Source organism: Cricetulus griseus, chromosome 4 (genome assembly GCF_003668045.3).
Source record: "Cricetulus griseus strain 17A/GY chromosome 4, alternate assembly CriGri-PICRH-1.0, whole genome shotgun sequence".
Lineage (NCBI taxonomy): Eukaryota > Metazoa > Chordata > Mammalia > Rodentia > Cricetidae > Cricetulus > Cricetulus griseus.
Genome location: NC_048597.1, coordinates 228,584,379 through 228,706,274, shown reverse-complemented (window position 1 = coordinate 228,706,274; position 121,896 = coordinate 228,584,379). Strand labels below are relative to the sequence as shown.

Sequence of the window (121,896 nt, the reverse complement as noted above, 5' to 3'; positions counted from 1 at the left end):
GCTGCACGACTCGTGTGTGCTTGGTGCTCGACCCTACCCTCTCCTCCTGACACGGTCTCTGGAGTCCGGAGTTCCCTGCTGTGTTCACACTGACTGGCACGCACTGCGGTGCTCAGCACGGATCACAACAGCAGGCGCCTAACTTTGCCACCCTACCCCCTCCAGCCTCACAGCGAGGGTGTGTCGCTCGGGGATCGGACTTTGGCACCTCCTCCAGGCTGGCAGGAGGCCGTGCTCTTCGGATCCTCTATCTGGGGCCTCTTGCCCAGCTGCGCAGCCTGCAAGAACCCACGCCCAGGGAGTGTCACTCCAGTCACCCGGGACCTGGGCGCCTCTGGAGCACAGTCCTGTCGGCTCCGGGCCAGGCACCCGGGGACATCGGAGTCTCTTCACAGCGCTCCAGGTGAGACTCGCGCGTGGGCCTCCGGCCGAGCGTGTGAGGCGAGGGACGGGGGAGCAAGTGGGTGCCAGCCCTTTAAGATCCACGCAGTTCCGGAGTCTGAGCAACAGGACCGCGGAGACGCACCACCATTGGTCTGTTTCGGTGTGAGCGTCGCTTAGCAGCAGCGAATGAGAGTCCAAGGTGTGCGCAAGCGCACCACATCCTACCTCCCGCTGCCCGGCCGCCGGTGACCTGCACCGGTCCGCCGGGTGGGCTGCGGTGGCCGAGGCGGAGGTCGGCCGAGAGGCGAGGTGAGGCTGGCGGGCCAAGAGGGCGTGGAGAGGCGGGGTCGGGACCCAGGCTACCAGTCTGCAGCTCGGGGCGCGGGACTCGGCCGAGGCCGGGCCCCCTGCACCGCGCGTACCTGCTGGGATGCGCTGCCCGCTGCGCCTGCTGCGCCTGCTGCCCAGGGCGGGGCCGGGGCGTGTCTCGGGAGGGGCGGGGCGGCGGTTTCTTTTCGGTACACTGAGCTCTGGTCCTGGCTCTTGCTTCTTTTGATAGCGAACTTTCCTTAGCCTGCTGGTCTTTCAGGACTTGGTTTCTTCAAGGCCTGGTCACCCTGCACCAACTTTCCCGGACTTGGATATTCCAGGACAAAGGACCTACAGAGCAGGGCGGGCGTCAGGCTTGCACAAAGCCAAAGCCACAGAAGGAAGAGAGTTGCCACTGATGAGAGGAGTTGGTACAGTTTGTGGTTTTGTGAGACAAGGTCCCATGTAACCCGAGTTTGGCCTTGAGCTTGGGATCCTCCTGCCTCCAGCGTCCAGGTTCTGGGATCGCAGATGTGTGACTTCCGTGCCCAACTCAGTTGGTGTAATTGGTGATAAGATCAGAAACTGGTAGGACACATGTCTGTAGAAGTCTACAGAAAGTTTCTTCAGGTGAAGAGCCCTTTAAGGAAATGAAAATGGGGACGGTTTTAAGTGGTTTGACACCCATAAGCGGGATTCAGTTAGAGCAGCTTCCTCAGGAAGATGGTTGCATCATTTAAGTAGACAGTACTTAATGTTTTACAGACAGCAGAGAGGACATCCTGGGGTCCCACAACGAATTTCAGATCAAACCAGAGATGGTGGCACACACCTTTAGTTCCGGCACTTGAGAGGCAGGGGGGAGGTGATCTCAGTGAGTTCCAAGACAGCCAGGACTACACAGTGAAACCCTGTCTTCAAAAACCAAAACAAAACAAAACTGATTTCAGATCAGCTAAGCCCACAATGTACATGGCCAGGCAAGGCAAGGCAGCTGACTTTACAGCATAGGGACGAGTGGTTTTATTTTGTTTGAGAGACAAGGTCTTGCTATGTAGCCCTGGCTGGTCTTGAAATCTGCTTGCCTCTTCCTCCCAGGTGCTGGGGTCCAAGGTGTGCACTGCTGAACTCACCCACCCACTTTGTTCTCTTTTTAGACAGGGTGTCACTTAGCCTAAGCTGGTCTTGAACATGCCACTTATCTGGGGGTGACCTCGGGCTCCTTACTTTGCTGCCTACACTCCCCAAGTGCTGGTATTAAGCTCATAAGCCGTCATACCCTGCTTCCTAAGGGGCAGTTATAACAGGTGTAACCTTTGGCCTCCTTCCAACCAAGTCCGGAGATTTTTTTCTTTTAAGCAGTCTCACTATGGCCCCAGCTGCCTTGGGATTGCAGGTTTGAGCCCCACACTCAGCTTCTGATTGGCTGTTTGCAGGGCTGCTCCGGAGAAGGAAGTCTTTAGAGAAACAGTAGCTGTGATCCCAGGGGTTTGGTTTGGAGATCTGCAGGCCGTGGGAAGAATGCAGAAGTCTGGGATTGAAGCCTAGTCCTACTTCCTAAATCCTCAGGAAAAGCAGGTTCCTCACCTACATAGTGGATCAAAGGAAGCTCTGAGCACTTGCTAGCATTATCCCCGAGGGGCCCAGTCCCTCTGCGTCCTTGAGAGGTCAGGCTCAACCCGCTGTATACAGTGGCTCACTGTGGATAACGTGCGTATTCTCCTGTATGCTTCAGATAATATGTGCATTAATGATAACAGCTATATAGTGGGCTTTGTATGTGGTTTCGACATGGCATTGCTTAGGAAATGACAAGCCTGTACATGTTCAATACAGACGCAGGGTGTTTGTTCTTGTTTTGTTGTTGTTGTTGTTTAAAGTATTTTTTATCTGAGGTTGGATGAATCTGCAGGGGCAGTAAGTACCAGGGACACAGAGGGAGGGAGGGCTGAGCAGGAACACAGAGGGAGGGCTGAGCAGGGACACAGAGGGAGGGCTGAGCAGGGACACAGAGGGAGGGCTGAGTCTCTTCTCAGCCTTTCTTTGGGCTAAGATGGAGTGTCGAGGGAAGGGTGTGATGTTGCCTACGTCCTGTCCAGTTCAGCTTCCTTCTGTTTTCCGTTCCCGCAAGGATGACATAGTTGACTTCTGTATCCCTCTCTGCCGCATCCCCAAGCAACTCGGAGCCTAGAGGATCCCAAGTTAAGTAATCAGGTCTCAAGAGTCCTTGGCGGAGAGTGAATCCATCATGGGTTCACTGCTCCTTTAGCGTGCTTTCCTCGGGAGTACCGTGCTTAAGTATTTGTGTGCTACATATGGCTCATTTTCCTAGTTGAAGTTTGTATTTTTGCCCCTCCCCCATGCCTGCATGCTAGGTGGACTTGGGGGAAGCTAAAGAGTAGACGAGAGAGGAAAGTGACAAGGAAGAGTGAGTCCTGGTTTAGGCACAGAGTCTGTGGATTGATGGGGAGTCCTTCTGTATATATGTTCCTCTTATTGGTTGATGAATAAAACAGTTTGGCCAAGAGAGGCAGGAAGATAGGCATGGCTAGAAGACAAGGAGAATTCTGGGAAAGGTTGGCAGAGAGAGAGAGAGAGAGCGACTGTGGGGAGATGCCATCCTGCCGAAGGAGTAACATGCCAGATTATGGGTAAGCCACAGCCTTGTGACTATACACAGATTAGTAGAAATGGGTTAATAGTTGAGACAGAGCTAGCCAGTAAGAAGCCCTAGCCATCAGCCAACAGTTTAATAACTAATATAGCATCTTGTGTGTTTATTTGGGGTCCGAAGCAGCAGTGGGACCTGGTGGGAAAGAACCTCCAGCAACAGTGGATAGAGCAGGGATAATCTGATATTTGACAGCGGCCAACATGGTAAAGAGAATTTAGGTAGTGAGGGAAGTGGGTTCAGATGTGCTCACACCTTTAATCCCAGCACTCAGCAGGCAGAGGCAGCAGGTGGATCTCTGTGAGTTCAAGGCCAGCCTGGTCTGCAGAGTGAGTTTCAGGACAGACAGGGCCACACAAAGAAACCCTATTTCCAGGGGAAAAAAATGTGTTATATAAAACATATGAGCATGGACCTTTTGATCATCACCCATGTTTCTACTTACACAGAGTGCCATCCGTGGAAACCTTCCTTGTTCTCTCTCCAAGAGGATTCTTGTATGAGAATGATCAAAATCTGTTTCAGAAGTACGCAGAGATGCTGCAGACTTAACATTTCTTGTTTCAGTGAACGGAAATAGATAAATCAGTTCCTTATCCATCTACTCAGCAGTCTTTTAAAAATATTTATATTGATTGATTGATTGATTGATTGATTGATTGATTGATTTTTTTTTGAGACAGGGTTTCTCTGTGTATCCCTGGCTGTCCTGTAGCCCGTGATGTACCACCACCCAGATAAGATATTTGTGTGTGTGTGTGTGTTTGTGTGTACGTGCGTGTGCGTGCACAAGGGGGCAGTACCCGAAGAAGCCAGAAGAGGGCTTATATCACCCGAACAGGAGTTATAGATGGCTGTGAGCCACCATGTGGGTGCTGGGAGTTGAACCTGAGTCCTCTGTAAGAGCAGCCAGTGCTCTAACCGTGAGTTGTCTCTCCATCCTCCAGACTAGTTTTGAATGCAAGGCTTTCCTGGTTTATGAGGCTGCACCTGTCCTGATGCTGAGTAAAGGAAGCAGGTTTTGTTGTAGTGATGGGCTTGTGTTTCCTGTGCCCTCTGCTCATTGGCTGCTCTGAGTTGCTGGTTCCTCCAACACTAGGTGTGAGATGTGCGACAGAGGGTCCCATGATCCTGCCATTTGCTCTCTTGCCTCCATGTGGAACCTCTTTATGAATGTTCTGTCGCTGAGGTCCAAGGCTTTGTTTGCACTTAGTAGGACCTGGAGAAGCCCTGCTCTGCGCTTGCAGGGACAGAACAGCTACATCACTTCCCCTTCCCCTTTTCTATTCTGAGTTTTGGAGGCAGGGTCTCACTTTGTAGCCCAGGCTGAACTCAGGGTCCTCCTCCTTCACCCACCGGAGTGCAGGGACAACAGGCCTCCAGGCAAGCCCTTTTATTCAGGTATAGATTGCCTCACAGTAGCTCAGGACCCCAAGTTCACAAACATGAATCCCCAGGAAGGCCAGCCCTCCCTGTATTACAAACCCATTCCGGTCCTTTGAAGTGAGTAGTTGTTTGCTTGCCATGCCATGCCAGGCATTGGCCCCGGGGCTTTAAGCATGTGGGGTGAATGTCCTGCCACTGAGTTATATCTTCCCGCCCCAAGGTGCACGTTACTAAAGGAAAATGGTGTTAAAAGTAGTGTCTCCATTTTTAAAATTCTTCCCCAGATGAGTGTTAAGTTCCTCAGCCCCCCCCCCCCAGCAGCTGCCATCTCAGTCACACAGAGGTGACAAATTCATAATGCCACCTTTATTCAAGTGTCGTAGATACTCTGAAGGACTTAAAGGTTTCCGTTCTTTGCTGCTCTCATATAACAGGACAGAGCTTAAGTCAGAACTTTTATTTACCTTATTGAGGAAAAGCAGGTTTGGTCAGTGAAAGTCTTATAGGTGAAGCTGAGGTCTTCTGGGTCTTTGAGAGTAGCCAAACTGGTTCTCAGGGCTACTGTCACCTGGGAATGACACTGATTTCCTCCTTGCAGCCTTAGCAGGCAGCTAACATATGGTAGTTTTGTTTTATGTATTTTTCTCCTTTTTCAAGACTGCATTTCTCTGTGTGGCCCTGGCCACCCTGGAACTAGCTCTTGTAGACCAGGCTGGCCTTGAACTCACAGAGACCCACCTGCCTCTGCCTCCTGAGTGCTGGGACTAAAGGCGCGCACCACCACTGACCGGCTGGTAGATGTTTTACATTCCATTCAGGTGCTTGGGGCTTGTCTTAACTCTTCTGTCATATTTTTGATTCATGGTCTTTTTTTCATTTAATTATTTTTTTCTTCATGTCAGATAAGGCTATACCGGCCGTATGAGGCTGTTGTTTGGAGTTAGCATTTTGAACCCCAGGCTTGTTTTGTTCTCAAACTGATATTTTGTGCTTCCTCTGTCTCAGTTAGGACTTTGTAAAAATGTTTTTAAAAAATCAGTATTGCAAACACAGAGGGTAGCAGGTAGTACTGAGCATGCTCAGTGCCCTTCTTCACTGGGGTTGGTCTCTGCATTGGCTATGTGAGGCTCTACAGCCTACAGTGTCCCCTGGTGGTTGGCCTGGCTCTATGGGGACTGCAGAAATTTTAAGCAAGACTTTTGTTCCTAACAACCTTCTCTAGGGGTGTGCTAAACCAGGGAGATGAGAAAAAGTGTTATATTTGACAGGTGGCGAAAGTCAGTTCAGCCTGGCAAGCCTGGGAGGTTTGGGGATATAATGGGGTTGAGATCTCCTCTGTGTGTAGGAAGGGCGGGGGGGCTGGGAAGAGACAGAGAGACAGAGAGATCACCTGCCCACTAAACAGAGGGCCCAGCAGACAGGATGCAGAGGGGGATGTGCAGCACGGAAGGACCAGCTGAAGCTGTGTTGGCCGCCTAACCAATCCTGGTTGCAGGGCCGTGTCCTGTCCAGTGGAGACCGGCCCCTGCTGGGCTGTGTGGCTGTGCTAACACAGGTTCCCTTCCAGTCTGAGAGGCACCTTTTCATAATTCGCCAAAGGCACCACAAGGCCCACAACTATTTCCTTTTGTTTCTTAATGTGTTCACATAGCATGACCAAATATTTGCTGTCTTACCATGCTGAGATATGCTGACTGCTTCCCTCCAGCCATCTGTAGGGACTCATCGTCATCGTTGTCGTCGTCGTCGTCCTGAAGAGTAGCTTTGTATCACACAGCAGACATTCCAAAGGCTGTGCTCTCCGATCCCCAGCTGCCTTCTGCTTCTCCCCGTCACCTCCACCGCAGTGCCCAGACTCCCAGACTCCCCTCCATTTTCTCGTGTGACAGTTGAACCTCTCAGTGCCTCCTTCCCTGGGCGACCGGACAAATGCCACTTGTCAGGCACTTCCTGTCCCTTTAGGGCCTCGAACTCTGCAACCTGTTTCCAGCTGCAGCTGCTGCTGCTCCCGAGTCTGGCCCCACCTCCTCCCCCTCCATCTCCTTGTGCTCCTTCCCAGTGGGCTTAGTTTTGGAAAGGGAAGGCTTCGATAGAGAGGAGGAGGGAAGGAAGGAAAGTGGAGAAAATTGGGAGAGACACGGGGGTGGGGGGCATAATTGGCAGTTCCAGTAGAGGAATCTCTGGCATCATCACCTGGCCTCCCTGACAAGGCGACCTTGCTGTCCTCAGGTGTCCTCATGACGACTCTTGTGGACCATGCCCATGATCCTTTTTGCCAGTGTCGTACGGGTGCGGGATGGACTGCCCCTCTCAGCCTCCACTGACTTTTACCACGCCCAGGAGTTTCTGGAATGCCGGAGGCAGCTCAAGGCCTTAGCCCGGAGGCTGCCTCAGTATCCAGGCCGTGGTTCTGCAGAAAGCCGTGACTTCAATATCTAGTAAGTGAACATACTCACTTCTCCAGGATGTCAGCAATGTCGGGGTCATTTTACCCACATGCTGGGGTAACACTGCTGGAGCAGCGTACGTTAAAGGTTAAAGGTTAAAGGCATGATCTCAGCAGTCAGGTGGTGTATGCTCTCAACAGAGTCAGGGAAGGAGTGGATGTCCATTCTCTGAGCCCTCATTCAGCGTGTTGATCCGTGATAGAGCACCCTCAAATTTGGGGAGACCTGGCTGCCCCCCCCCCAGTGGGTACCCTCTCAGTCAATTTTATTTTTCACTTAGATACAGCAGAAGGAAGAAGACGAGAAGCTGCATTTCAGTGCTAAGGAGAGAAAAGACTGAGAGTAGAGGAACCCAGACACAAGAGTTCCCCAAGCCATGCCCTTAGACTGTAGCTGAGGGTGGCCTGGGCCTTCTGACCCTCCTGCCTCCACAGCGAGTGCTGTCACACGTGGTTTGTGCAAGCGCTCTGTCAACTAAGCCTCGCCCCAGCCCAGTTTTTCTTTTTGCTATTCCATGACAGGAAGGGGGCGCAGCGACTGAAAGTCAGTGAGGGTAGGTCTCTCTCTTTTCAAAGAACTTGAAGTCTCCTGAGGGAGGGAATAAGAGAAATAGATTATGGAGTTTAATAGGACAGGGAAAGCCCATGGTGAGTACCAGTGGTGCTGATGCTGGAGGCTGTGGATGCTTTGTACCAGTGATGCTGTGCTGGAGGCTGTGGATGCTTTGTACCCTATGGTGCTGATGCTGGAGGCTGTGGATGCTTTGTACCCAGTGGTGCTGATGCTGGAAGCTGTGGATGTTCTGTATCCAGTGGTGCTGATGCTGGAAGCTGTGGATGTTCTGTATCCAGTGATGTTGTGCTGGAGGCTGTGGATGCTTTGTACCAGTGATGCTGTGCTGGAGGCTGTGGATGCTTTGTACCCAGTGGTGCTGATGCTGGAGGCTGTGGATGCTTTGTACCAGTGATGCTGTGCTGGAGGCTGTGGATGATTTGTACCCTGTGGTGCTGATGCTGGAGGCTGTGGATGCTTTGTACCCAGTAGTGCTGATGCTGGAGGCTGTGGATGCTTTGTACCAGTGATGTTGTGCTGGAGGCTGTGGATGCTTTGTACCCTGTGGTGCTGATGCTGGAGGCTGTGGATGCTTTGTACCAGTGATGTTGTGCTGGAGGCTGTGGATGCTTTGTACCCAGTGGTGCTGATGCTGGAAGCTGTGGATGTTCTGTATCCAGTGGTGCTGATGCTGGAGGCTGTGGATGCTTTGTACCCTGTGATGCTGATGCTGGAGGCTGTGGATGCTTTGTACCCAGTGGTGCTGATGCTGGAGGCTGTGGATGCTTTGTACCAGTGATGTTGTGCTGGAGGCTGTGGATGCTTTGTACCCAGTGCTGCTGATGCTGGAGGCTGTGGATGCTTTGTACCCAGTGGTGCTGATGCTGGAGGCTGTGGATGCTTTGTACCCAGTGGTGCTGATGCTGGAGGCTGTGGATGCTTTGTACTCTCACCCCGCTCCTGCGCCTCCAGTGGCTTATGAGGCACTTAGGGTCAGGTAGGGTCACATGCTTTACAGAGGAGGAATTGAGGTCAAGCTGCTTAAGACTTGAGGAAGTTTCAGTGAGTGAAAGAGCCAGGATTTGAAAGCAGCCAGTTGGAGGCCTGAGCTGCCACCTTGTGGCGAGGACTCCCCAAGTTGCTGACACCACTGCCTCCTCCTCTCATGGTCTCTACGAGCTCTGCAAAGCTGTTTGTGCATCAAACAGGACTCCCTTTTCCTGAAAATACCTACAGCATCATGATCAAATCTGGGCGACCTTGGTAACTTGTATAAAACAGGACTATGGAATGTTCTGCTCTTGTTTTTCTCCTTTTGCTTATTTTTATGGTGCCAGGGGTGGACCTCAACACCTGTGCACTCTAGGCCAGGGCTTTCCTTGTGAGTCACCCCCAACTCACTTGCTTCTTTAGGTTCTGAATTAAATATTCACCCTTGTTGTCACAGAGGCAGCTTAGTCATTTCTTTCTTCCTTTCTCTGTGTAGCCCTGGCTGTCCTGGAACTCACTCTGTAGACCAGGCTGGCCTCAAACTCACAGAGATCCACTTGCCTCTGCCTCCCAAGTGCTGGGATTAAAGGCATGCACCACCACAGCCTGGCAGTCATTTCTCTTTTAAAATTATTATTATCATGAGGTGTGTATGCATGTGTGCACACATATGTGTAAACATAAATGTGGTTATTCAGATGCCATAGCATGCACACAGAGATCCTTCCTCCCCTGTGGTAAGGTCAGGTCATATGTGCACACGGAGATCCTTCCTCCCACTGTGGTAAGGTCAGGTCATATGTGCACACGGAGATCCTTCCTCCCACTGTGGTAAGGTTAGGCCTCCCTCGTTGTCCAGGCTAGCCAGCATGCAAGCTTTTTAGCAGCCCTGTCTCCAGCTCCCGTCTTGCCCTGGGATTGCTCAGATTACAGCTGCACACCTGCAGATCTGGCTTCTTAATGTGGATTCTGGGATGTGACCCGGTTGTCAGTCTGGGCAGCAAGAGCCATTATGTGCTGAGCCATCTCCACAGCCTTAGTCTTTGATTAAACTTTTTTTAAATTTAGATTTGTGTATTTAATTTTATGTGTATGAATGCTTTGCCTGCATGTATTGCATGCATCAAGTCTGGGCCTGTAATCCTAGCTCTCAGGAGGCTGAGGCAGGAGGCTCATCAGTTAAAGACCAGCCTCGGCTACATAATTTGAAGCCAGCCTCGGCTACATAGAGAGCTCTTGTCTTTAAAGCAAAGCAAAGAGAAGCAGAAAGAACATCAACAAAGGTGAGGTGGGGATCTGTTCTGTTTCCTGGCAGCTCAGACATTGCCTTCTCTTTCAGTTTTTCTTCATCGGGGGGCGTGGCCTGCATGGCCATCTGCTCACGTCAGTGCCCGGCAGCCATGGTCTTCTGCTTCCTGGAGACTCTGTGGTGGGACTTCACAGCTTCCTACGACACCACGTGCATCGGCCTGGCCTCCCGGCCCTACGCTTTTCTCGAGTTCGGTCTGTAGCTGTCTTCGTGCTCTTTTCTTTCTCATATGAAGTTACGGGTGTAGAAACAGAAGTTTAGGTTTGGCCTTAACCGTCAAGGAAAGCCATGCGAGGTTCGGCCACATGCCCTTGATGGCATAGCAACTACAGTGGTCTTGAAGCTAACCACAGTGGCTTTCTGTGACTTCAGAGCCTGGGGGAGCGGGAGGAAGGCTGCCCACAGGCCTTGGAAGCTAGGGTCAGAAAACTGTAGCCCGTATAGTTCGGAGCTGGGCTCGATGAATCGGGGCTGTTACCTATAGGGAATAGATGTCCATGGATACCTGCCTATGGAAGGTTTGCCCAAGACAGGATGTACCCGGCAGCCTCAAGATTTACTGCCTCACACTTGGAGAATGTTGTGTTGACACCAGCTCTGGGACAGAGCCTCCCAGGGAGTGTTCCTCCATAGCAAGGAAGTCCAAAAGGTAGAGGAAATGCTTTCAACTTTGAGGGTGATTTCACACTCCTGCAATATTTTTCTTCTTCTGCATTTTGTCAAAAACATCTGGCTGTGGTAGTTTGGAAATGAGAAATGTTGGTCCTTCCTTCCATTGCCAAAGCAGGTTGGCAATGCCTGCTTTGGCAGAAGACATTTTTGTTCCAGGTTCAGCCAGAAGGGCCTAAGTGATTCCCAAGTCTACGGAGCACAGCCTGGTAGTCACAGTGCGTGCTTACTTTTGGCCAAGTATGGTTCATTTTAAGCTCTCAGGCAGGGACTCTCAACCTGTGGGTCGCAACCCTTTGGGGGAGGCTGAAGGGCCCTTTCACAGGGGTCCCCTAAGACCATCAGAAAACACAGATACTTGTATTATAATTTATAACAGTAGCAAAATTACAGTTATGAAGTAGCAACGAAATGATTTTCTGACTGAGGGGTCACCACAACATGAGGAACTGAGTTAAAGGTCAAAGCACTGGGAAGGTTGTGAGCATCTGGTCTAGGGAGTCAGAGAGGTGTGTGTTGGATATTCAGTCTCTGGGATGAACTTGAGCAGGGACTTGGAAGTGTTTGGTACAGGCAGTCAGGTGTGAGGCCAGCACTGAGACCATCTGGCTGTGACTGCCAGAGTCCTTACCTTCCCTCAGCGGCCTTCTGCCTAGCCACCCGGTGTAGTCAGGTTTTTCTTTTGTGACCGTCATCTCACCACTAACAACACAGAGATTTATTAATTATGAAAGCTTGACTTAGGTTTCTTTTTTCTAGCTAGCTCTTATAACTTAATTAATCTGTTTCTACTAATCTGCATTCTATCATGTGACGCGGTTACCTTTCCTCTGCCCCATGTGTCCAACTTATCCTGCGTCCCAGTGGCATCTCCTCCAAGCCTACATTTATCCTTCTGGCTTCCTCGCTGTCTGCTGGAAATCCCACCTATTCTCTCCTTCCTTGCCACTGGCCATTCGGTTTTTTATCACACCAGTCACAGAACACATCTTCACACAGTGTACAAACATCCCACAGCATTTCTCCTTTTTCCAAATAAGAAGGAATGGTTTTAACTCTAAGATAGTAAAACTATAAACAATAAGAACAATTATCAGATAAGAATTACATTCACAGTTATCAGTCAGTTTGTGTTTGGCAAATTCAGAGAAAATACTGTGTTTTCTACCCTATCTTATTGAGTCCAATGTTTTACACCTAACCATTTTTTGTTATAATTTATATTACCATCCTAAAAATACCTTTTTAGACCTTAAAACACTTTTTTAGATAAACAACTTAAGCTTTTATGTCTCTCAGCCTTATACACTTTACATCTCTTTTGTAAGTTTCTTTTCTGAATTTGGTAACAAAGAAAGCTGTAACTATTTAGTCTTCAACCCCATCAAAGACTGGAGAAGGGTATAATATCACCTGAGTGAACAGGAAATGTAGAGCAAACAACTTCCAAAACTATAGAAACTACAGAGACAGCTGGCTGCCTGGACAGTCACCCACGTTTACTCTGCAATGTTGGGGCGTCCATCTTCAGCCTACAGACCTAGAATATCTGACAGACATTTTTTTTTTTTTTTGTGAAGCAGGAAATTTTGAAGGACTGTCCTACCTTGTTTTGGCAAAGTTTGTCAGTTTCCTTTTGTGTCCTGCCTGTCCAGTTTGGACAGCACACTGTCAGTACTCAGGACAAGAGCAGTTTCTTGTCCAGTGGCTAAGCCTTGCCACATGGAAAGCAAACTCCATATGGAGGTTCTCTGATGCCCTTTATCCTTTTTTTGAAGTAGATTGGTGCTGCCAGGAGCAGATGTGTCTCACTATCATGAAAAACCTTATGTTACTAAAACACCTTAAATGCCATAGTGTTTGAAGACCACCTGACTATCTAAAATGTATCTCTGTTTGACCTTGAAAACATACCTACATGACTACAAATTTCATTGTTATAGATGACTAACTACTAAACTATATTTTTAATTTTCCTAAACAGTTTGAAATAATAGTCTTTAAAGACTAGAACTTTACATTACATTTTAAAATGAGCTGCATAGGTACACTACTTCAAACAAGAATAGAAACATATAATACAGTATAACAAAAAATGACCTTAAATTTGTGTCAAAATACAAAAAAAACATACCAATATAAAAAATTTAAGACTAGTAGCTGCTTTTTTAGTTTAAAAGTAGATTTAATAATCTGCCCTTTTATTCTGTCATTCCTGTACCCTCCTTTTTCTTTTTAGAATGAGATCCCTGAATCTAATCTCCTTTGTTTAGTTTCACCCCTGACTAAGACCAATAATAACTTGTAACCAACCCCCCTAAATGATGACAAACATTCATAACCTACCAAATGGACAGAAAACACCCATCCCACCTTTTGGGAATGTGGGTGTCATGCTCTCTAGACTGCTTTCTGTTGTCTGGGGGCAACAACATCTGTAGGAGACCCCAAGAAAACTAGGACAATGGCCAAGTCCTGGGAGAGCTAGCTGTATTATTTTCTGTTCAGTCTCTGTGTGATGGGAAAATATAGAGTTTATCTGAAGTCCTGGATGGAGTAGTCTGTGAGGCTGGACCTTCTCAGCTGGCAGCTTTGAAATTGTTCTAGATATAGAATTTCGAGAAAACTGCAACAGAGGCACTCTGAGAGGCTGGATCACCTGGGCTACTTGTTTTCATTGGTGTCTGGTCCTCTTATTTTTCTGTAAACACACAAACTTTTAAAGGTAACATATATGTCTGCATTAACACAAGTATGGAATGTGCAGTGTGTACAGATCAGCTAAAGATACAGTGTCCCTCAACAGCCATTCTCTGTTCATTAGCATTTTAAAAATTTAAAATTAATGAAGCACCATTTAAGATGCAAACTTGTTAATATTGCTTTGCTCTGTTTAAAGACTTTGTTTTAAAAGCATTTCTATGACTGTCTATAACTTTCTTTTCTTTCTTCAGCACCTAAGCACCTTTCAGGCATACTGTACCTTTCTAGAGGTTTTCTGTGTCTGGACCTAGCTTTCTGTGAGTCTTCACTTTTCTGTGTCCACATGAGCCAAGCCTTAAAGGGCCAGTCCATTCACTGTGTGGTTCAGCTCTGGCGGCTGGCTCAAACCTGCAGGCAGTAGTCAGGAGCCATGCTGTGAGCATTGGCCCACCTGAGAGACTTTGAGACTAGGAAGCCAAGTCTGGCTCCTTGTCCAGAACTTTTCTTAAGCTTTCTCGGACCCTATGTTTGGATACTTGAGTGTCATGTTGGGCACCATTTGTAGTCAGGCTTTACTTTTATGACCGCTAGCTCACAATAACAACACAGAGACTTACTACTAATTATGAAAACTTGTCCTTGGGTTAGGTGTTGTGGGGATTCATTCTGCCAATAGCTTTGGGGTACCGACCTTAGGGCATGGCTTCTTGTCTGTGGATGTGATCTCTTAGAAGGAGAGAGACAGAGGTCACGCTCTCTCTTGGGTTGTGAAGATTGGGTCAGGTGGCGTGAAGCAGCATGTGCCTAGTTCCCAGATCCCTCGGGCAGCCTGGTGGGAAATCACCATATCAATGTTGGACTTAGTGCTGACACCCTGTCGGCATGCAGTGCACTTAGAGCCCAGCATTCCTTCTGTCTCAGCTTCCCGAAAAGCTGGGACTACAGGAGGGCACCACCACTCCGGGCTAGCTCAGTTGGTAGAGCATGAAACTCTTAATCTCAGGCTTGTACAGCACAGTTGTATTTATTTGTGTTTTTTTTTCTCATTATGAGAACCACAAAGGGGTGTGTGTGTGCATGCATGTGTGTGTGTGGGGGGGGGGGCATGCATGTGTGTGTCAATTTATAAAGGGATGCTATGGGGGAAACAGACTCACAGATACAGAGCAAGGTATAACCGGCTGCAAAGTCCCTCCGTTCTGCCCAAGGGTGTTTCACACTGCCTGACCCAGTCTTCACAACCCAAGAGACAGTGTGACCTCTGTCTCTCTCCTTCTAAGAGATCACATCCACAGACAAGTAGCTACACCCTAAGGCCAGGACCTCAAAGCTATTAGTGGAGTAAGTTCCCTAAACAGGCTTTTTTCTATCTCGCTCTAATGACTTAATTAACCTGTTTCCATTAATCTGCATTCTGTCACATGGCGTGGTTTCCTGACTTGTTCCTCCTCCCCTTGGCATCTCCTGCACGCCTAGATTCATCCCTCTAACTTCCCCTCTCTCTGCTGGAAGTCCCGCCTATCCTGCCCTGACTAGCTATTGGCCATTTAACTCTTTATGACACCAGTCACAGAACACATCTTCACACAGTGTACAAACATCCCACAACAGGTGGCAGTGGGTGGGAGCAGCTGGCTCTGGTGTCACTGTCAGGGACAGGGATAGCTGGGTATGCTCCCTTGGCATCAGTTAATTTGGAGGAGTGGAGCTGTACTCTTCCCCCCCTCATCTCTGTGTGTGCCTTCCTTGCAAAGCCCTGAGCTGGGTCTGACAGGAGACCATCCCAGGCACCACCATGACTCCTTAGTGTGTGGGAGTGTGACTCAGCAGACAGCGACATTAGAGTTGGGTGTTCTTGGGCCTCTGAATGCACGTCAGGTTCTACTTCAGAAACTTGTTAGGCCCAGCATGGTGGTGCATACCTGTAATCCCAGCAGTTCGGCCCATCACGGGTTCAAGGCCATCCTTGGCTACATAGCAAGTTTGAGGCCAGCCTGGACTATCTGAGCCCTTGGCTTAAAAAAAACGAAAAACAAATAAAACCATGTCATGGTTTGTTGAAATGGGTTAATAGTACTGTAACTAAAAGGATCGAAACCAGAACTTGTTTTCTATTGCTGTGGTAAACACTATGTTCAAAAGCACCTTGAGAAGAAAAGGGTTATTTGGCTTACAGTGTGTGTGTATGTGTTTGTGTTTGTGTGTGTGTGTGTGTGTTTGTGTTTGTGTGTGTGTGTGTCTGTGTGTGTGAGTGTGTGTGTGTGTGTATGTGTGTGTCTGTGTGTGTGAGTGTGTGTGTGTGTGCGTGTGCGTGTGGGCACTCGCACATGTGTATCCTGAAGGGAGTCAGGGCAGGAACTCAAGGAGGGAACCTGGAATGCGAACTGAAGCAGAGGCCATGGAGGGACTCTGCTTACAGGCTTGCCCCCATGCCTTGTTCAGTCTGCTTTCTTGTCCAGCCCAGGCCCGTGCCCCATGGCTGGTGCTGCCCGCAGTGGGCTCTCCCTCCCACATCATAGTTTTGCCTATAGGCCAATCAGGGAGGCAATTTCTCATCCGGAAAGGTCCCTCTTCCCGGATGACTCTAGCTTGTGCCAGGTTGGCAAACAACCCACACATGGCACCCCAGCTTGTACAGCAGAGTCGTATTTATTTGTGATTCTTTTTCAAAAAGCTTTTGATATGAGACCATCAGGGATTGTCATCCCATGTCCAAGTTCAGTCCAGTGCCTCCTGCCCACTCTGGCGTCCCTGAGGTGGGTAGTCTTTCTGCAGCCACACTTAGTTATTCTGCTTTGAAAACTCAGATCAGACTAGTATTGATACATAGTAGTCACCTGACCTCCCATAACTGACTCAGTTTGGAATCTACCTGACCTACTAGTTGCTTAGCAACAGGCGCTTCAGTCCCCACACGCTGTCTTGGAGTACCCATCCCAGTGATGCTCTTGGAGTACCCATCCCAGTGATGCTCACCTTGGGCCTCTCTTTCTACAGACAGCGTCATTCAGAAAACAAAGTGGCGTTTTAACCACATGAGCTCCTCCCAGATGAAGAGTGGCTTAGAAAAGATCCAGGAGGAGCTGGAGCTCCAGCCTCCAGCAATGCTGTCCATAGAGGGCACAGATGTGGCAAATGGCATGCTGAATGGCCACACCCCAGTGCACTCCGAGCCCGGTGAGTGCCAGCTGGTGAAGATGGAGGGATGCATGTCCAGGAGAAATGTTTCCCCCACTGGATAGATGGGCTGGTTTGGTGGTGGCAAAGCAAATAAGTTGGGAAGAGTATAGATGGACCCTCTTTCCACACGGTTGTCATCAAAACAAAACAAAAGCCTTTCTGTTGGGATAGTGCCTGGTTCTAGGAAGTAATCTGATGACATTCCGGGGTTTCCAGCCTGACTTGGCACGTTGTTCATCAAGGTGAGGTTCACAGGTTCACATGTTACGGGAATTACTGTGCCGGAAGCTCCTGGTTGGACTGTACGGCTTACCACATTAATGAGACACTGGAAGCCTGCACTGGGAAGCCCCAGTTGGGGCTTGTTGGACAAGGGCAGTAGGGAAAGTGTCTATGGGCCATCTAAAAATTCTGCAGTGGGGGCCAGTGGGATGGCTCTGTGTGTAAAGGCGTGCTCCTACGCCTGAGGACCTGGGTTTGATCTCTGAAGACCACATGGTAGGAAACTCCCTTTGGTTTGGGCTCTGACCTCTGCACACATGTCCTGGCACATCCCCTGGAAGAGCTGTCTACATGGTAACAATCTAATTTTTAAAACCTCTGTACTAAACCCCTGGCTTGAAATTTAAGTGGCTTGATGTGTTTAAACCAATGAATTCCCAGGTTGGCTCAGCTGCCAGTCAGCAAGCCGTTGTGATATACATTGGGAGGATTTGAAGAAGGAGGCTGGGTAATTGAGTCCAAGCTCCTCCCTTGCTGTGCGTGAACACAGGGACCCCTTTGTAATGTTTGTTTTGTTTTGTTGTTGTTTTTTAAACACTTAGAAAAGAGGAGCAAATCCCCAAAGCGCCAAGGTACCCCACATGCCTAGGGCGTTTCACTGCCTCACCTAATTGCCCCAAGGCTAGAGTCCTCACAGGTAGCATGTTCTTTTCTAACGGAAACTGGAATTGCTCTGTGGTAACTAACACACACTAACATTAGCGTTAGCTGGGCTGTGGCTCACACGGCATATGCGTGTGCATGCGTGTTACACGTGGGAAACGTCAGGACCAGAAAGGATACTCCAGGAAGGAGCATGACAGGAGAACGGGCTGGCCAGCATCTGTGAGCCAGAACCCGTTTTAATGGTGACCTGCTGGAGAGAGCAAGTCTGTGTTCCCGTTATCGTCCTGGCTACGATTGTAGCCTGACAGTCAGACTGTTGTAGACTGAGTACCTCCTCTTCCTGGGTATTTTAGAGTTTGAGAACTTATCTGCTGTGAATTTCTCTGGGTGCCCATGTGACATTGCACCTTGTCCTGACTGGAAAGAGTGGAACAGTTTACAAACTGAAGACTGAGGTGCTGGTGTCAATGCTCCTAGCGTCGGGACAGTCCCTGCTCATAGCCTCTCAGCCTGACCTGTTGGCATGCAGTGCCAGGTGACCCTGCATTGGAACATCCCATATCCTGCAGGTTGCTTAGCAGTGTCACTGGCTCTTGCCTCTCCTGGTGACAATTACAGGTGTCTCTGGACACCCCTCTGGGAGCAAGTCACCCCTGGGTAAAATAAAAAGGCAACTGAGCACCAACAGATTTGTGTTTGCCGTGAAAAGGGCCTTTTTCCTGGAAGTTCACCTCCGTTTCTGAGATCCATTCTGGCGTCCATTTCTGGCTGGCCCTGCTAACTCCTGTTGCTTTTTAGATGTGTGCTTGGGGTTCTGTGTTTATCGTCGTTCGTCTGTTAGCACAGGTCTAGTTGGTATTCTGGCCCCTTCCGTCACAGAGACACAATTCTCACAAGACACTCTTTTCTTTTCATCCTGAAGCTCCGAATCTCAGGATGGAGCCGGTGACAGCACTGGGTGTCCTCTCCCTTGTCCTCAACATCCTGTGCGCTGCCCTGAACCTTGTCCGTGGAGTCCACCTGGCAGAACACTCTTTACAGGTGACCCTCTGTACAGATTTTTTTTCTGGTGGTTGTGGGGATTGAACCCAGGACTTTATGAATGCCTCAGCATGCGCCTTTTACCCTGGAGCTGCGTCCCCAACCGGTCTTTACAGTCCAAAAGGAAAGACAAGTGACAGAAACTGATGATGGGACAGTTTTTATCAGGTCGATATGAGGTTAGGATTTTGTTGGTTAGTTTCTTGTTTTTTTTGTTTGTTTGTTTTGTTTTTTGTTTTGTTTTTGGCTTTTCAAGAGAGAGTTTCTTTGTGTAACAGCCCTGGCTGTTTTGGAACTCCATCTGTGGACCCCTCTGACCTTGAACTCACAGAGATCCGCCTGCCTCTGCATCACAAGTGCTGGGGTCAAAGGTGTGTACCACTACCACCACCTGGCACAGCTAGGTTTTATGAATGTTAAAAATTCAAATAGAACATTTTAGAAATTATAATCCATAAGCTGGATATGGTGATGCACCTCAGTAACCCCAGCCCTGGAGAGGTGGAGGCAGGGGGATCAGAGGTTCACACCCCAGATCAGCTGCATAAGAGCTCTGGGCCACCTTAGGGGAGAGTATAAAATGAAAGAATCTTCAAAACAAAAATCTGCTCTTTGTAGTAAGCTGAACACATCTGGAAAGATCCCTTTGTGACTGCCCTTGGGAGTTCTGGGATGTTGCTGGGAAGTAGGCAGCTTGCTGCAAGGACTTTGGGCTGCCGCTGTGCCCTTAGGAACCAAGGATCCATTGTCAACAGGACACAGGTTGGATTCTCACACTGTCAGGCTCTAAGAAAAGATGTTCCCACTGTGTGATGTGTGGCCCATAGGCACCTCTTCTCTTGCCAGAGACCCACATCCCCAGGGACAAAGCCAGCGTTCCGTTTCTTGGCCACCGATGGTGAAGCAACATTCTGTCTCTATGCTTTCTTCAAATATTCGATTCCAAGCAATAGAACTGTTATTAGCATAAGCAGGTAGTTGTTATTTTCAAGGATAGATCCATGAGTTTTTATAGATTTTTTTTTGTGTCACATTGCTTTGTTTGAACCCTTTTTGATCTTACTGGGCCTTTTGATTATATAGTATGGTTTCTGATTTTGTGTTTCTATGGATTTGGGGTTATTGTGTTTGCTGTACTTTTTCTTTTATTATTATTATTATTGCCTTTTTTAACAAGAGAAGAAAAGCGTGGAGTTGGTTCAGTGGGGAGTTCAGGGGGACCTGGGAGGGAGTGCAGGAGAGGAGGGGAAACCGTGACCATATGGATCACATGAACTGTCAATAACAAAGCAAAGCCGTCCTTCTCACTGCAGTGTTAGGTGTTGGCTAGAGACTAAATGGTGGTGGTTTGTGGGTGCTGAACCCAGGAGGGTGATGTGGACTGACCCCTTTGAGGAGTGGCCTCAGGCTCCTGTTAGAGCGGTACCTGTGAAAACCCTTAGGCCGGTGACCACATCTCATCTTCTAACAGTGTGTGGTGTGGATCAGGTACCTGCTGGCTATTTGTGGTAGAATCGGTGCCTGGCTGGCAAAGTGGCTAAGATAGGTCCTGCCGAGGGGTTCTGATGGCATTGTGCAGGGACAGCACTGAGGAGGTGATGGTTCCCGGGGCAGGAGTTTCTAGAAGAAGCTTAGCATTAACAGATGAGAAGGGTTCTTGGGGGTGAAGGAAAATTGCATGTTGAGGACGTAGCATGGAGGCCTGGGACAGAAGTACACACGGTCTATCTAACCATTGAAAATGGTCACATGCCAACCCTGGGTCTGGCTAGGCATCCTTGTACTGTCAGTCACACCGGTGACACAGGATAACAGACTCTGTGCCACCATGATTCCTTTCAGCCAAACCTTTCTTCTATGTACCCCTGTCTGTTTCAGGTTGCCCAGGAAGAAGTTGGGAACATCCTGGCCTTCTTTATTCCTTCTGTGGCCTGCATTGTCCAGGTGGGTGCAGCCCCTGACTGGCTGCTTGTGGGGACTGCAGGCAGGTGCCTGAGGGAATAGTGGCACCCAGCGTGGCTGTGACTCGGGAGAAATCACAGTAGGATTGGGAGGGCCTTTCTGCCTGATCTGCCCCTTATACTGCATCTCTCTCTTCTCTGCATCCCCAGTCTGGACGTCTGCTTGTGTGTCTCTAACACCCTTCCTCCGGTGACACCTGTTTCATTCTCTTAGAATCCGGTGATTACCAGCTGCTGGTCCCAGCTTTGCTGTAGCGAGTTCAGTTAGTAGGTGAATGCATACAGGTGTCAGTTAGTAAGTGAATGCATACAGGTGTCAGTTAACAGGTGAATGCATACAGGTGTCAGTTAGTAGGTAAATGCATACAGGTGTCAGTTAGTGGGTGAATGCATACAGGTGTTAGTTAGTAGGTGAATGCATACAGGTGTCAGTTAGTGGATGAATGCATACAGGTGTCAGCAGGTGAATGCATACAGGTGTCACTTAGTAGGTGCATGCATGCAGCTGTTGTGGCTGCATGTGACTTGAGGCTGTCTGCCGCCTTCTGACTAGATGCCTTGTGGTCTCATTTCAGTGTTATCTGTACCTGTTCTATAGTCCAGCCAGGACTCTGAAGGTGGTGCTGACTCTGGCCTTCATCTCCCTGGGCAACATGTACCTGCACGGGCTGAGGAACACCTGGCAAGTCCTCTTTCACATAGGAGTGGCTTCTCTGTCCTCGTATCAGATCCTGACCAGACAGCTGCAGGAGAGGCAGTCCGACTATGGAGTGTGAGGACAGCATCACGCAGCGAACGGAGCCTTTGAATTCCCCTCCCCCTCAGAAGGCCAGTCTGTCTCCACTCCTGCTTCTCAACTTCACCTCAAATCTCCATCCTTGAAGCTCCTGAGGTCACAGATCCTGGCAGGTGCAACGGAGGACCCAGGGCTGCGGGTTGCAGTCGAGGTCTGTGTGAAGTGTTTGTGCAGAACTGCCGACCAGGCACAGGGCAGGGCAGTGAAAGCTGGAGCTTGCTCAGAGAGCATCTCTGATGGTCAGAGTGGCAACGCTTTGGCCTCCTAAATCGAATGATACTGCAAACCACTAGGTCCCGTCATGGTAGTTTTGGTCCTTGGCAGGAGTCTTCAAGGAAACTCTTTACAGTTTAAATTATTTGCAGTTTCAGTGTAACTCTGGTCAGTTTTCCTTGGAGTGTCAGTTCAGGGTAAATTAAAAGCTTGAAAATATGGTTCATAAATATAAGCTAGGTAAATTTTGTTTACATTTTTGATAACTTGGATTCCATATACCTTTGGGATATTTAAATATATTTTGGATAAAAATTGAAGCTCATTTAGAATGAAGGCAAACGTATGCTGAGGAGATGCCAAGGAAATCCAAGTTTATTTAGTTGACAGAGACCCTTCATGGTGGCTGGACTGTGGATACTGATGTGGTTTACATCTGTTTGCAGGGTCTATCTGAGGATCTCTAAATTAATAACCGATATCACTGGGTCATAAGCACACGTGAGAGCTCCAGGGTCCTTTCCAGGGGCAGAAAGGAGTGGGAAATGCTGAGGTTCAGAGTTCCCTGGCAGAACTGGGGAGCTGTGTGTGACAGCTGAGTGCCTGTCACAGTAGCACTGCTGGAGATGCTGTGACCCTGCGTTCCTCCTAGAGAGGCCCCCTTCCAGCATCTTGATCAGACCTAGGGCCTCGTTGTTTTTCGCACAGGAGGTGAGTGTCAGCTTTGAGTAACTGATCCGTGCTGCCAAGTTAAGGTGTGCTTCTGAATAAGAGCCCCCAGCATTTCCAGTGTGGCTGTCTCGTGGCACTCAAGAAGCCATGTTGGGGTTCACCCCTTTGCCTTGTTCTTGGAATAGCCCACCCACAACTGTGTGGGTTGACCCATCAGTGATCCCCGAAGTTCCCGAGCAGTGGGGAAGGCAAGAGTGTAGGGTTAGAGAGTTCTTTTGTTTGGCTGTCACTGGTACTACATGCAGGTGAGCCACCAGGTGTCATTTTAGGAGAGTGTTTCTGTGAGTATTGCCATCGTGGTTTTGTTTCTCCCAGAGGAGATTTTTCTACCTTTAATTGAGCCTAATCATGTCTGGGTATGAATGTCATATTGGCAACGTCCTTGGGCGTGAACTTCCGACTTGTGTGTCTGTTGATCTTACTCCTGTGTAATTGTGTATACGCTGTGCAGGCGGATGCTCACTCTTCCTGGGAGAGGATTTGAAGTGGCCAAAGAGGAAGCCAGAGAGGGAGGAGGGAATTCTTTTCATTCAAAGCACACACTTAAAAAGATCTTTAACTAAGTTAAAAAAAAATCAGCCTAAAAAGTGTATTGTCTTCCTCTTAAGCCTGTGTGGTATTGTGTTGCCCTGTGTCTGGAGATGCCTCACACTGGAGGGTCTCAGCCTGTGTGTCAGTCCACAAGCGGTAACAAAGCGGTCCCCGAGGATGAGCCCTTGATAGAGACACTTCATACCCCTTAGATGCTAGTGAGGGTGTTGTCTCCACTTGGTTGACACGGCTCACGAGTTAGCATCTCAACAGGGTTCCAGACTGTCATAAATGGGAGGAAAAGGCACCCTCGAGGGAGACAGAAAATGGAGAAACCTTTAACTGGAATCCAGCCAAGAAGCCTCACCTCCCTGGAAGAAGAGGCGGATGACAGTAACAAAGTTCCAGGGAAACCCCAGGCTGTGGGGTAACTTGGTTCTGGCCTAGATGTGGTTAGCCCCCTCCCCCGTGGGATCTTTGATGCCAGGAAAGTGGCTCCAAGGCAGGAGTACTCCTCTGCACCCCGCACAGGTTGTCCTTGTGACGACTTTAGATGAGTAAGGTTATTTGCTGCTGTGCAGCTGGCCCATATGAAACGGTGTTGAACCTGCTTCAGGGGCCTCCCTGTACAGATGCCCAAAGACTGCAGGCTTCTTTTTGCAAGTGCTGATACCCGGGTGGGAGTGGCCCCCGCACCCAGGACAGAAAGCCTATGATCTGGGTTACTTTTCCCTCAGTGAGCCCTGTCTTGACAGGGACTGCACCCGACTTTCCTTTTCCTGGGTGGAGATAGTTTCCTCTCAGTCCTGGATGCCTCACTGACCGACCCCATGGCTGTGGTTCTTGCTGTCCGTGAACCCTGCTGATGTGCATTGTGGGCGTTTCCCTTGGTCCTTCCCTTGATCCTTCCTAGCTGCTGCCCCTGTTTCCCTCTCCCCTGCCTGTTTCCACTCTGCATCCTACAGTCCTGCCTCCAGAACCGTGGAGAGTCAGGAATCGTGATGGAGAGGAAGCTGAATTTGAAGTCTCACCCCGTGGCCCGCCTTGGCTCAGCGCTCAGGAGAAGCAGCACTTTGGTAGTCATCCCCTCTGGGGGGTGGGACAGTAGCCAGCAGGCCTGAGAAGATGACTGTTCGGAGAATAGGAAACGGCATGAGGGCCAAACTTGCATTCACACCTGTACCGTGTGAATTGCCTGCTCCCTGTAACACCAACACAACCACCCTTGAATTTCTTATACATGCTTGACAATGGATGACTTATAAAAGAGGCCGGGCATGGTCAGGAGTGCACACACGAGAGAGACCAGGCATGGTCAGGAGTGCACACACGAGAGAGGCCGGGTATGTCCAGGAGTACACACACGAGAGAGGCTGGGTGTGGGGCCATTCCACCTGTGTGCTGTGGGGTGCAAGAATGATGAAGGGAGAGAACAGGGTGTGCCCTTGAGAGAGGAAGCCAGGCAAGAGCCACACATGTCAGCCAACCGAGTGGCCTAGAGATCAGCTTTGCTCCTCCACCCAGTCCTGCGTCACAGTGGTGTCCCGGCCCACCGTCCCTCAGCTTCTTCACCCGCAAGAGGGCAGGGACACCACTCTGCAATCCCTGGGTGCTCCTGTGAGAACTGCCAGTGATCACCGAGGGGACTTGGGTGTAGAGGAAGAGAGGTGGCCAGCTCACTGGGTGTGTGCAGCAGGCAGCAGACCTCACCTGCATTCAAACATTTATAAGGTGACAGTGTTGTACTGCTGCAGGATAGAGGCCGCAGGCCTTCATTCCAGAAAGGAAGTGGTTCCTCTCTTCCCCTGGACCTGCCTCTTGGTTTTTGTTCATAGACAGTCATCAGCACCCGCTCTAGGATCCAAGGAATCTAGTCTGTAGGTTGGATCAGACTTCAGAGTCTGTTTCCAGTCCTAACAAGGACAGCCCCAGCCCCTCACCCCCCACCCATAAGCAGCACTGACACTCCTGTGTGGCTGGGGACACTCTTGTGTCCAGCATCAGCATGACAGCTGCGGAAGGGGGCTTGCTATTCACATCTGGTAACGGTGGGCTAGGAAATGCCTGCCCATAGGAGTGACGGGCAGGTCTGTGGCCCACAATCGCCTTAAATTAAGCCCATTCTTTTCTTTCCTTTCCACCCATGTTTGCTGTATTATGTGTGACCTTTAACCCTTGTGTTGATATGATCCTTAGATTGCTTTAGAAATGCTATCTAATGAATTGTTTGTATGACTCAGCCCCTAGGATTTGGTTGGGCTTAGTGGGTTTTTCTAAGAACATAAAAAAAAAAAAAATCTAGGCTAAGTTAGGCAAAACCATTCATTCCACACGCTCATCCCCAGGGTTTGCTGCCCAGATTATAATCTACTTTTCAATTGATAACAAAGATCTATTTTGAGTACACGATGGGGCATTTTAACTTTCACATACTGAAACTCGAGACAATGTACAGCTGTTTATATACCATGTATATTAAAATGACGTGAGATGGATTCAGAAGTGGGTAGAGAATAAATCTAACGTGTTTACCAATGCGTGTGTGGGAATGTGTGCGGGCAGTTCTCTGCTCTGTTGGTCTGAGGTGGTCTGTTAACCACCTGGCAGGTAGGAGGCGTGATGTGTGGTCTGAACAGGTCTGAGGACTCAGGCTTTACAGCAGGGTGGGACTGCTCTGGGAGCTGGGCAGCCTGCAGGCTCTGTAGCAGCCACCTTGCTGTGTGTGCCTGACAGTCACCTCAGAGTTCTGGGCTGCTGTAGACCCGGTGAGTGGCCACCAGGAGGCGCAGCAGCTGGACACATCACCTTGTCCCAACTTGGGATTGCTATCCTTTGTCAGTGGCTGCTTGAGAACAGCTGAGGAAATTCCCAGGAAGGGGTTTGATGCAGCCTCTTTGGACCAGCCTCCTAAGCCACTGGGAGTGTGTGTTGCCAGCATCTCTCCCTTGTCTGTCCTGAGTCCCGGCCACTGGAGAGGCCAAAGCCACTTTCCAAAACAGTCATTTGAGTTGCCGGATTTGAAGGTAGACAAGTCCTGTTGCTCAGGTGTGGAAGCTGAGGCCTGGCCTAGAAAGCTAGTCAGAGAATATTCCAGAGATCTGTCCCCCGGCCTGGAAGGGAGGACTGCCCCCATCTGGTAATGCTCACAAATAATAAATAATAAATAGCAGCCTTGGGCCATGAAGATGCCCCTTCCGTGCCAGGAGGACGGGGTGGAGGGAGAGTTTGGGCTGATGAGTCTCCACCTTTTCATTGAGTCCTACCCTTGCAGGGGCCCTGATGACAGCATGCTTGCACAGCACCAAGCCAGAGGAGGAAAGACTAAGAAGGGCTTGGCAGTCTCTGTGAACCAGGCCTCAGATGGACAGACGAAGCAGAGTCTGGAGACCCTCTGATCTGATGGGGAAGATACTTTACTTAAAGTCATAGGCACAACCCTTTAAAAAGATTGGCAGGTTTGGAGCTGGAGAGACACCTCAGCAGTTAAGGGCACTGGCTGCTCTTCCAGATGACCAGGGTTCAGTTTCCAGCACCCACATGGCGGCTCACAACTGCCTGTAACTCCAGCTCCAGGGGATCTGATGCCCTCTGGCCTCTGCAGGCACCAGACAGGCATGTGGCTCACAGACGTGCATGCTTGGAGAACTTGGAGAAACCCCCACAGATATAAAAATAAACAAGTAAAAATGTTTAAAAAGATTGACCAGTTTGATGACAGGAGATCCCGGGAAAAGTGGAGAGAATGGCAGGGTTTGGCTGCAGAGCTGGAAGTGTGAGGGTCAGCATAGGAGCAGTTTGTGTGGGTCGGCAGGAAACGGCAATCCCATTTTGTAGTGGCATCTTATTGAAGACTCAGTCTGAAAGGGTCACGAGTCAGCAATAGAAGAGATGACCGTTAGGACCATGGGCACACATTGAAACAATAGGAAGACACCACCTCGTGCCTGTGAACTTTGCAAAACAGGGTAGGGCCAGGGTGTGGCTGAGTCGGTGGAGAATAACTAGCACTTGTGAAGCTCCAGGTTTGATTCCCAACACCACATAAGCCAGGTATGGTGGCTCAAAACTTCAGTCCCAATGCTCAGAAAAAGGAGGCAGGAGGATCAGAAGTTCGTTCAGGTCATCCTTGGTATATAGGGGGCTCAAGTTCAGCCTTAGCCACGTGAGACCCGGAGTCAAAACAATGAAAAGAGTGTCCGTGGCTGCTTCTGGGACCAGGGAGGAGCCAAAGCAGAGGTGAGGGGCTGCAATGGTAGGGGTGTGTTTCTGGGCGCCAGTTGGGATGGGGAGAGTGGGGGAGAAAAGTGTGACATCTGGAAGGGAAAAGCAGTGGGCACCACTCTGACCCCCCGAGTCCCCCCCCGCCCCCCCGCCCCTCCCCCTCCCCTCCCCCGGAACTGTCCTCCACAGAGCCAGGCCGTCTGAGGTGGTTTCCTGGCTGTGGCTTTCCCACAGGAGGCACTGTGAGGAAAGGCTCTCATGAGGACAAGGGACAGCTGCAGGGGGACAGAGGTGCCCCAAAGCCAGCCTCCCCTCCCACCCCAAAAATAGCCTGAGCCCAGAGTATGCGCCTGGGGAAGCGAAGCCAGGATGACGGGGGTTTGGTGAAACAGACCAGGACCACCATGGCCCAGGGGGCTTGTTCCAGGCGTATTTCCAAGGCCCCAGGGATCGGCACAAGGGCCAGAGGCAAGGAACGTGGGGCCAGTCAGAGTGAACTTTCTCACGGGACCGTCCAGCAGGCCTCACAAAGGCCGGGAGCTGTGTCCTGGAGGTGTGCAAGCCGAGGGTCTGGGTGCAAGGCGACCTCAGAACACGCAGTCCCCATCTCCCAGGCACTGTCTTGTCTCAATGCTGGTATCTGAGTGGACATCTGCTCGTCTCCCAGAGCGCCTCCTGTTGTGTCCATCCCCGGGTGAACCAGACGCCAGCCACAGGAAACAGCCCATGCCAGCTCCCGTTTGAAGAGTAAATATTAGTCTTTTCGAGAGCTGCCCGTTCTCTGTCACTTGGCACAGAGGATGTTGAACTTGGGGTGGGGGACCTCTTGGTCTAAATACACGGATGGAGTCTGTGTCCCTCAGTCACTGCTACAAGGGAGAGCTTCAGAAAAAGCCCCACCCACCCTTTCTCCAGGAGCCGTGCCTGGGAAGAAGATGACTCTGAGCCACAAGCCCTACCTTACCCCTTCTCTCATTGCTCAGACACTGTTCAAGTCTGACTTGACTTGACCTTGAGGTATCTGGGTCCCAGTTCTGATTTATGTGAACGTGAAACACTGCTCACCAGTAAGGAGGAATAGCCTGCCCATATCTTGCCATCAGTGCCCAGAGGAGGCCTTGGGAGCACCCTATCTGGCGGCAAACCCGTTTCTTTCCCCTGTGACCATCCTCATTTATCCCCCCATGACCACTCCTGGATAGTCTTAGCTTCGCCCGATCCTCAGTATCTTAGATTTGCACAGGGTGGGTGGTGAGCAAATGTAACGTTAATCTTTGTGGCAATGACTGTATTTGCAATTACCTAGAAGACACGCCTCTGGGTATGACCTCGAGGACATTTGCAGACAGGCTTAACTGACAGAGGGAAGCCCACTGAATGTGGGTGTCTCTATCCCATGGGCTGGGGTTTCAGGCTGAGTAAGAAAGGAGACAGCAAGTTGAACACCGGCACTCATCTCTCTCTGCTTCCCTACTGTGGACACCAGCTTTGTCACCAACTGCACGGCACGCTTCCTTCCGTGACCTCCCGGCATCCCCTAATGCCACGAACCAAAATAACCTCTTCCTCAAGTCCCTCTTGGTATTTTGTTGCAGCAATGAAAACAACAGGGAACTCTGCCGAGTGAATGGGAATGCGTCCCAAAGCCCGAATCCAGCCAGCCACTGCTCTGTTTTGTCCCAGGGAAAGGTGGGGACAAGGCTTCCATCCCCCAAGGACTGCTGGGCAGGGCAGGGAACTCTGACACAGGAGGCCCTGCCTCAGTACCTGGAACATCTTGGCGGGAGAAATAAAAACTGATAAAAGAGGAGCGTGGCCCCCACTCACCACCGAAACAGAAGCCCCCTCCCCCAACTCTTGGTGGCCTTCGGGGACAAATGGAGCTACAGATTGACTAGAAAAGGATTTGAGTGAAGTCGAGGGAAGCCAAGGCAAGAACTCAAGCGGGAACCTGGAGGCAGGAACTGAAACAGACCATGGAGCAATGATACTGACTTATTCCCTGAGTCTACACAACAAGCTTCAGTATATAAGGCACCGCCTGCCCGGGGGTGGCACCACCCAGTGGGCTAGACCCTCCTTCATCAGTTAACAATCAAAGAAACACCCCACAGGCGTGCATGCCTGTAGGCCCATCTGATGGAGGCAGTTCCTCAATTAAAGTTCTCTAGTTTGTGTCAAGTTGAATGCCTCTCTTGATATTCACTAGCCCTCCTGACTGACCTGCGCAGAGGCTGGGGCACTGACAAGATGGCCTCGTGACCTGTTGTGCTCATCCTGGTGATCTAGATTGATTATGTTTCCTGATGAGGCACTTGGGGCATTGACAGGCATCTTACGGTACCTGAGGACGGCCAGCACACTGAGGAGAGCAGCAGAAACACAGGGGTCTATGCGGGCTAGAGTTGCTCGGTTAGCCCTGGGGCATCAGCCTGGCCAAGTCCTTTGTGGAAACCACAGAGGACAGCCTGGAGCAGCCTGGGTCTCTTCAATGTTTCTCCCACTGTGGCACCCTGGGACTCAGGGGTGCTGGGACTCCGGGACTGAGACAGGACTGGCGTGATACAAGGGAGGTGGTTGCCGAGAGTGTGGATCTAAGCAGGTAAACAAAACAGCAGCGTGAGAATCAAGGTAAATAATATTTTAATGCAGTATTTTAAAATATCAAAATTAATGCAAAAATACAGGATGAATGATACATGAAGACAGAATCAGGATTGCTGACTGGGTGGTCTCATCTCGCATCTCCAGATAGGGCACACCCAAACGAACCAATGTTTGGCAATATACAGAATATCTGAGGCATGACTGTGGCATCTGGAGAGCTGGGCTCAACCTCATCCTCCACAATGACTGACTCCCTTCTCTGGATTTTGGTTATCCCATCTGTCTTGTGTGGAGGCTGGGGCATTGCCAAGATGGCCTCCTGATGCACCCCTCTGGCCTGCTGGAGTTACTCTGTGTCTTCAGAGTCAATGACTCCCGGGGCTATTAATATCCTGGCCATCCCTGGCCAGAGCAGGGTGTTTAATGACTGCCAGCTGTGGCTCCACCCCATTCCCCTTCCCCCAGAGAGATAAGAGCCAGTCCTGTTCCCACATGGGGGGAGGGAAGCTACCACTGCTCATTAAAACAAGACCTTGCGTGGCAGCTAGGATGGAGGGGCTGAGTCAGACTGCTCACCCCACTGTGCTCCGAACACCCTGGGGGGGGGGTGCCTGGCAACTTGCTCTTTCACTCACTGTTTCTTCCAAGGGACTGCCTTGGTCTTCCCACCGTCTGTCCCTTTAGGTCATGTTTCCAATAGGTCTCTCCTCAGACACCCTGCAGACATGACAGTCAACATTGTCTCCCCAGCTGACCTCCTCCCCTTCCTGTTGATGTCCTAACATCTTTTACACACACACACACACACACACACACACACACACACACACACACACACACCCTGGGTCCTTCTCTGTATTAACCCCCTTCCATCTCTCCACCTCATCTAACAGACCTTCTCTGTCTCTACTGGCAAAGCACCTCCAACATCTACTCGGCTGGATTCAGGTGTCCCTGACACCTAGACATGTTCCCTTGGGGTCCTAAGACCTCTCCTAGCCCTCAAACACCTCAGTGATGTTCTCCTAGCTGGTGGACCAGCCTCCTGGGACAGGTCGTGCCCCAGAGTGAGAAGACTGCCTGCAAACAGGCCTTTTCCACAGAGTGGACGGAGTGTCCCTGAGGTCAGCTGGTACAGCTTCCTGTCCATACCCATCTGAGTTAACTGGCCTTTGGAGACTGTGGGTAGGGCTCAGTTTGAAGGAGCCACCAGCTGGCCTGGGTATGATCCTTACCACACCCTCTATCTCAGTCTTGGGAGCTCAGAACAGAGGCTTGCTTTCTGTGTTAATTGCCTCCCAGTGAGAGACCCAGTTGACAGAAAGAAGCCTGAGGGTGGTCAAGGTTGATGAAGTCTTTGAAGTGTCCACCAGATGGTGTTAGAATGAGTTGGCCTGGTTTGACAGGTGCCTGGCAGAGCCAGAGAGTAACCTGGGTGTTGGCAGGGGAAGAGGGGACTGGGCTAGCCCTGCCTGTAGTCTCCCCTGCCCCACAGCTGTCACTAAGCTAAGACTGAAACACAAGTTTTCTTAGCCCCGCAACCAAAGCTCTCTTTACCCCAGCACACCCTCCACCAAGCATCTCACCTCCTAACCCTCCTTGAGCAGTGCCCCAACTCTGCCCTTCCTTTCTTGAACCATCTTGGGTCTTACTTTTACACACTCTTTGTCCTCTTGACTGGTAACTGCTCCATGACTTACCCCACGCACAACACACTACTACTGCTGGGGAGATCTGGGGACCTTTCATTTAGGCATGGGGCCCCTTCTGGCATTCACATGCCTCAGAAGGTGATTCTGATCTGTCTTGTCATGGTCCTGAGGGCAGCAGTCTTTGAGGGGGCCTTGCAGGCAGACCTGAGTTTCTGCTAGCCCATCCTGGCCTCTCTGCACCATGCCACGTCTGGCATGTCAAACAAGACAACTCCACATGCTTGCAAAGTGGAACCAAGGAGATGCATTTGCACAAACCCTTGGGAGCTACCTCTCGCTCATCTACCAATGTTACTGGCTTGGCCACACTGCCATGTCTAACCTTTCCGTTAGTCACACAGCCTCTCCCAGCTGACTTGTCCCGGGACATTTGCATTGATCTAATCCTCCTGGTTGGTTCCTAGGCAACAGCAACCTAGCTGTTTGCTGTGTTTTCAGAATAATTGTGAAACCTTGCTGTTTTTCCCTGTCCTATTGGCTGTTCTGACTTGGTCTAAGGCAGAATCTGTCTCCTTCCAGATGGATTTAGGGGATGAGGGTCACAATGGGGCCGGTTACAACCTCTTCAAACTCAGGTGTGAGTCAAAGGCTCTGGGGATAAGTTCTCACCCATGTGGGGCTCCAGTCCAAAGCCAGAAGGGTGTTAGCTTTAGTGAGCCATCTCTCATTGGAGCAAGGTGACACACAGCAGCCAGGGGGAACTAAACCTGTCAGAGCCAATAGTTATTGTCACACAAGCCTGGTGCAGTTCAGAGGGGGACCTGCTGACATCAGCTTGGGTTACAAGCTGTGTGGCTGTAAGGGTGGAGGGAGCCATAGGATGCCTTGACCCCCCCAATGTCAGTGACACACTCAGCCACCTTCCAAGAAGGCAGACGAATTGGGGGATGAGGGCAGTAACATCTCTGTTAATACAACCCCAAGAGATCCCAGCAGGTCACGGTATGTAAAAAGGTAGTCTTTATGTTGGCATTAGTGACAGGAAAAGATGCCTGTTCCCTCTGAGACTCAGTTTCCCTACCTGCGACATCGGGGTGACCTCAGGATGACCTCTGAACCAAGGGGCCTGTGAGCTCATGTCTCTGGCCCTTGCTGCATGTAGATGAGCTCCCACGGTGGGCAGCTCGCTATTGCTTTGGTTGTGCATAAGGCTGGTGACAGACAAAGCCACTTGGTGAGCATTGGCTGGGGCTATCGTCTCCCTTCCCAGTGGAAGGTCCCTGAGCTCCCAGGTCCGTGGATATTCCGACGCTGGGACAATTTTATCCTGAGTGAGGATCACAGCACAGCTGTGGTCCCCAAACCCAAACTCCAGGTCACAACCATATATCTGTCTGAGGTAGAGGAACTCACCCACCCGGAGGACTCCTCAGGGAGGAGTCTCATTGGCAACTCTTAGCCCAAAGCGACTTGAGGGCCACAGTGGAATTCTAGGCACGTACTGGGCAGAACCTTTTTGCCCTCAAGAGTCCCAAAGCTTTGCGAACAGGCGGCTGCTTTCCCGGCGGTGTATGCAGATTCTGTGCGCATGACTGGCAGAGGGGCCTTTGGAGGCGGAGTCTGATGCTGGTCCCTGCCCGCATCCTCCAGGGCTGGACCTCCCTGCTCTCCAGCTCGCACGGATCCAGTCCTGGCTGCAGCAAAAGGAATGTGTCCAGACAGACCACTGCAGACCTCTGCTCCAGGGGCCGGCGTGGGGAGGGTGCGAAGGGGCCTGGCGGCCTCTGGCGGTCAGACTAGGGAGACCTCGGCTTGGAAGCTGGAGGAGCGGCGCGCGCTGGGGCTGACGCGGGTCAGCATGGACACCTGCGTGCTGCACGTGGCGCCGTTGCTGCCTCCCCACGGGTGCTGGGATTTGGAGCTCCAGCCCAGGACGCCCTGCAGATGCCAACGCCGCCACTTCCGCCGCAGCTCCGCCTGCACCTAGGGGTGGAAAAGGGTGACTAGGCCCATACTGTGGCATTCCAGCGCAGGCTTGTTAAACGCTAGCCAGAGATGCTCCCTAGCTTAAACTGAGAGAGGAACCGAGTTGGCCCAGGGTTGGGAGTCAGAGAATCAACCCAGGAGAGCTGGAGAGGGGGAGATGGGATGCAGGTCACGAAATACAGAACAGGGAAGCCAAGGCTGCTGCCTGGAGAGTGTACCCCAATCCTTCATCCAGGCATCCACTTGAGCACATTTTTGTGGCCACAACTACACCTCCCCTCGATGTGTGACCCCGTTTCATCCCACACACACTTAGCTGCAAGTAGTCGCCACCTGGGATGCGCCCAGGAGCCTGGCGCCTAACCCCGCCCGGGGGTTGTTAGTGCAGGCTGTGTCCTCAGGCATGGAGGGCTCTACACCTCAAGAGAACCGCTCTTGAGAGGCGCAAGCTTTGGAGTTTTTTTGGGGGGTGGGGGTGGAGTTTTGAGGCAGGGTTTCTCTGTGGCTTTGGAAGCTGTCCTGGAATTCTGTAGACGAGGCTGACCTCGAACTCACAGAGATCCGCCTGCCTCTGCCTCCCGAGTGCTGGGATTAAAGGCCTTTGCCAGAGCCGAAAGTTTTAAACTATCCTTGCTCTCAGTGGTCACCCTGAGCCTGGGAGTTCTGGTCCCAGGCCACCAAGATCTGGGAGGCGCTTACCTCGCCGTTGAGGAAACAGTAGAGGATGGCCACCACGAAGCCCTGAGGAAGAAGGTGACAAGAGAGCTGAGGCAGAGAGACCCCAGGCTCTCCCAATCCCACCCAACCATGCCCGGTTCCCCACAGCCCCTTTATTCCCCGGCTGAGGAAGGACACTGACCACAAAGTAGGTGCTTAACCAGCACTGTGGCGCAGCCCCAGGTGAATTCCCTAAGCCCACGTTCATACCTGGAAAGACCCCACGACAAGTTCGAAGACCATTTTCACCTCAGCCTTAAAGTTGTCAGGGAAGAAGGCAAACATGACATAGTGAACTCCAAAGAGGGGGATCAGCAGAAGTGTGGACTTGGCCAGCCTCCTGGGGATAGGGAGAGGCTGTGGGTATGTGTCCACACGAGTAGATGGGTGTGTGTGTCCACACGAGTAGATGGGTGTGTGTGTCCACACGTGTAGATGGGTGTGTGTGTGTGTCCACACGTGTAGATGGGTGTGTGTGTGTATCCACACGTGTAGATGGGTGTGTGTGTCCACACGTGTAGATGGGTGTGTGTGTGTGTCCACACGTGTAGATGGGTGTGTGTGTGTCCACACGTGTAGATGGGTGTGTGTGTCCACACGTGTAGATGGGTGTGTGTGTCCACACGTATAGATGGGTGTGTGTGTCCACACGTGTAGATGGGTGTGTGTGTCCACACGTATAGATGGGTGTGTGTGTCCACACGTGTAGATGGGTGTGTGTGTGTGTGTCCACACGTGTAGATGGGTGTGTGTGTGTGTCCACACGTGTAGATGTGTGTGTGTGTGTATCCACACGTGTAGATGGGTGTGTGTGTGTGTCCACACGTGTAGATGGGTGTGTGTGTGTGTCCACACGTGTAGATGGGTGTGTGTGTCCACACGTGTAGATGGGTGTGTGTGTGTGTGTGTCCACACGTGTAGATGGGTGTGTGTGTCCACACGTGTAGATGGGTGTGTGTGTCCACACGTGTAGATGGGTGTGTGTGTGTGTCCACACGTGTAGATGGGTGTGTGTGTCCACACGTGTAGATGGGTGTGTGTGTGTCCACACGTGTAGATGGGTGTGTGTGTCCACACGTGTAGATGGGTGTGGGTAGACCAGATGACCAGTGATCAGTGGCTCCCCCACCCGATGCCATGCCCACATTGACTGCTGTCCCCTGTCAGTGTTCCTGTCCTCTTGTCCCCTACTTCCTTGCCTGGGGAAGCACATGAGAGAATTGAACTCCCTCCATTCTCTCTCTTCTGGAGGAAGGCCACTGAGGATGGAATAGGAAGAGGCAACACTTCCCAGTCTCCCTCTTCCCGGTCAGTCTCCCCTGCCTGAAGCGTGGGGTACTGCATACCCAACACAGCTTATCAGAGACGCTGCCTCCCTGGAAATGCTCTGCGGTGTATCTACAGACACACGCTCCTTTGGGGCATGAGAACTCAGGAATGAAGTCTTCCTAGATGCAGGAAGGTGATGATGAGCACTCAGCTTTAAGCCTGGTCATCTGCTTAAGATGGGCAGATTTGTGGTCACCGCTCTTCTGCTGTGGCCCTGTCTCTGGCATGTGCCACTTTCCCTGAGCCTGCATCCCTCCTCCAGGGTCCAGCTCCAAAGAACCAGCTTGTCTTTCTGCCACCCTGGTGCCAGCAGGGCCAGCATTCCCTCTTGGCACTCATCTGTCCCTCCACGTGTATCCACAGCTGACCCAATAGCTGGTCCAGGAAGTGAGGGCCGTGGTTCCCTGATTCCTGGCCGAGACTAGGTTGGGGGAGGAGGGATGTGGGTAGGATGGGGACACATGTTTGCCCCTGCCTCTCTTGCCTTAGTCCTGAGATCCTACCCCAAGCTCTGTGCAGATGCACCCTGGTTCTTCCCCTCCTCCCTGTGCTTGGCTCCCAGCCACACCTCTTTGGCCATGAACCCATCCCACACTCGGAGGCTGACAGATGGAGGCTTTCTTTAAATTGAAGAGTGGGAACTGACAGCCCCTCCTCAGGAATTGCCAGCTCCAGCTCCCCTTCTGCCTGTGACAGCTGTTCCTCTCCATCTCACCCACACAGACCTGGCCACAGCCAGTTTGGGTTCTGCCCCCCATATTCTAGCCCCCTGCAACTGGACTTTTGGGGAATAAGGGTGCTAAGGTAAAGCACACCTGTGTGTGCAGTATGTCAGTGGACAAGCCCCACAAGTCTCCTTCTGGAAAGGAGAGTGGTGTTCTGCCCACACAGCCTGCTGGGTACAGAATGCTGTCACACCAGCAATGGGAGGAAGCCTCAGCTCAGGCCTGACAGTCACAGGATTCCAGAATAGAATCCCAAATCCAGCAGCTCGTGACTCCCTAGCGGGGAGTCTTCCAACCACAGCTGAGATTCCCCTAACAGAGGCCAGTTTAAGGACACCTAGGATCCCAGGACTGATGGCCCCTGTGGGACTGCCAGGCTTATCTGGCCGGCATGGTGGGTCTTCATCCTCCATTGTCACGGTGAATGTCCTATGGGCCGTTGCATAGGCACCCTGGTCACGTTTTGTGTCTTTCCCTTGCCCATAAGTTCTGATTCCCATAGGAACTCGCTGGTCTCCCCAGTGCCCAGCACAGGTGATAGCTGCTCTCTTTCCAAGCAATGCACTCAGTGACTGTCCTGCAGACACTGTGGCCCCCTGTGAAGTTAACGCCAACTGTCACCTTGACAGGATTTAGAACATGGATGAGTCAAGCCTCTGGGAGTGTCTGAGAGGGGCTTTCTAGGTGGGGCTGAGGTGGGAAGCCCTACTCTGACCACTGGTAGCACCATCCTATGGCTAGGGCCCCAGACTGAATAAAAAGGAGAGAGTGAGCTGTGTACTAACGTCCCCTCTCTCTGCTTTAAGGCTGTGGATGTCATGTGACCAGCTGCCTTACCCTCCGCCGCCATGCCTCTGCCATGATGGACCTGCACCCTTGAACCCTGAGCAAAAGTAGAGCTTTCTTCCTGCAATTGCTGGTCGGGTTTGTTGCAGCAATAAGGAAATCGAACACCACTTGTCTTCCCACCCATAGGGGTATACCCCAAACCTCGGAGGGTGACACAGTGTGCATCTGTCATTTCGAGTGTGACATGGGCTGATGCATGGAGATCTTTTGGCTGGTGCCCAGCACGAAGTCTGCAAGTGAGATTATCATGACTGGGGACCACTGAGCATGGCTGCCTCCTGGTGGAATGGGAGCTCCTGGGAGCATCACCCGCTGGACATCTCTTGTGTCCCCTTCCTTCCCTTACCAGGTACAGGCCAGGGACTGAGCAGTGTGTGAAGAAGGCACAGGTTTTTCACTCCCCTCAAGCTCCCTGGGAGCAGCAGGTTTGAACTTCAAGGACACTGGGTGCAAATGGGAATGGCAGATGCTGGGCACAGAGGGAGGGCAGCATGGTGACAGGCACTGGGCGCTGAGCCTGGCTGTGGATGAGAGTAATGCCTGGCTCTGGGTAAGTCTAGCTGTGTGGAGTGACGTGCAGGGGTGGAGGTCCGGAGCTGGGGTGCTGGGCCGACACTTACGAGTACGGGCTGCTGTCATTCTTCCCAACGTCGGGCGGCCGTAGTTTCTGAACCAGGATTCGGATGATGCAGATGAACAGGATGAAGTTCACCTGTTGAGTGAGGGACCCCAGTGTTGGCCACTTACGGGAGGCTGGGGTGGGCTGCCTTCCCCAGGGCTCTGCCAGCCCCTCCATGGCAGCTCCTCCCTTTGGAGAACATGGCCTGGGGACTCTCCTGAGGTCCCACCCTCCAATTTACTGCTTTAGAGGCAGCACTGGAGGCATGGCAGAAACCTGAGGTTCATTTCTGACCCAAACACCCTTTCCTGTGGTTGGTTGTCTGTCTACTCCGGGCTCAGTGGGGCGGGGCTTACCAAGATGGAGGTGAGGATGGGAGCCTTTATGATCCACCACAGTGAGGAGCTGATGGTGTCCCAGCACCTGGAAGGAGCACAGGGGTTGGAGGAGAGGAGTCCTCAGCCTAAGGTCTATGGCTCTGCCTCCAAGCCCAGGTCTGCTGATCCCCACATCTCCCTCCAGCCTCTCGCTTTGGGCTTGGTGCTGTGCCCTGTCTGCCTGCCAGGCCTGGGCAGTTATCATCTTTCCCAGGGACTCTGCCCCCAAATGACAGCAGCCAGAGGGAGGGGATGGAACAACAGCTCACCCAAAATCCTCAAAATGGATCCTGACAATGGTCCACACCATGGTGAAGACACTGGGCACCCCTGTGAGGGCCAAAGAAGAGTGGAAGAGAAGGAAGCAGGCCGGGAACACAGAGAGAGCATTTGGAGAAGGAACCAGAGGGAGGGGGAGAGACAAGGGTGGACACTCAGGGCTGCTACCGCCAGTCACACAGGCTGTTCACCGAGTAAAGACTCTCCAAGGGCTACCGAGGCTGTGTGCCTGAGGGGAGGGTCTGGGGCCACTCAGACAGGTTTTTTTTTTTCTTTTATGATTTTAAACACTTATAGATTAGCAGTGGCCCTGAGTGTCAGGATCAGAAGTGGGGAAATGGATGTCTTGGTCCAGGCTCTGCTGGACTGTACAGCAGCTGTAGAAGACTTCGAGATGGGGCTGCCCTGAGGTCACACATTCTGGGGTCATTTGTCACTGTTGGTGGAGAACCTCATAAGGAGGCTAGGGTCGCACCCTCCCTCCCACCTCCCAGGGAGCCCTTCCAGCCTTGCCCCCTCCCTGGTACCATACCCCAGCCGACGAGTATGTACCCCCAGAAGTACTTCCTCTCAGAGAAGAAGGAGACGGCCAGCAGGGTGTGTAGGTAGAGTCCCTCTACCAGCAGCCAGAAGAAGTTGGCCATGATGCAGTACTGGAAGAAAACCACAGCTGCCTTGCAGCCTACCTGCGGGAGGAGTGAGGGAGGTTCAGGAGTGGCAGGTCCCTGGATGCCCAACCTCTGGTTGCAGGGACAGACCCAGCTGTGACCCAGCAGGCTTCATCACTGTCAGATCCCCATCAGGCTCTTGAGACATACTGAGTGGTTTTTTCCTGTAACCTTGATTTATATTCTTGGGCACCTTGAGCCAAGCTGGTAATTTAAATTACCCATCTGTCAATGTGTCTTCTCTATGTCTTCTGGCTACAGATCCCAGTGTCTCTGGGCATGTCCAATCCTCAGTCTGTGGCTGGCTGCACGTGGCCAAGAATAGCCCTGGAGGCAGTCCAACACAAAATGGTAAACTTGTTTAAAATGTTAGGAGATTCTTTTTTTTTTTTTTTCTGGTCATATTTTCGGTAACTGGATTTCGAGGTTCTCCAGCATGGGCTTGATCAGTACCAGCATGACGTCACATCATCAAAAGGTTGGACAAAAGGTGGAGACATGCCTCCTGTCTGCCTGTACCACCCCTGCCCATTTACTCATCTAGCAGAGATCTGTCTCTGTGTGTGCACATCACGCATGCTTGAGTGTATCTGCAGTTGACCTCACTCCATAACCAGGCCAGTCTAGAACTCACTATGTATCCCTGGCTGCCTTCCAATTTAAAGCTAGCTTACCTCAGCCTTCTGCATACTGGGATGACAGGTGTGAGCTGCCATGTGTGGCTTTATCCATTTACTGACTCCTGACTCATAACAACTCAGCCATCAATCCATCTACCACTCAGACATCCACCCATCAACTGTATCTGCTCATCCATCAACCTACCCACCCACTCACCTGCCTGTGAGTCTCCCCACCCACTCACCTGCCTGTGAGTCTCCCCACCCACTCACCTGCCTGTTTCCCCACCCACTCACCTGGCTGTCTGTCTCTCCACCCACTCCCCAACTGTCTCTCTGTTCACTCATTTAAGCTGTCTCTCCATTTGTTAACCACTCCTCCCATATAGCACTGCGGCTTTTTTGAGTCGGCCCAGGACTGGTGCAGCCCTTCCTATCTGTCCATCTACCCGTCCCTCGGATGGCCCTATCGTCTTTCCTCTCTCCATCTTGCCCTCTGCCCACTCAGCCCTGCACACATCTTTGTACCCTCTGTGCAGCCAGCCCATCTCTCCCTGCCCCCTGTCCTCCAGTGAGGATGCAGGGAGAGGGGACCCTGAGGGTGCATTCTTGCTGGAGACTTCAGGAGTTCCCTGGTCCCTTTGGAGGGGGCCCAGAGACATTATAGTGCAGGCTGACAGGAGGGCAGAGTGGGGCCACAGCCGTGACACAAGCTGGTCTCTGTTTGGAAGAGGGAACCTCAACTCATAAGTGTCCCAACTGATGTGGCCCGTGGGTAAGGCTGTGGGACATTTTCTCGATTGACGATTGATGTAGTCGCCCGTGATGGGCAGTACCGCCCTCGGGCAGGCGGTCACGGGCACTATAAGAAGGTAGGCTGAGCAAGCGAACAAGTAAACTGTTCCTCCATGGCCTCTGCTTCGGCTCCTGCCCTGGTTTCCTTGGAGGGACATCTGTAAGCTGTAAGATGAAACAGCCCTTCCTCCCCATGTTGCTTTTGGTTGTGGTGTTTATCACAGCAATAGAAAGCTAAGAGAGGAAGGGAGGGAGGCAGAAGTGAGGAAAAGGAGAAGGGAGGAGTTGGATCTTCCTTCTGGGAGATCAGGAACTGGTGGGAAGATGGCCGGTCAGGAAAGGACAACAGGAGATCGGGGGAGACATGGAGCTGGGAGTTCAAGGGGCTCTGTGTGGCCTAGTTGGCATGAAAGGACTTCTGGGCCTCTGTCTCCTCTCAAACCCCCTCACTCATTTCATGGCTTCAAGCCACCTTCCCAGGGGAGTCTTTTATTTCTTACTCCCCCTACACACAGAACCTGGCTTTCCTCCCTTCCCTTTGAGGCCCTGGGCCGTGAGGCATCCTCATGGAGCAGCCTTCCCGCTGCTCCCTATGATTGGGAAGTCCTTTCCTCAGTCACACTCTAGTCTCTCCAGCTGCAGGCCTGCCTTACTGGCCTTACAACCTGGGTTGGGAAAGCCAGATCTGACCATGCTACTGGACAAGCTCTGGGGGTGTCAGGCCTCTCCCTGGTCCTGCACTTGGCCCTGGTGTGTGGAGTTACCCTGGCTTTTTCTACTTTCTTGAGACCCCACCATCAGTGGAAGCAGGCACCGATGATCTGGATGCAGTGTGCTGCCTCTCTGGCCTCACGCAGGGCACAGCACAGCAGGGAGTCCTGACTGCTTTAAGCGCTGTCCTAGGTGGCCTAGTCCCTTGAAGACTATGGTAGTTAATATCGTCAACTTGACAGAAGCTCCAAGTCCCAGGAGACACGCCTTTGTCATGTCTGAGAGAGAAGGAGCTTTAAGATTTAGTTAATTGAGGAGCTGGGCAGCAGCACCCCATGGGCTGGGGTCCCAGGCTGAATAAGCAGGAGAAAGTTGAGCTTCCTGACTGCCACGGGCCTACCTCCATGCCTTCCCCGCCATGTTGGACTGCACTTTCACACCTGAGCCAAACAAATCTCTCCTTCCTTACAGTGTATCTCTCAGGTGTTTTGTCATTGCAATGAAAGAAGAGTAACAAATACAGAGACAGACCCCCCAGTGCCCCGCCATGAATTCCTCAGGGTTTCCCTGAGTCGGCTGACCCCTGGGAGGCCTAGGGCTGGGCTGAGGGAGGCAGCTAGTGAGAGCAGGTCAGGAGGGACAGTGGTGTGGCCACAGAGAGCAGAGGGTTGAGGAGGGAGGAATTTGGGGAGGACTTGCATAGACGGGGAAACTGAGGCAGGGAGTTGCCTAAGGTCACATCAGAAACTAGTGATGAGGCAGGATGGAGGCCCTGGGCCTGACTGTGAGGTGCCCACGTGCATTTCTTAGTAACTGAGGCAGATATGTGAACTCCCGAATGACCCAGAAACCGGCTGCAGCTGCTGAGAGGGGGGTGGGATTTGAGGAGTGGTCAAGGTGTGTGGGCTCTGTCCCGAGAAGAGAGAGGAGGCACAGAGCTGAAAGAGAGAGGAGAACGGGAAGAGGGGAAGGAGGAGGAGGAGGAGGAGGAGGAGGAGGCAGAGGAGGAGGAGGAGAAGGAGGAGGAGGAGGAGAAGGAGGAGGAGCAGAAGCACACAGAGGATATGGAGCAGGGTGGGTGGGGGAGTCAGGCAGGTCCTCACCGAGCCCTCAGAGCAGTGGTCCATCTCTCCGCTGTTGAAGAGAGCCAGGTCCTTGATGAAGACAGCAGTGGCCCTCAGGATGAAGGACATGAAAAGGTGCATGTGGATATAGTTTCGGGTACAGTGTAGCTTCCTGCAAGGGGCGGATACACCTGGGATGTGGAAGGGACCTTGGACCACCCCTGATTGGCCCGGTGCCCTGCCTTAGGCAAGGCAGTGGGAAGATACGTGGCCTCCATGTTACAGGCCCTGCCTCCTAGGTGACAACCCCAGTCCCCGTCCTCCTAGGCATCAAGAGTGCTTTGGCAGGCTCTCCCTCGGGTGTCCAGTATACAGGAAAGGGGACAAGGCCACTCTCGAGGCCAGGTCTTGGCCATCTGCTGTTGAGGCTGGCAAGGCTGGCAGAGGCAAGGGTGGGGATTGCAAGCTGTCTGACGGTGGACAAACAGGGGGCCATACTGGGGCTCCACCAAAAAGGACACATTTCACTTCAACTGCCAGGGCTGGGCCTCACCTGAACAGGCTCAAGATAGCCATGGCAACCAGGAGGCTGGCAAGGGACAGGCTGTAGCCGATGGTGTAGCCAGTCTTCACGGCACTGTAGAACTCGGTCTGTCTCTGCTGGGGGGAGGCAGGCAAGGATCTTGGGTAGGAGTGAGGGGACCTCAGCTTGGGACTGTTGATGGGGCATGGGCTGGCTCTACACAAACGGGAGATGTGCTCAGGGCTCCCAAGAGTGGTGATGGCTAAACCCTGGTCTTCACAGACACACGGACACTGTGCCCAGAGGGAGGTGGGGTAAAACGGGGTCTCTCTTCTGTGCATGGGCAAGAGTAGGAACCCTACAGCTCCTACTTGTCAATCACTCATCTATTTTTTTAAAAAATAGAGTTGAGAGAGAAAGAGAGAGAGAGAGAGAGAGAGAGAGAGAGAGAGAGAGAGTCTCCCTGTATAGCCCAGGCTAGCCTCAAACTCCAGCCTCCCAAGTGCTGGGATTACAGATACAGAGAGGCAAGCCAGCTTGAGGGTTAGCCCAGGCTAGTCTCAAACTCACGATCTTTTCGCCCCAGCTTCCCAAGTGCTGGGATAGCGGATATAGAGAGGCAAGCCAGCATAGGGGTTCTGTTTCAGTTTTGGCTGCTCTGAGGACAGCCCCCCTTGGGTGTGATCCCTATGAAGGTCAAGTGTGTAACCCACTGTGGGAGCCAGGGGACAGGCCTCGGGAATGTGAGCTTGGGGAAGGTGGTGTCCAAAGGCACAGGACTCCCTCACCTCATCCAGACTAGATGCATTGTCATCCAGTCCGCAGGCAATGTAGTAGGAGCCCGGCTCCAGTTGTGACCAGCCTTCTTCAGTGCAGCTGCGGCTGACGTTATGTCCTGGAAGCAGGTGACAGAGGGAGGAGTCTAGAGCCAGGAGGCAGGGCACAGGACACAGAACTTTGTCTTGTTCTCTCCATGCTCTGGTGTTGCTGCTGGGCTTCAGTTCCCAGACCCAGGCCTCTGGGGTTCCCCTGAGGTGAGGAGAAGTTCCGGCAGGGCCACTGGGGGCCTGATGACAGGCTCAGAGCAGATGTCCCTGTGACTGCATTTTACAAAACGGAATTTGGCTCCTTTTTTAGCGCAAACACAGAGGCAGGAAGACTCTGGTTTGTGTACACGGTCATCACCTGTGTAGCACCAACCGGAAGGCGCAGACTGATGAGTGACTTAGTCATGCAAAGAGAAAGGCGTCACGCTCTACACTTACCAGAGCACATTAAGAACATGGGAGCCCATGTCAGAAGAATCAGGCAAGAAACCGTCAAACACACCAGACCAATGAAGGGCTCAAAAACCCCCCTCAGCTGAACCCCACAAAGAGCAGGACACCTAATGCTAGGATGGGCCCGCCGACCTATTATCTGAACACCCAGTGTGTGTGGCAAGGCTCAGAGAATGCCTCCTTGTCCCTGAGGTTGCAGCTCAACGCATTTCCCACTGTTTGGCATGGCCACTTGAATTTCTGTCCACCTGTCCATTCATCTACTTGTCTGTCTGTCCATCCATCTGAACCTGGTCCTATGTCTTGCCTCAGTGGTCCTGTACCTCTACCAGACTGGGCACTGTGTCTGGGCTCTGCACCTCCTGGAGCCCGCTGATGGAGATCTTAGTAACTTATCTAACAGCTGTCAGCTCTGCTTTGATGTCTGGAGAATGCTGGGATTGCAGGTGCACTCCACATGTCTGTATTTACATGGGTGCTGCGGCTCTGAACTCAGGTCTTCATGCTCACACAGCAAGAGTTTCACTCCCCCGACCCCAACCCCAGAGTTATCTCCCCAGCCCTCCTGCTGCATTTTATCCAGCTCAAGAAGAAGACTTCCTTCTAACCCTGGGATTTTTATCTTCTGTAACAACCAAGACTCTTTGTAGGGAGCATGTTTCCCTCAGCACTGTTACCCCGAAGGACAGGAATGGGGAGTGGCCTCACTCTTTATCCACTCTTGGAAATACCCCCCTTTGTGGTGGTGATGCCTTGTTTATGAGATCATAACGGGGTTGAAGGCCACTGCTCCCACACTTTCATCCACGGTCTCTCCTGTATATCCAGTCACAAGCCATAGTCTCCCATATTCTCCATCAGCCTCAGGGGTGGGCTATTATTAACAGAGGATTGTATTATTAACTGATTAGTAATAATAGTAGAATAGTTTTGCTGCATAGGCTGTTCACTTCACAAGGACATCTGGCTTCTGGGTCCTGGGGGCTCAAATCTTCATATTCAGGTTGTGCCTAAGGAAGGACTAGGGCTTGTTCACACCCCCCAGGTCCTCATCATGAGCGTGCCCTTCTCCTCCCTTCCAGAACCTCTGCCCATTGACTATAATTTGTTCATTGTCCCACTAGCACCATGACTCCCAGAGGGTAGGCAGGTGACAGTTTCCAAAGTCCCTTCACACTGTGTAGCACGGGGCTCAGAGTGACGGGGGGGGGGGTACTCAGCTACTGACTGAATGTGGGCTGGAGGCCCTAAGGGCCCCCTTTCCCTTTCTGTCTTACATGTGAGTGGTGGTTGATCAAATAGAACATGACAAGGTGTGTCAGCAAAGCTGTGTGGCGGTTTCCTAGGTCCCAAAAGGTCATCTGTTCCAGGCTGTGACAGACTGAGTCACAATCAAGACAACAAGAACACGGGAGGCAGAGCTCAATCAGACCTGTCAGTCAATCAGTTATCAATTGCTGAGCAAATATTTAGTGAGCCCTTCCCACATGCTTATCTCCATGTGAAGAGCTAATCAAATCCCACAAATCCACTCAATGCCATTCTTGGCCGTGAAGCCCCCGGGTTTCTCTAGGCCCCTTGGATGGCTTTTTCACTTCCTTAAGTAGAAACCCCCTAGCTAGCCCCATTCACAACACATGGCCCAGCTGATGGCCTTCAGCCCAGGGCTCTTACCATGAACAGGGGCGAAAAGCTGAAAGATGAGGGGGCAGTCCATGACGACCACCTGGCCCCAAGGGGTAGCTGGCCAGCAGGTGAGGTTGTCCCACATCTTGCTGCAGCCTATGGGGGTGAAAACAGAGGACACATGTCACCAAATGGGCATAGTGACCACTGTCTTCTCTCTCCTCTCCTCAGAGGGGCTCCCATCTGAGTGGAGGTCACGCCTGCGCAGGCTGCAGAGGTCCTGCTCTGATGGGAAGGAAAGAGGGTCCTCTCTCCATAAGGTACGGAGCGTCCTACAGGGCACCATTTGTTTGTTTATTTTAGACACGGTCTTGTGTGTAGCCCAGGCTGGCCTCGAGGAAGACCTTGAACTTCTGGTCCTCCCTTCTCCACCTCTTGAGTGCTATTGGAACTACAAGTGTGCACCACTGTGCCCAGTTTATGGGATACTGGGGATCAAACCCAGGGCTTGCTGTGCATGCTAACTGCCCACAGAGCTACATCCTGGTTTGAGAGACAAGCACCAGAGATGTCCGGCAGGTAGCCTCCCTGGTTCTGCCCAATAGCCAGCTGTCTCTCATTCTGGATGAGCTGCTGGGCACTTGTCTAGGTGTCAGTCTTTTTGAATGACAAGAGCTGAGGCTTTGGCATCCAAGTACTCAGAGCAGTGGCTTTAACTTTGTGGAGCATTCCAGGAAAAGCGGTCCCTGAACAAAGGGGACAGAGACTGTTTTCATTTTGTTCAGAACTTTTTAACGAGAGTTGGTCAAAGTGTGAGAAGGCCATGTCACCCAGTGCCGTGCCTGCCTGTGGTATCTGACTCAGTGGCGAGCACAGCTGTAAACTCCAATCCACGTTTACAGCTCTCTCGTTCCCAGAGCTTATATTTATAGGCAAACCTTCAGACTGTCTCCTTTACCTTTTACTGCCGTCACGCCTGCACATGCACGGCATTTGACGATAAATCACTCTCCTCTCTGGTGTTTTTCTTTTATAGAGTGTCCTATATATTTCTAGCAGCACAATGAGTGGCCTTCATTTTTATGGTTTGTAAGAAAACAGACATTTAGATTTCAGAATCTTATATTACCAAATTACCGGCAGCAGTTTCAAGCAATTCAACCCCACAGTTCGAGCCTGCCTTCTCGACACAAACAATCCACATTCAAAAACAGCAAGATCCATCCCAAGAGGCTCTGTTAGAGACCATCATTGTTTAAAAACACAAGTATGCATCTTCTGATTCTGTTCTGCGATGGTAAAGGCAGCACTGGAGACGTTCCCATCAGAAGCTGGGTACAGTGGGGCACGCGGGCAGCGGCTCTTCATAGAGCTTGCAAAGCATTGCAGTCTGGCTGGTGAGGGTGCCGAGGGGCATCTCCAGAGGGCCTACAAAACTGGGTGTCCCTGGGCTCTCCTCAAGGAGGCCGTCTCTTGCAATGCTGCCAGCCCCACGGGTTTGCTCAGGAAACCCAACCCCAGAGTCAAAGTCAATGCCAGCTGGGCCAAGCCCAGACCAGCCCAGGTCCGAAGGTTCCCAAGTTCTCAAGAAGGGGGCCTGGGAAGAGGAGGTGGAGGGATGCACCCACTTGGGGAAAGAGCCTCCGGACTCCCAGTGCTGTGGTCATGTGGCAGCCAAGGAGGGGAGTGGGGTGCTGGGGGCGGGACCTCCTGGGGGCGGGACAGAGCCAGCACCTGCAGCCAAGGATAAGGAAGTCACCCAGAATGCAGCCTCTCTTCCTGTGGGCCTGGCACTTTGACATGTCCCCTCATCTATCCCGAGTCCCATGGTTTGCTTGGGCTGATGGTCCATCTTCTGCTCCTGGGAGGATGTATAACAGGCCCTCGGGCTGGGAAAATCTGCTCATGGTTTATGTATGACCCTGTCTCAGTTAACATCAGCAAGCACTAGGTTTGGAATGTCCCAACATTGTTTCAGTCTCTAAATAACTAGCTTATATAACCCGTCCATTTCACAGATGAGGAAACGGAGGCAAGGCGGCAGGATGAGGTGTGGCCGAGCCTCGCGCCTATTCACAATTCCTCTCCTGGTTTTCAAGGCTTGGTAGCATTTCTCTGGGAAATTGGCCGCTGGGACTTTATGTGCCCTTGCTGACAGTGCTAGGCACACCCTGTTTTGCAGGCCAGCTATTGTGTCTGGGTGTCTGCCAGACCTCGGGCTTTCAGAGTTGCCAACCCGAGCTGAAGAGTGGGGGTCAGCGGTGCTGGGTCACGTGCTCAGCTTCACTAGAGGTGGGAAGGAAGAGAAGGGTGCTAGGCTGTGTGTGCCCTGTGGGGACGCTGCATTTGACCTCAGAGAAGTGCCGCACAGCCAAGGCCATGCTGCGAACTGGTGCTGGGCCCAGCTCAGCAAGCAGACAGGGGAACTGAGGAAGAGAATCCTGTAGGGGTGTCTGTTGGGAAGCTCCTTGCAGGGGTGCCTCAGGGCTGGTTTTGCTGGGGCAGTCTGGCTGGGGAGCATGGAAGAATGACATCATGAAAATGCTTGGTTTCTAGAAATGACTGTCTGGGAGACTTCCCCATGTGCCCATTCAGGGCTAAGATCCCAATAGGAAAAGCAACTAAGGCTGACATGAAGAGAGCCAGGCAGGCACAAAGCCCCCGTAAGTCAATTTGACATCATTTCCTATATATAAAGACACATACTCACATGTGCTTCCAGACACACTCACCCCAGACACACATGCAAACATACATGAATGGGCACGGGGAGGTCACCAAGTGAGCAGACACAGAGAGACACAGTACACAGACTGAAGACACACTGATGCACTCACACACAGACTCTCAGAAGCAGGCAGCGGTCGTCTAGAAGGCCAGGCACAGCCTCAGGCAGACATGGGTCAGGGGTGCCCACGTGGACATGAACAGAGCCTCAACAACAGTCAGGGCAGACCCCAAATCTGCACACCTGTGCCTGCCTTCTTCCAGGTCCCAGTCTGGTTGCTATGTACTGGGTGTTGGCACTCTACAGGCACCCTGTGCCAGCAGTGACCTCATTGGGTTCATGAGGGTGGCCAGTCCCCACTCTTGGGACAGGTCTGGAGAGGAGCTGCAGTGGGGACCAGGGCCTGGAATCTGGGCTTCCCCCACGATCTTGAGGCCTGCTGCATAGGGTAGGGCATATAGGCAGTAGGCGGACCTAGTCACCTACTGAGCCAGGCCTCAGTCTCAGGATCACAGGAGTCAGGGGCCACCCTGCTATAGAGTGTGGCTCAGGCCAGGCCCATCTGTGACATAGATAGCCACACACACTCACAAGCACCGGAGGCCTTTGCACCACAGTAAAAGAGGAACCCGAAAAGGTTGCATAACAGCTCCAGGAGCCAGCAAGCTGAACAGGTGCTCCCACTCCCATTATGTAACCATAAGCACAGCCTGGGAGATGACCTAGGGTGAAGGCCTCGCTGCCTCTCTGCCTCTGCCACGCCATGCTGGCTCTCCCACCCTCCAGCCCCTCTGCTTCCCCAGACCTGCCCACCTTTTCAAACTTGCTTAACCCTGGGCAACCAAGCCAAGCAGACAGAGCTCTCATTTGTCCTGATGGTCTCTGCAGGGTCTGGCCAGTTGGTCTCACCTATGCTCTAGGTAAGTCAGGGGTCAAGGGTGCTCCCGTGGGGTTGGGGAGAGGCAAGGGTTCATGGAACCCACCTGGCTCATCATGGAAAGTCTCTGCCATTGAGCACCCTAGATCTCCTCCCTTAGGTAGCCCAGCCCGGGGTGGCTGGACCCTGAAAAGGCAGAACTGTCTGTGCTTTCAGAGCCATGTCCTTCCCAGATAAGAGCTGGGAACTCTCCAGACCTGGGTGGGGCCAGGAAAGCATGGAGGCCTCTGGCCCTTCTGCTGTGGGTTCCCTGACTTCTGAGACCTGGAGCCCTGTGGGGATCCCTGCTCTTGATCCCCATCCAACTGACCGTTGTGGAAGGAGGGAACAGTTGTGCTTTGGACGGGGCTGGTGACAGGAGGGAACCTGCGACTTCCCTGCTTCCACCAGACTCACCCATGGTTTCATCTTCCAGCTGGGCCTCCTCCAGGCACTGCTGGCGTTGTATCTCGATCATCTGCAGGTACTCACACTCCTGCTGTGGGCTGGCTGCCCAGCTGCCCTGAGGACAAAGCACACAGAGATGTCAGCCTTATCCACAGATTCGAGGAGCAGGGGACTGAGCAGGGCCAGCCAAGGCTGAGCCAGCTGTCATCCTGAGGATCCGAGTTCCACGCTGGATGTTCACCATAGCCTCAGACTGAACCCCACCCCAACCTTCGTCTACGACACTTCTTAGCCCCAGAATGAACCTAACCTAGGCCCAGATGAGCCCTTAGCCCAGCTCCAGTTTGTACCCAACAGCCCCAGACTGTACCCCTACCTAAGCCCTAGGCAATTTTCTAACCCCAGATTCTGCCTTGAGGACCATCTCAAGCTTCTGGGCTCCCAGCTGCTCCTCTATGGATCCTGACTCTGGGAGAGTCACAACCCCAGGCAACGGTCAAAGAGCCTTTTCCCTAGGATCCTGAGCTGATCACAAGTTCTGCTACTCTGTCCTGTGGCGCCATGTGAGTGATTCCCTGTTATGGGACGTTGGACACCAGCCTCGAGCTCCTGGGGCCAAGCCGGGGCAGAACAAAGGAGTCTGGCTGTAGCATCTCCTTGGTCTACATAACCTTTGTTCATTCTTGCTCATGAAGATGGGGCAGGAATACCGACCCTTCTTGCACCACCTCCTTCACCACAGAAAAATAAAAGCTAAAACAGATTCCATGAGGACCGGGGAGGCTTAAGCAAGTCAGTGAGGCCCCATAAGAAGTCCCCAGACCCCACCAGCCTCTGGAGAGTCGGAGGGGGATGGAGGAGCCCTTGCTTCTCTTCTGCCCGCCAGATCGCCCGGGCCTGGGAGCAGGGCTGGGTGACAGGCAGCATGGCAATGCATGGCACTGGGGTAGACATGAGTCTGACTGGCAGCTGCCTGGGATCAAGCGGGAAGTGACAGGTGTTGAGGGTTTGTGGGTGTGCAGAAGGTGGTGGCCTCTGTGGTGAGCAGCTGGACTAGGCAGCTTCCTCCGCCTCTGACTTTAGGAAGTGGCCGCCATTCTTGGCAATCCTCTGTCAGTTTCCTCATCCCTGCCTGGGCTGGAGAGTCTGAGGCTATGGTGACCATCCCGTGTGGAACTCACAGTCTCCACCAGGGCTCTAGGTCAAGCTCACAGGGGGAAACCTCACAGTTAGAGATTCCAGGTTTCCCTTTCATCCATCTCACCCTGCACTTAGTCTCTGCATGGAGAGTGGACATCAGTCCCCACCCCTGATCCAGCCTTGTTGACATAAACCTGCTGAAGAAACAACATAGACACACGGAGGCTTCCCTTTATTTCCTCCCCTTAAGGGGACCTCCTGGCCTGCAGCATCCAAGGACATAGAACGGGACCCGTGTTCTAAGAGAGTCGACACCAGTGACTGTTCTGCACCCAGACAGCCGGGAGCTCTCTACACCATCAAGACAGAGGTCTAAGCAGAGGGTGGCCACTGTGTCCCTCCCACCCCAATAGGTTTCTCATTCCTGTGAGCCTCACCATTTCCCAGGCCACCAGTGGTCCATCTGGCACTGTTTGTTCTAGCCCAGGTCTGTGGGAACGCCTCCTCCTTCACACGTTCCTGCCATCCAGACCTCACTTGTCTAGGACTGGGAGCCACAAATTTCTCAAAAGGTACCCAGCCAGCTGGGTCCAGATACAGCTGCTAAGTCCCGTTTGATTTGGCAAATGGAAAGCAGCCCTGGACTGTCATAGAGCATTGTGGAGCAGAACCATTTAAAAAGCAGGCGGCCTGAAGGAGACCCAGCATCTGCGTGACCTCTTAGGGTTCATATACTTCATCTCTTTCAGCTGGAATGCTTGTAGAGATATGGTTTAGGGGACCCATGACTGGCGTATCCTCACGGGGTGGGGAGTGGGGTAGTCACAGCCTCCCAGATGGGACCTCTGAAAGAGGAAGGCGGGACTGGCCACCTTGCTCGTCTGGGAGCACACACCTCCTCACCAGGTAACCTCCCAGGCCCAGTCTACCAGCAGCCAGATGCCTTTGCAGTTTTGGCCTCATGCCTGCCCAACTCTCAGGGTTCCCCTCACATTTTCACCTTCTGTCACACTGAGCTGTGACAGGAAGGCAGGATGGGCCAGGTGGATACCTGCTGTTTCTGTGCACAAGCATGCCCACAAGCTTCCATCTCCCCTGGTGCCAGGTTTTCATTAGAGACACTCCCACCCCCATCACTGCTCCTGGTGAACCCTCTTGCAGGGGATCGGTGTGACCAAGACCAAACAGCAGTCCCAGCCTTAGTGCCTGGCACCTGGCCCAAACCAGGCTCCTCTGCGCCAGAAGGCTCACACTCTTGGGACTTTGGATTAAGCTAGGAGGCAAGTGGGTTTAATTCTCCCCACTGGCTTGGAGAAACCTCAAAGGACCAGAGGCTGGGACTTCCGTGGTAATCTTGTTGACAAACAGAACATGAAGATGAAGGCCACTTGAGGGGGTGGCAGGATGGAGACAGAGGGGGAAAAAAAAAACACAACTGCTTGACAGTGAAGGCAGGCTATGTCTGAAACCAGATCTTCCCACAGCACGAGCCAATTGCCTGGTTTTTTGCTTAAGCTAGTTAATTTTCCTATCTCAGGAACCCGAAATATCCATTCTTGTGGTCTGAGGACAGAATAATACTGTCCCTTACTTTTGGGGGTGGTCTTACTTTCTTTTGCATTTATTATTTTATTTTTTACATTCCAATCCCAGTTCCCCTTTCCTCCTCTCCTCCCTCTTTCCTAGGCAAGGCCTCCCCTAGGAAGTCTCCTAAGTCTGTCCCATCATCTCATTGAGGCAGGACCAAGGCCCCTCTCCACCCCCACACTCCTGTGTCTAGGCTGGGAAAGGTGTCTCTCCATATAGAATGGGCTATACTAAGTCAGTTTGTGCATTAGTGTTAGATCTTGTACCCACTGCCAGAGGCCTCATATATTGTCCCAGTCACACCATTGCCACCTATATTAAGGGAGTCTAGTTTGGTCTAGACTTGGTTTATGCAGGTTCCCCATTTGTCAGACCTGAGTCAGTGATCTCTCACTAGCTCGGGCCAGCTGATTCTGGGGGTTTCCTCGTCTTGGTCTTGACTCCTTTGTTCATACTATCACTCCTCCCTCACCTTGATTGTACTCCAGGAGCTCGGCCCATTGGTTAGCTGTAGATTTCTGCATCTGCTTCCATCTGTTTCTGGAAGAGGGTTCTAGCTTCTCTGGGGTTATGGATTGTAGGCTGGGTATCTTTTGCTTTATGTCTGGTATCCACTTATGAGTGAGTACATACTATATTTGTCTTTCTGGTTTTGGGTTACCTCACTCAGGATGTTTTTTTCTAGTTCTGTCCATTTGCTTGTGAATTTAACGATGTCATTGTTTCTTACTCCACTGTGTAAATGTGCCACATTTTCTTTATCCATTCCTCAGTTGAAGGGGCATTTAGGCTGTTTCCAAGATCTGGCTATTACAAATAATGTTACTATGAACATAGTTGAGCAAATATCCTTGTATGAATGTGCATCCTTTTGTATTGCAGGGTCTTGAGGTAGATTGATCCCCAATTGTGTGAGAAATCACCATGCTGATTTCCACAGTGGCTGCACAAGTTTGCACTCCCTCCAGCAATGGAGGAGTGTTCTGGGGGGTCTTCTTAAGCCAGAGTAATGTGCACACAGATTGCCAAGTGGTATTCTCTCTCTCTCTCTCTCTCTCTCTCTCTCTCTCTCTCTCTCTCTCTCTGTTTGTTTGTGTGTGTGTGTGTGTGTGTGTGTGTGTGTGTGTGTGTGTGTGTGTGTGTGTGCTCATGCACCATATGTAAATGTCCACACAGATAACCTAAGCTGCTGTCCCTCAGGCACTGTGCACCTTATTTTTTGAAACAGGGGCTCGCACTGGCCTCGCATGTGCCAAGCAGACCGGGTCGGCTGGTCTGCAGCCCAGCGATACACCTGTCTTGGGCTCCCCAGCACTGAGATTTCAGCTTCCTCCTCGACACCCAGCTTTGTGTTCCTTCATTCTTTTATTGCCTCCACTTCTTCCTTTACTTTTGACATGGGTTCCAGGGATCTAACTCAAGTGTTTTTTCTTGCAAGGCAAACAGGTTACCAACAACCATCTCCCCAGATCTTCCTTTTTGAATCACTATGGGCCACACCAAGTTCTTAGCCACCTCCGTCTGCTACTCTTTAATAAAATTCTGGCTGACATCATGCAACTGTCCCTCCAGAAGTACTGCCTCAGAGCATGGTCTTGAGACAGAGAGAGAGGAGAGGGGCATGAATCCAGGAGCCCCCCAGGATAATCGGGAATCCTGGCTAGCTGTGAACCATGAAGAGGTATGGTATCCAGTTAGTTAAACTGTCTGCCAACATTTAGTTGAATAAAACACCCCTGTCTGGAAGAACATAGAGGAAATAGTGACCCAGAGAGGGACCTGAGGTCACCCAGGAAGTCACATCCTCAGATAGGACCCAAGTCTTTGACCCCAGTCTGTGTAGCATCAATCCTTTGCCAGAAATTTGCCTTTAGCCATCTGGTCAACGATTGGTCCCTGGGAGGACAGAGCTAGGGCAGCTCCCTCCGGCCCTTATCACTGAGGAATTCAGGCAGACCCTGGACTTCCCCTTCTGTTTGTTTCCTTTTTCTAAACATCCTCATTACCCTTCTGGGTTCCAGACATACAGTGGACACTGGAAAATTCCCTGGGCACATACAGCCAAGTTTGCCGATCACTGGACAAGCTCCAGGAAGGGATCTAGGTGGACAGTAGGCATCAGGGTGGGTCACACAGAGAGTTTATACAGAATGAGGAAAGAGTTAGACAATCAGGGGTGGAGTCAGCATCCCAGGGTACACAGAGGCTGGGAGACATGAACTCCCCGCCATGTTTGAGGCTGCAGGAAGCCTTGTGTCCCTTCTGTGAGGAGCTCTAGGGACATCTTCTGAGGAGTCATGGAAAGCAGGCAGCGATAGTCTTGGGAAGGAACCCTGAATGCCAAATCTGAAGTATGGGCTTTGACTCCTAGGCTCTGTGGGGGCCTCAAAGATGTGGCCCAGAAGGATGAGGGTAGGGGACACACACTTTGCAAAGACCTGTCACATTATTGGTGGTTGGGTACAGGGGAACAAGACTCTTTTGCAGGACAGGCAGCCTATGAGGGGGGTATGAAGTGGACTGAGTCACGATAAGTGTGCTGTCTGCAGAATTCTAAGCACTAGGAATCACTAGGAATGACTTGTGCAGTTGTGACCCGTTACAGAATCCGGGACCATCAGAAGAGGTAGGGAATCGGCAGGGAACCGGCAGTAGTTGGTAGGACACTCTGGGTAGTCTGCTTCGATGTCTTCCCCATTGCATTAGCCCCATACAGAAACCCTCACAATACTGACATTCACTTAGGTCCCTGAACTCGATCGTGTGATGACAGGCCTAGAGGGAAACTGATGACCCTGGAAAAGAGAAGTTCTGTAGAGGACTAAAGACCTCACCTTATCAGTGAGGGCATGAGAAACCCCAACAGGAAGGTGTAGCAAGTTGACCTTGTGGTTGCCATACCACACACACACACACACACACACACACACACACACACACACACACACACACACACACACACACACACACACACACACACACACACACACACACACACACAACACACACACACACACACACACACACACACACAACACACACACACACACAAACACACACACACACAAACACACACACACACAACACACACACAAACACACACACACAAACACACACACACACAACACACACACACACACAAACACACACACACACACACACACACACACACACACTTGCTGAGTTGCCACTTCAGAGTTGTACATTTCTAGTTAAAAAAATCTGCAAGCATTGGGGCAGACATGGCACAGTTACAACTTCTGAGAAAGAAGCAGGGAGGAGGAGGCGGCGAGCTTTGTGAAGGCCATAGGCTCAGACGGTTATCACTACTTGGTTGGGTGACATCTGTGCAACTGTGTACAACAAAGACATTAAGTTCACTTTTTCCTGACTCACTCTACCTCATAATCCCCCCAGAGGCCACCTGTCTGTCCCCAAAAGACTCACTCCCAACAGCACAAGCATATCATGCCGGGCTTCACTTGGTGAGGACCCCAGTAGGGGACTGCCGAAAGTGGGTGGCACTTATTACCAAACTCCTAACCCCATGCCCATGCCCATGCCAGGCTGGGCCTGCCCCTGCCATAATGCCTTTCAGACACCACTCATTGAGAGGTCTTGAGCCTGTCTGTTCCTCTGTCTCTCCCACGTCTGTCTTCTTTTCCCTTCCTTGTATTTTCATGCCTCTTTCTCAAGAGCATGGACCTTCCCTCTCTGCTAATCTATGTTTTGTGAATCATGGCTCCTCCTGAGGACAGCTGCACTCTCAAGGATGAAAAAAGGAGAGGGAGAGGAGAGGAGAGGACAGAGAGAGAGAGAGAGAGAGAGAGAGAGAGAGAGAGAGAGAGAGAGAGAAGGAGGTGGAGATTGGAGATGAGGAAAATGAGAAATCAGGGCTCAGAATTGCATTTTGGGGTAAAAACTTTCCAGGGGGTTGTAGAGATGCCCCCATCTGTGAAGTATCTGCTGTACAGGCATGAGGACCTGAGTTTGGATCCTCAGCACCCATGTAAAAGCCACATATAGTGGAACACAAATCTGGCTAGCTAGCCTAGGCATTTACCCAAGAAAACAAAATATATTCACTTCTTTGTGAATGTATATGGCCACTTATTTACAATTGCCCCAAACTGGAAGCCATACTCCTGGCAATCCTCCTGCCTCAGCCTCCTGAGTGCCGAGAATGCAAGTGTGTGTGTGACCATGCCCAGCCCAGCCCAGCTCATTTTAAACTCTCTCTCTCTCTCTCTCTCTCTCTCTCTCTCTCTCTCTCTCTCTCTCTCTCTCTCTCTCTCTCTCCTCTCTCTCTCTCATTCTCTCTCTCTTCCTCTCTCTCCTTCTCTCTCTTTCTCCTTCTCTCTCTCCTTCTCTCTTTCTCTCTCTCTCTCTCTCTCTCTCTCTCTCTCTCTCTCTTTCACACACACACACACAGACACACAGGCACACAAACATGCATGCATACACACTCTAGTGCACACATGCATGTGCACACACACACACACACACAGAGAGAGAGAGAGAGAGAGAGAGAGAGAGAGAGAGAGCTTTCAAGAGATCTCATAGTTGCTGGACTCTCAGTGGAGACACCCAGCCTGCTCGATCTTGGGGCACTTGCTGGGAAGTTTCCTCTGGGGGCAGGGAGCCTTTCACAGGGTACATATTCAATTTAACCCCCCTGTTGTCCTGGACACCCTGAGGAAGAGGACCCAGGATCTGTGGGTGCTGCTAGTACTAGTACCAACTGCGGAACACTGAACACCAACCATCCAAGGAGCCCAAGGCTGCAAGTCTTTAACTTACAGATGCCAGCCTGTGGACTCTTCCCCTCCTCCAACGCCCTGTCATGCAGGAAGAACTTGTTTTGGAGGTGACTAGGAAGAGGTGTGCTTCCTGAGAGATGCAGATCTTAGTGCCTTGAACCACACAAGACAGAATGCACAGAGGGCGGTCCTGCCTGGGGAAGCTGCCCAATGCTCACTGCCAAGGCACCTCACTCTCACCTCAAATGCCTGCCAGCTGGCCGTCTGACCCCATCAGTCAGACAGAAGAGCCCCGGCAATAAGACAGCCCTGTGAGAATGTCACTGCTCACTTTGTGGTGCTTCGGCGTGGTTGGAGAATATTTCAACATTGGATACGAGGGAAGGTAAGCATGCCCGTCCTCTGAGGAGGGACCAGAGTGTCGTACAGGAAAATGGCCTTTGATTTTAGAGATGCCTTTGGAACCAGGGCTAGTGGCCAATATTCCTCTAATTGACTTAAATACACTTTAGCCAAAATAAACAGGTGATGTAAAAATTAAACATTGAAGTTACCCGATGTCAAACCTAGGGAATATTTGTATGTTCATCATATTATCCTTTTATGAAGATTTTTTATTTTTTATGTGTATGTGTATGTATCTTAGAATTTGTATGTCTATCACACACCTAAACAAGGAGGCCACAAGAGGGTACTGGATGCCCTGGGACTGGAGTTATGGGTGGTTGTGAGTGTGCTCTGCAGAGCAGTGTGTTGTTCTTAGCCACAGAGCCATTTCTCCAGTCCCTTATTGTGCTATGCTTACTTGTTTATTGACCTGATGCGAGTTCTCATCGAGGGGCCCAGGCTGGTCTTGAACTCAGCCTCCTGAGTGCTGGAATTACAGGCACGAGCCACCACTCACAGCTTTATCATAATATTCTTTCTACTTGTTTATGTTTGAAACATTTTTACAGTAAAGAAACCTATTCATGTGGTGGAAACGTTGAACTTTTCTTCAAAGCACTGCTGAGAAGCAGGAGAGATTTTGCTATGCATTGAGGCTCTCCTGCATACAATGTTGGGAATCCAAATGGGAAGGCAAAGTGTGAGACGCTGAGAAAAGGCCACAGCTCACATTAGCCCCCAGCCTTCAACCCTCACCTGTGCCCAAGCAGCCACAGTGAAGGGGTTGGTAATGGCAGGACAGTGCCCGGGTAGAAGATCTGCTCTGGTATAATAACACAAATCGAATTGCCATCAAGGCTTCCCTCACTGGGATGTGTCCTGCCAACTACTGCCCGGCCTCCTCTAAGAGGCCCTGTCACCTCATTAAGACACCTCATGAGAACACCCCGCCCACTCCATGGATCTTGCCTGCCCTGGCTGGATAAAGGTCCAAGCTCAAGGATCAAGGAGCAGGGATGACCTGTCATGTGGGTCACACAACAACTCACTACCTTTTCTTCCTTCAGGGTTCACACAGGGCTGTCTGGACACCCAGCCCTGCCTCGTGTGGGACCTAGGGTTCAGAGTAGAAAGTGGGGCTAGCTCTGCCCTCCCAATTCTCCTTCACACTGGGCCCAGGGTTCTCTCATCCAGTCAGAAATGGGGAAAACAGGTTCTTCTATAGAGGTTAGAGATGTTTTCCAAGCCAACTAGGCATGGCTGTGGGGTAGGACAGGGTTTAAGGCTCCAGTCCTAAGCTGTGACCCCAATGCAAGCTGCAGAAGCCTCAGAGGAGGCTAGGCCTCCAGAGTCTAGGAGGGGGAGGCATAAACCTCTAGAGGCTTCTGTCTTTCAGGGAGGCCCTGGGAGTCCTGAACAGGAATAACTAAGGTTGTCTCTAGTCCAGAAAGTAGCCTGGCCCAGTAGCCACCATATTTCCTAAAGTTCAGTGAGGTCTGCTGAGGCCAGAGGCCTGGGCAGTAGTGAGAGGACCCTGGAAAGGTTCATAGTAGTGGCCAGGAAGGACTCCTCCAGTGAGGTGTGACCCTCAGAAGCAGGACTTCCACCTGTCTGGGGATACTCAGAGGAGCCAGCCTTGCCCTTCATCCCAGCCATCCAGGTTCTAAGGGGACCCAGGGACTGGGCTTCTCTCCACCTTCTGGGGCCAGGCTAGCAAAGGCTGTTTTCACAGTTTACAGTTGAGGGTTGGCCAATGTAGCCAAACTTCATTTTTCTTCCAAGGGGGTCTGTCTGTCTGTCTGTCTGTCTGTCTGTCTGTCTGTCTGCTGTCACAGCAGCCCCGTCCCTCAGTTCTTAGAGGCTGTGCCCCACATCCATTCGAAGTCACTGGCTGTGCTGTGCTCCTGCAGCGGAAACTCTTAAGGACCTCAGACTGTCTCTAGTCTGAGTGTCCCCACCAGCTTGGCACTGTGCATCTGTCTGCTGCCCTGGGGGACAGGAGCTACGGGAGACCTTGGGACATACTTTACTTCCTTCTCTGGGACACCGGGCACCAGAGGGTTTCTTTTCTTTTTCCTTTCCTTTTTTTTTTTTTTTTTTTTTTTTTTTTTTTTGGCTTCCCTGTTCAAAGATTTCCCTTCCCAGGCCAAGGCAGGGCCCCATAAACAGAGCGATAAGGCTCTGTGCCTTCAATGTGAACTCTGCAGCTGCCATTTTATGGCTCTGATAACATGTCCCCCCCAAGTCCGGCTGGAGCAGGAACACTGGGTGTCCGTTCCAGGAGGGAGCAAGTAAGGATGGCAAGGCAAGAACAGGGACCCTCCTCCAGGCCAGGCGGAGTCCCTTCCCCTTCTTTTGTGGGCCGGGCCCTGAACTGGACCAAGCAGACAGTAAGTCTGACTCCACATGAGGGGCAGAGCAGCTCAGACGGGACGGGTAGTGGAACGGAAGGATGGGGTCAGAGTGGGAGATCTGAAGCAGTCAGGAAGAGGAAACCAGAAGTGGTGCTGAATGAATAAGACCCGGGAAGACAAGAAGAAGGGATTGGAGGGGCTGGGCTCAAGCTATGTCCAGATGGAGGGCACCTGGAGACCTCCAGTTGTGCAAAGACCCCAAAATGAACCTGAGTAGCTGGGACCCGGAGTTGGGAGAGCTGGAGAGTTGCTGCTATGTGGCCTGAAGACTGTGACGTGAAGAGACAGAGTTAGACGGAGTGTGGAGTGTGAGGAGGTGGGACTCTGAACTAGAGGAGGGGGCAGTTCTCAGAGGGCTGCACCTTCACCAGAGGATGAGCCCTCCCAGGTGAGGGTGTGCCAGACACCAGCTAGGTGGACACAGATTCACCTCCCAATTCCTGCTCTGGCGCAGGCGATGATAAGGGGAGGTAACCGTGGAGAGAACCCACTAGGTGACCAAGATTCCCCGCCCTCCTCCAGACAGCCTGCTGTTTCCACCAGAAAACACCTGGGAAAAGACTGTCTTGAAGCAGCAGACCCACAGGCCAGGAGCAAAGGGAGGAAGACGATCACCTCTACCCAAGTACGGCTGGCGAGGACAGGTGTGGCTCCTGTGGCCTCATTTGCCCTTCTGTAAAATGGGCAGACCTAGTCTTGAGATCCTCCTTACTCTCAGAGAAGGCCACCCAGCCGCATCTGCCCCACAGGCCTGGCGATCCATCCACAGCCACAGGATCACACCCACACACATACCGGTGTGCGAGGAAGAAGAGGTCGGAGGCAGAGCAAGGGCCCCTGCTTTCCCCAGCACATGCCAGTCCCTGCCACCAACTCTGACCTTTCTCTGCCCACCATCCTATAGTTAGAGGAGGCAGAGCACAGGGGACAGTCCTGTCACCCATAAGATACCAACGACCCCTTCCCAGGCCACAGGCATGAACGCTGCATCTGCTGCTAGCGGAGGTCTTCATATCCCACAAGTTCACATAATGCCCAGAGACGCTTGCAGACCCTCACAGCCTCCTTTCCACCTCACAGTCTACCGGATCTCCCATCTCACCAGGTCCTGCCACCCCCAGCTCTCCTCCCCACGCACCCCCACAGATACTCCTCGCAACGCCAGGCTGGGGCTCCCTCTCGCCCTCAACCTCTCCACCGCTGCCTGAGATCGCCCCGAGGTGAGCCCTCTAGGCTGTGCTGGGAGGGACCCGGTGCCATCGAGCTCCCACGCCTCTGGGCTAGACTCGGTCCCGGGTGGAGAGAGAAGATGAGAACCGCGCTCCTGCTGCCCCCCGATGGCCAGATGGCCCCAGATCCTCCGCCCCCGCAGCTCCCTCATTCCGGGGATCCGGGTGGAGGGGCGCACACTCACCGCGGGTCCCAGGGCGCAGGCGAGGGCTCCTGCCAGCAGGCAGAGCCAGCGGGCAGGCGGTGCGCTCGAAGGGCGCATGGTCCGCCCTGAGCCCGCCGCAGGCGGCCGCCGCGGTTGCGGGGTCTGCGGCTGCTGCAGCTCGGCAGAGAGGCGCGGGCCGGCGGCCCCCGCGCTGAGAGGCGCAGCTCCGGCCTGGAGAGGGCGGCGGGGGCTCGTCTGACGGGCAGCGGGGTCGCCCAATGGCGCGGCGGAGGCGGGGCCTCGGCGCAGGTAGGGGGCGGAGCCTGGGCGCCCGGGGGCGTGAGCGCGGAGTCCGCTAGCGGTGTGCGTCGTCGGGAGCCTCAGCTGGCGTCGTCCTAGCGGCTCCGCACCGCTCGGCGTTCCCGCGCCCGCACCTGCTCTCCCCGCCCAGGCCGCGCCCCCGGCCCTCGGTCCCCGGCAGCGCGCCCCTCCGGCCGTCCGCTCCAGGGGGACGGGGACCGGGTGGGTGGAGAGGAGCGGCCGCCTCCTTGGTTCCCACGCCGCGCGCAGCCCAGATTGCTGGACCAGAAGGGTCCGCCGCTTTCCGGGGCTCCAGACTGGGTTCCAACGGGGTCCCGCGGATCGCGCTGCCGGAGCCGTCTGTGGCCGGGGAGAAGCCGAGGGGAGCGCAGCCGGAGCCGGGAGCCCTGACCCGGGGTTCCTCCAGGCCGCTCTAGGGCCTTCGCAGGGCGCACTCAGAGATGGACGCGTCTCGGCCCGCGCAGCTTGCGAGGGACGCGGAGTCAACGCGCCAGCGCCACGGCGCGGGGACCGAAGCTGTACCTGTTCGCGGGCCCGGGCTGCCCGCAGACCCTTCCTCCCAGAGTCTGAGGTCCCCAGGAACCAGGAGCAGGGAGCGGTGCCCCGCGCTGCGGCTCCAAGATCGCGCCGGCCGGCCAGCCGGGACTGCGCTGCCTCCTACGCTTGTCTTTGGGACTCGGTTTACTGTGCGCTGGCGTGGGGCGCGGAGTCACCCGCTCAGAGCTCTCTGCGCGCCACTTATTAGGGAACCAGGGCAGATGCCTGCCCCGTCTTTCCGAGAGCTCGGGCGGTCCCAGTGAGAAGGTGATGTGGGGGGCTGACGGCGCGACGGGACAGAAGGAGGGAGGAGGGCCCGGGTGCGGTGCAGACACGGAGAGAGCCTCGTGTCCCTGCGCGCCAGTGCAGTGTGCGATCCTCTGGAGGAGGTCCGTCTCCAGGCGCTTTCTGGCCAGCAGGGGCGCGGGAATCTCCCCGAGGACTCTCTGGCCTTCCCAACCTGCAACGTGGGAAACTAGGGCTGTGGGCGTGGCCTTGAGGACGGTTACAGAAAAGTCTGGAAGCGACCCCTGGCCTTCCTCCATTTCTGTTGGCTGGGTGGAGCTTTCTACCCCCCCCCCACCTCATCCCCTACATCAGTGCACCGCACCTTCCTTGCTCTCTCTGCCCCGAACTTTATTAGTCTCGGATTCTCAGCCAGGCCTCCTACACACATCAGGGCATGGAGGTAAATGGATACCGGGGGCGCTCCCTGCCGTTTCTACTTCCTTATAGAGATTGGGCTAACTGGACACAGGCCTTTCTCCAGAGGTGGGGATGTCAGAGGAGGGAGCTGTTCAGTAGTTGCCCTCCAATGTGTCAGCATCGGGACAGGACTTCGGGAGCCACCGTGAGCTCAGGACCCATGGTTTGCCTCTCCTTGTGGCCCTCGGTGCTGTCCTCTCAGGCCTTAGGCAGTGGGGTCTTACGTTAAACCCATGGGCTTTGGCTCTCGACTCTGCCCACACCCACATGTCACCTAGGCAGCTGCAGAATGCTGAGACCCCATCAGCAAATGCGGCGTGGTGGCACATGCCTGTGACCCCAGATCTCTGGGGGCCAAGGGAAAAGGATTGCAGCGGGTTTCAGGCCAGCCTGCAAAATGTTGCACTATTTCACCGTAAGGGACTGTTAGCATTTACTTGCTCTCTCTGCACAAGGATCTTGGGAGGGGGGCTTTAGGGAACACGGAGGGGAGTGGGGACTGGAGGGTGGGAGGGAGCTAGACTCCCATTTTGCCCTGTGACCCTCACTAGGTGGGTGGAAGGCTGCCCTGACCACACTGATCCCTCTGAGGCTGGGGGTTGCAGGCCTGGTGTCTTCCCAGCCCAACCCCCAGGAGAGGAAGGCGGCTCCTTCCAATTCTCTTGCCATGAAAGCCACTCTTGGTTCGTTCTGTATTCTTCCTCGAGAAATCCATCCTTCCTTACCATTGTAGGACACAAGACACATTCAGAAATTAAAAGATCAGGAAAACAGCAAACAAACAAACAAAAACCAGGGCCTTAATAACTCAACTTAGGCTACTCCTGGCTCCCAAACCCTGTGTCCTGAGACACTGGGAGATCAACCATGAGCCTACTCTTGGGGAGCCCTGTGGAATCTGAAGAGGACACCTGTTGTTTACCTAGGCAATAGGAAAGGCTTCAGGAGGGAAGAAATGTCAGAAGCTGGGGTGGAGGCAGGTGGGCTTCCTGAGGCTGAGGGGGCAGGCACCTGAGCCTGAGGAGATGGCACCTATGGCAGTGGGTGTAGTCACCTTCCCCACCATGTCTTGAGATCCTTCTTGAGTCCCTGTACTTATTGTTTGCCTTTGCTTCATTAATCTAGGTTGGAACAGTTGCACAGCAGAGTCTGAACCACAGTCTGTTCCCATTCCCGAAGCTCCTCTTGCTAGTCGGATCTGTTCTGGATCCTTGCAACCTGTTCCCAGATTTTGGCTCAGCCCCTTACCTACCTCCCTTCTCGTTGCCAGAATCACCAGGGTGCAGCAAATTCAGGGGGTGGAGGAGAAGGGAGACAGTCACTTGCCATTCCCCGTGACAACGAGCTCAGCAGAAAGAATCTTCAGTTACTCATCTGCGCTTGTCTGGCTTCCAGCCCGATGCATCCCTGTGGCGTGTGCCACCCGCGCCTCCCCAGGCCCGCAGCCACCTCTCAGATGCCTTAGTCAGCACCTTGCCTTGCGCTGTGGCTGATGAGTCAATGGTAAGGAGGCTCTGGTGAATGACAAGGGCAGCTTCGAAGCATGGAGCGTCCTCCACCTGCACAACGGGGGCTAAGTCAAGGCCAGTGACAAACGCAGCCTGGGTAGCCGCCGCCTGGGTAGCCGCCGCCGTTCCAGGGCTCACCAGCTCATCCACCCACATTGCCGTCTGAATGAAGGCAACTTTACCTTCCCTGAGCTTCCAAGCTGAAGGGACCAACAGCTTCATGTCTGTCTCACTGGAGGGTGCTGGCGGCTGTTCCCGCCCCCTCGGTGTGCCCCGTCTTTGGGGGTTGGGCATTGCTGAGCACCAGTGCACTTCAACTGCTTGCGAAGCTCAGGGAGGCATGAGCAGGCATTTAAAGGATATCCCTGTGTGTCTTCTGTAACAGCATGCTCATCCATCCATTCATTCATTCATTCATTCATTTGTTCATTCGCCCATTCACTCATTCATTCATTCATTCATTCACTCAAGTCTCTCATGTGTCACCATGTCTGGCCCTGTGAGGAGGCTAGGCTTGACACTGAGGGAAACATGGATGGTGCCTTTCCAGGCCCTAGCGTGGCTTGAGCAGAGGACAGGAATCTTGAAGAGGCCCTGCAGCCCTCCCTGGGAGCAAAGCTCATGGAACTCGGGGTAGGGGAGCCTTGTAATAACTGTTGGTGTAGCAGCGAAGTCTAGGGCCCAGTCCTGAAATGGTCACCCTTGATCCTGAAGGCTGGGGCTTAGAGCTCTGGGGAGGGCCGGCACCATCCCTCCTGTGATCTCGGGTGTGGAGGGAGGGAATACTGAGAGGGATGCTCGAGAACGGAAGTTCACTGAACTCACGGTTCCTTGTGAATGGTAAAGGAGGGGAAGCAGGGTGAGACCTTCAGGCTGGGCTGCTTCTCTACGACTCCCCTTCCACAGGGTCTCATGTAGCCCCGGCTGGCTTTGAACTTGCTATATAGCTGTGGATGCCTTTGACTTCTGATCCTTCTCCTTCCACATCCTGAGTGCTGGGACTATGAGCAGGCCTGGGTTATGGGTGCTGGGACTATGAGCAGGCCTGGGTTATGGGTGCTGGGACTATGAGCAGGCCTGGGTTATGGGTGCTGGGACTATGAGCAGGCCTGGGTTATGGGTGCTGGGACTATGAGCAGGCCTGGGTTATGGGTGCTGGGACTATGAGCAGGCCTGGGTTATGGTGCTGGGGCTATGAGCAGGCCTGGGTTATGGTGCTGGGACTATGAGCAGGCCTGGGTTATGGGTGCTGGGACTATGAGCAGGCCTGGGTTATGGTGCTGGGACTATGAGCAGGCCTGGGTTATGGTGCTGGGACTATGAGCAGGCCTGGGTTATGGGTGCTGAACCCAGAGCACTATGCTGGATAAGCACTGGACTCACTAAGCTACACCCCAAGCCTACAGGTTCTTCCTGGAGGAAGGCCCAAGCGTCGTGCTTCTATGTGCACATAGAGAGCACTGAGGAAAGTAGAGGCTGAAGTAGGAGAGCTTGAGCTCTGCTCCAAAGGGCTGAGGAAGAGGCTCTGGCTCTATCTGAACACAGGGACAACCCAAGAACTCCTTTCTCCCAAACTTAGGCGTCAGCAGTCCCTCCTCGGGACTCTGGGCATGGGGTTCATGGTGTAGGAGCCTTGAGGGAGGGGCTGCCCCTCACATTCACTTTCAGGGGCAACCTTGAACGTGTGCACAAAGCATATGTGTCTGCCTGCAGTGTCCATTCGGGTGACTATTGCTGTGAGAAAAACCATGTTCTGGGGTTGGGCAGGTGCCCAGGACAGTCTCTCAGCTCATTTCCCACCCTGGGACAGCTCAGAGTCTCTCTCTCTCTCTCTCTCTCTCTCTCTCTCTCTCTCTCTCTCTCTCTCTCTCTCTCTCACACACACACACACACACACACACACCCTTTCCCAGCTCTGTGTCCCTGTGAGCTGTTGTACAGGTGACCTTGGGCAGAGATTTTGGAAGGGAGTGGGACAAAACACACACGGACTTTCAGCAACATAATTAATGTCACCAGAGATGAATGAGGGTTAATGAGGAAAATGGAAATTCCCATGTAATTCCCAAACAACCAGGAGGAGGAAGAGGAGAGAGAGGACAAGGAGGACGAAGAGGAAGGGGAGGGAAGGAGGAGAAGAAAGCAGATGAGGAGAAAGAGAAACTTGGTGACTGGATAAACAGTTCAATAAAAGACTCTCATGGGAGGGTTAAACCAAGACCGCACCGTCTAGAGCAGCATAATCTCAGAGGCAGTTTCAAGTTTTAATTGGTGTAGACATGCAAATGAATGAGAATCTAAGATGAAAAAGCAATTTTAAAAGGCACAAAGAGGACTCTTTTAGGGCTCTGAGGGGAACATAACCAATAACATGTGAATATATTTTATAGGAGGTGATTTATTGGAATGGCTTACGCTACAGGGGCAGGGCCACCTAACAATGACGGTCTGCAAGCAGCAGGGGTGAAGCTCTGCAGCCTCTCATTCCAGAGGCTGAATGTCTCAACAGTCCCAGCCCAGTGCGGAAAGTCCAAACACTCCCTGGAGAGCTGCTACTGTAGAGAACAGGTTGGGAGGCCAAAGAAGCTGGAATCTGAAGTCAGCAGGGGAGGGAGGCAGCCACAATCGACACAGTTGCTCGGGGACACTGCCTGTCCTCAGCACCCCGAACTTCCTGTCCTAAGATGCCTGCTTTGAGACAGGTTTCCTCTCTCCTCGTGTCAATTTTTTTTCTGGAAACACCCTCACGAACATACCCAGAGGTGTGTCTCCTACGTGACTAACAGACAAAATTGACCATCATAAGAAGAGTTAATCTATCAAGGAGGCATATTGACCCTAAACATCTAACTAATAGCATCAAGATGTATAAAATGGCTGCACAAATTGTTAATCTATAATTATGGTGCAAAGACCCGGGTATCTTCACTCAGCAGACTATTCAGCAACCAGAGTAAGTGAGCCAAAGTCAGAGCCATAGGTTGACTTATATGTAACTAAAATACGCTGTTGGGCCAGCACAGCAGGAGGCAGAAATAATATGCACTAGTTACTAAAGTGAAATTTAAACCTCAACATAATACTACCTAAGTCTTACAGACACAGATATATAGCTAGGTATACAACGTGTCCTAGCGTTGTGGAATATTTGTTTAACTATGTAAAGAGGGGTTGCTGCTCACCTTGCCTGCCTAAGGTACCTGATTGGTTTAATACAAAGCTGTATGACCTAAAGCAAGGGAGGAGGTATAGCAGGGACTTCTGGTCAGGGAGGGTAAGGAGGAGGAGAAGGAAAGTAAAGAGACACCAGGAGATGCCAGGGGCAGCCAGACACAGAGGAAGCAGGTAAGTAGGACACACAGAACGAAAGGTAAAAAGCCCCGAGGTAAAATGTAGCCGAATAGGAACAGGCTAAGTTATAAGAGCTAGTGGGGCAAGCCAAAGCTAACGCTGAGCTTTCACATTTAATGACAAGCCTCCATGTCTTTATTTGGGAGTTGGTTGGCCACCCACAGAAAATCCCAACTACATCCCAGGATAGTAAAGACCCAAGTCGTGTGAAGAATGGATGCATTCTTTTCAGTTGCTGGGTAAGGCACGGCAGGGATGGAGCAGCTTGCAGCAATGCCCACTGATTCTCCTACATTGTCTACAGTCAGAGGCCCACAAGTGGGTTAGCGGGCTCATCTGCTGAAATCAGCCAAGGTGTCAGCCAGAGCTGTTCTGCAGAACTGAGGTCTTCTGCCCAATTCATCGAAGCTTTGGCAGAACTCCACGATCTGCTACTGCATGACCCTTTTAAAAAGATCTATTTTATTATTTATTGTGTGTAGTTGCGTGTGGGTCTGTGTGTGTGAGTACAGGTGCCCACTAAGGTCAGAAAGTCAGATTCCCCTGTGGCTGGAGTCACAGGCAGTTGTAAGTTGCCTGATGTGAGTGCTGGGAACTAAACGACACCCTCTAAGAGCATCTACCCAGTCCTTGACTCTTTTGTTTGATGGCCACCGGCTGGGTTCATTATGAGGTCCTAGGGACTGACCTCAGGTCCTAGCCCCATGCCTACTCCATAGACGTTTACTTCATTTATTTGGTTGCTGTTTAAGTCTCTATAGCTCAGGCTGGCCTTAAACTCCTAATCATCCTGTCTGAACTCCTAAATGCTGGATTGCAGGTGTAGGCCATAATGTTTTTTTTTTTTTTAAATCTTTTTAAACCAGGCTTAGTAAGAGAACTGCTGAAGCTTAAAGCCTCTCTGTCTCTCACTCTAGGACCTCTGTGAAACAGGCTCTCCCTAGGCCAGAGATGGAGTCAGGTAAAGTACCCGACTAGCATGCAAGATGCCCTAGGTTCGATCTCCACCAGGTAAACCTGGCATGGTGGGGCAGGCCTGCAATCCCAGAACCTGGCAGGTGGAAGCAGGAGAATCAGGACTTCAAGGTAAATAGGGAATTTGTGGCCCCCGTCTCCTGCTACCCCCCCTCAACAAATCCAAGAAGGCCTCACCTGCTGAAGTCAGGACACCCATGCCCAAAGGGTCACATGGGGTAGGGTGTTGCAGGCAGGAATCTTGGTGTTACCTGAGAACTCTGCCTACCACAGCAAGAACAGATTAGCCCACAACTAAAAACACTAGATAAGAAAGAACAAATTAAATGCAAAGAAAGGAGGAAGGAATTAGTAAAAGATCAAACAGAAAGTGATGACAAACGGAAAACGTCCAATGAATGAACTTTGGCCGGAGACGGTTATTGAGTCTGGCAGCAGTAAAAACAGAGGCCAGCAAGCACAGGCACAGTTCCAGGAGGAGAGGGTATGTTCACACTGTAAAAGAATACTGCTGTCATTCAAATGTCTAGGTGAAATGGACACTCTTATATAGAAATAGGAATGATTAAGGTTATTTCTGAAAAAAGATAGAATTTTATAAACCTTTAGTTCACAGATAATTCTTTTTGCTGTTTTTAAGGCAGGGTTTCTCTGTAGCTCTGGCTGTCCTGGGACTCACAGAGATCCACCTGCCTCTGTTTCCTGAGTGCTGGGATTAAAGATGTGCACCACCACTAGCTGCACAGATAATTCTTATCAAACCAAACTCCAGAGCACCAAAGAGCCTGCAGCATTTCCTGACATATTCCGCAAGGCGCCATAATGATTATAGAAGCCAGAGTTGGTGGCAGCCTCCAGTCCCAGTACTTGGGGAGCTGTGGCAGGAAGGAGGCCAGTGTAAAGCCAGTCTGGGCTATACAGTAAGACTGTCTCAAAAAGGAAAAAACTGTGGTCCCACCCACACCAGTCTTATAGCCTGAGTTTAATTCCCAAAAACAAACCTCCAGTGGAGGAGAGAACTGACTCCCAGAAGTTGTTCTCTGCCCTCTACACATGTGCCTGTCACACACAGGCCTGTGCCCCACCTCACTCCCAACACACACACACACACACACACACACACACACACACACACACACCACACACTCTCACACACTCACACACACCACATACCACCACACACTCACACACACACACACACACACACACACACACACCACACACTCTCACACACAGATATAACACACACACACACCACACACACCACACACACACCACATACCACCACATACTCACACACAGACACATATCACACACACACACTTACACACACACCACACACCACCACACACTCACACACACACACACACACCACACACTCTCACACACACACACACCACACACACACCACATACCACCACATACTCACACACAGACACATATCACACACATACACTTACACACACACCACACACCACCACACACTCACACACACACACACCACACACTCTCACACACACACACACCACACACACACCACATACCACCACATACTCACACACAGACACATATCACACACACACACTTACACACACACCACACACCACCACACACTCACACACACACACACCACACACTCTCACACACACACACACCACACACACACCACATACCACCACATACTCACACACAGACACATATCACACACATACACTTACACACACACCACACACCACCACACACTCACACACACACACACCACACACTCTCACACACACACACACCACACACACACCACATACCACCACATACTCACACACAGACACATATCACACACACACACTTACACACACACCACACACCACCACACACTCACACACACACACACCACACACTCTCACACACACACACACCACACACACACACACCACACACACATCACACACTCTCACACACACACACACCACACACTCTCTCACACACACACACACCACACACTCTCACACACACACCACACACTCTCACACACACACACACCACACACTCTCTCACACACACACCCCACACCCCACACACTCACACACACACACTCACACACACACACACTCTCACACACACATATACCACACACACCACACACCACCACACACTCACACACAGACACATACCACACACACACACACACACACTTACACACACATACACCACACACACACACTCGCACACACACACCACACAATACACTACCACACACACACTCACACACCACACCCACACCACACACCCACACTTACACACACACACCACACACACACACACACACACCACACACACACACACACACACACACACACACACACACACACACACACACACACACACTTACACACACACACACACACACACACACACACACACACACACACACACACACACACACACACACACACACACACACACACACACACACACACACACACACACACACACACACCACACACACACACACACACACACACACACACACACACACACACACACACACACACACACACACACACACACACACACACACACACACACACACACTTACACACACACACACACACACTTACACACACACACTCACACACACACACACACACTTACACACACACACACACACACCACACCACCACCACCACCACCACCACTACCAGCAGCTGTGGAACAAGAATTCACAAATCAGAAAGGGTTCAATTCATACTGACTAAACAAGTGGCCACTGTGTGCTCCCAGTACTGAGGTGGGCTCTGAGAGGGCCATGTCTGAAGACTGGCAGACAGCTCTCCACCCCAGCTACAGGGAGCTTCCTAATGGCCCCTGGGGTCCTGTGGCCTGACTGGCCACAGTGAACTATTCCATCTTCCTGTCTTAGGATGTGACTCTCCTCTGACCCTAGTGCTCTTTCCTGGAAGCATGGGTTCACCCTTACTGGATCCCAAGGCACCCTGGAGAGAGACATAGTCCCAGTTAGCCTCCCAGGGTACTGAGGTGGGCTGGTCTGAAGATGGAGGTTACTGTTCTGCCTGGTCCTGCAGCCTATTCACCCCAAATAAACACACAGACGCTATATTAATCATAAGACTGTTGGCTGAAGACTAGGCTTCTTACTGGCTGGCTCTCTCTTAATTATCATACCATAACTACCAATCTATGTATTTCCATATAGCCTTATCTTACCAGAGAACTCCTGTTGCGTGTTCCAGATCTCTACACGGTATCTCTTCCTGTGTGCCTCTCTCTGCCTCCTCTCCTCAGAATTCTCCTTGTCTCAGACACTTCCTGTCTGGCTATTGCCCAATCAGTGTTTTATTCATCAACCAATAAGAGAAACATATATACAGAAAAACATCCCCCATCACTGGTCAGTCCTCAGGATGACAGTGGTCTTCAGTCTAGGCCCATAGGAACCAGACTTAGGCCTGGCATCATTAAAGCTCCCAATCTCCCTCCCGCCTTTCCTTCATGGGTGGGCGGGGAGGCAGGAGTGCTTTTCCATGGAGTGAATTTGAGAACAGGGTTCTCATTACATTACAAAAAAAACCAACTTTGGCCTTTCTTGGTCCCCGAGTGGTTTGTAGTGGGGAAGGCAAACCTTCTGTCTGTCCTTTCCATGGCTGGTGCCAAGACCTGTGTTAGCCCAGCAGTAAGATCCTAGCAGGAGCAGAGCTGGCACTCTGGGCCCGAGAACCATGGGGAACTTGAGGGCAAGTGTCCTGTGTACCCTGCTGCTGACTTCCTGAGGCAGGGGCAGGAAGCAAGTGGAGTGCTGCCCAAGGGAGGCAATCTGGGGATCATAGATAAGCCCCCCCCACTCTTGGGTCCCTAGGCTTGGCACTCCAAAACAAATGCCTGGGCAGAAAATGTCTTTAGCCACTTCTGCCTTTCTCCAGCCAGTCTGCCCCATCACCTGCTGTTGCAAAGCTGGCTCCTATGAGCCACCCCTGCATTCCTGACTTTCCTTTGGCTGTTCTGAAGGCGTACTACCCGCCCCCCCCCAGCAAGGGCAGAGCAGGTCCAGGGGGCCTGCAGTGGTGGGAATCCGAGGACTCATACTGGAGTTGCCTGGCAACCTCTCGGTTGGGTGGGGCTACCTGCTGGGGGCTGGGAGCCAGGCCTGGGAGATGCTGTGAGGCAGAGGAAGAGAGAAGTAGTGATGGGAGGGAGAGGGTGCCCAGAGGGTGGGAACTTGGGAGGGAAAAGAAGGGACAGGCATCAGGGATGGAGAGGCACGCTGGACACTGAAGCAAGGAAGCAGGGGGCTGACTTCTCCGTCCCTCCTTTCGTTCTGTGTTCTGCCCAGGTTGCCTTTGTCTCCCTTAGCTGCACCTCTACGTTCCAAGAACCTCTGGCTTCTCCAGGGTGCCCCAGTCTCCAATCACAATACTGGGTTGAATATTGATATTGATTCGTGTGTGTGTGTGTGTGTGTGTGTGTGTTTGTGTGTGTGTCTGTGTGTCTCTGTGTGTGTATGTGTGTGTGAGTGTGTGTATATGTGTGTGTGAATGTGTGTGTATGTGTGTGTATGTGTGTGTATGTGTGTGTGTGTATGTATATGTGTGTGTGAATGTGTGTGTGTGTGTGTGTATGTATGTGTGTGCATATGTGTGTGCGGATGTGTGTGTCTGTGTTGTCTGTGTGTGTATGTATGTGTCAATGTGTGTATGTATGTGTGTGTGCATGTATATGTGTGTGTGAATGTGTGTGTGTGTGTGTGTGTATGTGTGTGTTCAGAACCAAGACTGCAGTGAAGTCTCTTCATGCAACATGAGTGAGCCAGAAACACCTCAGATTCATGACACATTTGATTTTGAAGTCATGCTTGGTCACTGTAATGTTTGACACATGACTTTGACCCGCCACAGTTCACTCTGTGACCTTTGTCGGGCCAGGACTCACCTTTAAGGAGCTCCTCTCTGAAGAATGACAGCTGGTTAGCAGTTGGCACTAAGCTGCACCAGGCGAAATACGGCGATTCCTTCACAACTCCTCATCTATAGTCAGTATTTAATTTTCAATCCTCCCTCCCTGCTTTACAACACTTTTAAAAAGTGGGTTGTTTGTTTAAATTAGCTTCACACAGTAGATAGAGTGCTGCCTTTCTCTGGCGGTGCCTCTTACAAACTCTCTCTTCATCTTGTGCATCAACCGCCTGCCATCGATTGGAAGCTGGCTGACTGCCTCCCTCTGGTGTTAACTCTTTCTTTTTTTGTTAGGTTTTTCAGGACAGGGTTTCTCTGTGTAGCCCTGGCTGTCCTGAAACTTGCTTTGTAGACCAGGTTGGCCTCTAGCTCAGAGATGCTCCTGCCTCTGCCTTCTAAGTGCTGAGATTAAAGGTGTGCGCCACCACAGCCCAGCTTTAACATCTTTCAGACTAATTTTCTTAAAACACGGGTGATGCCTTGACCCTCAAATTGCTTGCAGACCCTGGGTGCTCCGGTCATGAACTTCTCCCTTTCTCCACTTTGTCTCCTGCACCCCCCTCCCCCGGCACTCTGGCCTGCTGCTGTCCTGAGAGCCTTTTCCTGGGATCTCGCTAGTTTGGATGCCTTTTCACCCAGGGATTTCCATGTCCAACCTGCTCCCCCATATCTGGAACCCTCCCTGTTTGATACTGTAAACTGCTCTCTAGACCACCCCAGTTCCCGCTGCTCTTACTAGCTTCTAAGATACCATTTACTTATTTGTGATCCCTAATTAGAACGTTTATCATTCCATCCCATTCCCAGAATGTAAGCTTCATGAGGGTAGGGATTCAAGAAGGCAGCCTAAGTCCCTGGATTAACCTGGGCTAATAGTGTTTGTGGAATAAATGATGAGCCTTTGTAGGGCCCAGTGCTGACTGTACCCTCCCCTTGTCTGCAGGTCTCTAAAGTTGCCCCAGCCCTTCCTTCTCATCTTCGGTGCTTTTTTTTACCTGAGTCCTGAGGATCAGGACCTCCAGTGGGGAGGGAGTGCGTACTCTCACTAACTTAGCTCTGACCGGTCCTCCTGGGAGGACACCTCCTGCTTCAAGGAAGGTTCTGGGCAGGAATGTGTCAGCCACACCCCCGAGGAGACTGAGGGGTTCTCACGGCAGGGTGGGGGGGTGACAGACTCAGAGTGGCTGTCAGTAATTATAAAGAAGCAAGAGGAAGGTTGGCCCACAGCCAAGCTTCTCTCAGGATTGCAAGCTAATCCCCAGGTCCAATCCCAGGCCTCCACCCAGCTATCCAGGACTCTGAGTTCACTTCTGACCCCAGCCTGACCTTTGACCTGATTACAGGCTCCAATTCAGATGGACCCCTGACCCTAACAGTGAACCTTTCAGTCCACATTGACCCATGACCGAAAAACCACACCTGACTGTGATCCCTCTACCCACCCTGACTTCTGACCCCAGAACCCTGGCTGCAGCCCAGCCCACATGCCTGATACTGGGTCTGACAGGTTCAGCCTACTCCAGGTAGGTGGTTCCTGAGTCTGAGCCCACCTTGCCTAGAGGGAGCTAACCCCTCCAGGTAGAAAGTCCCCGGGGCTCCTAGGGACAATTCTTATTGCTTTTCTCTAGCTGTCCTTTCTGCCTCTGTGGCTGCAACCAATTTGGCACTGCTTACCTGGTAATGGCCCTGTAGGCCAGATGCCAGGGGAGGGAGAAACTAGCCGGACCAGCCCGCACCTCTGTTTGCACAGGTCTTGGTAAAAATAGCCTCATCTACACACACCTCTGTCATTTCCTCCCTGACCTGGATGGTGCCCCAGGCCCAAGACACTTGCCAGCTGTTCCTGCCCTAAGGCTTCTTTTTGCCTGGAACAGGACAGGGCCCAGAGGGACAGGGCAGTGGCCTCTCAGAGTTGATCAGAACCACTGGACCAAGACCTTGATCTCAGATGTCTAGTTCTGGAAAATTAATTCCTGCTGTTTCAACCTCTCTCTTATCAACCCTTCATCATGCTAACCCTAGAAACTCGAGTGACGACTGATTCAGATGACATCCAAGGGGTAGCCCCCACCCCCCCCCCAGACAGGAGCACCCTGGACCCCAGCACCCCACCAAGAGCCTCCCTGCTGACTCAGGAATATGGAAACAAAGTTCTGTCTTTACATAAGGTGCTTGCTGGTTTCCACCACATAAGGACATGAGGTTGACAATGCCTTCCAAAATCTAAAACTTCCCTGTGTGTCCCCCGGGGACAAGAGGCCCCCAGGCAAACAGACAGAAGGCACACTGTAATTATGAGGCTGGCCAGCTTCTTGACAAGGTGCATACAGACACTGGCATCCCCTGCTAGGCTCAAGTTTTTTCATTTTCTTACTCTGTGTTGGTTTTCCTTACACGCGTGGGGATGCACATGAGTGTGGGTGCATGTGGAGGCCCTATGTGGGTGATGTAAGCGTGCTTTTACCTTATTCTTTGAGGCAGGGTTTCTCAGACAAACCTGCTCCCTGATATGGCACACTGCCTTGCTCAGGAGATAGGCTGTCTGCCTTCCAAGGCTAGGACGGCAGGCAGGCCGCTATGTCCACTAGGGATTTACCTGGGTTCTGGGGATCTGAACTCAGGTCTTTTTGCTTGCAAATCAGGAACTTTAACTGCAGAGTCACTTCCCCAGCCCGACTCCTGTGCTTCTTACCTGACTTTGTGACAGGTGGGCTATCTTTGTCATGGTTCCCTACTTCTAGAAGTGGCACCTCGATCTACTCTCTCACGGTTACGGGGGTTTCCCTTGTGCAGCTCATAGCTTTGGCTAACCTCCTCGTTCGTGGGTGCGTGTGTGTGTGTGTGTGTGTGTGTGTGTGTGTGTGTGTGTGTGTGTGTGTTTGTACGTGCGTGTGCATGTGGAAGGCCAGAGTTCAATCTCAGAGAGTCATTTTTTAGGAGCTGTCCGGCTCTTTTTTTCTGACAGGCTCTGTCACTACTGATTTAGCCGGGGTGACTGGGTGGCAAGCCCCAAGGAACGGCCTGTGTCCATCTCTCCATTGTTAGGGTCCCCAGTACTTAGTACCTCCCTTGACTTTTTTCTCTGGGTTATGGAGATCAAACTCAGCTTTTATTCGTGTGCAGCAAGCACTTTGCTGAGCCATCTCTCTCATCTAACAACACTTTTACAAGCTTACATTGGATTGAGGCCCACCCTATAATCTCATTTGAACTTGGTTACCACACTAAAATGCGTTTCCAAATGCCACCACATTCTGAGGTCCTGGGGGATCAAGCAAGACTTCAACATACGAATTTTGGAAGAATACATTCCAACCCACAATAGTTGTCTGATTTAACAATTGACTCTAAGATTGAATCGTTTTAATAGATCATCATTGTCTGCCTCTGTGGACCAAGATGACTTGGCTAGCCAATGTCAGCTGGAGTGGATGGCAGGGTGGTGGTCCTCTTCAGGCATGGCAGGGTGGAGGATCCATTTATACAGTGACTCACTCACAGGGCTGTTAAAAGAAGGCCTCAGTTCCCACATCACAGTTTGGGAGGAGGCACCACAGGGTGTAAAGGCCAGGAGACTCTTGTCCCCATGGCCCGAGTTGGCCACTGCTACTTCTGCTTTCCAGTCAAGAGGGGGATGTCAAGAAAAAGAAGAGGGACATGCCTTTTCCTAGGAACAAGATGACTTGAAGGTTCACAGTGACCTCTTGTGTCTCACTTGTGGTGAGTGTTCACACGGCTGTGTGTGTGGCTGAAATCACAGCTGGGAAACACAGCCTTTGTAAGGGGCTTAAAACCTCTTGCCTGAGGAAGTCAGAGGCCCTACTGGCAAAGCTACTACTGTTCCACTAAATAGAGGCAATTGCTCGTCAAATTGCCTTCCAGTCACACATGCTCACACCCTTGGGTTGGTGTTCTGATCACCTATGCTCACACCCATGGGTTGATGAGCTGTCAGCTTTGGTCAGAGAAGCTTGGTTTCAATGAACAGCAGTTCCTGGAGGGACACATAATTGGTCAACATGTGGAGAATTAGCAACTAGTGACTGCTCAGCCAAAAATGGGATAAACATATGTATCACCCCTGTAAGCCCCAGGGTAGACAGATGGAAAAAATGTAAGAGCTGGAGGGAGGGGTGGAGTCTTGTGGGACACTATCTTCTGGGCATGGCATAGTTGTTGTTGTTGTTGTGTGTGTGTGTTGAAAAAAAAAAAGAAAAAAAGAAACAGTTTCTCTGTGTAACAGCCCTGGCTGTCTCAGAACTTACACTTTAAACCAGGCTGGCCTCAAATTAACAGAGCTTTCCCTGCTTCTGCCTCCTGAGTGCTGGGATTAAAGGTGTGATTCACCAACGCCTGAGCTGTTACGCTTTTGAGGTCAGAAGGTTGTGACTATCTAAGGAAGTTGGGTCTATCAACATTCTCTCTTGAATCAAGAGGCCTTTGCCGCCCTGAGGAGTTAAAGGTTACTAATGGTTGTTGGGAAAGATGTTTTCTTCAGCAGTGTAGCCACTGGTAAGTTGCCCACATTCCTGCTTGGGTTTCTCTGAGAGCAGAAGTAGGGACAAAGAACTCAAGTCCTTTACTCGGCAACGGGCTTTAGAGGATTGGAGAGAGAAGTATGGAGAGTGTGGCATCTCTTCCTGGCAAAGGTCCAGCAAGAACCTCAGAAACCTCAGATCCATGGTTCCTATCTGGAGGCATCTTCCATGCACCTTCTGGTCACAGCCCTCTTCTGCTAGATGACTACATGAGATGGATAAAAGGAGAACACCATGGACTCTTGCAGCAGGACCCCCAAAAGGATGTATAAATGCTCCACACCCCATGGCTGTCACAGCAGGAGGGCTCCAAAGCACCTGCTGTGCCATGTAAGAATCTAGGGTCAGACTGGCAGCCACCAGCCATCCCCGACACAGAGATGACCAGCTCTTCTCCACCTGCATGGGGATCCAGAGGTGTCAGCCACTGCCTTTTCTGGGGCACGTACCATAAATTTACTTTAGAGGATGCCAAAGGCCAAGCCTGCACTCTGTTTGCCAGGCTGAAGGACAAGCAACATGGTTGCTCTCCAGAATTGTCACTTCTGAACTCCCCTGGGAGACTGGCGGCTGCTGTGTGGCTCCACCAGACCTAGAGAGAGGTCTCCCTGCCACTACCCATGCCAACAGTCCTCCTCCTGCTCAACTGAATGTGGGCAGAGAGGAAACATGCGAAAAATGAAGCCTTGCAAGCAGGCTGCTTTTAAAAATACAAAATGAAATACAATCCCTTTCTAGGCTGTCCACCCAGACTTGCCTCAAACCACCAGTCACCCTTGAGTGAGTGAGGTTGTGTTTCTGGGGAGGAGGGGAGTGGTGTGTGTCCATGGGGAAGTTTGACCTGTTCACAGCTATGGATCTTCTGAAGCCTATAGGTTCATGTTAGAATGCATTTATCATCTCTACTGTCCAGAATCAAGCTTCGGGGTTGCACACATCAGCAAGTGCTCTACAAAACACTGCTTCTCCAGCCCAGCATATTTCAAACACACAACAGACCAAACATAAAGGATAACAATGAGTTGGAAGGTAGCTATCAAAGCAAGTTGAAACATAGCTACTGAAAACATTAAAAGCAGGGGCTGGAGAGTTGGCTCAGCAGTTAAGGGCACTGGATGCTCCTGCAGAGGACCAGGTTCAATTCCCAGTAAGCCCAGGGTGGCTTATCTGCAACTCTAGTTGCAGGGGATCCGATGCCCTCTTCTGGCCTCCAAAGGCACTGGGAAACAAAGTGGTGCAGAGACAAGCATGCAGGCAAAACATTCTTACATAAAATATACACTTTTTTTAAAACTAAAAATTAATTAAAATTAAAATTTAGTCATAGTGGGTGCTTGGGGAGTCACATACCCCAAAGTGTCTTCTCAAGAAGCCTCGGACCCAGGGTGGGGACCAAATTTGAGTCTGGGTTAAGCCCACAAGCCTAGGGGGCATTTCACACCTTAGGTTCACTTCATCTGATGTGACACACATAGTGTGGAGCCACCCTGGGCAGGGCAATCAGTGTACAGGGTTCGAATCCTGCACGGCATCAGCAGAAGCTGCAGACAGGGAGTGGGGACCAGCTCCAACTCCGGGTAAGGCCCACAGCATGTAGAGTTCCACAACCCACAAAGAAAGGTCCCAGGCGGGCAGCCTCATTGACAAAAGACAGAATTTGGACCATAGAGGAAGATGAGATAGAGCCTCAGGCCAAAATAGCAGTCTCATGGGGGACATGGTTCCTCAACCCTACACGGAAGATTGCAGAAACCACTACTGAAAGGGAAAAGGGGACTTGAATCTTAAAAATCCAAAGCATAAAAGAAAAACTCAACCAAGTAGCTTCAGATGTGCAAGTCTAGGCATAGAAATATAAACAACATGAAAAGAAAAGCCAAGACCTATGACCTGCACAAACAACCATCCCCTAGTGTGGTGGTTTAAATAGGAATGCCCCCCATAGACTCAGGTGTTTGAATGCTTGGCCTACAGGAAGTGGCACGATTAGGAGGTGTGGCCTTGTTGGAGGAAGTGTGCCACTGTGGGGGTGGGCTTTGAGGTCTCCTATGCTCAAGCCATGCCCAGTGTGGGACACAGTTCACTTTCGGTTGCTTGAGGATCAAGATGTAGAATTCTCAGCTACCTCTTCAGCTCCAAGTCTGCCTGCATGCTGCCTTGCTTCCGGTCATGAAGATAATGGACTACACCTCTAAAACTGTAAGCCAGTCCTAATTAAATGTTTCATTTATAAGAGATACCATAAGCATGGCGCCTCTTCACAGCAATAGAACACTGACTAAAATACCTCATAACCACACCTAGTGAAAATGACCTGGAAAACTATCAGACAAAGATTCAAAAGACTGATTGTACGTATGATCAAGCAACTCAAAGAAGACATAAATAAACTTCAAGAGATTGAAAAGGAAAAGAGTAATGACATAAGGCAATCAATCTAAGATATGAAAATAGAGTCCTACCAAGACAGAGACTTGCTTAAGGAAACTCAAACTGAAATGATGCTGGAAGTGAAACATTCAACAAGACAAAAACCTTAGCTGAAAGCATCACCAACAGAATGGATTATGCAGAAAATAGAAAACGAGCTAAGGGACTGGGTCTCTCAGGAAAGATGAAAGGTCCATCTTAAATATAGACAAAACATACATTTACCGAAATATGAACAGAAAGTGGGCTAATTCTGGGATACCAGGAAAAGCTTGGGGTTATGGACACAGAACAACAGAAGAATTCCATAGCAAAAGTATTGAGACTATTTTCAATAAAATTATAGAAGAAAATTTCCAAAACCTAGAGAAAAAGGTGTTTGTCTAGGTATAAGAGGCCTATAATAACATTAGAAAAGAAACCCTCCATGTCATAGCCAAAACATTAAAAACAGAGAATAAAGAAAGAGTATTTAAGTCACAGGATGAGGGGCTGGAGAAATGGCTCAGCAGTTAACAGCATTGCCTGCTCTTGTAGAAGACTGGGCATTAATTCCCAGCACCCCCACATGGTACATGCAACAGTCTGCAACACCAATGCCACGAAGATTCCACGCCCTCTCTGGCCTCTGCAGGCACTGCATTCACGTGGCACACACATGCAGGCAGCATTTACACACATAAATAAAAATTGAACTTTTGAGAGAAAAAGTTCAGGTAACTTATGAAGGCAGTCCTGTCAGACTATCATCTGTTCATTTGACGTAAACTTTTAAAACCAGAAGGGCCTGGAAAGATAAGTTCCAAGTTCTAGAAGGCCATAACTATCAACCCAGACTATTTATACCCAGCAAAGTTATCTATTAAAATTGGGGAGGGGATTAAAACTTCCTATGATAAAAATAAGTTGAAAGAATTTCTCAAGCACTAGTCCTGCTCAGAGTATACTGGCAGGGATGTCATCAATCTGAAGACAAGAGTAAACACATCCAAGAAATGATAAGGAGTAAAGACCAAGTCCAGAACAGTTGATCAAAAGAGAAAACATGACCAAGCAACAGGAACGAGTGTGGGTTTTTCAATAGTAACTCTTGATATTAGCAGTCTTAACTCCCCAATAGAGAGACACAGACTGGATTAGAAAACAAGATTAATCTGCTTGCTGCTCTAAGACACACACACCTCATGGCCAACTATGGACACCACCACAGAATGAAAGGATAGGAAAAGCTATTCCAAGCAAATGGAACAAGGAAACAGACAGGCAGAGCTATGCTAAGATCTGACAAATTAGACCTCAAACCCAAAATAGTCAGAAAAGATAAGGAGGCTTCACTTCACATCCACTAAGGGAAATTCCCCAGTGGGATATTACCATCCTAAACATACATACAACAAACACCCAATTTCAAAACAAGACACTGTCAAATATAAATCCACACAGCACAGTGACAGTGGATGAGTTCACTACCACACTCTTGCCGGTAGACAGATTATTGGGACAAAAAACAAACCATAGAAATATTGGAGTTAAATGATATCATCAATCGGATGGACTTAACAGACATCTCTTACTTTTCTATTGCTGTGGCACAACACCCTGACCAAGGAAATTTATAAAAGAAAATATTTAATTTGGCTTACAGTTGTGGTTAGATAGAGTCCATGATGGCAGGGTGAGTGAAGAACAATCACCTCTTGATCCATAGCAGAGAGAGAGAGAGAGAGAGAGAGAGAGAGAGAGAGAGAGAGAGAGCTTGGAATCAGGAGTCTTTTGAAATCTCAAAGCCAGCAAGGCTACACCTAATCCTTCCCAAACAGGTCCACCAACTAGGAACCAAGTATTCAAATCACCAACTAGGGAAAAATACATGAGCTTATAGGGACCATTTCCATTCAAGCACTCCAACATTCACATATCATTCCACCCCAACACTAAAAGAATGCACGCTCTTCTAACAGCCTCTGGAACTTTCTCCAAAATTGGCCACATAGTAGAACTCAAAGCAAGCCTCAACAGATATAACCTAACCCACACACGTATATGTTGTGGGATAGCACATTGACTAGGCAAAGATGTGACACATTTGTTTGTGCTGCATTTGTGTAATCACGTGAAGACATGGTGCTGTTTCACCTTGCTTGCTAGGGCACCTGGTTGGTCTAATAAAGAGCTGAATGGCCAATGGCTAAAAGAAAGGAGAGGCAGGGCTGGTAGTCAGAGAGAATAAGTGGGAGGAGGAATCTAGGCTCAAGAAGAACAAGAAAGAAAAGAGGAGAGGAAGTGAGGGAGATGCCCAGGGCCCGCTACCAGACAGAGTAGCATACAGAAATAGAGGTAAAAAGCCCTGAGGCAAAGGTAGATAAAGAAAAACAGGTTAGCAAAAGTTAAAAGAGCTAGCGGGAAATGAGCCCAAGCTAGGCCAGACATTCACAACTGAGAGAAAAGAGCTAGCGGGAAATGAGCCTAAGCCAGGTCGAGCAGTCATACCTAACAAGAAGTCTCCATGTCATGATTTGGGAGCTGGTTGGTGATTCCCCACCCACCCAAAAAATAAAAAGCCAGGTACATATTTAGGCAGCACTAAGTTGACTCAGCGAGTTCTAAAAAAACAGAAAACTGAACACACACACACACACACACACACACACACACACACACACACACACACTTCTTTCCATGTTGACACATAGCAGGACCCAGCAGCAGACTAAGATAACTCAGCTATCCCCCCCCCATTTACTTTCTGTGTTTTCAATTACCTCGAAGTTTCACACCTCAGGCTCAACAACCCTTCTTCTGACTTAGCCCTGGGCCAACAGTGGCTCAACACTATGCCACAATGTCCTTATCGGCCACCTGGTTTCACCTTTTGGTAGGTATGTTGCTGTCTCACACCACCTGAGAAGAAAGAGCCAGAGTATGTAGGAATGAGACAGACAGACAGACAGACAGACAGACAGACAGACAGACAGTCAGATAATGTTTACTACAGCTCATTGTTCTATCAGTACTGTTAATGTCTTAACTGTGCTTAATTTATAAATTAAACTTCACCATAGCTGTGTGAGGAGATCTGTGTGCCTGGCTCTAAGGCATTCCATATTGTGTGACATGTTGGCTTCCAGGGACTCTACTGGGCCAGGTGTTGAGTGTCACTGGGGAGGCACATGACTCTTCACCCTGCTGTGCATGTTGACTTCACCACCTGGCCAGTGGTACCCAGGAGGCTCAGGCTGATAACTTATTCCTAAAAATGAAAAAGTGACATCCATAAATCAATCAAAGGACATTATGAGCACAATGACAGCTTAAAACCATATCAGACAAACAGCCTGAGGTCTCACCTACCACACATCAGGACTGCAGTGACCACCTGTGCCTCATGAAGAGAGGAACACCTGCCTGTGTGATGGTAATGGCCCCATGGCTGCCATCTGACCTCACAGTGTGCATGTCCAGGTACCAATAGGCAGAGAACTCCAAACTGCCCCCACCACTTTGTTGCTCAATTCAACCCTACAGCTTGGTTCTCTTCTCAGCCCCTCCCACTTGGCTCCTCATTCTCGCCTAACCACTTGCAGCAACTCTGCCTCCACTAGGCCTCTTTAACCTATCTGTAGTTCTTGTGCAGCCTGTACACACACTGCTCTGTTAAGGTATGACTTAATAGTTAACATTAGCAATTAAGATGAGAATAAAAGAAAATGTGATTGCCAGTGGCCAGCCATCCAGGGAAATCTGGACTCCTTGGTTGGTTTCAGCCAATGAAGTCAACATAGTTTATGCATTTATTGTTATCCACTAAATTCTGACACTGTGGAAAGCATAGGTGATCCTCTATGTCTGTGGTACAGCATGCTCATTCCAGTGTGTTCTTGGTTCTGTCTGAAATATGCATCCACGAACCTTGGACTGTAACCCTGTAAACTATGGGTGCTGCTGGAGTGATGACAGTGAATGGCTCTGAGACACCTTCATGACAATGACTAAAGCTATTTATAATCTCCATTGGTGACAGAGCCACGGCTCTGGCTGATGACCTCTGCCCTAGCACCTTCTTTCACATAGGAGAAAAATGTTAAATTAAGTGGCATTTTCTCACTCAACTATAGGAACCCCTCACATTTTATTGGGTGTTTCATGAGGTTGATGGACCCAGGGCTAAGATTTTATCTATGGGACTTTGACCCAAGGTTGGCTGCCTTCTCGGGTCTTAAGGCCCGCCCCTCTTATAGACCCTTTCCCTGCTTGGCTAGCTGCTGTTGAACCAGGAGGATAGAGGGCCTGCCGGCACAAGCCCCACACTGTTCTTAGGAGGGGTGAGAGCATTCCACCCTGTCTCTTTGTCAACTTGCTTTCCTCATATGCTAACTTTGCAAGTCGCCCATGGAAGGTCTCTGGATCTCTCTGCCCTGCTCTCCTGCCTCAGTCCTAGGCAGCCTGGTAGTGACTTGAAAGAGGAGAGGAGATGTCATTCAGTCGCTGACCAGCCCTTGCGCTCCACTGCATGGGACACAACTTCCAAAACCTGCATTGTTGATTCTGGGCCTTTGCCAACTGCAGAATATGAAATCCTGGTGGTTTCCGAGGCCCAGTGCCAGTGGCGGACAGAATCACAGCTCTGAAGGTTGATGCCAGGCATGGAGGGTGACGACCTGAACTCTGCTCTCCAGGGGTGATGTGGCTTTGCTGTTGAGGGTCAGAGCTTCAGAGATTACCCACAGGAACCCTTGTACAGTTGTGACTACTAACATTCCTTTGGGGGCTGTGGCTGTGGCTCAGTGGAGGATGCCCTTGTCCGGCATACTTGAAGCCCCAGAGGCTGAGACTGCGGCTCAATGTGTAGAGCCCTTGTCTAGCATGCTTGAAGCTCTGGGTTTGACCCTTAGCACTGCATAAGTTGGGCACAATTGTAGCCCCAACCCTGAATAGGTGGAGGCAGAAAGCTCAGGCATTAAAGGTATCCTTGGATGCATGTTGAGTTCAAGGACATGAAAATCTGCCTATAAACTAAGTAAGTGGAGACTGATGTGAATAACTGCTCAGTGGCTAAAAGTGTTTACTGCTCTTGCAGTAAATGGGTTCAGTTCCTACCACCCACATGGCAGCTCACAACTGTATAAACTGGTGACATGGCTGGCTCTGTGGAATGATTAAGGGGAGGGTTTATATTATAAATATGAGAGCGAACAGCCAGAGGCATCTGCAAGAGTCCAGAGTAGAGAGAGAAAGTATTAGGCTGAACAACGCCAGCAGACTGGACCTGGCCATGAGAGAAGCAGGAGCAGAGCTGAGAGATAGGAGAGTGGAGATAGAGATAGATGATAGATAAATGATAGATAGATAGATAGATGATAGATAAATGATAGATAGATAGATAGATAGATGATAGATAGATAGATGATTGATAGATAGATAGATAGATGATAGATAGATGGATGATAGATCAATAGATGGCAGATAGATGATAGACAGACAGACAGACAGACAGACAGACAGAGACACTGAATAACCAAAAGAGCAGAGTTGTAAGGAGAACGCGTAGTTCAGGGAGGGAAGCCCATGAACTGGAAAAGTTTGGGGTAGGGCCAGGATGCCAGCCCATGCTTTGAAATATTCAGCAGGTACTGTGATCCTGAGGGGGTCTGGAGGCCATCATATGCTTTGCTTGGTATGCTAATAAGCACCACAGAGAGCCATAACAGTGTCTGCCACGGTGCAGTGGAGGTCCGTGACAATGCTGATGTTGGCCCTCATCTTTCACCTCAGGACCAGGCCTCTTGCTGTTAACAGCTGGGTCCACCAATCCAGCTGACCCACGAGCCTCTAGGGATTCTCCCATCTCTGCTTTCCTGAGACCATGGATGCATGCAGCCCCATCAGGCTTTATGTGGGCTCTGGGGCCCTAGACTTGGGTCCTCGAGCATGTGTGGCAAGTGCCTCATCCACTGAGCCAACTTCCCCAGATGCCCGCCGTTTCTACTCTTTATTAAAATGTTTAGATCAGTTCTGGTCTGGTAAGTCTTAACCCCAGGCCTTGGACTCACCGTTGTAGGCAGAAGAACTCCCGCTGGGAGACTACACAGAGCGTGTTGTGTTCTCTCAGACACAGGCTGAGGAAACTGGTTTTCCTATTCATAGACTGCCGTCATCCGCGCGCAGGCTGATCCCAGGGGGACACTCCCCAGCTTCCTGGTCTATTGTGTGCATGGTGTTTGCATGTCTCGGGGACAAGACAGCCCTCAGAGAGAAGTGAAGATACTTTTGGTAAAACGCTGCAGGGGAGGTGGGTGCATAGGAGATCTGGGTGGGGTCGCACCCTATCACTTGCAACAATCCCTTCCTGTGTTCCCATGCCCATGCTTTTCTGATGGGCTCACAAGAGCATCTTCGTGGGCAAGCCAGGATACAGGGCTTAGCCCTGTACACAGGTGGTTCACTGAGTGAAGAAAGGGAGCAGAGGCAAACTGCTGTGAGCAGCATCTGAAAGGGTGCGGTGCCAAGGGGCAAGAGCGAAGGCAGCCAAACTCTGACTGGACTGAGGTAACAGGGACAGCTGAGTGGCACAAGGAAAGACAGCAAGGATGTCCCACAGCTGTGACACAATGGGAAGGCACTGGCTGGACACAATGAAAAGGCGGTCACAGTGGAGACAAGAGCAGAGGCCCGAGTTTGGGCAGGCTGGCTAGGCCCAGCTCTGCTCCACTGAAGCCTGGGGCATTTCCTCCTGTGGAGGCCACTGGGAGAGCCAGTCCAGCCAGCAGTCTTGGCTCTGAGGCATCTTACTGAGAAGTGTGCCGGCAGCTGGGCACTCCAGCACAAAGTCATTGTCTTTGCTCATTCAAGTGGGATTAGCCACAATGAGGCCCAGAGTCCTAGTGTTACAAAACCTAAGGGTTTGTAATCATCAGACACAAAAAACCTAACTGCCAGCCTGGTGGTGGTGGCTCATGCCTTTAATCTCAGCACTCTGGAGGCAGAGGCAGGCAGATTTCTGTGAGTTCAAGGCTAGCCTGGTCTACAGAAATAGCTCCAGAACAGCTAGGGCTACACAGAAGAAAAAAAAGCAAAAGAAACCAAAAACCAAACAAAAAACAAAAGAAACCAAAAAGCAAAATAAAATACCTAAAAACTCAAAGCAAACAATCAAACAAACAAAAACCACCAACAACAAAAAACCCTAATTTCAGCTTTTGTCCTGAGCCTGGCTCATGCTGCTCAGTGCCCAGCTTTGTTTAATTCTGCTGGATATTGTGGAAGCTGCAGACAGGCTTAGTGGGAGCTTGGGCAAGCCTGAGCCTCAAGGTTGGGGGAAGAATGTTTTGCCCTGAGAGCGCAGAGGCCTGATTCTACCGTGGTTGTGCCCACCTGGTCCCTGTGGGCTAGACAAGCAATCACAGTCACTATTGGGTGCACTTCGAGGGTTAGGAGGAAAGAATAATGTTTGAAGACACAGCCAACTGCTAACGGACTAGCTGGGGTCTGTGGACTGGCCACTTGGTCTCCATTGCCCCTACTGTATCTTGGGAGGAAGAGGAGCAGACAGCCGGGCTACAGTGCAGAAACAGAAAGGGGACACCAGCCGTTTAATGTAGCTCTAGCTTATGAGACACTTCTTCATGCAGGCGGTTGCATACACGAGTGCAGGCACACATGTGGTGTGTGTGTAGTGTGTGTATGTGGTGTGTGTGTATGTGTGTTCATGGGCGTGTGGGGTGTGTGTGTGTGTGTGTGTGTGTGTGAAGTGTGTGTGTGTGTGTGAAGTGTGTGTGTGTGTGGTATGGTGTGGTGTGAGTGCATGGTGTGCTGTGAGTGCATGGTGTGTGTGTGTGTGTGTGTGTGTGTGTGTGTGTGTGTGTGGTATGGTGTGCTGTGAGTGCATGGTGTGTGTGTGTGTGTGTGTGTGTGTGTGTGTGTGTGTGTGTGTGTTATTCTCAGAGAGGCCATGGGTTGACATCAGGTGTCTATCTGTGCTTTGTTTTGGGAACAGATCTCTCACTGAACCTAGATCTTGATGACTTGGTAGGAGTGGGTAGCCAACAAGCTTCAGAGGTTGTCTGGTCCAGGTTCCCCAGGGCTGGGGTTATAGGCGTGTGCCGCTTCTCTCCGACTGGGTCCTCACACCTGCACACCAACACACTATGCTGAGCCATCTCCCCACCCTCCTAGGTCTCTTTTGGCCGCTGTCTTCACTCTGCTCCTTGGTCCTCCACGCTCTCTGGCTCACTTCAGGCACCAGCTCCACGTCTCTCCTGATCCCTCACACCACATAGGCTCTCACAGCCTCTGAGCCTCCCCTCTGCCCGGCTTCCAACTCCTTCAACTGCCTCAGCAGAGAGGGCCTTCCCACACTCGTCGTGCGTGCCTCTCTCGGCCCCCACCGTCAAGAGCTTCCGTTGACTGATGAGCACGGCTTCTCTGACACCAGCTCCACTTTTGGAGAATCACCACAAAGCCTCTTAAAAAACAGTGTGAGGCTCTTCTGGTCTCTTTGGCCTCGGCGACAGAAGCAAGATGACAAAAGGAACATCATGCTTTGGAAAGTATCGTAATAAGACCTGTTTGTTGTGCCGCCGCTGAGGCTCTAGGGCCTACACCTTCAGAAGTCCACCTGTGGCAAATGTGGCTACCCTACCAAGTGCAAGAGAAAGTATGACTGGAGTTCCCAGGCTGAGAGGTGAAACACTACCAGGACTGGGCGGATGCGGCACCTAAAAATTGTCTATCAAAGATTCAGACATTGATTCCATGAAGGGACAGCACCTAAACCCAAGAGGGCAGCTCCTGCAGCATCCAGCTTCTTTCCCAGCCAAAGACTGATCAGGAAAGGCTGAGAGGCCAATCCACCCTCTGGTAAATTTCTCAGTAGCACAGCGCTGTCTGTCTGACATCCCCTCCTTGCACTCGGCCTCTGCCACCTCCACCTGATATTTTGGCATCTAACAGTCACCCTTAACTGTTGCCCTAGTACAACCCTATATTGTCTGCCCACTATTGTGTAACAAATCAAATGACTTTGAGCTTTGCTGCCTAAAACAACCATCTCTTCTGAACCAGTTCTCCTGGCTCTGGATCCCGTCACCGCTTCAACAGTCTTTCTACTCCTGGGTAGACTGTGGCTCTGGAGCCCATCACTGCTCTGTCCCAACAGGCTTTATCTCTGCTCCTGGACAGAGTTAAGGTGTCCACCAAGCTCAGCCTGAAGCTCACCTGAGTAAGGGTCTGCTCAGGGGTCCCACGGCTGAAGACAGTTAAGTTCTGTGTGACTGGAGGACTCGGGTATCATTTTGGTGCCAGCTGCAGGCTGACAGCTGGGGGCTCCTGAGCTCCTTGCAATTTGGGGTTCCTGAACATGGCTGCATGCTCCCTCACTGCCAGGGAGGGTGAGAGATGCTAGCCAGAGGACACCTATCTTACGTAACAAACACACAATCGTGTTTGCACAAGCTCATTTTACCTCCTAGCCTTTCTGTATTCTGTTTGTTAGAAGCAAGAGGCAGACACTGCCCAAGCTCAGGAGAATGGACCATGTGAGGGGTGAGCTCACACTGAAGGTGGGGGTGGGCGACATGAGGTAGCGACACTAGGAAGCAGGGATGGTGGGGTGACCTCTCTGCCACAGACCCCAGCTCTCTACCTCTGCAGGGGAGGTTCTCTGTGTTCCAAGATCTCCCCCCCTCACTTTCTTCCTTCTCCTCTTTCTTCCCCCTCTTCCTTTTTCTCTTGTTTCTCTTTTCCCATCTTCTTCCCTTCCTTTTCTTCTCCTCCTCTTTTCCATCTCCCTCTCATTTCTCATCCTCCTCTTTGTTCGTGTTTTGGAAATACTGTCTTACTGTATAGCCTGGGCTAGTCTATAATTTTCTATCCTCCTGGTTCAGCCTTCCCCAAAATGGGATTACATGCCCAGCATTCAGGTTCTATTTTGCATGCCCCCAAATGCTTCTGGGGCCTTTGTTGCACCCCAGTCCTATGTTGGGCTCTGGGGTAACTAAAATGAATAGCACAGTCCAGTCCCCTGAGTTGTCACTCCAAGGAGCTTCCTGGCAGCGCCCACATTCTTAGATTGTCTGTATAACATGACACCTTGTTCTGTTGTCCCCACAATAGCACTGTTTGTGTAAATACTTCTGTCTCAATGGGATCCCAGTCTCCACAGTGACAGGGTAAATCTGGGTCAAGGTCAACACTCTGAGTCTAGGCATGAGAACAGAACTCTGACTACTTGCTTGGTCTGAACTGGACTTTACTTTTTCTTCTTAGGTTCATCAATGAGAAATGATCAATTTGTTTTCAGAAGCAGGCCCAGGTCTTTCCAGAAGCCACAGGGAATCCAAGAGACTAGGCCCTAGTTCTCTCTGTGATGCGATGCTTGTCCTGGGCACAGGAAGTGACAGCTGACAGTGGGGCTTTATTTTCCCACTCAGTGGCAGGGATTGCCATCTGCAGCTGCTCAGCCCCGCTTCCCTTTTGCCCAGAGCGGGGCATCCTATTCTCTTGGGCTAGGCTATTCTTATTCTCCGCTGGCTGGGCTGTGTCTGTGCCTGATTGCTGGGATGATGGAGCAGACAGATCTAGCAGGAGACAGCATGATTTCCCTGAAGGAAGGGAGAGGAAGTGGACTGGGACTTCCTTGCAGTATAAGTGCAAATGGCAGAAGAATGATCTGCAGGCAGGGACAGACACAAGTCGGTGTTAGGTCCAGGCTCTTCTGGGCTCATTCATGTGTTCATTATGCTGAAGGAGGACTCATGTCTGGGAAAGGCAGGGGGAGATGGAGAAGGTCACATGGTAAATCAGGGTAGATGGGCTGGTTCTCTTGTGCTGCTGCAAGGCTATCTTAAAGCTCCACAATGTATCGCTTCTGGTTTTATATTGTTTCATTTCTGGTTTTACACTGTATCATTTCTGGTTTTACATTGTATCATTTCTGGTTTTACATTGTATCATTTCTGGTTTTACATCGTCCTTGGGAGGTGAGATGAAGCTGAAAGATCTCTGGTGGGGGCAGGCCTTACTTCGGTAGCCTTATGAGTTGCTAGGTGTCTGTGCTTGGGGGCAGGTTGGGACTTTATGTATCTAGTGGAGAGTGGGTTAGTCTTCCACCCCTGCCTGTAGATGCAAATGATACTGCTAGTGACTTCTAGTAAAAAACAAGAGGCACTGCATCCCCATGATAGGTTAGGGTCAAAGCCTGGGCTCTGGGAGCCCTATTAAGCTAGGTTCAGTCTCTTGTCCTCCAGAGGCCAGTTAAACAAGTACAAGTTAAAAAGTACTAGTTAAAAGCTGAGAGAGATTTATTCTATGTAGCCACATTGGGAAGAGGAGCCTACCTCTGCAGATCATTGAATCTTGAGGATATTCCAAAGCCAGATAATACTCCGAGCGTGCCTGGGCAAGCATGTGGGCTTCCTTCTCCACTTCTGATGGTCTCTCTAGAAGTACAGGACACACCCACAAAGTCCTTTTCTCCTGAGAAGGTACTCCCTACTGAAGCCAGAGGGTGTCCTTGGTAGCTGATGTCTGGTTAACAGGGAATATTGCTTAAGTTTCAGCTAGACTAAAACCCCACACCATCCTTTGACTCTGGAGGACAGCTGGACTTTCCATGAGATGGCAAGTGTCCCTTTGGCATGTGGGATCCTACAAAGAGTCATGACATCTGACTGACATGTTGGGGCAGAGGCATAACTTAACCCTTTGGGCTGTGGGATGAGGCCCAGGTTATCTGCCCTGGACAAGACAATGGGCGCCCATATTTGGCCCTGATGAGCAGTGTCTGGCCTGCCACCTGCACACGAATACAATGCTTGCAATTGCACAATGGACTTTCCTCGGAGCCGAAGGGAGCTGGCTGGAAGTAGCAGGTACAGTTTAGTTGTGTCAAGGGATGAGGGGCTGTGCCTTGCTGCCAAAGGCCCATTTGGGAGGTATGCCCACCCTCTCAGGAGCGTCCTCGCAAGGTCAGAATGCTGCTCACTGCCAGGGAGGATCAACAGCCTCTTTGTATTCCACAATGGGAGAGAGGATGGTGCCTGGGGCAGGGTGGGGGGGGGCGGGCTGCTCTGGCTGCCTGTGATGGGTTCCTTGTAGAAACAGGATGACAAAGGTTTATCTAGGAAAAAAGAGCTGAGCTTTGTTCTGAGAGTTGGGGTACAGGTTAGTGGACCAGATCCCTGGGAGTGTTGAACTCCTGAGTCTGAGCCAGAGATTGAAGCACTATTCCCAATAACCAGCCAGATATAGAAGCAGATGGAAGATTTTATCCAAGGGCCAGGCAGGAGAGAGCTGGAGCTCACAATGGAAAGACACCTTCTGCCCAGCAGGCCTGGGGCTGTGTTTTCACAGGGGCTTGGCCATGAGCATTTGTGCTGTGCATGCTACTGTAGGCGTCTCCAGGGGCTGCCTTTTACTTATTTATCTTTTCTGATTTGATCATAGTTGTATCTATCATGGCACCACTGATGCTAGTTACTGTAGATGTCAGAGTCGGAGACTGGACCCTGGCAGCCGGAACACGCCAGGCTCAGTCACCTTTGTCAACAGGCTAGTCAGACAGATAACAGTGAAAGCAGGGAAGGAGATTTGTTTGGCCATACTGAGAAGGGAATAAACAGAGGTCCAGTGGATGCTCCCTCACAAGACCATCTTTGGGGTCCTGACAGCAAGTTCAGGTATAAATAGAAGGCAAAAATGTGAGCATAATTGAGACCAGGTCGTGTGTTCCCACCAGTCACTGACCCATCCATCATTCGAGTTCTAGTTTGCAAGATGTCAGAACTATGTGAGATCTCTTCCTGCAAGACATGCCCTCCTCTGGCCAGCACCTGGCTCCCAGGCCTGTTCTACCCCCAGCATGAGATTCTTGGGAAGGTGATAATTTCTTGGGGTCCATTGTTTCAAAAAGTCTGATAGCCAAAGGCAGGGGCACACATATTTCTCCTTAGATTATCTTTGTTTCAGCTAAGACAATTATACTGTGCGTGTGTGTGTGTGTGTGTGTGTGTGTGTGTGTGTGTGTGTGTGTGATCATTATAATAGTATAAAAGAGGTTATAAAGAGCTCAAAGTCATCATGAATGTCAACTTGGCTTTGGAATCATATGGAGTCAGACTATAGCTCTTTTTGGTGTAAGGGGCACATGGTATCAGTGGCCTACAGCTGGAAGCACCAGCCTTCCAGCATCCAGACTTTAACTTTGCAAGCCAGAAGCTTAGCAGGAAAGACAGTGGGAACCTGACATCCCTTTGACTACCATGTAAAATCTTGGAAATATAGCCAGGCGGTGGTGGCACATACCTTTAATCTCAGAACTCTGGAGGCAGAGGCAGGTGGATCTCTGTGAGTTCAAGACCAGCCTGGTCTACAAAGCTACACAGAGAAACCCTGTCTCAAACAACAACAACAAAACAACAACAACAACAACAAACCCAACCAAACAAAATATTTGGAATATATTCATAGCAGGCAGCTAGTTGTCATCAACCCAAAAGCTTAGAATGTCACCAGACCACATCTGAAACCTGGAGCAGATTTCTCACTGTGCCAGAGCCCACTGACTTCATGTCCCCACCAACATATTTGTCAAAATGCCTTGACTTATGACTTTCTTTTGTTCTTTGACTATAAAAGCTAATGTGATCCATTCCATGCTTGATCACACCATTTTGGGCAACCCTAGACTGTATTCCCAGGCTCCAGTCACTCACTTTTGGCTCAGAACAAACTGGACTGCTGTGTGGATGCTGGAAATGAAAACCAGGCCCTCTGCCAGAGCGGCCAGTGCTTTCACAGCTGAGCCATCTCTCCAGGCCTTATTGAACTCAGACCTGGCCTCAAGCTCTTGTATGTGTTGTGATTTGAAGGAGAAAGGCTCCCAAAGTCTCATATGTTTGCAAGCTTGGTCTCCAGTTAGTGGGATATTTTGGGAAGGATGAGGCAGTGTGGCCTTGTTGGAGGAGGTGTGTCACTGGGGGTAGGCTTTGAGAGTTCAAAGGCCTATGCAAGACTCAGTGTCTCCTTTCCTCTCTCTCTCTCTCTCTCTCTCTCTCTCTCTCTCTCTCTCTCTCTCTTTGAATGCCGCTTGAGCATCAGGATGTGAAGTTCTCAGCTACCTCTCCAGCACCACACCTGTGTTTTCCACCATGATGGACTAAACTTCTGAAACTGTAAGCCAGCCCCCAGTTAAATGCTCTTTTTTATAAGAGCTACATGGTCATGATGTCTCTTAACAGCAACAGAACAGTGACTAAGACTGTAGTGACTACAGTGTAGTCTGGGGGACATTTAGGTGTGGTCTTGCTGGAGGAAGTATGACACCAGGGAAAGGATTTCTGAGCTAAAAGATTTCTGCCATCTCTAACGTCTTTCTTTTGCTTCATGCTTCCGCAAAGGATGTGGGCTCTCAGTACCCTGATCCAGCTGCTATGCCTGCCAATTACGGCCACATTGCCTCTCCATCATGAATCCTATCCCTCTGAACTATAAGCCGAAACAAACACTTTGTTTTTATAAGTTGCCTTAGTCACTGTGTTTCATCACAGCAATAATAATTACTACAAGTACCAACTCACACTGACTTGCCCAGATCGAGAGTTTGAATTCAGCTCCCCATTGTTATCAGAGGAGACCAGTTCTCTCTCTCTCTCTCTTCCCCTTGTCTTTCTTTCCCTTGTCTCTGTTCATGCTAGGAATTGAACCCAGGACCTTGAAATATGAAATAGTCATCCTACCACAAAACTACACCCTGACCCCACTGGTAATATTTTCTTGCTACAGGGTAGGGGTGAAGCTCCCTCTTCACTGGGCTCAACGACACAATCAGTGACAACATATTTCAATTGCTCTCCTCACCGCCTCATTCAGTCTCATTGCTGCTGGGTGCAAGTGGACGTTCCATTCTTGGTGAGGCCTCACTGTCACCAGAGATGGAAGGGAAACTGGATGGTGACTACTCCCATATTGCAATGCTTTTTTGGGTTTCAATGATGCTGCCTGGGGCTGGAGGTTCAGTGCCCCTCTGCCCCTAGCTGACATCAGAAGAGGAAGTGAAACTTCCTGGTGTCAGGTCTCACTTTGCACCATCTCATTAAGTCTGTGTGGCGGCTGAAGTTCAGTTCCCTGCTGAATGGTAGTACCTTTTAGGGAAGTTGGAATGCTGCCTGCTTCTGCCAGGCACAGAGGGGACTCTTAGCTCTGTGTTCAGTCTTACTAATGTCACCTAACATGATGACCCAATTGTGCCTGACTTCCGTGAAAGGAGAGGGTGGGTAGAGCACCACCCTCTACCCTAAGAGGTTCTGCAGAAACTGCCAGGGGCAGGTTGTGTTTGGCTGGAGTAAGGAGAGTATTGCTAAAGTTTTCTATTGTTAGGCCATTTACCCCCTGCTCTGTAGCCACAGAAAGCAAACTTTCCTCAGAATTGTCTGCCTGTTCCTATTAACAGCTCTGGGTTGGAGATTTTGGTAGTTGTCTACCCGGGAGATCTGAGAGGCAATGAGAGGCATTGGAGGACTTACTGGGGGGGGGGTCCTCAAATCCAACTTTTGGGGCCTTCCTAGTCTTGCATTCTGTTCAGGTTTTCTGTCATTAAAGAGAATAGACAGGACTGGAGAGATGGCTCAGCATTTAAGAGCCTGGGTGCTGTCTCAGGGGACCTGGGTTCAATACCAGCATCCATATGGTGATCCACAGTTGTCCATAAATCCAGTCCCTTCTTCTGGCTTCCATGGGTACCAGGCATGCATGTGGTACTCAAACATAATGCAGGCAAAACACGCATGCACATAAATAAAATAAATAGATTTAAAAAAGACTGGGGAGGTGATGACAACTCCATCCAGGTGGAATTAGAAAGCTGTGCAGTTGTTTTCCAATGAAGCAGCTTTCTCAACCTTGGTCAAAGCCCCTCAGCGTAGAAATGCAGAACTGGTCAAAGAGGATGGTGAACCCCTCCAAGGCTCAGCTCACACTGTGGAAGGTGGGGCAGAAAGAATGTAAGAGGTGGAGGATGGGGAGGAGGGCTGTGAACTGCTGAGTTCTGGAACTGACATAGCTATCACACGTGCGAGCTCACAAAAGCTGTGGTTAACTGCACAAGAGCAAGCCAACAAGACCAGTCAGCATTCCTACAGGCATGGTGGGTTACCAAAGTGCATGAATGAATGAATGAATGAATGAATGAATGAATGAATGAAAAATAAATAAATAGGAATTTTAAAAAAGAGAACGACAGTAGGAGGGGCATGCTGGCGGTTCCTGGGGGAACGTGGGAGGAAGGAGTCGCAGGTGGACATGATCAAGCTACATGATCATTCCCAGGTTCAATCATTGGATGGATACTCATGGCTGTGGTTTGTCGTGGTGAAAAGATTACAATCAGGTTACAATCAGGAATAGGAAGAGATGTACAGAGCAAAGTCCAGGAGAAACCAGGTGGGAGTAGGGAGTGGGGGCTCTCGCCATTCTCTTCCAGGAGAGTCAGTCACATGGACAGTGTTCACTTCTAGCAACAACAACTGTGCTAATGCACAAGAAGCAACCACAATCACCAACCTTACCATGGTGTGGCTGCTAGCACTGCTCATCAACTTAAGTTGCAGCCGCTCAACCAGCTGATACCATGTGACCCAGGGCTCCCCGAGTCAGTCACTTGGGGAGCCAGACAACATGGCGATTGAAAGATCCTAGTGTGAACAGAGACACTCAGGTGGAACCTTTCAAAGTCTCAAAGGGAATCTTCCAGAGCCAGAGGCCAGGGGCCAGCTCCCTCTTTGGGTAAGGCTGATCCTTGCTAGCTGTGCTGCTTGTTTTACGGCATCAGCTAGCATCATGTGGGAACAGGGAACCTCCATTGAGAAAATGCCTCCACCAGACAGGCTTGTGGGCAAACCTGTAGCAGATTGCCTTCATCGATGATTTATGTGGGAAGGCCCAGCTTTCTGTGGGAGGTGCCATCTCTGGGCTGTCTGTCCTGGTGTTATAAGAAAGCAGGCTGGGCAAGCCATGAGGAGCAAGCCAGTAAGTAATCAGCTCCTGCTTCCAGGCTCTTGCCGTGCTTGAGCTCTCCCTGACTACTCTGGATGACTGACTACAAGCTGTATGGTGACATAAACCCTTTCCTCCCTAGCTGCTTACAGTCTGGTGTTTAGCACCAGACATTTTCCTAGTGTCTATAACATCTTCCGTGTTATTTGTCTGTCTGTACACCAGGGCAAGCTCAAAGCATGCCTAATTCAGTTTGTGTCCAAGTCAGTCTCAAACACAATGAACAACAGCCTTGGATGAAAAAACAGCAGCACCCATGCACTCAACAAGGAAGTGGGTGTCATTTTACCTCATACATTTGCCAACTGTCTGCTGTCTGTCTTGCCCGACTTTTGCTGTCTGTCCTGCCTGACTTTGCTATCTATCTGTCCTGCCTGACTTTGCTGTCTGTCTGTCTTGCCTGACTTTGCTGTCTGATCTGGTGCTAACATGGTCTATTCAGCTGTTATTCCGAGCTGTGGAAAAGGAGCTATGACAGTGAACCTGGCTGATATGAGTAGTACATTTGTGCACCATTGTCTTAGTGAAGGTCTCTATGGCTGTGATAAAGCACTACAACCAAAGGCAACTCCGGGAGGAACGGGTTTGGTTTGATTTGGTTTGGTTTTTCTCCATATAGTTCCGTATCATTGTTTATCTTCTGGAGAAGTCAGGGTAGGAACTCAAGGCAGGAACCTGGAAGCAGGAACTGAAGCAGAGGGCATAGCTACTGGCTTGCTACCCATGGCTTGTTCAGCTTGTTTTCTTATCCCCAGGACCACCTGCCCAGAGGTGACACTGCCCAAAGTTGGCTGGACCCTCCCACATCAATCATTACTCAAGAAAACGCCCCTACAGATTTGTCTACGGGGAATCTGATGGAGGTATTTTCCCAATTGAGTTTCCTCTTCCCAAATAACTCTAGCCTGTGTCAGGTTGACAAAAAAACAAAACCAAACACTCATACACACACCAAACAAACACTAACTAGGATAATTAGATATATTCCACTCATACCTATCTTGGACATTGATTACACCTAGTAATCCTGGTGGCTTTTCTGGTCCTATAGAGAGCTCAGCATGACCGTAGAGGGACTGAGAAGTCGTGGTAAGTAGTGTGGGGAGATGGCCTAGCTTAGCCTGGGTGGAGACCCCAGCGGATAACACACTGCCACCATCGTGGCAGATGTACCATGGATACCACAGCATAGTCTCAGGTCCTCTTGGGCACCTCACAAAGAACTCATCAGCCTTCACTGACCACCAGTTTTGCAATGACATGTTGCTTCCTTGAACATTTTCAGTTCAACCATCAACCCAAGACAAAAAAATCAGTACTTTGCTCGACACCATCCTGTTGAGTTAGTTTTGCTTTACAAATCTTACCTTGATCCTATTCAGAGTAATAACTTACACATGTTTATTATGTGACTTTTCATGGAGGAAAAGCATAGTGAGCTGGACCATATCACGTCAGTTAGCAATACCCCATGGTCATGACTACAGGCCAACCTGAGGGAGGCATTTTCATAACTGAGAGTCCCTCTTTCAAGGTGTGCCTGGTTTGGGTCACGGCAACAAAAACTAATTGTGACACAGTTCAAGAACATAGCCCTTCGTGATGGGGAAGGTGTGTTGTCAGGACTGTGAGGTAGTTGCTCAGTGACATTGTGCTCACAGTGAGGAGAGAACGGCGTTCACTGCTGCTCAGCTAGAATTCCCCTTTTCAGCAGTCCGGGATCCCAGGCCAGGGAACAATACTGCCATTGTGTGAATTGTCCCAGATCAATTAACTTCATAGAGATAACCCCCCACAGACGTGTGCAGGAGCTAACCTAATCTAGGCAATTCAACATGGTCGTGCCCAGAAACCTGTCTTCTGGGTGATTCTAGATGCTGTCAAGTTGCTAGCCAATGTGAATTGTCATTAGCCCTTCCTAGGGCTGGTGGAGGGGTTGCACGGTGTGAATTACTTCAGAGTTGTCTTGAGGATGGGTTTTTGGTCCCTCAGTGACAGTGGACAGGATATGTGAGAGCTGAAATAATTGGCAGGGACTCTGTGTCGTGGGTTTTCCAGGGAAGGGGCAGCCTGGGCATGGTAGCATAGAGCCCGCTGGATTGATGCACCCATCCTGCAAGGGGGTCAGGCCAGGGCACCCCCAGATATGACCCTGATCCTGAACATCCATGTGATGGTCAGTCTTCACATATGGCTTAAAATTGTTCAATTCAACTTCATCTCTTGAAGGTGGAAACTGATTGTGTGCAATTTAAATCTATATCAATCCTAACTTGTGCCTGGATCCAGGTCCACTTCTAATTTGTGTGGGTGACGGATAAAAAAGTAGGCACCTTGCCAATTTCTCCATGCCCCCCCAAAGGCACTGTCCAAGTGAAAATCTCCAAGCTGTTCCCCTGGGATGCCATTTGTGTAGGGGATAGACTCAAAGTTCCTTTGCAGCGGGTCCATGGGGATAAGTACAGGGTAAAAGGTTGTGAGATGAAAACCAAGTGACAGCTATGCACCTCCAGTGTGAACTGTCCTAAGTGTGAGCTGGGCATGGGAGATATGAGCCTAGATGTATTGGCAGGATCTGGAGGCTTGTGTCCCCCTTAGACGCTCCCTCCCACATTGTCCCAACTCGGGGAGTTTGCACAGAAGAGCCAGAGGTGCCCTGAGTTCTTCATTATGAACTGGACTGGATTTGGAGCCACCTACAAGACATGTCCCATGACGGTGTTTAGCTGAGGAAGGAGGGCTTACCCTGTATGTGGGCGGCACTAGCCCTGGGTTAGGGCCTGGGTAAAAAGCAGAAGCCGGCAGGACACCAAGATCCACTGTCTACTTCCCCACTGTGGGAACAGTGTGACCCCTGCCTCACGGACCCACCTCTATGGCTTCCCTTCCCCAATAGGCTTTAGACCCAAACCATGAGCCCAAACAAAACCCTCTTTCCTTAAGCTTTCGTCAGGCATTTGTCACAGCTGTGAGAACAGTAATTAATAAGGTTCCATATCTCAGGTCCCTCTATTCCATTTCCTCCCCAACACTCACTCGCCCAGCCTAAATTTCATCCCCATCTCCTACACAAGAGCTCTTGGTGAGCAGCCACACGCTCATGTACTAGAGACATGCACACCCCTTGCAAACTCTGATCTCAAGTATCTTCTCTGTGAAGGAGACACCATCCTGAACTTTCCAGAGACAATGTTTCCAGGGAGGGTTGGGTATTCTATTAGTGTGTCCGGCCTATGGTGGTTCTGACTTAGTGGCTGTCCCTAGTGACGCTGTGCGGTTGGTTCCCAGTGGAAGCCCCGGGCTGTGTGGCAGAGTCCCCACCAGGTGGCAGTGGCATCTTGCTCATAAGGAAGCCACTCAGATGGTAAATCTGAACATAGAAAAGCCAGGCTCTGTGGCCACCAGGAAGTGACAATCACTGTTTTGTCACCCAGTGGCTCTGGGCCTGGGGAGACGCATTGGATTTGTGGATTTCATCCTATATAATGCAGTCTTATCTCTGGTGGATCTCCAAATACAAAATGAATTGAGTTTCCACACAGCAGCCAAGCTGGTAACAACTTAACAAATGAAAAATGTCACACAGCAAGATTAGCCAGGTGCAAAGTCTATACATCTCAACAACTGTCTCTAAAGTCAGAGTAGCCAAGTTGGAGGTATGGAGCTCCATGTCATATTTTACATGTCCTTATCAACTCTATATACTTATACACGTATCCACCACCAGAAAAATGAAAACCCCGGTACAGAATTAGAACCAGGAAAACATTAGCTTTGTATCCTGTTTCATGACTCCAGTACCCGTTACCTGCAGGCAGTTTTCATCACCTAATATGTATTTTCTTTTTCTCCTTTCTATAATATGTTGTACCCACGTGTACATATGTTCACATATATACACACATTATTGTTCAAATACTTACATGTGTATATTATTGTATTCATATATACATCATGTTACATGTATATTATGTTTATATGCACATGTACAAATTCGGGTTCATACTTTATTGAGGACTTGCTATGGTTTAGATCTACTCTAAAGAGTTTAAAATTGTATGAATATGTGTGTGGGTTTGTGCATGTGGGTGCAATACCTGAAGAGTCCAGAAGATGGTGATGAATAGCTCAGAACTGGAGTTACCAGGGGGTTGTGAGCCACCTGTGGATGCTGGGAACTGGACTTGGTTCTTCTGCAGGGGCAGTGTCATTATTAATAACTGAGCCATCTTCCCGGCCTGCCTAGGCTTGTACTAAGGACTGAAGGCAGCTTAGTCAGTAAAGTGTTTGATACAGGAGCATGACTGAATGAAATGAGGTGTGGTTGAGGAGAAGGCTTTCGTGGTAGCTACGAGGGAGAGGACAGCCAGAGGTGTCTGGAAGAGTCCAGAGCAGGGAGAGAAAGCAGTAGACTCAACACGGCCAGCAGACTGGGCTGGGCCATGGCTTGAGACCGAGAGTGAGAGCAGAGGACCAAAAGAGAGGGACAAGAGAGAAGGGACGAGAGAAAGAGACAAGAGAAAGAGGACCATGAGAGCCAAGACAGCAAAAAAGAGAATGCATGGCCGAAATGTCAGGGTTCTGTTGAGAAGCTCGGAAACGAAGCCGGGAGGGAGCTCGAGCAGCTCAGGGTAGGGGGCGGGGCGAGAAGAGCTGAGCCTTAGGAAAGGGGGCGGGGCGAGAAGAACGGAGCAGAGCAGAGCAGTGGCTACAGGTCCTGAGGTCAGCATGCACTTTAGCATGCTAATAGCCACCACAGTATTCCATTTGTCCCAGCTTCATTTTGTACCTAACAATGAATACCCGAGTTTGACTCCCAGAACCCGAGCAAGAATCTGGGTGTGATGGTGCACGCTTATACGCCCAGGGCTGGGGCCTGACAGGTCAATGAGAGACAGTCTCATAAAACAAGCACCTGGGGAACAGCACCTGCAGTGCCCTGCACAGCTTGGTCCTGGAAATCTGCCTGGGGTAACACGTGAATGAAGAAAGGCCGGACACACAGACACATGCACAGAGAAGCCGGGACCAGGCAGGCCACGCCTGCTCTGATGGAGCAGCACCAACTATAGAATAATGTAGAATACCCCCAGGACCTCAGAGCACTTAATACACATAGCTTGAGAAGGAGGGGCTAGCTGGTCTCTGAAGTCTCTGAAGGGAACAGTCTCAGGCAGCAGCCATCCTGGGAGGGTGAAGCTGCACTTGCTGGTGTTTGCACCCATTGGTCAAATGTTAGTAAACACTTGCACTTGGACCACAGGAAGGCTTTGCATTGGTGTCCTTGACATGGCTGTGCATTCACTCAGGTCTTCGTCACTCAGGGCTACCTCAGCTCCCCACAAGCACCTGAGCACAACCTCTGCCTCCACACACACATACACACACAGACATGAGCACTTATACGCACATATATATCCATGCACACACATATACACATTTTTTTAAAAAATTATTTGCCCAAAATCTTTACACATATTAATTTGCTCATACTGAATTCAGAAAGAGCGGTGAACAAATGACTCTTGTGATCATCCTAATATTCCAGATGGGGAAATGGAGCCACAGGGAATTTCAGAAACATGTTCACCATCACACAGCTGGGATTTGAACCCCGTGGGCTGGCTTAGAACCCATCACCTATGAGTGCTTGTGCCTTGCAGGGGTGAAGGGAGCTTGTTCTCCTAGGTGTGCCTTGCAGGGGTAAAGGGAGCCCACGGCAGAGGCCCCTTTAGAGGACAAGACCACAAAATCAGGAGAAACACAAGGACAGATGCTTTTTCCTCAGGCCTCTGTCTCCTTTCCAGAGTCCCTGACCTGGGACTTAATGTCTACAGGTGGGCTTCCCTGAGAGCTCACTGTCTTGCACCTGGGAAACAGGCTCCCATCACTCCTGCAGGCTACACCTGGGAGAACATCCTCCCACCACCCCTGCAGACTACACCTGGGAGAACAGGCTCCCTTCACCCCTGCAAGGCACACCTAGGAGAACAGGCTCCCATCACCCCTGCAGACTACACCTGAGAGAACAGGCACCCACCACCCCTGCAGGGTACATCTGGGAGAATAGGCTCCCATCACCCCTGAAGACTACACCTGAGAGAACAGGCTCCCATCACCCCTGCAGGGTCCACCTGGGAAGACAGGCTCCCACCACCCCTGCAGCCTACACCTGGGAGGACAGGCTCCCATCACCCCTGCAGACTACACCTGAGAGAACAGGCACCCACCACCCCTGCAGGGTCCACCTGGGAAGACAGGCTCCCACCACCCCTGCAGACTACACCTGAGAGAACAGGCACCCATCACCCCTGCAGGGTCCACCTGGGAGGACAGGCTCCCATCACCCCTGCAGACTACACCTGAGAGAACAGGCACCCACCACCCCTGCAGGGTACATCTGGGAGAATAGGCTCCCACCACCCCTGCAGACTACACCTGAGAGAACAGGCACCCATCACCCCTGCAGGGTCCACCTGGGAGGACAGGCTCCCCCCCTCCCCCCGCAGGGTACTTCTACTCTAGACACAGGGGGTTCCTGCAGCCTGGTTTCCTGGGATTTGAGAGAACTTGTGACCAGTACGACTGACTCTGTTCTGGGGTTATTTTCTCTCTGCGGCCCATCCTGAGTATTTACAATGTAGCTCATTTACCCTGACACAGCCTGGTGTGTTCCTGTCTCCTGGATAAGCCTGTGCTGTGTGAAGGGTGGCAGAGTCCAGGGTGTCTTCAGCCCAGGACTTGTCCTCTCCACAGGTGAAAGTCTTCACATCACAGAGCCTGCTCTGTACTGCTTTGGGATCTGAAGGTTCTGAGGTTGCTGATCTTGCAAAGTCCTGGGCTCTGGAAGTACAGGGGCTTACCTAGTGTGCTTTCTGTTTCGGTGATAAACACCTTGACTCAAAGCAACCTGGGAGGAAAGGGTTTATCTTAGCTTACACCTTACATTGTTGAATGAAGCCAAGGTAGAAACTCAAGGCAATAGCTTGAAGAAGAAACCACAAAGAAATGCTTACTGTATCCCCACCCCACCCCACCTTACCCCACCTTACCCCCCACTCCCAGGCTCCTACTCAGACAACTTTCTCATATAGCCCAGGACTGCCTGCCTAGAGGTGGCACTGCCTGCACTGGTCACCCTCCTACACCAACCATTAATGAAGAAAATGCCCCAAAGACAAACCAATGAGAGCAATGTCTTTGATGGAACCTCATTCTCGGGTGACTCTGGCTTGGGTCCAGTTGACTACAGATATAGGAGGGTATTGCACCACCCTGAGCCTCCTACACAGAACTTGAGTGGTATCCCTTAGACTGTCCCAACCCCCAGACCCTTTCACATATAGGCTGGAGTTCCACTCAATCATGTTCCCAGGCCTGGGTCCTCCAGGTTCAGAGCACGACAGGCCAGTTCCAGAGCTCCCCATGTGAGTAGCTGGGAGTGAAAAACATTTGTGGGGGTGAGAAATGCCAAGCTGCATTAGAAAATGACTTTGCAATTACCTAGGAAGTTGAATGTGTCTGTACCCCATGACTCCAGTCTATCTATCCCTGGTTCTAATTGTGATTTAACCGAGAGTGGTGAAAAGCCCTAAGTACAAGGGCAAGAATAGCCTGAAACTGGAGATGACTCAGGGACCTCTGGGCAGACGAATGGACCTGAAAATTGTAGTTTAGTGACAACAGACAACAGGCTGCTGCTGCAGGGACTGAGGAAGAGGACTGTTTCTCTGAGGTCCTAAAAGGTTGCAAACCCAACCTAGGTTGATAGAAGCCATACAAGGGGCCACTGGGGCCACTGAGTAAAGGCACTCCCCACCAAGCCAGACAACACAAGTTCAATCCCCAGATGCACATGATTGAAGAAGGGAACCAACCCTTGTAAGTTGTCCCCATTGCTGTGTGTGGGCCATGGCTTACTTGCGTCCCCACCCACAATAAGTAAATGGAAAAGAAGTCATCTGGCAATGGCTTCTGAGTGAGGAGAAGTGGTGGGAGGAGACCTTGCAACTTTTTATGAGACAGGTTTTTATTGTGTGACTCAGATTGGCAGACTTTTAAGATCCTCCTGCCTCAGATCCCTACCTGCTGCACCTGGCATCTGACTCCTGGCAATTCAGCTATGCCCTAACCGTACCACTTCTTTATTTCCCTCCATCCCTCTCTCCATCCTTCTCTCCCTCCCTCCTTCCTTCCCTCCTTCTCTCCTTCTTTCAGACAAGGTCTCATGTAGCCCAGATGGCCTCAAACTTTCTACATAGCTAAGGATGACCTTGAACTTCTGACCATCAGCTTCAGCTCTTGAATGTGGGGTGACAAACTTGAGCCATCTCACCTGATTTTACTCCATGCTGGGGATCAAATGCAGGTTCTGGGTGTGCTAGACAAGTGTTCTGTGAGCTGAGCCACGCCCCCCAGTGCCCTCGACAGCTTTTGAGGAATCCTTGACAAGCCATGCTTACTCCTTTGTTGGCTCTACCCATGAGGAGCCCAATGGAAGGATTGCTGTGCTGAGCCTAGAAGCTCGCCTTGTAATGATGAGGCCTTCTGGAAGGGACTTGGGAGCTGTCACATCAGCCCTGGCTGGCTTGCCTCCAAATTAAAACATCTATTTGTCTCAGCCGCTAATTGGGGTTTTCTATTACTTACAGCCATACCCTGCAAGTACAGATTCCATGCTTGCCTAGTGCACAAGGCAGAGCACCTGGGTATGATCCTCAGTAAAACTAGGAGTGCTGATGCAAACCTATAATCCCAGTGCTTGGGAGGTAGACCAGGCAGGACCAGAAATTTAAGGTTATCCTTGGCTACATAGCAAGTTTGAGGCCAGCCTAGAGATACTGGCAGAATAAAATAAAATAAAAGTGGTTCAAAAGCCTGGTCAAGCTTTGGCTCCTGTCCAGATTCTCTGCAAGGTTTCTCAGCTGTTGGAGCTGAGGAAGAGCTCAGATATAGGAGGAAATGTCCCAAACATGTCCCAGCGTGTTCCCCAGCTGCCCACGGCAGGGTTCTGTTGCATCTCCAACACTAGTCCTTCTTCCTGTCCCAGCTTCTGTTTCCATGGCCACTGGGGCATTGCTTGTCACAGCTGTCAGATTGCAAAAGCCAGGGGAACCTGAACCATTCACAGCTTCCTCCCCCATCATCTAACAGAAAATTGGCTTCCCAGAAGGGGGCTGTCATTGTGTCAACTCCACCTGTCCATGCCAAGTGTGGGCGTTGGAGAATCCCAGTCTGTCACCAAATGCTGGTGAGCAGAACTGACAGGTGGCCAAGACACTGGAGCTGGGGCTTTGCACCAACCGGCCCACTTCTGGGAAATTGTGCTGCAATGGTTCCTGCGTCATCATAAGGGAGCAGTTACCTAGTAAACTTTGGAACTCACGGCCTGGTCTGTGCAGACATCGTCAGGGGACTGCAGAGACCCAAGCATGCCATTACCTCTAAGGTACCCTGAGCCTGCGTGGCAAGGGAGATGGGGTGTAATTCTGGCAAGTGTTTTTCCTCAGCCGTCAGGCTAAAAATGTAACCATTTGTCTAAAACACGGGTCTTAGTCAGGAAGAAAGTGAAGGAGTGATGGAGAGAAGCTCCCACACTTAGCCAACTTGCAACGAATTTGCACTTCCTGTTCAAAGTCACTGACATTTTTGGAAAATCCAAATTTAATCAAGGCGTTTTAAAAGATCCTAACTGAATCAGAGAGACTTGAGACCCATTAGCATAAGTCTCAACTAGATAGAACACATTTTTCTGGGAAGATGGAGGCTGTGTGAGCATGGGGCTGGGGAGGGGCTAGTTTAAAGCCATTAATGTTGAGTTTGGAAAGAACAGTGGCACTCTGGTTGCCACATTCATGCACCATGGAACTTACAGTCTGGGGAGCAGAGTGGATTTTGAGGCATGATGTGAGTCTCGAGGACTGTGAGAGCAAAGCAAATCTTATTTAAAAGCCAAGTGAGCTGCCTATCAGAGCTTTTCTCAGAAGTCTGTGGCTGCCTGAGTCCTGCCTTGTTGGCCTGGCTGCAGTTCTTCTCTCTGGATGTGGCTGACCCTCACCGCTGTCCCCCGCTGCTCCAAGTACAGTCAGACACTGTGGCGTGGCCTTTGGTGTATAGTGTGGAAGACGGTGTCCACTGCCAGGTGTCATGCTTGGGGAAGGAGAGGTCAGGGATGGACCCAAGATCTACTGGTTCAACATCCTTCAGCTAAGAGCTTTGTGAAATCACCTTGGCCAGTGTCTCAGCACTGAAGGAAGAAACTGCAAGGGGATGTCTGCTCTTTTAGAAAACGATGCTCCTGTTGTATGTGTCTCTGTGTGTGCTGTGGGAACACAGGTTCCGTGGCATGCGCGTGGGGTCAGAGCAGATCCTCAGGTCTGGGTCCTCATCTCCCATCTTGGTAATGCTGCAGTGCGGACCAGACAAGCTGGCCTGACTCTCTCTCCACCTCCCATCTTGCTGTGAAAATGCTGCTGTTACAGGTGTGTGTGTGTGTGTCTGTGTGTGTGTGTGTGTGTGTGTGTGCGCGCGCGGGCATGACTATATCTGGCTTTATGTGGGTTCTAGGAATCTGGATTCAGTTCCTCACACTTTGGAGCAAGCCTGTTATCCACTGAACCATCTCCCCAACCCTCCAGCTTAAAGATCACCAAGGGAGGCGGGTGTCGTATACCCCTGAAAGAAGCTGGCTTAGTGAACACGTGATCTGTGCCACTCGGCTGCAGTCCCCAGGAGTCAGGAGTGGTGATGGTGAGGACTTCCTGTTCATGAACGCCATGAGCGTGGAAGTTTGCTGGAGTTGGGTGTGCCTGTCAACCCTCCACAGCAGCATCTGAACATCTATTCTAACAGCTAGGACTTTCTGCTTTCTGCCGAATTCCTGTCTTGGGCTCACACGTATAATGTCACCACAACCTGCACAGTAGGCGCCAGGCTGTCCAGACCCTGACTGTCCTCACTGACTTCTGGATTCCCAGGCCCTCAATTCATTATCAAAGATTCTGTGTTTGAGGACTCCCCAGAGAGCTGGAGGCTGGAGGCTGCCAGAGGGAAGACATGTCTCAGCTGCCTCTGCGGTCCAAGATCACAGCTAGAATTGAGATCTGGTTTCTCTGTTACCCACACCTGGTGTCAGCTTGGACTAGAATCTACCCCTCCTCCCTTCCTCCTCTTCCCTCTCCCCTTAACTGCTATCTCTCTCTCCTCTCTCTCTTTTCCCCCCCTCTCTCTCTGTCTCCCTCTCTCTCTCTGTGTATGTGTCTATTTAGCAGTCCTGGGAAACTCAGTACCTTGTGCACACTAGGCTGGTGGTCTGTCACTGAAGCTATAGTCCCAGCCATCTTTTGATTTTTGTTTTTGATTTTGAGACACAGTCACACTCAATTGCTCAGGTTGTCCTTGGACTTTCTGTCCTCCTGGGCCAGGACGGGTCTGTCTAGCAGCCTGGCTAGTAGCCTGTAAATCCACAAAGATGGGTGAAGGCAGGTTTAAATAAGTCCACGAGACCCAGATAAATGACCAACAGGTATTTCTTAGGGAAGCACTTACACACTTAACGGAAAATAACCGCTGTGGGCTTCCTGTTCCTGCAGATGCAGTCTCTGCCCTTCCAGGTCTCAACTACCACCCAAGAGAGCGAGCCAGCCCCTCCTCTTCCCTATAAGGGGTCACCCGTGCACACCTGAAGCCATGCCCCTAGAATGTGGCCACCACCGCAAGTCCACTGGCGAAACAAAACGCCACCACAGATGGGTTTTGTTGGCTTGTTTAACAGGCCCAGGACCTGTAGGGAGGAGAAACATGTGAGACTTAAAAGGGAGGTTTCATTAACTCACAGTCGCTAGCAAGACTTATTTCCAAAAAGTCCACTTTGTAAAGAGTTTATGACTTTTTATACCTGTATGCACACGCACACACATGCACATGCACACACATGCACACACATGCACACACATGCGCACACATGCACACACATGCACAAACATGCACACACATGCACACATATACACACATGCACACACATATACACATGCACACACACATATACACATGCACACACATACACACATGCACATACATATACACACATGCACACACATATACACACATGCACACACATGCATACACAAGCACACACATGCACATACATATACACACATGCACACACATGCACATACATATACACATGCACACACACATATACACATGCACACACATATACACATGCACACACACATATACACATGCACACATATACACACATGCACATACATATACACACATGCACACACATATACACACATGCACACACATGCATACACAAGCACACACATGCACATACATATACACACATGCACACACATGCACATACATATACACACATGCACACATATACACACATGCACACACATATACACACATGCACACACATATACACACATGCACACACATACACACACATGCACACACATATACACACATGCACACACATATACACACATGCACACACATATACACACATGCACACACATACACACATGCACACACACATGCATACATGCACACACATGCACACACAAATACACATGCACAAACACACACAGTGTACCGAGGCACACACACATCTGTGCATGCACACACACATGCATATACACCAGCATGCACAAACACATATACACACATGCACAAAGACATGCACACATATGCACTCACATGCACAGACACCTGCAAGCACATATGCACTCACACACACAAACTCTGAGGTGATTGCTGTTCCTAAACCCAGAACCTTTAGCCTGTCTTCAGCTATAATCACAGCTGCCCTAAGCTCCAATGGGACTGGGCTTCTGCCAGGAATTTCATGATAAATTTATCAAAGTCACCACACGTGGCACCTGACATCATTCACTGCTTGGCACCAACCTGCTGGGGGCAGCTAGCTTCTACAGCAAGGAGAGGCCTCTTCCATCCCCACAACTGAATCCCGACTCTTCAGTTGTTGGATCTCACAGACACGACCCTGACTGGATTGGAGGTGTCGGAGGCTTTTTAACTTATGAAGACCTCACAGCTGGGTGGTGTGGTGCAGCTGATACAACACAGCAGAGCGAGGGAAGCCAGGACTCAGATCAACGTGGACCCCACTGTGGTGATATCTTTTGTTTGTGCTTTAACAAATAAAGCTTGCCTGGAGATCAGAGTGCAGGGCTAACCACACTAGTCAGCCATAGAGAGCAGGCAGTGGTGGCGCACACCTTTAATCCCAGCACTTGGTAGACAGAGGCAGATGGATCTCTGTGGGGCCACATTGGATGACAGGGGACTGAATCAATCTAAAAGAGAAACAAAGCCACGTGGTGTTGGCTCACACCTTTAATCCCAGCACTAGGGAGGTGGGGATGGGAGTGGTATGCCTGGAGGGAGAGAGGAATAGAAGGCAGGAGGAGACAGGAGTGCATTGCATTTAGTCTGAGGGTTTGTAGAGACAGGGTCGTATTGCATTCGGTCTGAGGATTCAGTAGAGGTGAGAACCAGTGGCTGGCTGCTCTGCTTCTCTTATCTTTCAGCATTAACCCCTATGCCTGACTCAGGGTTAGTATTAAGGCCCATTAGAATTCACGATAGTCCCCACCCCAGTTAATCCTCTCTGAACACCTAGAAGTGTTCATCACTAATGCCAAAGATGCTTCTTAATCTTCTGATATTGACCACGAAGGCTGGCCATTGCACCAGGCAATAGTGTTCTCGTGTGACGGTTGATGTCAACTTGACAGGATCTACAGTCACTGAAGAGACAAGCTTCTGGGCTTGCCTGTGAGGAGCTGTCTTGGTTAGTTTAACTGACGTGGGAACACTCACCCTAAAAGTGACTGGTGGTTTCTCTGTGCTGGGGTCCTGTACTGCAGGGAAGGGGAAGGAAGAGCAAATGGAGCTGGATATCCGACATTTCAGTCTCTGCTTCCCGAGTAGGTGCTTCCGATGTGAACTAAACGACCCCCCTTCCTTCCTTTGCCCTTGTAAGGCATGTTGTCTCCCCACAGCACCAGAAAAAGCACTGAATACAGTTCTCTAAGCCTGGCATTGTGGGACCCGAAGAATTAGTGCTGTATGTTGAGAACACATGGAAGACACACTTCAAGAGCTGTGGTCAAACATCCTTGCAGAAGCAGCTAGGCTGTTCCAGGTACAGCAGACATGTTCCCACCCGTGCACCAGTGAAGGGTCTTGCACCCTCAGAAGATCTGACTCCTCTCATTTCTGGGCTCTGCTTATTTTGTGTTAAACACATTCTCACAGACTCCTCCCAAGATGGCAATTCCCAATTTTATTCCCACAGCTATAGCAAATTCCAGGCTGGGAGGCGCAGGGAGGGTCTAAGAACTTTCATAGAGTTTTCACGGAGTCTTCTTGGTCCCAGATAGATATGTGTCCCTGTTCCTGAACCAACCCCTGCCACTAAGGGAATGCAACTCACCGACTGGCTCAGCTTGAGATCACATGCTCCAACCTTGAGCACAGAGACTCAAAGAGGGCAGACTGTAGAAGAAGACCACTTTGCATCAGCAGAAGGGTGAGGGGACCATAGGGAGCCAGGCCAACAAGATTCTACCTCCGTCTCATCAAGGAAGAAATGAACACACAGGATCTTAGTTTTATGTCTAGTCTAGAGAGAAGATCCGTCTTTGAACAGTTTCTCACCAGATCCATGACCCAAGGAATTGCTTGTTCTAATGGTAGAGTGGACCAAACTAAATTGCTTTTCTCAAACTGAGATCTCATATTTATGTTAGTGTTTTTCATATAAAATGCAGAATTTGCTGTTTAACTGCCCCCCCCTTTTGGAGGGGGAATCAGCGTACAAGGTCTCTAGCCCAGACTGGCCTTAAACTTACTATGTAGTTGAGGGTGGCTTTGAACACCCGATCTTCCTGCCTCTACCTGCTCAGTGCTGGGCTATGGACGGACATGTACCACACCACACTTGGGTTGTATTTGTGCTGATTCTCAAGAACCAGAATCCCACAAAGTGTGAAATAAGTATCCCTCTGTTCCCCATGGCATCTTGATTTGACCACAAAGGGCTGACTCACACCTGGCAAGGGAGATAGCTCCTGACTCGGCTCTCATCTATCTAGCAGCCGTTTGTCCACACTGGCAAACTGCTCATCATAGGCAAGGGGAGGCCCTTTGGGAGCTGCTTCCTCAAGTGACTTCAAGGCCTCACATAGGCTGATATTTTCCTGCTAACTCCCAGCCAGGGCTTAGTGTGCCACTGTTGACACCAGATAATCTCAGTCTGGCTGATGCAGCAACCGGTGAGCAAACACAGGAGGTAGGATCCCCAACTTCCTGAGCATCCACAATTGGAGGTGCATTGAGGTTGAAACATGAGGAGACCTACGTCCTTGCCCTTTGCATGTGCTGGGAGATGAGGCTATCCCTGATCCACACAGTAAACAGCCACCCCTCATTTCCCCTGCAGCCTGCACTGTGGACTTTAATTGGGTCCAAAACCTGCTTGGCATTTTGCTCCTTTTCCTTGTATATGGGACTCAAAGGCTAGTCCAGAGTTGCCTAGAATTTCGTGTGCACACAAATCACTCTGATCACGTGTGTATGTGTGTGTGTGTGTGTATGTGTGTGTGTGTGGAGAGAGAGAGAGAGAGAGAGAGAGAGAGAGAGAGAGAGAGAGAGAGAGAGGAAAGACTTATTTTATCCTCCTTGGTCAGTATCTACTTTTATGTTTTGAGACAAGGCAGGTCTCCCATGAATCTGGAGCTCACCAGTTTGGCCAGAGAGCTATAGGGATTTGCCTGCCTCCATCTCCCAGCACTGGGTTTCAGACAGGTGATGCCATACAGCTTTTGCATGGTGCAGAGATCCCAAACCAGGCCCTCATATTTGCAAGGCAAGTATTTTACTGAATGAGCACAACAGCAGCAGCAGGTGTGTATTTAAGAGGGTACCTATAGTATGAAATTACCAGTACGGAGTCAGGTAGAAATATAAGGGTATTTAATAGGGAAAAGCCTTACTTACAGAGCGAACCAGCCAGCCGGTGGTAGTCTGTCCAGCAAGAAGTAAAGAGAAACCGAAACCGAAAACGCAGTCCCCCTACTCACTCTGACCACGCCCTCACAAGCCCTCAGGTACTCCTGTAGCCAGCCCCTAAGAAGGCGTGGCTACAGCTTCCCCTACAGGTACCCTCATGGTGCAGTAGGAGGAAGGGTCACCGCTCATGCTCTGGGTTACCTGGGTGGGTGACTGGAGCCTGCAAGCATTAGGTCCCTCATAAAATGGGGTAGTGGGAGTTGCCTTTTCCCAGGACTCTCAGGAAAGGTTGTCACCAGTGCCATGCAGTGTGCCGCTAGACATAAGCCTCTGGGCTTCGATTCAGGACCCACATCAACATGTCTTCAGAGAGAGAGAGAGGGAGAGAGGGAGGGGGGTACTTGCATGTATGGCTCACACATGGAGGTCAGAAGACAATCTCAGTGTTGGTCCTCAGCACCTTCCACCCCTTGTTTGAGACAGGGTCTCTCATTGGCTTGGACTTCACCATGTAAGCCAGTCTAGTTGGCCCTCAAGCTTCCAGAGAGCTGTGTCTCCCATCTTGTGGAGTTGGAACAATAGGTGTGTCCTGGCTTGCTTTCTACTCAAACTCCTATCCTCATGTTTGTAAGGTAAATGCTGTACTGGCTGAACCATCTCCTCAGTCCTAAATGTGATTTTTTTTTTGACTCGTGGCCCTCTGTATCTTTCCTGTTGTGGGGTGTCACCGTGGAAGGTGGTGAATTCATGTGTCAGTCAGCTAACTGAATTTACACTTTAGTCATGGGAAGATTGTGTTAGAATAGAGCCATCAGGTAAAGCCAAGTGTTGTAGAATATTGGCTTAAGATGTGTTACATTTGCTTATGCTGTGGAACATTTTTTTTAAAGATGCAAAGGTATGTTGCGTTCTTTTATGCTGCATTTGTTTAACTCTGTGACGCTGTGGTGTTACTTTGCCTGTCCAAAACACCTAATTGGTCTAAAAAAAGAGCTGAATGGCCAATAGCAAGGCATGAGAAAGGATAGGCAGGGTTGGAAAGAAGAGAGAATAAATAAGAGGAAAAAAAGAAAGAAAAGGAGAGCAAGGAGTGAGAAAAGAAGGGGCCAGCCACCCAGCCACCCGGCCACCCGGCCACCCGGCCACCGGCCACCCGGCCACCCGGCCACCCGGCCACACGGCCACCCGGCCACACGGCCACACGGCCACACAGCCACACAGCCAGACATGGAATAAGAAGGAAAGAAAAGATATACAGAAATAGAGAAAGGGAAAAGCCCAAAGGCAAAAGGTAGATGGGATAATTTAAGTTAAGAAAAGCTGGCAAGAAATAAACCAAATTAAGGCTAGGCATTTATAAATAAAGAATAAGCCTCCCTGTGATTTATTTGGGAGCCGGGTGGTGAACGCCCCAAGAACAAAGAGCAAAGAGCCAAAAAGTAAAGCAAACAAACAAAAAAACACAACAGTCAAGCCATTGCTCACTTAGTTCATTCATTCATTCATTCATTCATTCATTCATCATCTGTTTTAGGACCTAGGGGTAACTGAAAACTCCCTGCCTACTGCTCATTTCTTCCATGATAGGGGTGCCAGAGCTGAGGAGGTGGGGCTCCACCTCAAATATATCTCATATGCATAGGGACTCCTTTTCAGAGGCACCACAACCAAGGCACTTCCTGTCTTCCTGCACCTGATGCCTCACGACTTCCAACGTACCTTTCAATGCGCCTTGGAGGGCTCTCTGGGTGAGGTGGCCCTGAGGATTTTCTTTCTTTTCTCATCCCTTTTGTGATGTGGGCTCATAAGGCTTCCGGCATCGGAAGGGCATTTCTGTCTCCCACTATGCCAAGTCGTGACAGGTCCTCTGCCTGTTCCCTGTGCAGTATTCTCTTGGCACAGCCTGAGGTCTTTCTCCACCTTTGCACTGCATTGTGGGTTAGTTGAGGGGAGCTTTGTCCCCACATGGGTAGCAAGAAGAGTTCTCATAAAAGAGAGCATGTCCACCTCCCTCTGCCTTTGGTGGCGTTCTTCAGGCTGCGACACCCTCCCCTTCAGACCCCTTAGTAAGTGCTGCTGGGAAGCAGGGCTCTCCCCCTGACCCCCTCGATATTTTAAACTTAGAAGCAGCACCACCGCTAAGTTTCCATTTGAAAAGGAGCATGTGACAGCCACACAAATCCCTCAGAGCAGTCGGGAGCTTTCAGCATGGAGAGACAATGTGAATGAAGGGGGTTCCAGTGGCACCGTCTGGAGGAGGCTGCCGACGTTGACTTGTGGGGGCAGCAATGTCAGGCCCTGGATGGTGCTATCGCTGTCCTCTGCACCCACTCCCCCACCCGTCACCACCATACTTTACATAGCTGGGCTCAAGGAAGAAGCACCGTGGCTTAGAAAGAGACCACTCCTTTGTCTCTCTCACAAGGGTGCCCAGTCAGACTTTTCTCCCATCCTCCTGTCAGCTTGTCTGTACACCAGCTAAGGTGACATGACCTCTGATCTACACTAAGCACTGGGGCTCATTTAAGATGTTTTTAGCTGCATACTGACGTGGGATGTCCTTCTGTATATGTGTTTCTCTTATTGGTTGATGAATAAAACACTGTTTGGCCAATAGAGGAAGAAAGATAGGCAGGACTAGACCACAAGGAGAATTCTGGGAAAGGTAGGCAGAGGGAGACCTCGGAGAGACGCCATGTAGCTGCCAAAGGAGTAACAGGCCTGGGTATTCTCCAGTAAGCCAAGACCACGTGGGAATACATAGATTAATAGAAATGGGCTAATAATTAAGACAGAGATAGCCAATAAGAAGCCCTAGCCACCAGCCAACAGTTTAATAAGTCTTTGTATGTTTATTTGTGACTGAAGGGTGACAGGACCTGGCAAGACAAGAAAAACTCCAGTTACACATGCCCAGCCTTCTTTCTTTGGGACTCGGAGCTCTGAAATCTGGTTGGGATTGTCACAGTAGTACACATATGCTCTCGGCCGAGTGTACTGCCATCATCCTTCAGCGCCACCATGGCCCCGTGGGCCACTGGGAAAAGAAGCAATGTGAGCTTCTAGTGAAGGATGTTGCACGGGAATGGCTTTGGCTGAAGGTGTCACAGAAGGAAATGGCTTTGCAAACAGGTAGGCCAGAATGTTTTCAGCATGCTCTTCTGTCTCAGAGTGGGCTGGCTGGCGACCTGGACATTTTCTAGGCATTGGCTGATAATGCACAGATATGGATGCAGACACCAGCTCAGACACAAACATAATTATAGACCGTGGTTCCTGAGGCTGTCAGTTCAGCAACACAGGCCATCTGCTAAGCAAGGTTCTGAGGATGTCTGGTGAGTGGCCAGACAGACCCTCTAAAAATCGACTACAGACATTGTGGTATTTTGGTCCTAAATACTTGGACTGGACTCTCAAGAGCAAGGACAGAACCTTCTCAACGAAAGGCTACCTGGGCCCTGAGCTGAAGTCCTGTACAGCTTTTATTGCTCTTGTATCTTCTTTTGTTTATGTGTATACGTGTGTGCTTGTATGTCATACACGGGGAAGCCAGAGGTTGACATTGGTTGCCACCCTCAGTTTCTCTCCATCTTGGTTTTTTGTTTTTGTTTTTGTTTTGTTTTGTTTTGTTTTTTGAGCTGGTGTCTCTCACTGAATCTGGAGCTCACTGATTGGCTAGGCTGGCCAGCCAACAAGCTCTGGGGATCCACCTGTGTGACACAGCCCTGCCCTGTGCTCAGTGCTGGCATTACAGATAGATGCCAACTGAACCAGCTCGCCAGCCCCTACAGCTTAGATTGCAGAACCCAGCCATGGTTATTACAGATTGCCTTTGGCTGTTAGAAATCTTTAGTCTTCCCCAGTGATCTGTGGTCTCCAGCCCCCTCCACTCACTCTTCCTGATTCTGAATCTTCTGTTTTGGAGACATTTACATTCGGTGTGTGTCTTCATGATCACTTAGGCTAATACTCCTGGGGGTCTGAGGGTGACCCCAGTGGTGCCTTGTGCTCATTAGGGTTGCACGTATTAGGCTGTGCCCCAGCACTGTGGGCGCCACACACCATCCCTCGGTGAAGACAGCTTTTTTCTGTTGCAGTCAGCAAACTTAGAGGGGAGGAAACTGCACCCACCCATTCACTGATTCTAGGGGACCCAGACTGAGTTGGAATAGCCACCACACAAATGGGAATGCATCCTCTCCTGTAGCCAGCAAGCGACATTTCCTAGATTTAATTTGCTGATCCTCAAGTTGGATGTCTTGCGATCACAGATAGATTCATTTGCTTCTGTTCCTCTCTTCATGTAGTCAGAGATGAACTCAAACTGCTGATCTTCGTATCTCATGCGTGTCCTGGCAAATTACACGCCTGTCCCATTTCCTTGGCCCTTTGCTATTTCCCCTTCTGTGGGATTTATTCACCAGAAGCAGTTTCAGCTAAAGGCTCTCTGACCTTAGAGTCAACCACACCACAGAGGGAGCACTCATCTTGAAGGATGATTTTTGCTTACAAGGCCCAGGGATGACCCCATTGCTTCTGCTGTAGATTGTCGAGGACTGAACTGCTTCCTCTCGAAGCTGGAGTGGTCACAGGTGGTCCTTCCCCTCATCTTCTTTTAGCCTGCTTACAAGAAAGGACTACCTCCAAAGGCCTGGATTGGAGTAATGTCCTGGCACCAGATACCTGCTCCTCAGGAGCCTAGGGCCCAGGACCAGGGTGTGTGTGCTGCTTACTTCTTCAGAGGACGTGGAGCCATCAGTCCCCTCTGATGGCACTTGGACACCATGGTCAGCAGGGGACGGAGGCAGGTGCCCATCTTTTGAGAGTTGCTGTGCACCTCCATTCCTGATGCAGGCTCTGAGCTTCGTGCACAATGTCTCCACGGAGAAACTGAAGCACATAGAGGACGACCAGCTGTCCTGAGGCCACATAGCCAGTTAGTGGCAAACACAAAACCGAGTTGGTCTGGTCAAATCCATACTCCAGGGGTAGCACATTATTTTGCATAATGAGCACTTTAAATTTCCAGGGGCTGTTTAACTCAGCCTCAGTTCTGCCACTACGGCCCAAAGCAGCCATTAGACCATATGTAAATGATTGGGTACAGCTTCATTCCAGAAGAACTGTTCAATAACAGCTGGCTGTATTTAGCTCCTGTGCTGGGTCTGCCAGTCCCTGCCCTCAACGAGCAGCAATGACGGCAGCCTGGGACATGCTTTCCAGGATGCCCCAGTGTCCTCTCTGTCCTCACCCAAGTAGGCATTTCCACAGATGAATAAGAAGTCTGTACAAACAGCAACAGGGTGTATGGGAGGCAGAGGCTCTAGAAGCCAGGAGATTAGAACACTCTTATCTCTCCTGAAGAGACACGGTCTCCTGACTAGAGGCTTTAGGGGTGTGCTAACTCAGGATGATCCTCAAAAGCTATTTGGAAGTTCATCAAATTGCATGACGCTCTCTGGTGTGAGCAGCTGTGGATGTCCCTTCACCTTGGCTGTGGGGTTAATGGCAGACAGGCATCCCCTCAGTGCTGATGTGCCAGCTGAGCTGAGCGTAAGGCTCAGGCAGGTGACGATCCACACCAGACACAGGTTGGTCACTAGCTTCAGGAGGCAATAAAAGGAAGTTATGTACTTTGAGAAACTTGGAAAATATAATTTACCAAAAAGTATTTTGCTGAAGGAATAAATGTAGAGTAAGTTTTAAACATCTTGACAGCTCAGAAGGGAGGGTCAGGAGACATTGCTTTGCCTGTTTATAAGTCGTTGCTCCACTTTAAAGCAATAGAAACTCCAAGTGAGACACAGTGTAGTATATAGCACACACGCATGTACATGCAAATGCACACACACGAGTGTGCACACACACACACACACACACACACACACACACACACACACACACACGTGTGCACACACACTCACACAGCACTGTGGTCGGAAAGTCCAAAGCTGAGAGTCCCCGATGTGCTGCGAGTCTAAGCAGAAGTGCTGCTGGCTGGTTTGGCTTCACTTTCTCATCTTAAGCCAATTGTGCAATTACCAGTTTTAACTGAGCCAGCCAGAACCACTTCCACGTTTCCAAGGGATCAACCTTCCCTCTCTCATCTTAAGCTCATTTATCTTCTGAAACCTAACAATAACCCAAGTACTTTTTCATGTCTTGGATTAGGTTGCCTAGGTCCCAAGAGAGCCTCCTTGATCCTGGGCCTTGTGAGCAGACAAGCTAAGGGCTCTTCTGTCCTGTCCCACCTATGGGAATGCCATGGTTGTCAGAGTATTGTCCTGGCAAACGTGTTCCTGTCGTAAGTCTTGGGATATCAGAATGTGTTACTGGCAAAGGGGAGTTCAGACATGACTAAGGCCAAGGGCCTCAAAATGAGGGTATTTCCCTGAAGTCTGGGTGACTAGTGACAAAGTTCTCAGAACAATGGAAGAGAGGGCCGAAGGAGGTGACCTGCAGAATGAAGACAGCCTAAGGTCACATCGTGAGGGCATATGAACTCACCCTTGATGGCTTTTGATGACCAAACAGAGTGAGAAGTGCAGGCAGCCCTCAGCAGTCAGGGTTGCCTTCAGCTGACAACCTTCAACGTGTAAGAACTATATTCTCATGACACCGCCTTTACTGTCCCCAGAAGGAGCCTGGCCCTGCCAGCGCCCTGCTCCAAGTCTCCTGAGACCCACGTCAGGCAGCACTGGCAAAAAGCTAACCCTGTGTCGACGGTGATGGATTCCTTCCCCTTTCAGAATGTTCCAGTTCACAGATGTCATAGAGAAGGTTCTAGAAGAGTTGCTCATGGAGCAGGATTGATGGCGTGGAAACTCTTGGGTGAAGACAAATGAGTTACCGAGGAATTGGCATCTGAGAAAGCCCAGGGGACCCAGCGCAGGCAGAGCACCCAGCCTGCAAGAAACGTGGAGGCTGTTGCAGAGTCCTTGGGCACCCTGCAGGGCTGGTAGGTAGGCCTTGGCGGGCAGGAGCGGAGACAGGCAGAGGACACCCAGCTGCAGAGCACACTTGTCAGCAAAGCCCCTTCTTGACCATCTGGAGACAAGTTTTGGAAGGGTAGGCTTGTTCATTCTTTAAACAAAATCATTGAGAATCAGCCGTGCACCAGGCTCTAACCTTTGGGAGGAGACAGTATCAGGCAAGCTCTCTGCACGCCCAGTGCAGAGCAAAGTCATAAGCAAGAGAACATATTAACATGGTGATTTCTGTTAGGGTGTATTGCAAGGACAACCAAAGCCATCTTCCATGATGGGGTCAACAACCACGGTTAAAACCACAGGTGAGGGGGTGGGTAGGCTTTAGCGGTGTTCCTGGGAATTGGCTGCTAGAGGGAGGGAAATAGGAGCCCATCTTTCACGAGCCAACACATGAACTGGCCTGGAAAAGACTGGCGTTTCCTGAAATACTGTTTGCTCAACTGGAAAATGTCAACACAGGCTTTCTCCACATGCATAGAAATTCAGTTATTAATGAGGACCCACGGCATGCAACCAGGACTCAGAACAAGGCTGTCTCCAGGGAGTGTAATGCTTGCTGTATTGAACTCATTTGCTCAGCACAATTAGGGCCAGGAGTGCTTTCCTCTGTGTGACAGACAAGAGACAAACACAGAGAAGTTGAGTGACTGCCAGGGTCTCTAACATCCCAACTCCTGAGGGGCAAAGCAGCGTTGGGACCCAGGCTACCTGAGCGCCAAGGCTGCACTTTCAGTTGGGATCCCAGATGCCACCTCCTTCTGAGACAGCGGTCAGGTGTACAACTTCCACACAACTTGATTAAACAGATGTTTGCTACCTTTGCCCCAATTGAAGGTTTCATCTGAGCCATTAGTTTACGATAGAGAGCACTTTTGTCCTCCAGAGGACATTTTGCTTGTCACAGAGGGGACCAAATATCTGGCAACATAAAGACGGAAAGATGTATCTGTGGCTCTGGTTTGAGGGCACCGCCCATCAAGCTGACAAGACCGTGAGGTGACTACACCCATTTATAAGACCACAAGGTGACTTGTCACATTGTGTCTGCAGTCAGGATGTAAGAACAGTTAGGAAGTAGGGGCTGGTGTCACCATTCGAGTGTTCTCCAACCCTCCAGAAACAACATCACCACCTGGGGGCCAAGGGTCCAATCACATGACCCCAAGGGGAGCAGTTCACACCTAAACCACCACCAGGTGTTCCAGGACTCCAATCCCCAAAGAACTTTCTAGCCCAAGTCATGGCTGAGAACCCCTGGTGTAGAATATCATCCAGAGGTGCTCACACACAGGTGAACCGTGACACACAGCAGCGTGAGGGGACTGTTCACTGATCGGTAGTGGCAAAGTGTAGAGAC

The 121,896-nt window shown here is 50.7% G+C and overlaps 2 protein-coding genes and 1 pseudogene across 7 annotated transcripts; 2 read left to right on the top strand and 1 right to left on the bottom strand.

Moving 5' to 3' along the window:
• Nucleotides 1-382: 382 nt before the first annotated feature.
• Nucleotides 383-25,297, top strand: Sec22c (SEC22 homolog C, vesicle trafficking protein). 5 transcript variants are annotated; one of them, XM_027415438.2, is made up of 8 exons: nucleotides 601-693; nucleotides 944-1,281; nucleotides 6,980-7,188; nucleotides 10,079-10,242; nucleotides 16,418-16,597; nucleotides 18,411-18,529; nucleotides 20,408-20,473; nucleotides 21,089-25,297. In XM_027415438.2, the coding sequence occupies exons 3-8, from the start codon at nucleotides 7,007-7,009 to the stop codon at nucleotides 21,296-21,298; spliced, it is 921 nt and encodes a 306-aa protein (XP_027271239.1). In that variant the 5' UTR covers nucleotides 601-693; nucleotides 944-1,281; nucleotides 6,980-7,006; the 3' UTR covers nucleotides 21,299-25,297. The 5 variants fall into 5 exon arrangements, with proteins under 5 accessions (XP_027271240.1, XP_027271237.1, XP_027271241.1 ...); XM_027415437.2 differs by having other exon boundaries at nucleotides 944-1,323; XM_027415439.2 differs by lacking the exons at nucleotides 601-693; nucleotides 944-1,281 and adding an exon at nucleotides 383-403.
• A 7,736-nt stretch (nucleotides 25,298-33,033) lies between these two features.
• On the bottom strand, nucleotides 33,034-61,242 carry Vipr1 (vasoactive intestinal peptide receptor 1). Of its 2 annotated transcripts, XM_027415433.2 has the most exons (13): nucleotides 61,165-61,242; nucleotides 49,472-49,577; nucleotides 45,459-45,566; nucleotides 43,293-43,399; nucleotides 42,535-42,641; nucleotides 42,021-42,153; nucleotides 38,656-38,809; nucleotides 38,114-38,174; nucleotides 37,824-37,890; nucleotides 37,469-37,560; nucleotides 34,156-34,285; nucleotides 33,928-33,969; nucleotides 33,034-33,225 (listed from the first exon to the last, which is right to left on the bottom strand). In XM_027415433.2, the coding sequence occupies exons 1-13, from the start codon at nucleotides 61,240-61,242 to the stop codon at nucleotides 33,034-33,036; spliced, it is 1,377 nt and encodes a 458-aa protein (XP_027271234.1). The 2 variants fall into 2 exon arrangements, with proteins under 2 accessions (XP_027271234.1, XP_035299963.1); XM_035444072.1 differs by lacking the exon at nucleotides 61,165-61,242 and having other exon boundaries at nucleotides 42,535-42,638; nucleotides 49,472-49,550.
• Nucleotides 61,243-88,971: 27,729 nt separating this feature from the next.
• Nucleotides 88,972-89,291, top strand: LOC107979454 (annotated as a pseudogene).
• Nucleotides 89,292-121,896: the final 32,605 nt, after the last annotated feature.

Bases quoted from the DNA above. Each gene is read 5' to 3' on its own strand.
- Sec22c (XM_027415439.2), top strand. From the start codon at position 7,007: ATGCCCATGATCCTTTTTGCCAGTGTCGTACGGGTGCGGGATGGACTG. The intron at 10,243-16,417 runs GTCTGTAGCTGT...CTCTTTCTACAG, and splicing joins CTACGCTTTTCTCGAGTTCG to ACAGCGTCATTCAGAAAACA. The intron at 20,474-21,088 runs GTGGGTGCAGCC...CCTGTTCTATAG, and splicing joins CTGTGGCCTGCATTGTCCAG to TCCAGCCAGGACTCTGAAGG.
- Vipr1 (XM_027415433.2), bottom strand. From the start codon at position 61,242: ATGCGCCCTTCGAGCGCACCGCCTGCCCGCTGGCTCTGCCTGCTGGCA. The intron at 38,810-42,020 runs GTGAGGACCTGC...CTCCTCCCGCAG, and splicing joins ACCACTGCTCTGAGGGCTCG to GTAGGCTGCAAGGCAGCTGT. The intron at 34,286-37,468 runs GTAAGTGTCGGC...CCCTATCCCCAG, and splicing joins AATGACAGCAGCCCGTACTC to GAGGCTGGCCAAGTCCACAC.